Here is a 144,179-nt window from a genome sequence, read left to right on the forward strand (position 1 = left end):
CCTAGAATATTATGTGGACAATCTTCCAATTTAATAAATGTATTTTCACATTCATCTCACACTTGGTGGCCTTGGAGTAAAGTAGATGCCAAACAGTACAGACTACAGTAGATGATAGTCTACAGACTCCTGCATGTAGTACAGTAATGCCTCATATGGTTTAGATGTGGTTTACAGATATTCTGCTACTTTCTGCAGCACTCACCGAACAATTATCAGTGGCAAACGCATGATTTCTAGAGAGGGGTTTCCAAATGCTTGATTTTAAAGCAAGTGTGGTCAGTCCATGAAGAGGGCATAATCATCACTTAACCAGCTATAATATACGTCATATGAAGTATAGTTTACAGTAGTGTACAGTATGTAATAATTCTGACATATACAGGACCAGTAATAACAGTAAGCCATTCTATAAGGAAGTAGGGCCATCCTGTCTTAGCTAAATGTTTTTATGAAGAGATAAGGAAAATGTCCGCACAGACCACTCTATAGAAGATTATTGTTCCCTATTCCATATTGATATTCATATAGATATCATAAATTCAATACGTAACTATTTTTGGATGGAGGTGCTCCCAGGAATATAATATAACCATGAAATGGACAAAAGAAGCAAAGTATTCCTATGTCGGGGCACTCACGTATGCTAAATGTTTTTATTTCAGATGTGGGCTCCATTGCAAATCATTTGAGCAAGTTCGGGAATCTGGAGGGGCAGAAAAAGAACCTTGCACTGCCCTGGACATATATGTACAGATTGGTCTCCTTATGTACTGGATGGTGTATTATTATTTAGTATTAATAATTGACCCTATAGATGGTCTATATCAGTGCACCCCTAACAGTGCAAGTTTTCCAGATCTCCTAGTTGGTGCACAAGTATATATACTACTGAATGACACATTTTAAAAGATCAACAGGTCGAGCTATTAATTTCATTTGTGGGCATCTTAAAAACATGCAATTTTTGTATTATATGCTATTTCAATTGTGGACATCATGATGTGGGCTAGGGAGGAGGGTTTACAGGCAACCGGAAATGCCCCCTGTGTGGCAAACATGATTATATAAGTATTAAATAAGAGATTGTCTTTGTTTTTGGGACTATGCAACAGCCCTTTTGAGGGATTTATCGCCATGTGTCTAGCTAGTTTTCGGACAAGACTTACAAGGGTTAACGTGTAAACTTAAATACTGGATTTTGCTCTCTAATGCACACATGGGGGCTTATGTAATAGGGTGCGATCTGGTGCTGCTGCGGGAACTCCGGCGAGTCTTCCCATATTTTTAAAGAGGCAATAATTTGAAAGGCAAAACCAGATGATTGCCGCTTTAAAAATACGGTGGGACTCGCAAGAGTTCCCGCAGCGGCACTAGATCGCACCCAATTACATACGCCCCATTGAATGTATAATATAGAGGGCGAGGGTCCGAGTTGCTGTTGCCACGGCGTTGAAAAGCCGTCAAACGGACCTAAACTCGCACCCCTCACGGCCCGCTCTGAGCCTGAATTCGCACAGTTTTGCTCGCAGCCCTATGGGGCTGTGAGCACTTTTGTGCAAGTTTGGGCTGTCGTAAAGTGACACTGTTACCGCAATGACTCGCACCTGCGAGATCATCGCGGGCAATTGGATTGATCCACCTCTGTCCTTCTAATCTACTCTTCCCTGTTATCTAAATCATCATACATACCCCTTTCTCTTTTCTCCTATTATCCCAATACATTCAAAATGTTCTATTTATTTTCCTCTCTGCTCTTTGCACCCAATGTATTAGCCCCCATTCTTTCATTTCAACTCTTATTTTCTGTCCATGTTTTCAGATGTGACTGACTGTGGGACCTTTTTGCATTAAGCAGGGACACAGATTCACAGTATATCCAAAATAAGTCATTTCAGATGCCCAGTCACTAATTCCCTGTTATCCCTCTAGCAATCTATCATTGTATAGCTGTCTATGTGCAGTAACTATTGCTCAATTCACCTCCCTATCTAGCCATGGCTTTCTGTTTTGTCTGGGCAGTCTGAGCTCTATGTTCATCTCACTCCTTGTCCCTCTGCTTTCTCGCTGTCACTTTGTCTCTGTCTCTCTCTGTTCTTTGTGTCCTCTTGTATTAAGAGGAAAGGAGAAAGAGGAAGAAAGAGGAGGAGAGATAAAAAAAAGAGAGAGTGAGGAGGAGGGGGAGTGCAGAGGATTTTTTTGGGGAGGGGGTACATGTCAACTCGTATTCTCAGCATGACTCGCTCTAAAACCAGAGCAGCATCTGCAGGAACCTGTATCTGATTGTCTCAATCTCACTCCCCTTCTCTCTCTCCCCCACTCCCTGACTCTCTCACCCTCATCCTATGTGTGTCCTCCTCTCTCTGACACTGTCTGCCACTAACTATCTCTAATACTGTCTGTTCATCTTTATCACATGGTCTCTGCAGCAAGCTCTCGTAGATTTGGAGCTGTCTCTGCAGCAGTCTTGTCCTCTCACATCTGGAAGTCTGCAGGAGTCTGCCTCAGTCACAACTGGAGCAGTCTCTTTGGCGGTCTCTCATCTATTTACATCCATCTGTTCAGTGGTCCCTCACACACATCTGGATCGGGCTCTGCAGAGGTCTCTCTCCCATCTTGACCTGTCTTTGCAGCGTTCTGTCTCAGCGTCTGGAGTTATACGGTGCGTTGAAACTTCTGCTTCCATGTAATAAGTGTTATGTGTTATTGTGTGTATGTGATCATGCACAGGCACCGTATGTTCTGGCGTTCGTCTCCGTGCCTTACAGAGCTGTTTTCATTTGTATGATTTGATGTTGATACATATTTAAGTGTCTCTGTGTGTGGGTACATGTGTACAGAGTACAGACATGCAGTACACTCATACTACTGACAACATAGACGCAGCGTGCATTATGTGCATTGCATTCATGCAGGGATAATGTGATTACAGAAATATATTATAATCCTCAATTGCATTTAAATGCATAGAAGTGCCACAGTTGTTTCCCAGCTGTCTGCATGATACCTCCGCTCCTCATGCACACACAGAGCAACAGCAGTGACTAGGAGCAGTGGGCGGAGTTCCAGTCACTTTATGCCACAGGAGGCGACCTAGGAGTTATATAGTTACCATTCCTTGGCGTAATCTGGGAGGTTGTTCAGGAGTTCAAGGGGGCAAATCAGTTATAGACAGTGGATATATCAGTCATTATAGGCACTTATAGGAAATGGAAATATTATAAAATAGAAGGGCTATATATCCAAAAATGGAAGTTATGCAAGACATTTATTGTGAGGTAAGGTTATACTGGGTAATGAATGCAATTATAGAGTGTAATTATGGAGCAAATAGAGAATTTATGTGGAGCAGTTTTGTGGAACAATAGGGGAGCTACAGGGAGAGGTTATGTTAATGGTGGAGCAATATAATAAGTAATGGAAAAGCTGCAGGAAAACGGTCTAGGCCAATATAATGCATTGTAAAAAAGAGGTGCTGAGAAGAGAGATTGAACACTTGGATAAAATGCACCAAATGGTTTAATCAGGCATTACAAGCAGCAGTAAGGCAATAGCAGTTATACTGAGCAGGAATGGGGTCCTATAAAGAGTTTTAGGGAGCAGTAACAATTGTAGAGGGCAAGGCTAAGAGATTATTAAAGCCTGTGCTAGAGTGTCACATAGCACATTCTGCACACACTCCCTGGCAGACAGTTCACCTGACATGTATATTTAACAGTTCAATTTGTCTGATGCACAGACTCAGACCAAGGAAAAATTAGAATTCATATGTGGAAGTTAATACCCAGCATTAACCATACAATAATCCACTGGAATGGAGAGAGCAGGAGGGTGGCATTAAATAAGGACAGCGGTCGGAGGGAGGATTAAGATTCAGATAGAAGAGCACTTTCAAAAAGGATCAAAATGTAAAATAGAAGAAATATATATAAAGTGAAACACACAAGGAACCTCCAGATAAGGAAAGCAATGATAAATACTGTCACTTGTTTCAATTCTGGCCACCTGCTAAAAAGTCCTTAATGAAATACTACAGGAGATGTGTTGCCATGAGTGAGATGTCTCACCAGATGGTCATGTGTGTCCTTCAGAGCCACAACTTCTGCAGTGGCACAAATTGTGTCCAGGCAAGCTGCTGCCTTCCTTTGCCACCCATCACATCCTTTCTATGTTATATGTGTGTTATTTGTCACTATCATTCTCTCCACATTTAATGCTTTGTTTTATTCTTCCTCTCTGTGTTTTGTTCTTCATTGCTCGTCTCTTTATCTATCCCTCTTGCTACCCCCTTTTTCCTTTCTCAGTCGCTCTCCCTATGATTTCTTATCCTCTTCTTATTGCAGTAAAGCGTAAAGTGTTGAACATGACGGGCATACAAAGAGACAGAGGGAGAGAGGAGAAGCCAGAGGAGAAAGGGAAGGAGAAGTGGAGAGGAGAGACAGATGGTACAATTTGTACGCAGCAAAATCCAAACAGGGGAAATAACTTCCAGACAGGGGGGGGGCACAATGGGGTGAAGAAGCTGAGAGGGAAACGGTGGAAATAGATGTGTTAGAGAATAGGAGTCAGAAATAGAACATAATCTCTCACAGCCTATGGGAGAATGCAGAGGTATAAGAATAGTTAGAACCTTTACACTTAAAATATCAGGCCAGCAGGGAGAAAGAAGAAGGATGGAGAAATGGGGAGGGGGGAAGGGGGGCTGTCGGAAAAATCAAGAGTATAGCGCATATGTGATAGGCTCAGTTCAGCAATGAACATATTTAATCGCATGGACTTTTTGGGGGGTTTTTATGATTTTTTTTACTTGCCGTGGAGCATATTTAGCAATAATAGGATATGAACTTTCCAAGTCCATTGCCACTTGTATGCCATTCATAGGACCTCCTTCTTATACTTCGCTTAACCTTTAAGATATCTAAGGGCCACTATTACTATTATTTTCTATATAATTGCGTAACACTTTGCAATAAAGACAGTTTTAATGATTATTATTTCTTTGATTTGCTTTTAAAGTGCCAATATATTCGTCTGAGCCACAACACAGGGTGAGAAAGTGCTGACAACACACATACATGTAGATAGTAGGGCCCTGCTTTACTAGAGTTTAACATCTGCTCATATTCTGCACTTGGGTCATTATATAACATTTACAGTATGACTTCATAGGGAATGATTCTGGGACTCAATATATATTATATATAAAGGAAGAAACACATAACATTTCAGCTATTTTCAGTCACTCAGAAAATCAGTCTATGATTTTTAATTCTAATTATAAATGTATTTATACAGTGCTCTTCTTCCAAAAGAACCCAAAGCATTTTAGATTTGCAGAATAAAAAAATACATAATACACAATAAAACCACTGAAGACTAACAGAGTTCATAAAAGAGACCTAAGCATTTGGTGTTATGAAAGTGATGGGGCATAATGAAATTCTTAAACAGGTAAGTGTTTCATCTGTATTTAAACATTTCTATACAGGAGGCCTCTAGGACTGTCTGTGGCAGCAAGTTTCAAAGTGAAAGACCCACAAAGCTAAAAGAGGCCCCACGTGCAGTATAGGACATTCTATATACTGTTAGCAGAAGTCCATCTGTGGATCTAAGTGAATGAGTGGGAGTATAGGAAATCAGAAGCTGCTTCAAGTATCTCGGATTATGTAGGGCTGTATGCATGGCTTTGAATGTCAACAAGACAGTCTTGAAACACAATCGCCACTTTTCAGGCAGCTAGTGAAGAGGCTAGAGAACAGGTGTTATGTGGCAGGAACAGGCAGAGGCGTATCTACCCATTGGCCAGGATGGCACTCGCCAGGGGCGCCGGCCATAGGGGGGGCGCCGTCCGGCAGTGCCACCAGCAGCCAATGGGTGGACTACCCCTCTAGTCCTCCGGGCCCCAAGTGTAGGGCAGAGTGTAGTGAGTAGCGGTCTGCCCTACATAGTTTACAAACACACATTTGTTATAGCAGCCAGCCAATGAGAGACAGACAGACTCTCATTGGCTGCTGCTGCGTCCATGGAGGGAGCCGGCTGGAGCTCACTCATGAGCTTCGTCTTCTGGCTCTCCCCGCAGCGAGTTATGGGAGAGACGTCATGACGTCTCTCCCATGCCATAGAGCAGAGTGAGAGCGGGCTCGGAGGAGTGGACAGCGGCGGTCGTCGGCAGGAGCGGGGATCAGCTAAGTTGCTTTTTTTTTCCTGCACAGCACAGTGGGGGAGTGTGGCTACTAGGGGGCACTGTATAGGGGGTGGCCGCTACTGAGGGCATGTTATGGGGTGGCGATGGATGCTACTGGGGGCACTGTACTGTGGGGGCCGCTACTGGGGGCACATTATGGGGGGGATGGACGCTATTGGGGGCACTGTATTGTGGGGGCCGCTACTGGGAGCACGTTATGGGGGGGGTGGATGCTACTGGGGGCACTGTATTGTGGGAGCTGCTACTGGGGGCATGTTATGGGGGATGGGCGCTGCTGGGGGCACTGTATTGTGGGGACCGCTACTGGGGGCATGTTATGGGGGGATGGCCACTACTGGGGGCACTGTATAGGGGGGACTACTACTGGGGGCAATGCCAATGCATAAGGGGGACTACTACTGGGGCACTGCATAGGGGGTCTACTACTGGAGGCTGTATAGAGGGACTACTACTGGGGACACTGTATAGGGGGACTACTACTGGGGGCACTGTATAGGGGGACTACTACTGCGGGAACTGTATATGGGGGACTACTACTGGGGGCACTGTATAGGGGGACTACTACTGGGGGCACTGTACAGGGGGACTACTACTAGGGGCACTGCATAGGGTGGACTACTGGGGGGCACTTCCTGAAATTATGGGAGGGGGGTGCCAGTCCATTACCTTGCCAGGTGCGCTCGGATCCCTAGATACACCGCTGCGAACAGGGCCAGTTAGGAAACAGCCAGGCTGCTGCAATGTGTACAAGCTACAAACAGTGCAATTCTTTTTCTGGGAGACCCAGGTACAGTGCATTGCAGGGGATGTAGTCTGGAACCTGACGGTCTAAATGCCGACCGCCGGCTTCCAGACTGCTTTATCCCGACTAGGGACAAATGACAGGTGTCTAAATCTAGACGCCTGTTATTTCCCCGACGTCTGGAGACCGGCGCCTGGCATCCCAATCGAGCGGATGCCGGGCGCCGCAGCGGACAGCCGCGGGGCGGAGGGTTAGGTTTAGGGCTCCTGGATGGGGACTTAGGGTTAGGCACCCCCCCGGGAGGTTAGGGTTAGGCTAGGGGGAGGGAGGGTTAGGGTTAGGCACCCCCAGGGGAAGGTTAGGGTTAGGCACCCCCCTGGGGGACTTCGGTTTAGGCAGCGGGGAAGGTGGGATTAGGTTTAGGCACTTACTGGAGGGGTTAGGGTTAGGCACCCCTAAGGAGGGTTAGGGTTTGGGGGATTAGGTTAGGTTAGTAAATATTTACCTTTAGAACGATCAGGATTTCCTCCTTTGTCAGGCAGCCGCTGTCGGGAATTGAACTGCACACCCCTTTGCAGTTGTCCAACTGTGAGAATACAAATGCATGTATGAGTGTAGGAAGAACTTCTGGGGTAATCAGATGCTTAAAACGGAAACCATAGTTCTATTCTGTAACCCCTTTTCTTTCTCTACCTCTTTTTATTTCTGTCAGTTTCAAGTCTCATGGCTTAAGGTGCAACCCCAACTCCAAGACTTTACTACATGGAAGACTCTGACTTGCAGCAACCAAATCACAGCCTTTCGTGACCTTTGCCTCTGACCCCATTGTGCTTGATCGGGGTCTCCATCCTCCCAATGCCTAACATCCATTTGTGCCCTCTACTTTCTCTACTACTTTTGGGCTGTTCCTCCTCTGCTCCTGTCATGGAGGAATTGTCTCCTGGGCTCAGTGGGGATACTGGGTCCCCATCTTCACCTCCTCAGGGCCCTGGTCCACCTCCCCGGTCCAAACGAAGTTGGGTCTGGAACCAGTTCTTTGTGATAGAAGAGTATGCAGGGCCAGAACCTGTCCTGATTGGGAGGGTGAGTATTTTCTGATTACATTATTCTACCTAAAGCTTCCATTTCTAATACTGTAATGTCATTTAGGATAAGTTTGCACGATGATTCGGAAAATGGAAAAATAATGAAAATATAACACTTTGTGTGGGATGGCAGTGCAATATTTTGTAATCTGTAGTAAGAAAATAATAAAAAAAAAGTTCTATAATTTGGTCTAAAGTAGCCAAATGTATGGCAGGCTGTGAAAGCTTCTTAATTATGCAAAAATACTTGGAAAAATACGAATGTTTTACCTACGATTCAGTTAGATGCATCGACCCAACATTGGACACAGCTAGAGCACCTGACATTATAGAGATCATTGTTTTTTAGAAGTAGCACATTTATTTTCTCCATACTCGCTGGAAGCAAGACAGAACTGAAATAGAACATACGGCATTTCAGGTTTGTCTTGCAATCAATAAATTCAGAGTGGAAATCAATGATTTCCATTATGACAGCTTTCTAGCTATGTCCAGTATGTGGGTAGACACAGGTAAATGTTTGATGTCATAATCAGGAGCTCAGACATTATGACAGACTCCTGGGGTGAAGTACTGGGAGAATTAAAATCTGTCACTGAATTACTGTATAGCTGTGCCACACAGAACAAGGTTGCTCACTTTTTTGATGAAGGATTAAATGTAAGGATTCATAAAATATCAAGAGTTTATCTAGAAATAAAATAAAATAGCCAATCATAGATAAAGCTTTCTGCATACTCTGCAGTGATATCATAGCTAGAACTAATCTCATGATTTTAGTCTTTTGTCATTTCTTTATTTTGGCCTATTCATCATCACTTAAATGGGCCGTTACACATCCAGAAACACTAGTTTCCGCATATTTTATGTAACGGGGCATTCATTATTAGCGAGTTAGAAACTTAATAATCGGTGACCATCTAATATGCTAAATAAAAGGAAGAGACAATACCCCATGTAAGTGACTACTTTTGGCCTCTCCACTGTACAGAAACAGCCCTCACTAAAGTCAGTAATGACCTTCTTGTTGCTAAATCCAAAGGCCATTACGCCCTACTCATTCTACATGACCTCTCTGCTGCCTTTGACACTGTATTCCACCCTCTCCTCCTGACAATTCCTCCTTTGGTCTGCTTAATTCTTCCAACTGTTGGCTGTCCAACTATCTATCTGACCACTCTTCTCTGTCTCTTTTCTGAGCTCCTCCACTCCCCCCTCTCCTGCTGCTTGTTGGAATCCCTCAAGGTTCTGTTCTTGATCCTTTCTGTTCTCCCTTTATACTTCTTCTCTGGAAGAGCTCATCAGCCTTTTTGATGATACTCAGATCTACCACTTCTGCCTTGATCTCTCCCTCTCTCTCCTCACTCATGTATCCAAATGTCTATTTGATATTTCCTACTGGATGTTCCAACACTTCCTTAAACTTAACATGCCTAAGACTGAGCTCATGATCTTCCTACCCTCTGGAGTCTACTCTCCTCCATCCATTTCACTATCCATCTATAACATCACCACCTGCACGTCCGATATCTAGGAGGTATCCTTGACTCCACCCTCTCCTTTAAACACCACATTCAGGTTTTTTTCCCAGTCTTGCAGCTTGCACCTTTGACATGTCTCGAGGATCAGAGTCTTTCTGACCCTAAGGCACTGAAAACCCTTCTTATCTTATTGGTCATATCTCAACTAGATAATTGCAACCTCCACTTTTTTGGCCTTTCTGACTACCACCTCTCTATACTCCAATCCATCCTCATTGCAGCTGTTCGACTCATCTTTCTCTCCAATCATAACGCCTCTGTCTCCACTCTCTCAGACCGTAGACTGGCTCCTGTTTCCTTACAGTACCCTAATTCAAACTCCTTACACTCTCCTATAATGCCCTCACCCAATCTCTCTACTACATCTCCAACCTCATCTCCCTCCATACTCTCACCCACCCACTTAGCTTTGCCAATGACTGCTGCTTCACTTCCTAACTGATAACCTGTTTCTACTTCCACCACCAAGATTTTCTATTCTTCTTGCTCACTCTCTCCTCTCTGTGTCAATCCTGTCTGTCTGCCCCTCCCCTATAAATTGTGAGATCTCATGGTTCAGCCAGCACTGCCTCGTGGTATGGTGCCTGTATATGCAGTAATGTTTTTATGCCTTGTACCACCTTTGTTCTGTATTATTTTTGAACTGTGAGCCTTTCTTGAGCTTTACTTTTTATTATGCCTGCACAGAATTTGTATATAGTATGTATTTTGTAAACGTGTCAAACCCTTTGTGGCACCGAGGGCTGGATTAATATGTGTTGAACTGTAAAAAGTATTTGCTAACAGCAAGGCTGGATTTAGGGCCACATGGGTCTGGGGCTCATTATGAGAAGGGGAGGAGCTGTGACCAGTGCAGTGTGGGTGTGGCCAGTGCCATGTGGGCCTGTACACTCCTACGGTACACTATCAGCCCCATTGTCTCCCTAAAAGTGTGAAAATTTCGAAAATTCCATCATTTTTTGAAAAATACAGTTTTAATTACTTATGAATTAATAGTAATAGTTTGAACTACTGTACATGCGCATCATTTATTTTACTTCTATAACTGTCATCTGTGATACCAAATCAGTATGCAGTCAGACTGTGGTAATCTTAGATGTTTTCTGCTGTTATGGGTCCCTGAATGTCCTACCAGAAATATGCCTCCTACCATAATAGATCCAGCCAGGGCTACCAACAGGGGTGGATGGGGGTGGGCAACCAAGTCTGGGGGTCTAGCAGGTTAGGGTGTTATTCTCAGCTTGAAGACACCTGATCCAATTTCTTGACTGGAATTGCTGCAGCTCATACTACACTGAGGCCCCATACAGCATGTTGACGTCACACAAATGCAGAGGGAGGAGATTGCTCAGTGGTTACTGGATTCATGATTGCTTCGAGTGTGAGACATGGCCTGGGTAAGTAACAGTGACTTGAGCTTGTCAGCATCTATGATAAGGTTATAACTACAGATGTGTCCATGTACATCTTACTTCCTTGCGCGTTAAACAGCCCTTCTAGTCGCGCCATGCCGTGGCGTCACTCGATAGCGATTAGCGTCTTTTTGTGCGACTTTTTACCTTCAAATGTGTCTTATTCGTAGAGTGATGCAAATAGAACATGCAAGCAGCTTATGCTGATAAAATTGATATACAACATGCCTGTATTCTGTGTGTGACTGCGGCGGTATCTGCATGTAAAATGCTTACGTTACACTGTCAGCAGCTGTGACACAGCATGCCGCAGTTGCACACAGAATATAGGTATGCCACATATCATTTTAATGAGAAGAAGCTGATTGTGCGTCCTTTTTACATCACTTTGAGAATAAGACGCATTTGAAGGTAAAAAGTTGCACAAAAAGACGCTCTGCGCTACCAAGTCGCACGGCGCTCATGCGTTATGTTTACCACGACTATTAGTGCCCGGAGGTAAGATGTATCTGGGCACACCTGTACTTCAGTATTAGATCATGTAATGTGTGGGCCCTCCTCACCACTGAGGTGCAAGTACCCTGGAGCATCTTTAGGGTGCACTCAGGCTTGTCACTACTGGGTGTTTCTATGTCCGCTAAAGAGGTGGGACTCAGGGAATACTGATTAAATGTAATTTGATTAATTAGATGTGGACAGCGCAAATCCACTGGTGGTCTCTAACACTCCACCATCGGTGCATCATCGTGATCACCATCAACACTTTTTATGACTAGCGCAGTGTCTACTTCTGAAATCTGACTAAACATGGCCTCTTTAGCTGCTGCTCTGCATTTGCGAATGCAGACGAGTTCACTGACACGCCCCGGACACTCCCATAACACACAGCTGAGGCAGCATTTTTTTGCATTCACTTCAGGCCCCATCCCTGTCAGCGCCCAGGAATGCCCATGTTATTACCTAGAAATTTCTAATGCCAGTGCTTCCATTGCAACAGCATTGGTACTGTAGCTGTACACTCGGAGGGAAACATGCTACATGGCGGTTTTCATATATACATATTATACCGCAGTATCCTGGAGATATATTCACTATGTGTTTGTGACTGCCTGAGGAAGCAGACCTGTCTGTGAAATGTGTTTCACCTCCAAATTTAGAGTGACTATATCTCCAGGATACTGCGGAATTATATGCATTTTTAAATAAAACTACTTGTTATGATGATACCTATACGGAATGGACATTCTCTTATTTATATATAGCTCATTATTGAATAAGGAGGATTGCCCAACTAAGATACTATAGATTTTATTGTGGTTAAAATACCCTAGTTGGCGCCGGAGAAATAACTCATTACTATAGAAATTTGGCGGGGTTGGAGCATCAAAGTAATTTCACCCTACATTACATCATAGTTGCTTACACTCCTGGAAGTCGCGGGAGGCTCCCGATTTAGATCTCCTGCATACCGCCCACTTCCTAGTGAATCTGGCAGGATCGGGAGATTCAATGGGCAATTTGCGTGTCCACGATGAGGGGGCGGGGCTAAACGGAGCAATTTGTGTAATTTAGCCCTGACCCCTCCTCGCAGGCCCACAAATCACGGACTTCTCCGGGAAATGGGCGGGTCCTAATTACATCACCAGTCCGGCCCTGACCCCGAACCAGTCTGCAGCAGCAGCTCTCCGGGCTGCTTCTGGAAACCATGTACTCAAAGTCGGTAAGTATGCATTACATATAAGTGCTGAATGTGTTATGAAAATGTGTGTGTGGGGTGGGGGGTGAAGTTGCTATGATTTCTAAAGTAATGAATGAGCCCGTTTAAAAACACCAAATGCCTTCAGCAAGCCAAATCGGGGGGTACCATAGGGAACCCCCATGTCAGAGCATCTTTTGGGGGGTGTCAGGCTTATTTCTCCAAATCTGACAGTACTTTCTGCCTGTTCAAGTTTCGCCGGGTCCCGTTTTACCGTACTTTCAAATTGAATACGGAGTAAAGTGGGCACGCGCGCGATACTTTTCCGCCTACAAAACAGGCGAAGTAGGCGAAAAGTCCGGGACGCGAAAAAGTATTGCGGCTCGGCTCAAATTGAATACGGCTCTTTATGGGAATTGTGATGCTCCTAACTCACTGCTGTCTAAGGCTGGGAGTGCTCACTAGACGATGTGAACGATATATCGCAAGATCCGGCAGATATCGCCCGGATTGTACGATGTATCGTCTAGTGTGTACGCACCTTAAGAAAACCTGTGTGCTTCTTATTTCGTTAGTTAGCGTAGCCCACTTTCTGAAACAAGTTATCTTCTTTTTTTTTGTTGTTTTAGCAGAAGATGATTGAATGAGTTTGAAGGGGTGTAGAATAGGCATTCATGGATTGGCAGGTGGCCAAAGAGTGTTGTAATCATTTCAAAACAATTTTCCACATGCATAGAGGTGGTGAAGATTAGACCTAAACCTGTAATTTCAATGCCTTTTGTTTTGTACAGGTGCATTTATAGACATGAATAGTAAAACTATTCAAATGTACGATATTGTGACACATGTAATAAAGGCTGTCAGAGCATCAGATCATGATCACAGGGCCTGATTCACAGTTGGGAATAGAGTAAGAAATAGCAAGTAGCTGTGCACCTGAACACACCACGTTGCAATGCAAGGGGTGCAAATACATACCTCTTTTTGGCATGTGGGGTAAATATTGGCTGATTTTGCATGGAGCCCACAAATGCTGAACAGCTTTATTTTTACACTGTAATTTAGATGTCATTTTGGACACACCCCTCCCAAATCTAATCTCTCTGCACATTTTACCTCTGCCCCACTTACAGTGGTTTTAACCAGGTGCACAGTTATACCCCTTTCAGATTAAAATACCAGGTCGCACCCAAGATTTTGAAAGCGGGTACAACCCGAATTCAACCCTGGCTAAGACCCTTTTTGAGACAGGCGGCTTATTCCCGGGTCGGCCACATCACTTCCTATGCTGTAAATGGGTCCCGGGTTGGATGATCCAGGTTACCCGTTTACACTGCACCGCAACCCGGGTAGATCCTGGATTCAACCCTTGTAACTACCTGGGTTGAAATGCCAGGTTGCTTGACTCTGGGGGGTTTTTTACGGACCCTTTCAGACTAAGCAAATTTCTGGGTTGCTGCGCGTTCACATGCAATAACCCAGGATTTTGCTGCTAGTCTGAAATAGGTATTAATTGCTCTTTCACTCTATTCCTAACTCTGAATCAGGCCCACAGCCCATTATAATACACCTTTGCCACTAGATTGCCGGGTCGCACCTGGGATTATGTTCACGCGCCCATCCCAGGAGCGACCCGGCTGAGACCCGGGTCGATGATGCCATTGGCATCACATGATGAGCCGGCGCTTGGAGATGATCTCATCTCCAAGTGCCGACTCTTCCTATGCAGAGAACGGGACCAGGGTCACATCAACCCAGGTTACGCGTTCACACTGCATCACGAGCAGGGTTGAACACACGTTCAACCCTTTCTCATGACCTTCTCATGACCAGGGTTGAAATGCCAGGGTTAAAATGCCGGCTTTATTTCAACCCTTCTCTTTCACACAGCACAATAACCCGGGTTGCTGAGCGCTCACATGCAAAAACCGGGTTATTGGAGCTACTGGAAAAGGGGTATAAGATGCCAGTATCCACTTATATAATGGCTGATGTAAATTAGTGCACAACTTATGTGCTGGAGCAGGCATACTTATTTGGAGTATGCCTTTTATTCCTGCTGATATTCAGTCTTTGCACCTCTCTCCTCTATTCCTGCTGTTCCGTAGTCCGGCTGTGAGGAGCTGCCGCCGGTCGTAATGTCCAGCTCAATAATAGGTCCGAGGTGCACAGCAGTGTATGTAATTAGGTTCTAAGTGATTTGTTGTCAGTAAGAATCTCTGCAGCCCAGAGACAAAGCAGCAACGTGTTTCGTACACCTCTTATACTTTTTTATGCTATTTGAGAATTGCAGCAGATAAATAACTGTATTATATTTAGGGATGTGCACCGACCTCCATGTTTTGGTTTTTGTTTGGATCTGTATCTCCTTCGTGTTTTGGATCTACATTTGGTTTTGCCAAAACTGCCCGTGCGTGTTTTGGATCTGGATTTTTTTTTTTTAAATTATAAAAACTGCTAAAATCACATAATTTGGCTTTTTTTTTTTTGCTCCTACAGTATTACTAACTTCAATAACATTAATTTCCACTCATTTCCAGTCAATTTTGACCACCTCACAGCTCACAATATTGTTTTCATCCGGCTTAGGCTCAAAATTTGCACCAAGCGAGCTGGCTGACTAAGCTAAGCGGCAGCAGTGGGTGGCACAAACACGTGGCAGTTCAACTTCCAACATGGCACATAAGGAAACATATGATTTCATTAATCAAGAGGCCTGAGGAAGATGGAGTATGTATGTAATTGAAGGCAGAGAAATTAAGGGTTGGTTGATAGTAAATTTAATTAATTAAGGGAGGAGGGGAGAGCATGGGTGAACAATATGTCCCATGTTTTGCTCACAAATTCAACTTGGTGGTTCAGAATATTTTTTAAATTAAAGGGGAATGCAGGAGATGCTCTCTGTGGCCATAAACATTTCTGGACATTTTTGGCATTCAGCAGCTGTATGTCAAAGATTGCCTCAGCTGTGGCAGTTCAACTTCCAACATGGCACATCAGGAAACAAATGTTTTTTATTATTCAAGAGGCCTGAGGCAGTTGGAGTATGTATGTAGTCAGGCGGGGAAAGAAAGACTTGATTAGTAGTAAATTTAATTTCAAATTTATGAGGGAGGAAGGGAGGGGAGGAGGGGAGGCATTTACAAAAAATATTTAAATCATTCACATCAGTCCTTGCCCCAGAAGAAGCGTTGAGCATTATGCCTGCTGCTGCTGCAGCTGCGAGTGGATTTTCATCCCAGAAGAGGACCAGGAAGACTACTAGTAGTACTTTAAAAAAATTGACTGTTAAACAATCCTTTGCAAGGGGGAGCAAGTATGACAGCAGTCACCCAGTTGCACAGCAGATCACTGACGCCATAACATCTATGCTGGTAGTAGATGTGCGTCAAATATCTGCCAATAATGCAGTGGGTTTTAGACAGTTAATTGAGGTCCTGTGTCCCTGCTACCAAATCCCATCCAGATTCCACTTCACTAGAAAAGCAATTCCCAACCTGGCAGCAAACCCTTGATGAACAACACAGCGCCCCTTTGTGGACAACAAAGCACCCCTGTGGAGTGCGGAAGGACCACCTGTAGAGTCACAAATACGTGAATGATAAACTGCGGTCTGGCTGGCAGTGTCACCAAACAATAATAGCGTAGCTACTAGCTACAATAGCACAAACACAAAAAAAATCAAAACAGATCTTTTTTTTTATGGAATGATAATTTTATTTAACTTTTATTTTTTTAACACTGGGGAAGAGCACCCCTGGACAAGGCAGCAGCCCCTTGATGAACAACACAGCACCCCTTTATGAACAACAAAGCACCCCTGCGGAGAAGCGGAGTGCGGACGGACCACCTGCAGAGTCACAAATACGTGAATGATAAACTGTGGTCTGGCTGGCAGTGTCACCAAACAATAATAGCGTAGCTACTAGCTACAATAGCACAAACACAAAAAAAATCAAAACAGATCTTTTTTTTTATTTTTTGGGGAATGATAATTTTATTTTACCTTTTTTTTTACACTGGGGAAGAGCAACCCTGGATGACACAGCACCCCTTAATGTGCTGCAGCCCTAGCCCCTTGATGGACAGGGACCTGTAACGGTGTAAAGCAAACGGTGGCGATAGAAACATTCAAAATGTGTTGGATGTATAGTGTAAACACGGCCAAGAGCTTCTGTTGCTCTGATATCAGGATGACCATCTACAGCGACTCCCTGTTTTCTGCGCATAAAAACTAGTTGAGAAGCATTCCATGTGTAATATTTTGGCAGCTCACAGTACAGCAGGGTCCTTACAAAGTCATCATTTTGACACAGTTCAAAGAAAGAAGTCAATGTTGTTGTATAGTCAGACAGCTGAGAATGCTGGGAAAGCCTGCTAAAGCTCTCTTCGATAATAAACATTAAGGAAGTAGGACCTGTAACTGTGTAAAGAAAACTTCGGAGATAGAAGCATTCAAAATTTGTAGGATGTACAGTGTAAACACGGCCAAGAGCTTCTGTAGCTCTGATACCAGGATGACCATCTACAGCGACTCCCTGTTTTCTGCACATAAAAACTTTGGGAGAAGCATTCCATGTGTAATATTTTGGCAGCTAACAGTATAGCAGGGTCCTTGCAAAGTCATCATTTTGACACAGTTTTAAGAAAGAAGTAAATGTTGTTGCCTAATTTGGTATAGTCAGAGAGCTGAGAATGATGGCAAAGCCTGCTAAAGCTCTCTTCGATAATAAACAATAAACATGACAACACAAAACACTTGCTCCGAAGCCCTACCCATATACTGTGAGGCCCCACAATGAGCGTCCAGCAAAATTTGTGTTTTTAAATTAATTAAAAATTAACAGTAATTAACTTCTATGTAAAAAAATTTTAGTTGCCTCCGCTGTGTTTTAATACGCTCGTATATAAAATGTCACGATCTTCGCTTGTAAACTGTGGATTTGTATAGAAATACAGAGGTCCAGAACATTGGCAAATGCAAGGGGGTTTCCATCTACCTGGAAACCCCCCTCCTCAGCACATACCATGACCACAGTAGAAATAGTAATTTAATAGAATTTTACTAGTGCTACATGTTCTTCTCAGTATCACAAATGAAATAATTAACACCAACTGTGGATCTTTTAACATGTATCAGTCAGTAATAAATAACCTGTGCACCAACTAGGAGATCGGGAAAACATGCACTGTTAGGGATGCACTGCTTCTATAGCATATATGTACATATATGTCCGGGGAAGTGTTAGGTTCTTCTGCTGCTCTTCCAGGCTTCCGGACTTGCTCCAATGCTCTGGAATGGTGCTCACAACTAAAATAAAATCAAATGACTTACTGTGATCCTGTATATGCTGGAATTATGACACACAATACACATTGTATGACGTATATTAAAGCTGGATAAGTACTATTTCTGCCCTCTTCATGGACTGGCCACACTCGCTCTAAAATCAAGCATTTGGAAACCCCCCTCTAGAAATCCTGCGTTTGCCACTGCAGATAGACAAATTTTTGCTTTGATATAGTAGAGAAGATAGAAAAGAAAAAATAGTAGATAAGCTAAATCCTTTTGTAATTCCATACCTGACCTGTAGAGGGCGAATGCTATGCCAAAATTATGTTTTTAAATGAATTAAAAAGTAACAGTAATTTCGATTTAGTAGAGAAGATAGAAAAGAAAAAATAGTAGATAAGCTAAATCCTTTTGTAATTCCGTCCCTGAGCTGTAGAGGGTGAATACTATGCAAAAAATGTGGTTTTTCATTAATTAAAAATTAACAGTAATTAATTTCGATTTAAAAAATTTTCAGTTGCCTCCGCCATGTTTTAATACGCTCGTATGTAAAATTTCACGAACATGGCTTGTAAACTGTGGATTTGTATAGAAAGTCAGAAAGACAAATTTTCACTTGTATATAGTAGATGTACTGCAGCACCCCTTTATGTACTGCATTCCCAGCCTGACAAGACTGCACCCTTGAACAACAGCAGTACAGACCCCCAACCCGACAACACTGCACCCCTGAACAACAGCAGCACAGACCTCCAGCCCAACAACACTGCACCCTTGAACAACAGCAGCACAGTCTCCCAGCCCGACAACACTACACCCTTGAACTACAGCAGCACAGACAGAGCACGCCTGTTCTGCACACTCTCTACAGCCGGAGTGAAAATGGCGCCGATCATCAAGACCTTTATAGAATCCAAAACCCGCGACAATCCAACAGAGGGAGGATGACGTTTTGCCTTGTTTTAGGATCCGAGTCAGGCAGGAAAACCCGAGCCGGTCTTGGATCCAACTTGGAATTGCAATGTTCGGGTGGGTATGGTTCTCGGAGAACTGGACCCGCTCATCTCTAATTAAATTTATATATTAGTTGTGATTAGCGCTAGGTTTGTTTCTTACTTCTAGAATATGTAGTTGTTTTATGCAATTACTACTAAATACTGCATATGATAATGGTGCTCCAGCCAATCAGCTCCTATGAGGCCCTATGAGTACTAAATTGCCTTCCACCCCCTGTGACGCACCTTCATTCTCCTGATATAGGGGGAAATGTATCAAACACTGTAAGGGCCGGACTGAATTAGCTGTGGAAATTAACCGCAAGCTAATTGGTCGGCCAGGGAAATTCAATTACATCCTGTGGTAGGCGATAAGCCCATCTGAGGGAGGCTTTAACAGAAATTCATGTTAAGTGCCCTTATGGCAGGTGTGCCGCGAACCCGTTAACCCATAGCTCTGAGTACTTACCTATGGGTTAAGGCGTGTTAGCCTCAATTTTACAGCGCGAGTTAAAGGAGTTGTAATTGAATAGCCTCAGGCACTAAAGCCCGAGGCTACCACCCTTTTCCTTATGCGGTAAATTACCGCAGCTAATTGAATCCTGCTCTAAAGAGTGGAAAAGCTGCCCATAGCAACCAATCAGCTTCTAAGTAGTAATTTTCAAGTGCTTTCTGTAAATGATCGGTTGACTTGGGGAACTTTTCCACTTGTTCACTTCTCCCCATTGCGAATTACCCAACCATTGTGCATTGTCTGCGTCCTACCTCATTTGTCAATTACTTGTTCTGTATACTTTCAACGATATGTCAGCTAACATTTATTATACCTTTGACATGTAAAGTTTTACTTGGGGAGATGTATCAAGCAGTGAAAAAAGTGGCGAAGTGGACCAGTGGAGAAATTGCCTATAGTAACCAATCAGCTTAGAGGTAGCATTTATCAAGTACATTTTATAAACTGATAGGTAGAAGCCGATTGGGTGCTATGGGTAACTGCTCCACTGGCCCACTGTTTTCACTGTTTGATATATCTCTTCCAATGTTACCTGTGTAATCCTGGTTTAGGGTTAAAAAAAAATCATTTAAATGTATACTTATGACATATACATTTCATAGCATTCTGAGGTAATTTAAGTATGTAATTGCTTAAATAAATAAGGCATGTGTGTGGAGATGTCAAAGTACATTACATTTGTACTGTACATGTTTATGTATATGTTTAAGTAGTGTGCATTATACAACAAAGTGCCAGAACTGGCAGGCAGAAGCTGCAGTCAGGTAGCCCATGTTTAACATAGGCGGAGTGATACATGTAGGAGTGAATTGGTTCCTGTCAAGAAAAAAGGGTCCGGTTAGAGAGAGGTATATAACAGCTGTCAGCAGCAGCTAAGAGTCTGGAGTTCCCTTCCTCGGGTGCCCACCTCCCTGTGGCCTGGGCAGCGGAGCCGTAGTAGGCTGCCTGGCACAGGGGGGTAGAGCCGGAGATGAGGCATCATCAGCGGCCATCAGGAGAGGAAGTTTACCGCTGACTGGGGGCGGAACATCGTTGCAGGCTGGGAAAGGATTAGGTCCCGGCGGCGGAGCAGCAGCGGTGGTACCAGAGGAAATAGAGCCGCCGCAAATCAGCACAGCTGTGGCGCTGTGTTGGTGGAGAGGGGACATGCCGGGCCATCGCAGGAGGCGGAGACCCGGTGAGAGAGAGGCCGCTGGAGGAAGCAGCAGCGGGGCGGTGCAGCATCAGTGGAGCCGTATGTAGCAGCAGAGGAGGTGCTTGGCAGCATGCTGTAAGCACACAGACAGTGGAGCCGTATGGGCTAATCCCTGCAGTGGCTGGCATGATTAAAGTCTACTCCTCAGAAGGGACAGCAGCATAAAGGAGGTAGTGATAAATACTAAAGGGACAGTGACAGCAGATTTCAGGCAAATTACTGGTTATATCCCACTCCAGGAATATTCATAGTTTCAGTCAGGAGGAAGGACTATACTATACATTTGTATTAACAAGTCCTATGGTATCTTATACAGAGCTCACTGCATTACTATATTTGCCCTATTGAGAAAAGAAATAGGGGAGGTATAGAACGTTCGGGAAGCCTAGATACCAGCTTGGAGGGTGTTCTGGCAGGGGTGTAGCTACTAATAACACCTAGAGATATATTTATTCCATGAAAGGATGACTATTCAGATGTCCCAGTAAGATAATGCTAACTGCATGCAAGGATAAAGCATAAATGAGCTCTGAAAGAGGTGCATTACTCTAAAGATAAAATGTACATAAGTTGCTATATTTAAAATTACATGTATATGTGTTCATTCTGCAAACTGATCGGAAAGCTATTTGTTAGTGCAGCCAGTCAGGGGCAGGCTGTGAGTTAGAACTTGTTATGTCTGCTACAAACTAGATGAGTAACCGGGTATATGGTGATGTAGGTAATAGTTGTTATAGCTTGTTTATGACTTAAGGATGATAATCATCTATATTAAACTGAAAGTCTACCTACCGGTATTACTCAAATTATTATTACTCATTCTAACATTATATATTAGGGTTTTCCCAAGTAGGCCCTGACTGTCTACCAATACTTGGGTGGAGGCACTGATTCAGATAGGTACACCACTTAAAACAAAAAAAAAGTGATGTACTGTAGCGCTTACAACTAATAATAAACAAATGAATTAATTTAATAAATATTTATTAAAACATATATCTAAATAACTCCCGGGAGTATACAACAATCAATACAATCACTTAATATTCCTTAATCTCAAATAGTGAGTACAAGTAATTAGTATACTATTCTCATAGCGGATATAACCCACAAAGGGCCGTATCGCGGCCGTATTCAATTAGCCGCGATAAGTCAGTTTCTGTGGAAAAGTATCGTGAGTGACATAATTTCACCATGCAAAAAGTTTCCTCCGTATTCAATTCCAAATTATTTTCGCCGGTGCGGAAACTCATTGCAATGGGACCTGTGTAAAAGATTCGCCTATGAATAGGTGTCGAAAAAAAGTGCAGAATTGGAGTTTTGGGGTGCAATGCTGTGAAAACCACCCTGCACCCTTGGAACAGTCCTCCGAAGGTAATCTGTGTCAAAAAAAAGTTTTAAAAAGTATTTAGGTCACCCCCAAAAACTACTTTCGTTTTGAGGGTGAAAAAACTTCACAGTTGGGGGAAAAACTTAAAAACTAGTGAAATAGTCTCCAGGGGGGTCCCCAAATATGCTGCAGGTGTTTTTACGTTTGTAGGTGCTTGCAGCAGGTGGATTTTTTACGAATTTTAAAACTTCACTTTAGCAATTTAAAAATATGCTAGCACCCATTTTCATGTACCCCAAAATTACTGGGACTACTTATTTTGAACAAAAAATCTTTGTAAATGCTATTCTTCGCCCCTTCTGCAAATATGTGAAAAAGAAGCTATTGAGAACATAGAAGTACCCCAAATACCTTCAGCAGGGCTATTCGTGGGTATCTATAGTAATCCCCAATGTCAGACTATCTTTTGGGGGGTGTCAGGCTCATTTCTCCAAATCTGACAGTACTATTCGCATATTACAGTTTCGCTGGCTGCCATTTTTGCCGATTTCTAATTAAATACAGCGGAAAGCGGGCACGCGCACGATACTTTTCCACATTGAAAACCAGAAAAGTGGTCGAAAAGTACTGCATGCAAAAAGCACGGGACTTTTCGCCTGGAATTGAATAAGGCCCTATGAGTGTGCAAATATAGCAGTAGTATTCCGAATGTTACAAACTTGCAATGAAAAAATGTGACACACTAAAAATGTATCAAATTGACAGTGTTTTCTCAAATGAAAATATTTTCTTGTTCCTACACACTTTAAAAATGTAGCAATGTTCTCCAGAAAAAACACAGGGAAACAGCAGAAGCATTTAAAACATTCAGCTTTAGATCAGTCCTCCATGGAATAAATATAGGTAATCTTTGTTTGTTAGAAAAAATGTAAATATATAGTCCGGTCTAATTAGACTACATATAGGCATATCAATTCATATCAAGCTGGTAGTTGTATTTAGCAATTTATCCTCAGTGGTAATCCTCAATGGATTTGAATCCATTGTATTACAATCGATAGAAAGTGGGAGCCCCAACAGTATACAACTGCTGGTAAAATGGATGCTCTTGGATGATAGCTATACCAGAAAATTGTCCCCAATAATAATACTCACTGGCATTAAGTCCCTCCAAGCCGCACCATAACCAAAAGCAAGTGGGAGCCCCAGAAGACTGGAACCGCCAATATAGGTGCATGAGGAGGCTGGATAACTCCTGGTTAGTGAGCTGGCAATAGGCAGGCCCGTTCTGGGCAAACACGCCTATATGTGATGCAAGGAAAAGAACCCCAGCGAGTCAAGTCACACAGGCCACCAGGAGAGAGCCTACATACAGCTAAAATGTAAATCCAAATAGGTTCTCCTTAGTAGGACACAGGAGGCACTGTCAGCGCAAAGTTGTGCTCGTAACAGGCAGCACGTGTAAGGTACACCACTTAACAGGAATTTAAGGGTGAGTAAAAAGAGATTACATGGAAGTTAGTAACCTGGTGTCCCTTTAAGTGGTAAAAGGGGGGTTACACCTGTACAGTGCATCTGGAAAGTATTCACAGCGCTTCACTTTTTCCACATTTTGTTATGTTACAGCCTTATTCCAAAATGGAATAAATTAAAGTTTGTCCTCAAAATTCTACACACAATACCCCATAATGACAACGTGTAAAAAGTTTTTTTGAGATTTTTGCAAATTTAATGAAATAAAAAAATGAAGAAATCACATTTATATAAGTATACACAGCCTTTGCCATGAAGCTCAAAATTGAGCTCAGGTGCATCCTGTTTCCACTGATCATCCTTGAGATGTTTCTACAGCTTAATTGGAGTCCACCTGTGGTAAATTCAGTTGATTAGACATGATTTTGAAAGGCATACACCTGTCTATATAAGGTCCCACACTTGACAGTGCATGTCAGAGCACAAACAAAGCATGAAGTCCAAGGAATTGTCTAAAGACCTCCAAGACAGGATTGTCTGCTGCTTTGAAGGTCCCAATGAGCACAGTGGCCTCCATCATCCGTAAATGGAAGAAGATCGGAACCACCAGGACTCTTCCTAGAGTTGGCCGGCTGTCTAAACTGAGCAATCGGGGGAGAAGGGCCCTAGTCAGGGCGGTGACCAATAACCCGATGATCATTCTGTCAGAGCTACAGCATTCCTCTGTGGAGAGAGGAGAACCTTCCAGAAGGACAACCATCTCTGCAGCAATCCACCAATCAGGCCTGTATGGTAGAGTGGCCAGACGGAAGCCACTCCTTAGTAAAAAACACATGGCAGCCCGCCTAGAGTTTGCCAAAATGTACCTGAAGGACTCTCAGACCATGAGAAACAAAATTCTCTGGTCTCTGGTGAGACAGAGATTGAACTCTTTGGCGTGAATACCAGGCGTTATGTTTGGAGGAAACCAGGCACTGCTCATCATCAGGCCAATACCATCCCTACAGTGAAGCATGGTGGTGGCAGCATCATGCTGTGGGGATGTTTTTCAGCTACAGGAACTGGAAGACTAGTCAGGATAGAGGGAAAGATGAATGCAGCAATGTACAGAGACATCCTGGATGAAAACCTGCTCCAGAGCGTTCTTGACCTCAGACTGGTGCGATGGTTCATCTTTCAGCAGGACAACGATGGTAAGCACACAGCCAAAATATCAAAGGCGTGGCTTCAGGACAACTCTGTGAAAGTCCTTGAGTGGCCCAGCCAGAGCCCAGACTTGAATCTGATTGAACATCTCTGGAGAGATTTGAAAATGGCTGTGCACCGACGCTTCCCATCCAACCTGATGGAGCTTGAGAGGTGCTGCAAAGAGGAATGGGCGAAACTGCCCAAAAATAGGTGTGCCAAGCTTGAGGCATCATATTCAGAAAGACTTGAGGCTGTAATTACTGTAAAAGGTGCATTAACAAAGTATTAAGCAAAGGCTGTGAATACTTATGTACATGTGATTTCTTAGTTGTTGTTTTTTTAAATTAAATTTGCAAAATCCCAAAGAAACTTTTTACAAGTTGTCATTATGGGGTATTGTGTGTAGAATTTTGAGGACAAAAATGAATTTATTCCATTTTGGAATAAGGCTGTAACATAACAAAACGTGGAAAAAGTGAAGCGCTGTGAATACTTTCCAGATGCACTGTATATTGCCTGTATACTTATAATAATAAAAGACATAGCCCTAGTTCATATATAAGTTCAAAGGACACTTTGATGTAGGGCAGGATAAATCCAACAAACACATACACACTGTTTATATAGACGTTATTGCGGTACAATCCCAATCATCACATGTTGACTGATTTTGATTACAGTATAATGTATTTCATTGTATTTTATTTACTCCTCTTTAATAAATATTAAATTACAAGGGAATGGAATATATAATGGGAATTGTTTATTGTATACAGAATAAAATTAATTGTTTTGTGCAGATGGTCAATACTAAAAAAATAGGCAGATTTCAAGGAATAAAAATTTCCAAGAACAAATACATAAAACCTGTAGCTGCTTCTAGAAATGTATTGGATAAGAACTCCCTTCTGTAAATGAGAAGGATATTATAAGTACATGAGCAGATTGCCTAGCTGTATTTCTGCAATCATTTGCAGCAGGTGGTGTGATAAGTGCGTGATATCAGTAATTATACACAGTTTCATAGGACTAGTGACAATATATTCCTTTAGACATCCATAAAGATGAACAAAAAATGAGGCTGTATTTGCTTTTGTGGGATAATTGAAAATGTATTAGTTCTCCTTTAAAACTGTAATTAGTCCTAACAACCTCACCTATTGTTCATTGTCACTGCTAATTGTCCTTCATACATATTTATTTAAAATGACTATGATTAAAATAAATGTATTATACATACTTTCTAAAATGCACAATCACTTTGTATATAACAGGTAGAATTTATGACTTGTAGATGATGTACTATCTTTCATGCCACAATTCTTTTAAAAATTCACATTTGCTAAAACTCCTAAATAAGGCTCTAGAGACGGCCATTTGCTGTTCAAGCGCCAGTCGTCAATTGAAAAACAACTCAGTTAAGCATCTTTTCATCAGAGGTTATTATTTATTTCACCTGGGACAGATAAAGTGTCTTAAATAGCTCAGCATTGGATGAATGAGCCATGCAAAGGAGCATGACTTGTATGTCACTTTGAGATAAATGAGGCACTTTGCAGAATAGTCCTCTAATCTCTGTTGTGATAAAATATATATATTTTAATGTGTTGAATAAACAGAGTTTGTAGATATCAGTTTATTGTTCTGATTAGAACACCACAATCTTAGGGAATACAATGACTACATAAAAATTCTGGTTTGACTGAACATAAAAGATAACTGCCCCTGTAGCCATTAATTTAGCAGGTATAAAATACATATTGTATATAAGCAACATTACCAAGACATAAGAAAGCCTGTGCTTGCTTTTTCATACAGTAGGTACATATCTTGCTCACTATCCACTTTAATATGGTGTGTATAAACATGCACACAAATATATATATATATATATATATATTCTACTATATAAAAGCGAAAATTTTTCCTTCTGTCTTTCTATACAAATCCACAGTTTACAAACTAAGACAGTGAAATTTTACATACGAGCATATTAAAACATGTCTGAGGCAACTGGGTAGGGCCTCGGCGCAAGAGTTTTGTGTTGTCATGTTTTGTCATAATCTTAATGTTTATTATTGAAGAGATTTCTTTGAACTGTGTCAAAATGATGACTTTGCAAGGACCCTGCTGTACTGTGAGTTTTTATGCGCAGAAAACAGGGAGTCGCTGTTGTTAAATTTGTAAATACCTTTTAATATATTCCTTCCTATAAACCTCTAAGATTCACCTGCCTAGAACCTCTAAGACAAAACCCTGCCTAAAAACCTCTAAGACAAAACCCTGCCTAAAAACCTCTAAGACAACGCTAATTGCGTACGCAGTATGACCGCAAATAAAGACAGGAGTGGAATCTTGTGGTTCCAACGCACAAGTATTATTCAGGTAAAAGTACAGTCAGTTACACGCAATCTATACATACATAATTTAGGCGTAAAAGGAAATAATACAGACCAAGTACGGTTTTACATACGCTGCGCCTCTGGATCCAGAGATAGACTTCTCACTAGATATCCTCAGCTCACCCAAAATTCAGCATGAACTGCCAAACCAGTGTTTGGACACATGTATTTATTCCCCCCCAGACTGAAACAGGACAAAGGGGAAACTTCCTGCTGATCTCATTGGTTCCCAGAGGAGGAGCATATGTAACGACACATTTAACAGGTTGTTTCAAATAGACTTTTCCAGCCTCTAACAGCCGGGGTCTTTCTGGTAACGCCTCCTGTAACATTCCATCAACTAAAACATTTTGTTGCTTATAAGTTCTGCGATCCATAACTTGAGTTTGCATGATGCGATCTCTCCACCGATAACACCGGGATTCTGTAAAAAGCGTAGGCATCAGAACAAGATCAAACATACCTTGCTTATCATATATAATACCTTAGATATCAAAAACCTCTATTTCTTAGCATTTAAACTAACTTAACCAACTTGAATCATACATTTTGATGCTTATGGAACCTTATGTGCGAATATGTAGTGTGTGGGTATTCGTGGTTCTATATAAGGACGCTAGTTATTAATGGGTGAGATTTAAGTGCATAATCTCTCATACACGAAGTGAACCTCCATCAGTGTGGATGGCTGAGGGTTGTAATTCGACATGCCCTCTTTCAGCAGGCCCCCACCTGCTGTGTTCAACTGAAAACAAAACCTCTTTTGTTCTCACAGACACTTGTGTGAAGTGCAAATGTATTATCACCTCAAACTATGGGATTAGGAGACATCTTGTCTAGTATTCAGGCAAATCCAATTGTGTAGATATTATATTACAATTGCCACAACTATACTTTATCTGCATCCCGGGATTCCCAATTTGTATGTAAAAATACCCATTGTCTCTCCTTATCTACTTAGAAAGCTGGTTTTTCCCGTTGCCCTTGGTGTTAACAAAAACATTGCCATCTGTTCTTAGTTAATGGGTTATAACTTGAATTAATGCTGACCACACAAAATGGTGTCTTGTGATCTCATTTCCAAAATGGCGTCGCTGCGATTAAATTTTAAACTGAACTTGTCTCACTCAATTATTCAGCTTTGACACTGTAGATGGTCATCCTGGTATCAGAGCAACAGAAGCTCTTGGCCGTGTTTACACTGTACATCCGACACATTTTGAATGCTTCTATCTCCGAAGTTTACTTTACACGTTACAGGTCCTACTTCTTTCGAAGACCTTAGGACTGTTGATGGGGAAGTTTGTCACACCTTTCGTGAGGCCTGCCTATGGACAGGTTTGTTGGAGGATGATGTGTAAACAGACATTCTTAAAATCCCGGGCAATGCTGGGTACTCCAGCTAGTATATATAGTATATATATATATATATATATATATATATAATCAGGTTTTAGAACACCCTCATCTTTCCAGTTTTTATTAAAATTAAATGATTCAAGTCCAGCAAATAACCAGAAATGGTAAAAAAAAAAGGTAAAAAAAAGGGTTATGGTTAGCAAAATCGTAAGTTTCAGAGTTATAAAAAAAGGCTTTCTTCAGGGAACAAGTAATGGGTTAAGAACTTACATCTGTTCTACACCAATGAAAAGAAGCTTGCCTGGCCATGTACTTTTGCTGGATCCCAAGTCGGAGGGTTGCATAGAATAACTGGCACTCTGAACCAAAAGGGCTACCATAGCATTTAGCAGTGCTATGCATTACCCTGTAGCCTATGCCTTGTTGGTCAGAGTTCATCCTAAATCAAGGGTTCATCCTACAGCAAGTTAAACTGCACAAAATAGACCTCCAGGCTATGTTAGAACAGGATGTAGTTAAGAGAGGTCTCTGTACCGACGCTGGAATCCCAGCAAGGGAGTTAAGACAGATGTCAAAATATCGACGCCTATCTTAATCCCAACGCCAGAATCCTGGAGGACGCGTGCCCGAATGAAGGTAATCCGGGGAGCCCGTATTGTTAGCCATGGGGGGGTTAGGTTTAAGTCAGTTAGCGGGGTTAGCGTTTGGTTTTGGGGGGGAGGTTAGGGTTAGGCAACCCTAGGGGGGAGGGTTAGGGTCACGCACGGGTTATGGTTAGGTACAAAGGGGGAAAACTTAGGTTTAGGCACTAATGGGGAGGGTTAGGGTGCGGGGTGGAGAGGGTTATGGTTAGGCAACAAGAAGGGAGGGTAAGTATACTTACCCGACCCCTGTGGGGATACCAGCCATTGGGATGCCGCTGTCGGTATTGAGACAGGAGGCATCCCGACAGCCGGCATTACATACCCATTTGGTCAGAACTATCTTTGAAGAAAAGGTAAGTTTAAAATGAGAATGGCCGGCACAATCTCCAGATTTACACCCCAATGACCTGGTTTGGGTTGAACTGGACAGAAGGGTGAAAGCAAAGCAGCCTACAAGTGCATCGCATTTGTGGGAACATCTGCAACAGTGTTGGGAAGAACTTCCCGAGCAATGTTTGATTTCCATTTTCCATCATAGAAAGAATGCTACTAGTGTGTTCAGCGGTTATATATGCTAAAGGTGGCAACTTTGATGAGTCAAAAATGTTTATAAAATTTGTTAAACAACATGATTCTATGATTTATATTTTATCTCCAATTGTTAATTTGTCCTGTGCTTCAATTTCAGAGTACATTGAGACAATAAAATGAATAAATTTCAATGGTGTTGTAAAGCTGTTAATCGATAATGGCTAGCCAGCACTCCTCGTGCAAGCAATGTGCTTGGCCCGAGTCCCTTCCAATTAACAGCTGTAGCTAAAATGATCATAAAAGTAGCAATGGGATGGCACTACAGATAGTTACCACCAAAAGCCGCAGAACGAATTTGGATGCAGAGAGAGGCAATTTCAGTACAGGTAGTAGTTTCTGGGTTGTAAAAGGAGGGTGGCTATCCAGACATCTTGTTTGTGTCGTGGTCAGCGGCTTGTCCTCAAGTCAAAGAGACTAAGCAGTTGACCTGGACCTCCCTAGAATGGTGGCAGTTTGTCTTAATCTGCATGTGAGTTAGGGGTTTCAAATCATCACAGAACACCAGAGATTTATGTTTTAAGTCTTCAAATTGCTGGATCATATAAACCTACCAAAAAAGCCGCAATTTTAGATAATGCTATCTATGATTCTTGGTAAGATTACTTCACACATAAGTAAACCCAGATGCAGCTAGAAGTGTTAAGCTATACTGCCTAATGTGTGAATAGACACTGCGATAGATAGATAGATAGATAGATAGATAGATAGATAGATAGATAGATAGATAGATAGATAGATAGATAGAGAACTGTGGGCCTGATTCAGAGCCGGACGCTATTTGCGCTCGCTCATTTAGAAAAAGGGGCCGGCTATTTAAATTGAGCGCTCACTCTTTGCGGTCTGTTGACGCCTTTATGTCTGAGCGAGCAAACTAAATATGCGCTCGCTATTTTGTAAAGACACCCCCTGGCCGCTCGCATCCTACGTCATCTCCGCTATTTATTTGATTAATCGAGAACATCGAAAGGCATCTGAACTGCTCGCAGTGCTTGTGGTTGGATTTTCCTACCGCAATAATGCGAACAGTTCAGGCTAAGAGACAACCAAGTGACGTGGTAGATGACGCTGCTTTGTTAATTATGCACACTCTTAAAACGCCCGTTTTGACCTTTGGGCACGCCTGCGTTCGGATCTCCACTCCCCATTTTCAAGCACCTTCCCCCGTTAGCACCCACAAACGCCTCATTCTGTCACTCAAATTAGCAGGCATTCGCTATTTTGCGAGCACAAAATTTCCAACCGCAATGACTGGTTTGCGCATGCGTATTACAACCCATACGCATGCGCAGTTGTGCGAACATCGCTCGGAGCAAACGAGCGGCTCTGAATCAGGCCCTGTGTGGGGTCCTGAGGACCGAGTTTGAGAACCACTGTAATAGAACATCGGTTCACAATCCATGTTTTATAACATCACAAGTATAGAAACACCTTATTTACTAAGCATTGGCTTTAGAAATCACCGAAAAAAATCTGACAAACCCACCCCAAAAAAATGAATGGTTGTGACGGACTAGGTAGCTTTAAAAACATGTTGTTTGAGCTATCCGGGCCAATCAGAATCACTTATACACTTATAATGAAGGCAATTATTATATATTGCAAAATAACTCTCTTATAATTCTCTTATGAGGGATATACTATTTTATTAATATATTGGTCTGCCTCCAATGCTAATGCCACAGCCGATTTCATACATACTGAGATGCCTGTTTCCCATGTCTTGCGGTAATGCTGTTCCATCTCTGTGCTTCTTTACATGCAATATTAGTGCGCCTTTAGATGCACTATCGAATCTTGCATCAGCCCTATGGCAGGTGCGGTTTCTCCATCTGACCATAGTCACCTGTGTGAGCGGTACAGAATCTTTGGACACCGTCACTTACAGTGACACTACTGCGACACACCCGCATCTACTTAGCCACCCCGTTATCTCCCAGAACTGCCCACTGAATTCCATAGTCGTCGCCTCTGATTCTGTTCTGCGCCTCTGAGCTCTAGCAATCGGGACGCATGCATTCTCCTACTGGGACGCATGCACAGACTTAAAACAGCAGCCAACTGCATGCGGTATAGACGCTGCGTGTGACTCAGAATCAGGCCTGGTATGTGATGAGTAAGAAGTGTTTGGAGACTGTAGATGTGAGTCTTGCCAGAACTCTCTGGAAGTAACATAACTGGCACTGGTGAGATCATACCTATTTGAGGAGAGCATTCTGCGCTGTCTCCTCTTCTGTATGTGACCAGGTGTGCCAGAGCCGTTTCACAGCGCAAACTCCAGCCTGGCCAGCTTGACTACGCTACTGTGCATGTGTGACATCTAGACAAGTCTGCAGCTCCGTCCTCCATAGAGAAAAGATGTGCCCTTGAGAGTCTCAGATAAACTGCTTCAAGTACAAGAGAAACCCTGCATACTCCATTGTATCACCACAGCTGTATCTGCATACTCCACTGCCACCATTCTTTTTATGTGTGCAGGTGTGTGTTCCCCTATACACCAACATGCATTAACCCCCACATATTCCAGGCTGGATCTACAGAAAATGCTGTATATTCCTTGTAAAATAAAAAAAATAACAAAAGCTATATGTCTACTGACAGAGGCAGAGATAGAGGAAAGGAGAGGAGTTCGTGATCAAAGTGCCATTGGATAATGCACACGTCCAGACATCACAGATGCAGTCAGTCGTGTTAGCCAATTTACAATTAATCCTGGAAGGGAACATTGGGCTGCTGTCAAACTTATTCTTATTATAACAGTAGCAACAACCTACTGTTGCTTAGTCTACCACCAAAGCTGAGTACATGTCACTCACATAAACAGCCAAAATGACTTTTTGGCTGAAGGAGACTTTGGGGTAAATTTACTAAAGGTCGATTTGGCATTTTGAGTGATTTGAGGTGCGATTTTCTTTCGATTTGGATTCAATTTTGGTTTTGAGTATTTACTAAAGGCCAAATTGCATGTAAAATCGGACTTCAAATCGACTTTGAACTTAAATCGCCCTCAAATCATCCTTCGGAAAAACAATGGTACTTTTACATACCACAACACACAAAACCCTTATTTACTATCATTCGATTTGAAATCGTCCTTAAAACCGGACTTCAAATCACTCTTCAAATCCCCAATACAATAGACCTGCTTCATTCTTTCGATTTGAGCATGAGCTAGTCGGATTCACACAGATACATGCAGATGTCAGTGAGATGCCTGCATGTATCTCGCTGTAAAAAGCAATTAAAGATTTAAATTAATTAAAAAATTGACGTGAGGTCACTCCCCAAAACACAACTAGCCCCGGACTTTGCCAACCCAGTTCTGGTTGACTAAGTACAGGGAAAAAATGACGTAGGGTCTCCCTGTACATAGTACAACCAGCACAGGGCTATGGGAAGTAGAACAGGTTCTGGATTTACAGGGAAAAATTTGGGTAGGGTTCCCTTGTAAGATCCAGAACTAGCCCTGGACCCTTTCTAACGGGGTACTGATGCCACAGCCAGGGGAGCCCTATCACCGGCCCCCCAGCCGCAGCATCAGCCCTGACCATTAGTCAGCCCAGGCCAGGGATCCCTGGGGAGTTGGAGACCCCTTTTTTTGAAGGGGTCTCCAACTCCCTTTTTTGAAGGGGTCTCCAACTCCCTAGCCTGGGCTGATAGCCCGGGGCTATCCCCGCCACCCCTGGGCGGTGGGTGGAGGGTTGATTGTGCCAGTGTGGTGTAAAAAGAGATATAAATAAACATTGTCTTTCCAGTAGAACTGCAGGTCCCAGCAAGCCTCCCCTGCTTGCTGGTACTTGGAGAACCAAGTACCAGTATGGTGGGAGCCGCAGGATAAACTTTACTAACCCTGCGGCTCCCACTATTGAGTACAATGGAGGAGCCGTTCATTGGCTGAGAGGCGGGGCCTGACCTCTCTCAGCCAATGAACTCACAGACACAGAGCTTCAAAGGATGAAGCCACGTCTGTGCGCTTCATTCAGGAAGGAGTAATCAGTCTGGTTAGACTGATTACTCCTTAATGCGAGGCTCTGGTTTTATCGGTTTATTATTTTAACCCATGGATGCCTACTGGAGAAGGGGACCCATAGAGGTAAGATAGGTGAGTATTGTGTATGTATGTATGTATTAAAGTTATACTTTGTAAGATGTGTGTGTGTGTTTCTTGGGACATTTCTTTACAGGTGAACTACAAGTCCCAGTGGAACCTTAATGCCTCGCATGCCGGTACTTGTGGTTCTCCAAGTACCAGCATGCAGGGGAGGCTTGCTGGGACCTGCAGTTCTACTGGAAAGACAATGTTTATTTATATCTCTTTTTACACCACACTGTCACAATCAACCCGCCACCCACTGCCCAGGGGTGGCGGGGATAGCCCCGGGCTATCAGCCCAGGCTAGGGGTGCCCTGGAGAGGGATACTCCTTTTTTTGAAGGGGTCTCCAACTCTCAGGGATCCCTGGCCTGGGCTGACTAACGGTCAGGGCTGAAGCTGCGGCTGGGGGGCCCGGTGATAGGGGTCCCCTGGCTGTGGCATCAGTCCCCCGTTAGAAAGGGTCCAGGGCTGATTCTGGATCTTACAGGGGAACCTTACGCAAATTTTTCCCTGTAAATCCAGAACCAGCTCTGCTTCCCATAGCCCTGTGCTGGTGGTACTAAGTACAGGGAGACCCTACGTCATTTTCTCCCTGTACTTAGTCAACCAGAACTGGGTTGGAAAAGTCCTGGGCTGGTTGTGTTTTGGTGGGTGACCTCACATCAATTTTTTTATTAATTTAACTCTTTAATTGCTTTTTCCAGCCAGATACATGCAGGCATCTCACTGATGTCTGCATGTATCTGTGTGACAACGAACTGCTCATGCTGAAAGTGAAAGCATGAAGCAGTTCGTTGTATCGGTGATTTGAAGAGTGATTTGCCGTTCGATTTGGACATGGACTTGCCAAATCGAACAGCAAATCACTCTTCAAAACCGACTCAAATCGAATTTGTTTTGCAAATCGCAAAACAAATCGACTAATAGTAAATGCAGTGAATAAATGGTTTTCACTGCATGCGATTTGAGTCGATTTGAGAAGTGCTAAATCACTCCTCAAATCGTGCTGCAAATCGACCTTTAGTAAATTTACCCCCTTTTGTGAGTTAGGTCTGCTTAGTCCAAATGACACCATCAGCATTGCATGTGGCAAAGGTGCAATTGATTTGTTTCGAGCACCAAACATCATGGTCGCTCTAAGCATACTGCCATAAGACACCATTTCATAAGGGAGCTGGTAGATAGCACTTTAGTCAGAGTGAAATATGTAGTTAATGAGGAGAGTCTTGCTAATGACCAAAAATCAGAATCACATGTGCTGAAGGCCTTTCACCAAAACGTGGACTGGGGGCTTGATTCAGTAGTGCACGCAAGTGCACTGCTGAACGCAGATTCCTGATTATCAAGTGTGCAGAATGGGTCTTGCTTAATCGCACGCAAGCCCTTGAATGCCTCTGCCTGATTGACAGGCAGTGGCATTTAAGGGGGAGTGCGAGGGTGGCCGGCGTTCCCGGAAACGGGGCATATTTGCCCTGTTTTCCGTGAGTGGCCAGCCCTGAGACTGCGTGGACATACGCTGTCTTCTGGCCTCGCAAGCTGGTCAGCCTGAGTAAGCTGAGGCGCCGTCCACCATCGACTACCGTTTGTCGCAATGGTGATCCCAGCCTGCTACCTTTGTCACAGTGCTGGGATCACAAATGCAGCAGTGGGTGTTATACATCTGCTACATTTGCATTATTGCAAGGATCGCAATTGCAAAGATGCCTGCATGTAGCTTTGCAATTGCAATCCTTGTTGAATCAGGCCCTTGGTGCATTTTAAATGTTGATGTGTTATGCTGTGTTTGTTTATATTGCCCTGTGTATTGGTTACAGGTAATGCATGTAATATGTGGAATGTCTTATTATTATGTTACCAGAGACAGCCTTGAGCGAGTTGGGATGTCTTCTGTGCTGCCGAGACCTCATAGTGCCAGAGTCGTGTCACAGCTTGACCTCGACCACACCAGCCTGAATGTGCTACTGTGCATGCGCTGCATCTCCGCACGACTTCAGCTGCATCCAACATAGAGGAAGGACGTGTCCCTGAGAGTCTCCTCAGAGAGACTGCTCCTATTACAGGAGAGACCCTACATACTACACTAAGGGGCCTATTCATCATACGATAAACGGCCCGGTAACTATCTGGAAACGCTAGTTTCCACATATTTAGGTTACCGGGCTATTCATCATCAGGGGTCTGATAGGACTCAGGGCCGCCATCAGGGGGAGACTGTCGGGACTCCAGTCCCTGGCCCGTAGAGAGAGGGGGCTCGGGTGGCAGCAGAGAGGAATACATGGGCGGCAGGGAAAAGGAACATTGGCGCAGCACAGCAGGCTGCAGCTGCATTTGAAATATGGATTCAACCGCGAGCCAATCACAGCTCGTGGAACAGCAGCCAATCAGGAGCGGCCGCTCCTGATTGGCTGCTGTTCCGTGAGCTGTGATTGGCTCAAAGCCAGCTCCATACCACTCCTGATTGGCTTATTTCAAATGCCAGTGCTGCGTTGATGCTCTGTTTCCCTCCTAGTGCCTGCCACCCGTATATTCCTCCCCGCTGCCACCCGGGCCCCTTTTCCTTCAGGAAATGCCGCTGGCGCCGGAGCCTGTGAACATTATACAGAAACCTGGTAATCTGCCTTTGCCATGTCCAGCCAGTATGTCCTGCTCCCTCACCCCCAGTCCAGCCAGTCAGCCTGCCTTCCCCTGTCCACACCCCCCCACCCAGTCCAGCAAGTCTTCCCTTCTTCCTCCTAGTCCAGCCAGCCAGCCTATTTTCCATGCCCTGCCACAGTCCAGCCAGCCTTTCTGCGACCCCTCTAGTCCAGCCAGTCTTCCCTGAGCCCTCCTAGCCCAGCCAGTCTGCATTCCCTGCCCTGTCCCCTAGTCCAACCAGCCTTCCCTGCATCCCCCTAGTCCAAACAGCCTTCCCTGCGTCCCCTTAGTCCAGCCAGTCTGCATTCCCTGCCCTGCCCCCTAGTCCACCCAAGCCTTCCCTGTGCCCCTTAGTCCAACCAGCCTTCCCTGTGTCCCTCTAGTCCAGCCAGTCGGCATTCCCTGCCCTGCCCCCTAGTCCACCCAGCCTTCCCTGTATCCCCCTAGTCCAACCAGCCTTCCCTGCATCCCCTAGTCCAGCCAGTCTGCCTACCCTGCGTCTCCCTAGTCCAGTCTTACCTGCCCTGCCCCAGTCCAGTCAGCCTTTCTGCGACCTCCCCCCCAGTCCAGCCAGTCTGTCTTCCCTGCCCCAGTCCAGCCAGCCTTTCCAGAGTCCCCTAATCCAGCCAGCCTATCTGCCCTCGCCCAGTCCAGCCGGCCTTCCCGCACTTCCCGCCCCCCCCAGGCCAACCAGCCTTCCCTAACAACTGCCCCCACAGCCCAAACTTTGAGAATATTTAAACTGGTGTACACAACAATTGATGTCCTGCTCCCGAAGTAGCTCCACCACAGCTCCGCCCACCTCTCGGGGACCCTACCAATTATGTCAGTACTGGGCCCCGCAATTTCTGATGGCAGCCCTGATAGGACCACCTGATATTCAGCAAACTACGAAAACTGAAAGTTTTCGGAGTTTGCTTCTGAGAAAAAGCGCCATCTTCAGACTAGAGATGAGCAGGTCCGGTTTTCCGAGAACCGAACCCACCCGAACTCGGGCTCCCCTGCTTAACTCGGAATCCAAAACGAGGCAAAACAGCATCATACCGCTGTCGGATTCTCACGGATTTTGGATTGTATAAAGGTCCCGTGATCGGCGCCATTTTCATTTCGGCTTTGGAGAGATTACAGAGCAGACGTGCTCTGTTCTTCTAGGGTGCATTGTGTGTTGTTGTCAGTGACTTGTCACTATTTGTTCAAGAGTGCAGTGTTGTCAGGCTGGGGCTGCAGTACATAAAGTGGGGGGTGCTGCTGTGTCACTCACTGTTGTCCTGTCAATCAAGGGGCAGGGGCTGTAGTACATAAAGGGCTGCTGCTGTGTTGTCCATAAAGGGGCTTGGGCTGCAGTACATAAAGGGCTGCTGCTGTGTTGTCCATAAATTGGCTTGGGCTGCAGTACATAAAGGGGTGATGCTGTTTTGTCCTATCCATCAAGGGGCTAGGGCTGCACTTCATAAAGGGGTGCTGTGTCGTCCAGGGGTGCACTGTCAATCCAGGGGTGCTCTTCCCCAATGTATAAAAAATAAGAGTTAAAATTAAAATCTTTTTTTTTCTGTGTGGGTACTAGTCATGTAGTTACTAGTTAGTAACTACTGTAGCTACGCTATTACTGTTCGGTGACACTGCCGGCCAGACCGCAGTTTATTATCCACGTATTTGTGACCCTGCAGGTGTTCTGTCCGCACTCCACTGCTGCACAAGGATGCTTTGTTGTCCATAAAGGGGTGCTGTGTTGATCATCAAGGGGCTGCTGCCTCGTCCAGGGATGCTTTTCCCCAGTGTAAAAAAATAAAAGTGAAATATAAAATTAGTAGTCCTCAAAAAATAAAAAAATATTTTTTTCTTTTTTTTGTGCGTGTGTGTTTGCAACTTAGCTGCGCTGTTATTGTTCGGTGACACTGCCGGCCAGACTGCAGTTTATCATCCATGTATTGTGACACTATAAGTCGTAGCACAGTGTGTTATTCTTATTCATAAAAATTATTGTGACATTGTAAGGGGTAGCACAGTGTTTTACTACAAGACCACAACAAAGTGCTAAATAACATGCGTAATATATAAAACATAATGACATCACTGCAAGTGGCAGCGCAGTGTGTTATTCTTTTCTTATTCATAAAAAATATTGACACTAAGTGGTAGCGCAGTGTTATTCTTTTCTTATTCATAAAAAATATTGTGACACTAAGGGGCATATTCAATTAGCCGCGGGGTTTACCCCGCGGCTAATTGTCGCGCTGGATGGGATTCAATTAGCGGGGATTCCACGCGCGGGTGTCCCTGAGACCCCGCGTACGAGTCCCCGCTGTTTGACTTTACCTCGCACCTCATGTAGGTGCGAGGTAAAGTCAGTGTGACGCTGCCCTATTCGGCCTCGTGCGAGAGGTTATTACACACTGATTCCGTAGTTCTCGCGGAATCAGTGTGTTCTCGCGCGAGAGTCCCAGTCTAATGATGTGGGGAAATAGCTATTTAATTGAATAGCTAAACCCCGCGTCGCGGGACTTTAGCCTGTCAATTAGCCGCGGGTGAAAACCCGCGGCTAATTGAATATGCCCCTAAGTGGTAGCACAGTGTATTATATTCTTATTCAGAAAAAATATTATCACACTGTAAGTAGTAGCAGAGTGTTTTACTCTTAAAAAAATCTTGTGACACTAAGTGGTATTGCAGTGTGTTATTATTTTCTTATTCATAAAAAATATTGTGACACTAAGTGGTAGCACAGTGTATTATTTTTTTTATTCATAAAAATATTATGACACTGTAAGTGGTAGCGCAGTGTTTTATTCTTAAAAAATGTGTGACACTGTAAGTGGTAGCGCAGTGTTTTATTCTTAAAAAATGTGTGACACTGTAAGTGGTAGCGCAGTGTTTTACTCATAAAAAATCTTGTGACACTAAGTGGTAACGCAGTAGGTGTTATACTTTTGTTATCATAAAAAATATTGGAACACTGTAATTTGTAGCACAGTGTTATTCTTTTCCTATTCATAAAAAATATTGTGACACTGTAAGTGGCAGTGCAGTGTGTTATTCTTTTCTTATTCATCAAAATATTGTGACACTGTAGGTCATTGATACCGCAGTGTAATATTTAAAATTGGTACAAATTGACGTGTGTATAACCCACTTCATTTGTGTTTGTTGATATGGAGAATGATCACTTGAGAGGAGAGCAGGAATCACATATTAGGACTGGAGCTGCTGCCAGTGCCACCAATCATGACGATACAAGTCTATATATGTCATCTACTAAAGTTGATGCCCAAGGGCATACAGGGCTTAAGTCAGGGCATCTAAAATCAAAGAACCAATCATTTACATTGGTAAAGAAAAAAACATCAAAGGAATAGTTAGCTGCAGAAAGACATAAAATTGGCAATATGCCTTTCACTACCTTGGCCTTTATTTATGAATGGTGGTTCTGCCTCTTATGATGCTGTAAGCCCTTCTCCCTGTAGACGTTGTAAAACAATTAAATCAATACGGCACAGGAACCAACTGTGCACTCAAATGTCAAAAATCCCTGAGTAGAGTCTAAGGAGCTCATTAAGAACCGCTCACTAAAGCTGTGCGCTCGCAACCGGCTACATGATTGTGCACTGCACATGCGCCGCGTCTGGTGTGCGTGAGCCCCGCTGAGCGACTGAAGTTCAATCGCTACGGTGCTCGCAACAAAATGGGGCAGCTGTTGATGGTGAGTGACAGCTCGTCCCGTTTTGTGGGCGTGTAGGGGGGGTGGCTGCACATATGCAGGCATTCCCTTAGGAACGCCTGGCGTTTGTTGGACGGTCCAACTGACATCACTATTGATGTCAGTAGTGGATTTCCTGCTCTATTAGAGCAGGAAGTCCACTCAGCCTTGCGGCTGCTAGACCCTACCCCAGGGTCTCGTCGCAAGGCCGATGGTCACGATTAGCTTTCTTGACAAAGCCCCGGTGAAACGTGTGTCGGTTAGCTCGCTGGGGGGTTCCACTGTGCGCACTCTGGTCCCCCGCATCACGGACACCACAGAGACTATTCTATAGGTACTTCCTTCAAATTTCTTGCTCTCTCATTAGTGCCGACCACGGGTACTCCCTGCGCTGCCCAGAGCAACAAGGGGTAACTAGCGTGCAACAGCACTAAAAGCAGAAGCAACTTTACTATTTTCACTGTGCCAGCACAGGGGCTCTCATTTCCCGGCCTCTATTTTATAAGACAGGAAACAGCAGATCTCAGGTGTATAAGCACACAGCTCTTATTATCTGCATCTATACAGACCTAAATTTGATACTTACAGTCTCCTTTGTTAAATTGAGGGATGCCTTTAATACCAAAACATTGCATATATTATGTGGTGATATCCGTGGTGAATAGCATTTTTATTTCATTATATGTGTCTTTTCACAGTTACCATTCTCCTATTTTGATACACCTACCTGCGTTATTTATCAAATGGTCAATATACATTGATATAGGATTATAATAGACACAGACGGTGTAATGGTTAGCGTTACTGCCTCACAGCACTGAGGTCATGGGTTTCGATTCCCACCATGGCCCTACCTGTGTGGCGTTTGTATATTCTCCCTGTGCTTGCGTGGGTTTCCTCCGGGTACTCCGGTTTCCTCCCACACTCCAAAAATATACTGGTAGGTTAATTGGCTCCCAACACAAATTACCCCTAGTGTGTATGTGTGTACATGTGGTAGGGAATATAGATTGTAAGCTCCACTGGGGCAGGGACTGATGTAAATGTCCAGATCTTCTCTGTAAAGTGCTGCAGAATATGTGTGCGCTATATAAATAACTGGTAATAATAATAATAATAATAGATGTATACCAGTACCTATTGTATTATTCCTTTTGTTTTTTGCAGTAGCCTAGCACATGGTAGCATTATTGCAGATTTTCTGCCAACTGAGTACTACTACTGCGATCTATTTTGATAACTTATGCAGTATTATGATAGATGTGATACTATAGGCTGCCTTGTATCTGTGAGGTTCTGGTTTTGTTGTGGACCCAGGGTGGTATAAGGAGCAGACACTGGAGCTGATTTAAAAATAAATGAAGAATTTTTAATAAGTGGTTTGCCAGACATGAAAATGGCAAAACAGAAAGTCCAGGTTTAGCACTAAGTGCACTTGGGAACTGTAGTGATGCAAACGGGAAAAAGTCCAGGTAGTGACAACAGAAGGTAATCCAGTATTCCGGGGTTTGTCAGGCTGAAAAGAACTGCAGGTTGGAGTGAATTGCTGATTGAGTTGAGTGGCAGGCTGAAGTGAATTAGCAGACTTGAAGTGATTGCTGGCAGAAACAATAATGTCCAGAGGAAATGCAAGTGGAGGCAGGGTGCAAGGTAAATGACTGACACAGGTACTCAGGCAGTGGGAGAGGCAATAGGAGGAGGCAGGGGTATCCAGCAGGGTTTAGGATCAGGTTCAGGTATAGCAGACTTGGCAGAATCCAACAGGCAGGCAGACTAGCTCAGGAACTCTCTCTCAGCTCCCGCTGAGAAACACGTTGCACTGGCAATGAGAGGAAGCTCGGCACTTCCTTAAATACCCAGTGCCGCACTGTGAGAGGCCAGAGAGAGCATGTGACCCACCAGGATAGGGCAACTAAGTCACATGACCGGAGTCGGCAAGATGGCGGCGCCCATGCCAGAACGGAATGGAAACACTGCCAGGTCTAACCAGCACAGAATGACAATATGCCCAAACAGGACTACGCACAGCCAATGCTCCCCGCCAGGCACCAGCACCAATGCCAGAAGCCCCCCGCCACAGTATCCTCACAGGTATCACCCGCCGACCACCATGCCGAGAAACGTTGGTCGTGACAGTATCTCCTTGAATAAATATTGTATCACAGACCTATAGGTGTTAGAAACTTGAATATATGGAGGATCCCTATTTACGGAGTGTGGTTACTTTGATTTTATTTTACTGATAGGTGTGTACTATGCCATATTTTAATGCATACCAATAAAATGTTAAATGTTTAATATTTATCTTTATATGCAGAAGTGTGCCCCATTCCTGGAGTCACTTTAGTTTTTCTTCTTTTGTGCCAAACGTGGGGATGACTAGCACAAATCAAGATGCTGAAATAGATATTGAGAATGCTTCTGTGGAAGTGCACCAGGATGAAGATATTTGTGTAGCTGACGCTAATGAGGATGTTGATGATGAGGATGCTGATGATGAAGATGTTGTTGATGAGGATGTTGTTTGTGTAAATCAAGCCCCAGTGGAAACAGTTGTTGCCATTGATAAGGAAAAGCCCCTTGTCATGCCTGGGCATAAAATAAAAAAAATCCACTTCTAATGTGTGAAATCATTTCTACCCAAATCCTGAGAACAATTGTCAAGCCATTTGTACCCATTGTCATGCCAGAGTAGGTACAGGTAGGGACCCTAACCATCTAGGAACCTCCTCCCTGTTAAATAATCTACAGCGCATCCATCAAAAGTGTTTGCAAAATTCAGAAACTTTGGCTAAAAAAGTAACATCAAGCAGTCCAGCGTCAGCTAACTCCCTTCTCTCTGCTAGATCCAAGCACCTGACATCTTTACCACCAACACCTTCATCAACAATATCCTCAATCATGATCAGAAGTATTCCTGCATCCAATTTAATAAGGCTAACTCAGTCCTCCCCTATCCTGGATTCCTCAGAAGAATTCTTGAGCGCTATGCCTGCTGCTGCTGGGAGTGGATCTTCATCTCAGAAGGAGACCAGGAAGACTACTAGTAGTAGTTCTAAAACACAATTGACTGTTAAAACAATCCTTTGCAAGGGGGAGCAAGTATGATAGCAGTCACCCAGTTGCACAGTGGATCACTGATGCCATAACATCTATGCTGGTATTAGATGTGCGTCCAATATCCACTATTAGTGCATTTGGTTTTAGACAGTTAATTGAGGTCCTGTGTCCCCGCAACCAAATCCCATCTAATTTCCACTTCACTAGAAAAGCAATTCCCAGCCTGCACAGGGACGTTAAAAAGAACTTAATTAGTGTCCTCCATAATGCTGTTGTACCCACTGTCCACTTAACCACAGATATGTGGACAAGTGGAACAGGAAAAATGCAAGTGTCTTTCTTCCCAGCAGACACAGATCTGAAGAGATGCAAAGAGCAGTTGGTAAGGAAATTGTCAGCTCAAGCGGCACATGATGCAGCAATGGCTCCTCCTTCAGTTCCTCCAGCAAGTGCGGCTTCTTGGAAAAATCTAAACTTTCCCAAAAAAATACCCACTGGTGATGCAGATGAGTCAACACAACCAAGTTTTGACATCTGGTCAGGTCTAAAAGAATTGCTTACAATTAATGAGACCTCTACCGTGACTCCATCTAATATGGTCACTATTCAAAGAATGGTTGAGGACTATTTTAATGATCCCATCCAAATAGGCAAATCAGACAGTCTGTTTCACTACTGGCAGGAAAAAAGGCAATTTGGAGGCCCTTGCACAAACTGGCTTTGCTTTACTTGATCTGCCCACCCTCCAGTGTGTACTCAGAAAGAGTTTTCAGCACAGCCGGGAACCTTGTCAGCAATCGGCGTAGGAGGCTACTTTCTCAAAATGTGGAAAAGATGATGTTCATCAAAATTAACTAAAAATTTAATGAGAAAGACCTTGACCGCCAATTACATCCAAAAATTACAGAGGCACCTGAGGCTGTATTGGTGGATTCCAGCGGGGACGAATTAATATTGTGTGAAGATAATGTACACACTGATGAGGGTGAGAAATTGGATGATGATGGCGACAACATCTTGCCTCTGTTAAGCCAGTTTGTGCACAGAGAGATCATTGCCAGCAATGGGCCTGATTCAGAGCCGCTCGTTAACAGCAGTACGCTCGTTGCGTTCCGATGTTGAGAAAGCACGCATGCGTCGGTGTAACACTGCGCATGTGCGTACGGCATATTGCGAGCTTTTTTTGTCTCGTTCGTCAAATAGCGTACAGGAAGTGACATGTCAAATGTGATTGACAGAACAGGGCGTTTTTGGGCGTTGACGGGGGTGGAGATGGAAAAACGCAGGCGTGGCAAGGCGTTTTTGGGGCGTACATACATTATCACATGCGAACGTCAAATGTGTTGGTACCAACTCATACGTCACTGGATGATCCTCTTTCTGTTCAAAATGCTCGCACAGCTTAGGGTCTGGATTACTCGACCACATTGGCGATGGCCTTCTCCTCCGTCCCGGCACTCCACGATGTTGCATCGATTAATCACGGCTTGTCAGAAAAACAATTAGTGTTGTATTGAAAACCGGCTTGGAATGTGTTTGGAAATCAGTTTTTTGGGTTAGCACAAAACCGTACGCAGGTGGAAATCATAGCTGCTAATGTCAGGATTACACAATCAATTAGCGTACATTTGTGGGTGTTTTGATTTGGGTTGATATTTTGTTTTTGGGCTATTGTAACAATAATGTCATCATGTTTGTGTGTTTTTTTCCATTTTGCTTTTGCCTGGAGAATTTGCATCCTTATGTAAATTTTAAAACGTTCCTTAAAGAGCCCTTTTTTTTTTTTCAGGTAAAATTTTGGTGGAGCTCGTTTTTGCCTTGTGGGCCAGGATTAAATGTAAACCATTTCTACAATAATGTCAGAATACAATGTCGAACATTTTTTTCAAATTTATTGGAAAATAAAAACATTTTCATGCACATTTTTGGCCCAAACATTTTTTGCAGTGTTCTTCCCAAAAAATTTTATGATTGTGCAAACATAAAAGGTATGGAAACGTAAAGCTAAAAATTAAAAACAATTCACAAGAAAGGAGAGGGAAGTTTTGGCCAGAAAGGAATATGGAGCAAGCACAGAAGGAGTGTGGGAAAAGTAGCCAGTGCTGTAAACGTTTTTTCCCCTGTTTGGCAGGGGGAGGGAGGGCGCCAGACCGGGTCCGGGATGTCATCGGGCTGGCCCGTCCAGAGGCAGATGTTGTGGCCTCTGGACTAGGCACAGGGCTAGGCACATTTGGAGGATTGGCTGATGTTGTGCCAGAGGTGGAGGATCCTGATGTTCCGGCAGGAAGGGAGGTCGGCTCCACCATGTGCTGGCGAACGAGCTGCTCCAGGGCATTGGCGATGCGGATGTTGGCCCTGGTATTTTCCGCCAGGGCCTGACCAATGGTCACGTTGGCCGCAGCATTTTGCTCCAGGGCCTCAGCCACCCGTACCAGACTGGCATCCATCCTCTGCAGAATTTCCGTATGGAAATCCAATTTAAAATTGAGTTCTGTGAGGAGGGACACTGCCTGCGAGGGGGATTGCCCTGGACTGGCTTCTGCAGGGTCCTCAGCCGGATGTACTGGTTCCTCCCCTGCAGAGCCAGCAGAAATTCTGCAGCCAAGGCTCCCCTCTGGCGCAGACTCATCCGCCTGTGTCTCTGTTGGAAATATGAGAAAAGAGTAACATTAGAATCTACATATTGGCACAATAACATTTCAGAGTTGGTGGCATCACAATATTTACCTTGGACAACATGAGGAGCCGCAAAGTCTGGCATGTCCGTATCCATGTTGGACACGCCAAACACCTCCACAGCCTGCACACACCCCTGTGCCAGCTCTTCTAAATCATTCAACTCCAATGACACAGGGGTGGGACCCCCACCTGTCCCCCTTGCATGCCTAGCCCTGTCCGCCAGTTTTTGCTTCAGGCGATATTTGAAGTCGGCCCATCTGTGGGTGAAATTGGAACCATTATCCTTTTGATTTAAATGGGTTTTGGTTTTAGGGGGGGGTCAAGTTTTTACTTACCGCCGTTTGACATCCCGGGCTAGACGGACATAATCACCCACCCTATTGACAGCAACGGCTACCTCCTCCCACATTCTCCACTTCTGGCTTGCATTCATATTCCTGTCTGCCTGTGGCAGGATGTCCACACACTTCTGAACCAAAACCTCCATCTCCTTTCTTGTGAATTGTGGCTGCCTTTTCTTTTTGCCAGCTTTGGCCGGAATACTGGGCCCAGCAGCCTCTTCCATGTCATCCTCCTCACCTATTTATTTAAATGTTGAGAATTTTAAGCTTCACAACTTGCACTATATTATGTTTCAAATTAATCATTGTTTTGAAATGCCTGAAATACTTACCGGCAGACTGTTGCCCATTGTTTCCCTGGTCTGTAGCCATGTCTTATCTCCAAACAAGAAATACACCAGAACTTTTTTGTTGGCTCGTGACGTATTTATACATGCGTCCTTATTTTTCGGCCGCATCATTGATTGTGCGTTCCTATGATCCCTCCTTAATTTGTGCTGGAAACTAAACACTATTTATGGCTTGGGGCGTCTCGAGTCGAGGTGGCGGTTGTTGATTGTTGGAGGTTACGTTGGTCGGAGTGGATTGTTGGCGGGTTATCGATTTGGCGTTGGTGGGAGTTGTTTTTGGTTTGTCTTTTTCTTTATTTTTTTCCGTTCGCTTTTTTTCTGGTGTTTTTTTTTTTGGCGTGTATTTATTTGGTAAGTTTTTGGCCGTCTAACTTTTGTTCAATTTGTGTCTCCTTCTTTTCCTGAATTTTGGCTCGTTAATGTTTCCAATTTTCGCCTTTGTTAGGTTTCTTTTGGCTCTGCCCCAACGACCTTTTGATCCGGAGACTTATATATTATCTATTGGTAAGTTTTTTTTTCACTTGGTTATTAAATGTTCATGTTTGTATTTACGCAACTTTGTTTGACTTTACACTTTTAACCTTTGGTTTTGTTAGTCGGAAATGTTTCAAATAATTCGTGTTTTTCTATCTGCGTATTTTTGGACATGTATTTGCGAACTACTTAGCGCATTTTTATCTGTTTCTATTGTGAATGGTATTTGCGAACTAATTAGCGCATTTTTATCTGTTTCTATTGTGAATGGTATTTGCGAACTAATTAGCGCATTTTTATCTGTTTCTATTGTGACTTGTATTTGCGAACTAATTAGCGCATTTTTATCTGTTTCTATTGTGAATGGTATTTGCGAACTAATTAGCGCATTTTTATCTGTTTCTATTGTGACTTGTATTTGCGAACTAATTAGCGCATTTTTATCTGTTTCTATTGTGAATGGTGTTTGCGAACTAATTAGCGCATTTTTATCTGTTTCTATTGTGACTTGTATTTGCGAACTAATTAGCGCATTTTTATCTGTTTCTATTGTGAATGGTATTTGCGAACTAATTAGCGCATTTTTATCTGTTTCTATTGTGAATGGTATTTGCGAACTAATTAGCGCATTTTTATCTGTTTCTATTGTGAATGGTATTTGCAAACTAATTAGCGCATTTTTAAATGCTTATTTAGACCCGTTAAATTGGTTGTGTTTTCCCTTTAGCATTTGTTTAATACATTTGGGCCCAAATTGAGGTAGTCTGCGCACTGTCGTTTTGCTATTTGCCCAAATGTGTGTTTCTCACCATTTATGTTTTGTCTTGCACCCAATTTAGAATCCAAAATGCCCACCCTAAATTGTTGCATTTTTATATTGTGATTATTTATAGTTTGGGCCAATCATGACAATACCCCGGCATGTAAGCATCAATGGATTGTATCATCAAGCTAAGTAAAATTCCTTTTTTTGGGGGGGAAAAAAGCCTTACATTCAAATCTTGCCATTTCAGGTTGATCTTGGTCGGATTGTTCTGGCCATGCTCCCAGAAGCCGACCAACCTCAATCTCGTCCCAGGCGTAGGCATCGTAGGCGTGCAAGGCCCCAGATATATCAAACACGTGTCACCCTTTTTGGAATGCCCGATGATGAGGTGTTAAGACGCTACCGTCTTCCGCCCAAAATCTCTCATTAATAGAGAGTGATCTTGAGCGGCAAATTGACAGTCCTACAGCAATACCACCACTTACGCAATTTATGGCGGTGTTACATTTCTGTGCCTCAGGATCGTTTCAAACAACGGTGGGAATAGTGGCGGGAATCTCCCAAGCCTCCTTTTCCCGGATCCTGAGGGCAGTGATGGAGGCACTTTTCAAGCACCTCCATCATTTTATTAAAATGCCTTTGGATATGGGTGCCCTTAGTGTGGCCAAAGCCAATTTTTACCAAATAGCTGGCTTCCCACACATCATAGGGGTTGTGGATGGTACTCACATACCACTTCAGCCTCCAGCACGTCTGGAGGCCATATTTCGCAACTGTAAACACTATCACTCCCTGAATGTAATGGTGGTATGTAATGCCTCCCTCCAGATCCTGTCCCTGAATGCAAAATTACCCGGAAGTGCACATGACTCATTCATCATCCGGCAATCAGGGATATGGCACAAATTAAACAACCTACAAGCTGGTGATGCGTGGCTTCTGGGTATGTGGAGACCTTTAGTACATAACAATGTTAAGCTTGATACACAGTGATCCTGATGTTGTCACTTCTTTTTCACAGGAGACAGTGGCTACCCTTGCACGCCCTGGCTGCTCACTCCTTATTTGGCTCCCACACCAGGGCCACAAAGTAATTTTAATGCCACACTTACAGCCACCAGGCAAGTGGTGGAGCGCTGTATCAGCCTTTTAAAAGGCCGATTCAGATGCCTCCACCGCTCTGGTGGCGAGCTCATGTATTTGCCGGATATGGTTTCTAAAATTGTGGTCCTGTGTGGGATATTTCACAACATTGCCATAAGGAGTGGTGTCCCAATGCAGCCAGAGGATGCCTTACCTGAGGATGGCCCCCCCGAGGTTGGTCGGAGGTCAGTATGTGGGGGGGCCATACGCGATGATGTGGTGGCCAGATATTTTAGGTAATTATTGGCAACACAACAGTGTTTAGACACAATGTGGTAAGGATTTTTTGAGAACATCTAATTATTTTCTTTTTTTTTCACCATCTTCTGTTTGATTTCATAATCTTTGGGACTCCAACGATGACTACTTCCTGCTACCCTAAAAAAACCTTCATGGGGACACATTGGAAATATATTCTGGAACCCATATTGCAACGCAACATTTGTGGAATCATGTTGGCATGGTCCTTCGTCAACCAGTTCTTGATTTTTCTTTTTTATTTTAAAATGTTGTTGTATGGGTTGTATTTTTGTTTATCACTGTGTGTATTGTTTGTGAGTGAACACTTTGTTATTTTAGTTATGTTGTGAATAAATGTTTTGAGAGTGTAATTTTGGTCATTTTATTGCCCATTACAAGCAAGTGTAACCAGGTTCACCCACGTTAAAATTTACTAAGGGGTAATCCTGTAATGACGCAAGTTGAGCTAAAATTTAAGATGTTTTCTGGGTCCAAACCAACACCAAAAGGAATCCTGTACAATCAGTTGGCTTTGTAATCTCGGCCTAAGCAGGTTGCCCCCCAAATTGTAACCTGTAAAATGTAGTAATATATAAATTGTCAAACACCAAAAAAGGCCAATCAGATTGTTACTGTTAGGTGTTTCTTGTGCCTGTTTTCCTACAAAATACAACACACAATCTTAGTGACAATAATTGCAAATAATTGCTGGAAGAGTCTACTTATTTCAGTGTAAACAATCTCAGATTTGGAAACAAGGAATGAGACAGAACGTTAAGATTAATTTTTTAATTTAGAAAACTTTTTTTAAATGAAACCAAAAAATTAGTGACGCAGGATGACCGACATATGGTCAAGGACCACCAGCAGCCCAATGACGTGGGCACGCATCCGTTCAACACATACGGCTAATTCCGCCATACGCCTCTGTTCCTCTGTGGGTTAGAAAAGTGTGGGGCTTAATACATCAATAATGAAACCACATTAAAAAACAAGCCAAACAAAGCTAACCAAAAATTACAATATTGTGACCCAAAGCAGAATTACCCCAAAAATACCAAGCACCCAAAAATGGTCCCCCAAAAAATTACAAGTAAAAAAATCAGATTCTGACAGGTGTGATATGTGTATGGGGAAATCAGCAGTAAAAGGTAAAGACAAACAGAAAACTACAACAAATTCTCACAAACCACACAAAAAAAGGCACAGACACAGGATTACATACAAACATTTTTTTCTAAAAACTAAAAAAAAAAAAAACCATACCGTTCAAAATAACGCCCGCTCCAGAAGCCACTCCCTCGTCCTCCTCGGAGGTGCCTACATTCCCCAACGAGGTTGGCGGGGTGATTTGGGATTCAGGGGAGGGGGTAGTTACAAGAGGGGTGGTTGGAGGAGAGGGGGAATTGGGATGGAGGGGAAGGAGCCCCGAAACATCCTCCACAGGGTCTGTGCAGGCTGGGGAGGAGGGGGAAATACGGGAATTTGGGGGTGTTGAGGTTTGGCTTGGGGTTGGGGAGAGGGGCCGAGAGCACCGTCTTTGACGCCGATGACGCCGTAGTCTTCGCTCTGCCCCTAAAAGATGGGAAACAAATTGTGGTTATTTTTAACCCAGACCTAGTTAAACACTAATTTATTACAACACAAATATGTAAACATGGCCATGCACATATGAGTACAATGAATAAATAGGCCATACATGAAAACATGGCCATGCAGATATGAATACAAAGAATAAATAGGCCATACATGAAAACATGGCCATGCACATATGAGTACAAAGATAAACATGAAAACCACAGTCACAAAAACGTACTTTCCGCGATCTGCATGCGAAAGCATGCCAGCAAGCGGGGCGTCCGCCGTTGCAGGTCGGACCACCTGCGCTCCAGCTGGCCGATCTGGCGGCGTGAGCCGAAGGAAAGCAGGCGGCCACATACCTCCGCATATGCGGAACGCTTTTGTCTATTGGTGATGGGTGGAGGCTGGCTGGTGATCCGCCTGTCCATGACCTCGGTTAACACCAGCAGCTCGCGCCTGGTGAATGCCGAGGCTCTCATGATGGCAATGGTGTATTTTCTAAAAATCATTTTTAATAAAGACCCGAAAAAAAATTTGATTGGCTAATGTATTTGGGGAATTAACAGGACCAATTCTATTGGTTAGTGTATGAGTCATGTGTTTGACAGGGCCACAAATCTCTTGAGAGTTATGATAGGCTTGATGCAGTGACATGCGTAAGCAAATTTAAATAAAGAAATGATCCCAGGAAAATATGCGTGGTTAAAAACAAATAAAACAAATGTTTAATTGGCTCTAACATGTATTTTGACAAAGAAAAGCGAATGTTTAAGCCGTACGTATTCTGCGGGTAAACACAAACACGGACAAGAGTAAAGTTTATTGCATTGTCCCAAAAAAAAAAAACAACAATTAAGCTAATTGATATATTGATTGGCATGATACGATTGAGGGAGGTAGGCAGAATAAAGGAGCAGGTAATCGGAATCTGACAGTCCCACTTCCGGTTTGTACTTGTGCGTGCGTTCCCTTCAAGCCACTTTGGGGAGGTACGCTCGCTATTTGGCACGCTCGTTAGTTAGAGGAGGGGTCGGTAGAGTTTGGGGAGGATGTTTAGCTGCGTTCGAAAATACGAGCGAGTGCTTGAATTTACATATGTGTGTACGTACGCCGAACGTACGAACGGCCACTTGCGTCCGGGTCTGAATGAGGGCCAATGTCAGCTGCCCGTTGGTAGCTTGTTTTATGGGACCTAAACAAACCAATCACTTCAGCCAAAATTGGCAGTCCCTGTCACTGAAGTGATTGGTTTGTTAAACTGTGCATGTCCTGTTTACTATATACAACATAAGAGTGGCTAGAAGAGCCCAAGGACAACTCCATCTTGCACCTCCTTTCTTTGCATTATGTGCTGTTTGGAGCATTGCTGACTGACATTTTTAATTTTGGAGTTTATTAAACTGACATCCTGTCTGCCACTGCTGTGTGGCAAATGTTTCATAGATGTCCTATATTTTTTTAAACTGCCGTGCTTTTATTCCGCTGCTCTGATGCTTCCTTTTTTTTGTTTCATACTGTATTTATTTCAACTAAAATCACAAATAGGCATACTTGCAAAGTACTCGTATGCCATTTTTCAACCTTGATTTTAGATACCAATCTGGTAGGCTTGGCTTTCCTTGATCATAACAGCCATGTTTAGTCAGATGCACCTCAAACACCAAATGGAGAGGCTGTTTTGTGATGGTATCTGGAGATGTTCTCTCTCCTCTCCTCCCAGCCATCCCATACATAATCCTAGAAGCACAATGATAAGAGATGTTTAGTACCAGACTTTAAAATCACTCTGCCCCCTTCCTGTTCAGAGCTTCCGTTTTGTGTGCATCCACAGACATCATCTCCTGCATGCCCCTTAGATTCTTTTAAAAAAATTTGGAACCACCGAGAAGCTCCACTGGGGCAAGGACTGATGCGCTCGCTCGTCCAGAAAATAGGGGTGGCTATTCAAATGAACCGTTCGCTGTTTGCGGTCTGTTCACGCCTCTAGGTCTGAACGAGCGAACAAAACTTGCGGTCGTTTTTTGGGAAACTACACCCCCTGGCCGCTCGCATCCTACGTCATGTCCGCTATTTATTAGATTAATCGAGTACATCGAACAGGGTATGAGCTGCTTGCTATTCTTGGGGTTGGTTTTTGCTACCACAATTTTGCGAGCAGTTCTGGCTAAAAAAAAAAAACAGTGACGTGGTCAATGACGCTGCTGTTTTAAATATGCACACCCATAAAACGCCCGTTTTGACCTTTAAGCACGCCTGCGATCGGATCTCCACTCCCCGTTTTCAAGCACCTTCCCCTGTTACCACCCACATACGCCTCATCCTGTCACTCAAAATAGCAGGCATTCGCTATTTTGCGAGCACATGAATTTCGGCCGCACTGACTGGTTCGCGCATGCGTATAACGATCCGTACGCATGCGCAGTTGGGCAAACATCGCTCGGAGCGAACGAGCTGCCGCTTACGAGTGGCTCTGAATCAGGCCCCATGTTCAGCAAATACAGATCTGCCAATCTAGAAAGGCCCATCATTTTACTAGTAACGGTCTGCAAATCTGCTGATCATGGGGCTCATTCAGACCCACTCGCAAGATGCGATCGCTCGCTGGCAAAAAGGGGCCGGATATTTAAATTAAGCATTCGGACTGCATCGCGTAAGGACGCCCACTATGTTTTAGCGAGCTACGGCAAAGTGCGTTCAAAAGTGTCTGAAGACACCCCCTTGCCACTTGCAACACACGTCATCTCTGGGAAATGTATGATTAATCGGAATCAGTATGATTTACCTCCGGCGGCACTGCAAAATATTCCCATGCGCAGATGGGCGAAAATCGCTCACAGCAAGCGAGTGCAACTTAGTGAGCGGGTCTGAATCAGGTCCCATGTCCATACAGTAGCAATCTACAGCCCCAATCCATCTGTGATATCCAACATGTTGGACAACCTGATTTAACAATTCCAATAACCTTTTGGATGCAACCTGCGATCTGTGAAGCCCATACATTGCAGATTTTTTTATACAATCCTCTGCAAAATGCAGAATTTCCACAATCGATTGCTGATGTATGGGGGGTCTTAACTGTGCACCTTGGTAAAATAACTGTGCACCTTGGTAAAATAACTGTGCACCTTGGTAAAATCCTGTTGCACTGCAGGTTGGGCACATGTAAAATGTGCAGAGATTTAGATTTGGGAGGGGTGTGTCCACATTGAAATCTAAATTGCAGTGTAAAAATAAAGCTGTGCAGCAATAGCAGCCAGTATTTACCATATGTCATTTGTAAAAGAAATGTATGTATTTGCACCTCTTGCATTGCTACATGGTTTGTCTAGGTGCACAGTAATACTGCTTTTCCACCTAAGCCCAGGGTCTGACCCGAGATTTGGAACACTGGGCCTGATTCAGAACCGCTCGCTAGGATGTGTTCGCACGCAGCTGTATGCAGTCAAAGAATGCATACCTCGTGATCGCTAGCAAGACATTAGCACACCCACTAGGTCTTGCCTTGCGATTGCGGTATGTATTTAGAAGCCCACCAGCCTGTCACAAGACACCCACTTGTGCAATTCATCAAGACAGCACTTGTGACTGACCATACCCTACCCCAAGCACTTCGAGTGCTGCTGTATGTAACTCAGCCATGTGACATGTATGCTGATGATGCGTCTTAATTATGCATGCCCCTGAAATGACGTTCAGACGTACAGACACACCTGTGTTCACACCACCACACCCCCGTTTTCATAGACCACCCCGTCACCACCCACAATCGGCACATCCTGTCACCCATTCTAGCGGTGCGTCTGTATACAGGGTGCGAATGCTTCGCGATCGCATGGACTGTGTCTTATATGCATGCGCAGATTGCAAACATTGGCAGGCTATGTGCGAACGCATCCTAGCGAGCGAGTCTGAATAAGTTCCAAAATGGGTCAGACCATTAACATACAGATGACCCGGGTTACCTGTTTACACTCCAGGGTTTCACAGGTCACTCATTACCAGGGTTGGATTGCCGGGTCACTGGATCCGGAAATCCAACCCTGGTCCCTTTTACACCTAGAAACAACCCGGGCTAACCCTGCAATAACCCGGATTTTAGCTCTGGTGTAAAACTGGTATTACTGTTTTTTTTATAGCCAACTCAGAATCAAGCCCTTAGTTCCCTAAAGTGATGAATACTGTTTTACATATACTTACACAAGCACAGATCTTAATATTGTGATTTAGGGCCTGATTTAGACCCGGTCGCAAGGCTCCGTTCCCACGCAGCCTATTGATGTTTGCATTCTGTGCATGTGTATGCATCGCAGTGCGGTGGCGCCGATTGGCTGCTCTGATCGGGAATCAACCACAGCGAGTATGCAGAGCCTTCATACAGTGATTGACAGGAACTGACCTTTTGAGGGTGGTGATGGGGGGTGATCAGAGAAACGCAGGCATGCCTGGATATTTAAATGCCGTTTCAGGGACATACATAATTAGGCTCGCATCCTAACGTCTAGTTACACACACAACATTAGCAATGTCTGCGGTAGGGTCAGGTCAACCACAACTTGTGCGTGTGGGTCCGATGGTTCTCGATGTTACCGATGTTTTCACTGTCTTGCGAGAACGTAAGTGAAGGGAAGTAGGTGGCATTATTTAGTGTTGGGTGTCTATTTATTGTGCTGCGGTTACATTGCGTATGAATTAGTTCCCTTAATAAGTCTAATCCTAAAGCTGTGTGTACATACTACTACTTTATATCTGAGGAACTTTTTTGAATATTCAAAAGATTTAGACCAAGTATAAATTAAGAATAGTTTTCTGTTCACCCTATACTTTAACAGGTTTTCTCCTGACCCCATTGCATACTACAGTATGTTTATTAGGATCTACTAGATACTTTTGTAACAACTCATTTATATTTCTAAATTGAAACACTGAATCAGTAAATATATTGGATTACACTGATTTGCAGATCAAGATCAAACTGTGATCATGATTTATAACGTAGAATTTGACTGATTCCCCAACAGACCGGCAACCATCGATGGCCGCTGGTCAGTATTTCCGACCAGCAGATCGGCAGTTCCAGTCCGATGAGGGGATCAGTGAATTGGCCGGCAGATATATGAGGCCTGTCACGCTCCGCCCTTAAAAACCACTTTCTTACCTCTCCAGTGTCTGTCCAGACTAGCACAGAGGTCCGCTCACGCTGCACATTGCTCCCGACTGGTGCTGAGGTCTGTCTGTGCTGTTCCTGCCCCGTCCACTCAGTATCCTGTCACTGAGCAGGGAGATGGCTCTCCGCAGCCCCTTGTTCACAGCGTGTCTTCCCAGCATGAGGGCACACAAGCTGCACGCCAGAGTTCCCTCCTAAACCACAGTATGGGTGCAGCCATTTTGTACTCTGTCACCTGACGCTCTTCCTACACACAGAGCACTACTCTCAGACCAGCTGACCGCGGCATACAATCCCTGGGGATCCTCCCCTATAAATTCCATTTCCTGACTGGCCTCTGTTGCCAGTACAACGTCGCTTCTGCTGAAGTTACAGCTCTGTGCTGAGCTCCCAGGTACTCTGTATCTGAATGGTCCCAGTCCATTATTTTCCAGTTCCAACTCTTGCCATCAAGTCTCCTCTTCCATCTAATATTCTGGGTTTACCACAGAGCCTTGTTAACATTAACCTCTCAGGAGCTGATTCAGACCTGCTCACTAGGATGCGATCACTCGTAGCTGGCCGATATTTGCAATCTGCGCATGCATTTGTGGGTGGTAACAGTGGCAGGCCATTAGAAACAGGGCAGTGGAGGTGTGAACACAGGCGTGTCTGAGTATCTCAACACCATTTCAGAGGCGTGCATAATTAAGAGGCAGCGTCATAGTACACGTCACCTGGTTGAATTTCACACTGAAGTGACCCTGCTTGCGGCAGGGTGTAGTCTACCTCAAGCTCTGCGATCGCATCCGATGGTGCTCGATGTACCAATGGTTTTATGCACTTCCAGGAGATGATGTGCGCAAGTGGGCGTATTATGAATGGCTGGTGAGCGTCAGAATACACAAAGTGATCGCACACCAAGACATAGTGGGTGTGCTAATGCCTTGCCGTGAGATCGCCTGCCTTGCTGGGCGTGCGCTGGATTTGTATATGCTGGGTGCGAGCGTAAGCATCTAGCGAGTGGGTCTGAATGAGCTCCTCAAACCGATAAAAGTTCTTCAATTCATCAACATCGGTCTCGAACCGATCCATCTCTCAATCCAGCATCATCTGTCCCAATCGGATTCTGCCAATCTCTTCAGTATTATATATCCAGTTCCCATTCCAACCTGATGCTCAATAAAGACATTTACTTAACTGTCCTCGCCTTCGGGCCCATCATCCTCTACAGTTCATATTGCTCCTCTTCGGCCTCGGACGCCTGTTCCGACCAACTCCTAACCTCAGACGTGACCGGGCCCATAAGAGGTTTGTGTCGGCTCTGCACTAACAGGTGGCAGGCTGTTCATCTATCAAACAAGACACTGCTGAGGCCATCCCATTTAGGCTATGGCCAGTCTCCGTTAAATCCGTACAGCCCAAGCGGTAGATTACACCCCACCCCCTCCCCAAACACTCCCACCGCACCTTCAAACACCACCAGCCCATTTATGCCTGCCAGTTTAAATAATTTTAAAAATATTAAGCACTAAGGCCAATCTGCACTTGTTTATAGGAATAACCAATGTTTAGATGACTTTTGGTACAAAAAGGCAAACATGCATGCACCAATTGCACTATCCAGTGCTATTATGATTATATACCCACTTACATAATGTGAGTATTTACAAGGGCCATTTGTCCACTTCCACAGCCCTTCCTAAATACAAAATAACCCACCTTGCTGTGTGCTGCAATGTCAATTGTGTAGACTCTGAGGTGACTGACCAGATGTGTGATGCAGTGTGGCTGAGCAGCTGTGCTGCATAACACAACCAGTGCAGTGGTTTTATCTCCATTATTGCCATCTGATCTATCAACAATGTGTGAAGGACTTAAATATGCCAGACATTGCTGGAGCTGGAAAAGCACTGCTAGCTGTGTTTAATTGTAAAAATAACTAAAGCAACATGTCTGCAAGTCTTTTCCAGTGAGTGGATGGTGGTTATTTCTTGACACTGGGGGCCCGATTCAGACCCGCTCGCAAAGCTGCGTTCGCTCGTAGCTGCCGATGGGATGCAATCTGCGCATGCATACGCATCGCAGAGCGCAGTCGCGAACTAGTCCATGCGATCGGGAAGCGGTCACTCGCTGCGCATAGACTGGTTGCTACACTGAGTGACAGGACAAGCCGTTTGTGGGGGATCGGTATGTATTACCGCTGGCCGCATGGCCGGCGGTTCAAATCCCAACAGCGCATGCCGGGCAGGGGTGAAGATCCCGACTGCTGCTAAAGGTAAGTAACCCTAATCTTTTTCCCCTCCTAACCCTAACCCTCCCTTAGGGGTGCCTAACCCTAACCTCCCCCCAAGTGCCTAAACCTAACCCACCTTTCTCTGCTGCCTAAACCTAATTCTCCCGGGGGGGGGGGTGCCTAACACTAACCTCCCCCCTAGGGGTGCCTAACTCTAACCCCCCCTTTCCCTGAACCTAACCCACCCAGGAGGGTGCCTAACCCTAAGTCCCCCCCCGGGAGCCCTAAACCTAACCCTTCCCCCCCATGCGGCTGTCCTCGCCCGGCGCCTGGCTTACCTTCGGTCGGGATGCCAGGCGCCGGGCTCCCAGTGTAGATAAAATGACAGGCATCAGGATTTTGACGCCTGTCATTTGTACCTTGCCAGGATTAGACAGTCAGGAAGCCGGCGGTCGGGATTGTGTCCCCGTTTGTGGGTGGTAACAGGAGTTGGTTGATGGAAACGGGGGAGTGGTGGTGGGAAGTCAGGCATGCCTGAGCATCTCAATGCCATTCTAGAGGCGTGCATAATTAAGACGCCACGTCATACTACACGTCACTTGGTTGTTTTACACACTGAAGCACTTGCAGTGCTTGCGGCAGGGTATGGTCAACCACAAGTGCTGTGATCGCATCCGATGGTACTCTATGTTACCGATGGTTGCATACACTTCCTGGAGATGACGTGTATTAGTGGGTATCTTAAGACAGGCTGGTGGGCGTCTGCATACACACTGCAATAGCATGCCAAGACATAGTGGGCGTGCTAATGCCTTGTCGTGCGATCGCCTGCCTTTGCCAGATATGCATATGCTGGGTGCGTGCAAACGAATCTAGCAAGCGGTACTCAATCGAGTCCTGGGTCCACTCTGTCCTATTGTAATCTGCCTCTGGAGGCAGCCCATAGGCAGGACCCTGGTAACCCGGTGGACCAGTCCATTATGCTATTTTATCTTTGGATGCAGAATTGATTCTCTTATACTTTAGTTTATGTAATTATGCCTATTAGCCCTTTATTCCAATATGCTAGCAATAGATAGTCATATAACCTGTAAACATAAAACTATATAACATTTACTTTACAGAAACCTGCAAACTTGATGTTAGACTCGGTAATGAAGGGTTAAACAAGCATTGGTGGCAGATTTACACCAAGTGCTCCAGGTGAGAGTGATCTCTTAGCAATAACACGCTCTGCCAGATCCAGAATTTGTGCTTTTGTCTCTTTCCTTGGTACAGACATCCCGGACAAAGTGTTTATACAGTTCTCAGTATGCCGCAATAAGGAATGGCAGCAGACGAATGATTTATTTATTTACTTGTAGCTTTTTTTACTCAATCTTTCCTCTGCGCAAAAAAAGTGGACAATCTCTATTACTACATACTGTCACATGTGGCATCATCTTACTATTGTCTTTTTATGGTTTAACATACAAATGATTAACCTTTATAGAATTGACAATTTTTTAACATTTACATAGCAGATTACTTACATATAAGCAAAAGATGGACACTCCAGTGCAAATCCAAGGTTGGGTACGGGATGCCGGCGCTCAGGATTCTGGCGGTCAGAATCCCGATGTCGGCATCCTGACAGGGTTAGGATACTAGCACCTGTCTGTCAGTATCCTAACCCTCCCCCCCTCCCTACCACTAACCCTCGCTCCCCACTGCCAAAACCTAACCTCACCCTGTAGTGCCTAAACCTAACCTCCCTCCTTCCCTGCACCCTAAATCTAAGCCTCCCCCTTAGTGCCTTACCCTAACCCTCCCCCTAGTGACTAAACCTATCCCCTAACCCCAGTACTTACAGTCAGGATCCCATACTAAGCGTTGGCATCCTGACTGTTGGTATTATGACTGCAGCCCCAAATGAATAGCAGATCTGGGTGCCAGAAGTAAAGTAGTAATATAGTAGAAAAGTAATGAAGAGAAATGGCACTCCAGGAAATACACTTAAACACCAGGGTTTTTATTTAGCACATTAGTATATAATAGTAACGTTTTGGGCAACACAATAACCAAAGAGCAGTTTGAACAGAAACATTTTTCAGCCAATTTATGAGTCAAGTTGCATATGATGTAAACTAAAAATTCCTTAATGGTTACATTTGTTGTTACCATTATAGAACTGATGGAAAGAAAACCGGTTAAAAGAAAAGCAATTCAATGTATTGCTTAACGTTTAGCGCATGGCTATTTCTACACACATCTACTAGCACAGACTAGTCATGTACCTAGTGTATCCCAAAGTGGTCAATGATAGGGTCCCACCCCCTAATGCCTAACCCTAACCCTGCTACCTAACCCTAACCTCCCCCTAGCACCCCAATACTTACCTTCAAGATGCCAGCTGTTGGGATACTGGTGCTGGGATCCCGCACTCCGACTCCATCCCCAATTATCTGATGGTCGCTGAGTGCTAACATACAAGCTTTGTGTGCGCTTTGAGGCTTCTATAATCTTAAATGATGTAGGCAAATATAGGGGACACAATACATATGAGTATTGTCATTGAAACTCTTTGAAGTTATCATTGTTCTCATTACTATATACCTACTATCATGTTTTTACAGCTACACACAGACGCAGATCGCGAAGGACGAGCCAAGTACCTCCTGACTGGAGAAGGAGCTGGTTCTGTGTTTGTCATTGATGAAAAAACTGGGAATATCCATGTCACAAAGTCCCTGGATCGGGAAGAGAAGGAGGAGTATGTGCTATTGGCACAGGCTGTGGACAAACTTACTCTCCGACCTCTTGAACCCCCCTCCCAATTCATCATCAAGGTGCAGGACATTAATGACAACCCCCCTGTTTTCCTGCACCCTCCCTACAGGGCCTCTGTGCCGGAGATGTCCAACGTAGGTGAGGGGGGAACTGAGGTCTTTGTGTTTAGGGATTATTTAACTCTTGTGTACACAAAAGGTCAGAAATGCCTTTCTTCTTATGGCTGAATAGAGAAAGTTAGGTAGCCATTCTACCGAGGTGAGAGTCCCATGGCATTTAACTTACAACATCATCTGCACACAAATCCAAAGGGAATTAAGAACAAACTGATAATTATCCAATGAGTCCAGTATGAACTGTTTAATTCTAAGCAAGACAACAACACACCTAGGTATACAACTTCTATATTAGTAACAATTCTGGTGACATTGACCAAAGCTTATCGGGCCACAAATTTTTAGGATCGTTATATATAATGTTTTGAACTTCTTCTCCTTCTCTTCCTTTTCCTCTTATTTCTTCTTCTTCTTCTTTTTTTCTTCTTCTTCTTCTCCTCCTTGTCCTTCTCTCTTATTCCTTCTTTCTTCTTATTCTATATTTTTCATGGAAAAAATAGGAGCTTTTCTTAGGTAACAAGTCAAAAATCTCTATGTTCATGTGAGATAGAAGAGAGGCACAAAAAGACCAGTGTTCAGTGTAAATATACAGCTTCAGACTCGCTGTGAGCCCCAATGTGCACAAATATATCTAGAACTTTACCATGACATATAGCTTTGCAGAGCAAGAAGGATGCAATTGAAGAAGATCAGCTATTTCTACAGGCAGAGGGGATAAATTGGTTGGGCATTGTATAGGCGTTCACAGCAAAGTATAGGGAAGGTGCACAAATGCTCTTTGTTTCACAGAGCAATACAGAAACAAGTTTTCATTATGCAGAGTAAAATTGTTGTAATGAAAAAAGATGTGCTCTTTCCATGTATGGTCAGTCTAAATCAAATTGGAGCCACGGGATGAATTTGCACCCAGTAGAAAAAAAGTAATATCACACCAACCAAGTCTACCTGCCTTTTTTTTTTCTTTTAAAAGGAGCCCCCACTATGTGAAGAAGAATAAAAGGGGTGGAGGCTGGTGCCTGGGGTTTTGTAGCACAAAATATAATGGACTTATGATGCCACACTGAGGAAGTCCAATAATAATAATATGTTACAGCACTATGGTTTCCACTATCTGACGGGCAATGTGAGCCTATAGCTGTTGTCACTTGTTGGCATTATTACAAGTGCCTTTGAGCTTTAGAGGCATACGTGCTGGATGTCTTACCCCCTTAGCATGCAGGGAATTAAAGCCCTCTTTATTTTTCAGAGGCTACTCCTCCTAAGTGCAGAAAAGGATGCCCGTTATTGTGTGTTGGGCAGATAGCCAAGGCGCAGCGTTACAAAGCTAATACATTTACATGCGCATCATAAATGATCTCCAGCGACAGCTATACATTGAATATGCTAAAAGTAGAAGCATAAAAACTCGTAGCCCCTTCTTTGACTTACCACTTTTCAGATTTATGCAGACTGTGTTCTCCCCATTTGCCTCCTTTTATTCAACAACATAATAGATCTGGGTAAGAAAACAGGATAAAACAGATGTAGTTTAGGAAAAATTCCAAGTGCTTCACTCTTTGTAATTCCTCACCAATGTATGAGTATACTGGAATAAAAAGCAAAAGAAACTGTGTAAGATAAATAATGAGTGATGGACGAGTACAGTTAATGGAGGCGATAACTACATAATTGTTGGGGAAACTAAAGACAAATAATCGACAATAGAGGGAAAACGCTACAATACCATGTACCATGAGAGGTTGTAGACAGTGATAACTGAGATCAGTGGCATAAACATGATAACAATTACACCCTCAAATATTTTATTCACATACATATCTAGAGCAAAGCAGATGTTTCAGTTTATTGTTAAAATTTTATCAAGGGATATCCCTTTATTGTTGATGACAGTCTAACAATGAACTGAAATATTGGGCCCTATTCAGGCAAAAAAAAAAACAAGTAACTTAGCACCTTGGTAAAAATTGGTAAAACCATGCTGCACTGCAGGTGGGGCGGATTTATAATGTTGCAGAGAGATTTAGATTTGAGAGGGACACTTCTAAACTAAGCTAATTTGCAGTGTAAAAATAAAGCTTCCCAGTATTTGTGGGCTACATGCAAAAACAGCCACTATTTACCCTGCATGCAAAAAAAACTAAATGTATTTGCATTACTTGCATTGCAACATGGTTTGTCCTGGTGCACAGCACTTGCTCTTTTTTTCTGTACTGACACCACAAAATCAGGACCATTGTGTTTTGCTTTTTTCTCACTTCAAGCTCTTGAGTGCCACCTTTCTTCACTATATTGTTAGCGTGCTCAGGAAGGAATCATGGCATCCTGCTCTATATTGGGGGAGTGACAGGCTGGTGTGTGTATGCAACTTGGAGTACACAAAGTGTAGAAAGTGGGCCATAGTGGTCAATTAGAGAATGCTAAATGTTATTGAATATATTGGAAACTTGAAAGTAGAAAGTAACCAAAATGATTCCCACAGGAACCTCTGTGATCCAAGTGACAGCTAGTGATGCTGATGACCCCACATATGGAAACAGCGCCCGGCTTGTGTACACTGTGCTGGAAGGGCAGCCATACTTCTCGGTGGACCCTCAAACAGGTAACTTAAAGTATGGATTATATGAAGGGGAAGCTGCATTTGGCTAAATAAACTTGTGTAACCTATGATCAATATTTCTTAATTATAATTAGTGATATATTAAAGTCACTTCTGTCCCAGCACCCATTCCAACTGCACTAGCTGTGATGAACGAACACCTGTTGGTGGAGTGGTATTGCATGTTTAATGGTTACCACAGGGAGCGTACAATTCTGCATACGAGCGAACATAGTAGTATAAACATTTTGTTGTGTACACAGTTTGGAAGCAACATACACCAGATTTCGGTCCAGTATTTCATCAGACCCAAAGTGTGAAGTAGCACCGTAACAGGGCAGACTTGCGCCCTGTGCCAGCCACGCCCCTTGAGTGCATGACAGTATGATGTCATATAGAAGGGGCAACCAGCGCCGGTAAGAAAAGAACAGCCCGGTGCATCCTCAGGATGCCCTGGGGGGCTGTTTCACGCTGCAGCGTGCAAGTATGGAGCGTCCGAAGGAGGCTCCTGGCGGCACTGCAGCAGCGATTCTGGCTGCAGAGTGCTAATCCAGGTACCATGCTAGCCAGATGCAGGGGCCATGGGTCGGCAATGGTGCCACCCACAGGGCTTTGCACACTGTGTGGTGGCAACGCTAGCACACCCCTAGTTATGGTCCTGGTGTGAAGTGAGGTTACCAAGGGGTAGGGCATAATGGAATTACTGCATTACAGAATTAGCCACAAGAAGTGATTAGCAGAGCTCACTGTATGGAATCATAAGAGACCATGTGGGTTGACATGTTTAGATGTGGATATCTTGAGAACTAGGACTTGTGGCAGGAAAGATTAACTCAATAAATACAGTCACATATTTATTGATGTGTGCATTTCATCCTTCACCTTGCTACATTGACATCAATTAACATATCACCACTGATTAATTTTTACTTATATCCTATCTAATGTCAATTAATTTTATGTTCTATGTCCTCAGGTGTGATCCGTACTGCAATCCCAAACATGGACCGAGAGACGCAGGATGAATTTTTGGTTATCATACAGGCCAAGGATATGGGAGGTCATGTGGGAGGACTTTCAGGCTCCACTACAGTTACTGTCACATTGACAGATGTTAATGATAACCCACCCAAATTCCCCCAAAGTAAGAGAAATAACAAACATACAGTGCCCACTTGGATAAAATCACTTCATTTTATTTAAACACTTTCAATATACCAAAACTTTCAGTATGTACTGCTATATAGGTAACATAAAAACAAGCAGTATGTGCTGACTCTGAAAGAATCACCAATCAATATCTATGCAGATAAGTATATCCATGCAGATAAGTGTAAATGTCTGGCTAGGGAAGACTTTAAATGGCCTATTTATTAAGCTAATTTCCCCTAAAAATCAAGTGGATTCTGTATCATTTCAATTACCTGTCTATTTAATAAGGGCCTAAAGCAGGGAATAGACAATATACAGTCAGGTGCATAAATATTGGGACATTGTCAGAATTTTCATATTTTGGCCTCTATTCACCACCACAATGGCTTTGAAATTAAACAAACAAGATGTGCTTTAACTGCAGACTTTCAGATTTAATTTGAGGGTAATTACATCCAAATCAGGTGAATGGTGTAGGAATTACAACGGTTTCTATATGTGCCTCCCATTTTTTAAGGGGCCAAAAGTAATGGGACTATCAACTCAAAAGCTATTTCATGGACAGGTGTGGGCTATTCCCTCGTTATTTCATTATCAATTAAGCAGGTAAAAGGTCTGGAGTTGATTCTAGGTGTGACATTTGAATTTGGAATCAGTTGCTGTCGACTCTCAATACGAGATCCAAAGAGCTGTCATTATCAGTGAAGCAAGCCATCATTAGGCTGAAAAATCAAAACAAACCCATCAGAGAGATAGCAAAAACATTAGGTGTGGCCAAATCAACTGTTTGGAACATTCTTAAAAAGAAAGAACGCACCGGAGAGCTCAGCAACACCAAAAGACCCGGAAGACCACGGAAAACAACTGCGGTGGATGACAGAAGAATTATTTTCCTGGTGAAGAAAAACCCTTCACAACAGTTGACCAAATCAAGAACACTCTCCAGGAGGTAGGTGTATATGTGTCAAAGTCAACAATCAAGAGAAGACTTCACAAGAGTGAATATAGAGGGTTCACCACATGATGTAAACCATTGGTGAGCCACAAAAACAGGAAGACCAGGTTAGAGTTTGCCAAATAACATCTAAAAAAGCCATTACAGTTCTGGAACAACATCCTATTGACAGATGAGACAAAGATCAACTTGTACCAGAGTGATGGGAAGAGAAGAGTATGGAGAAGGAAAGGAACTGCTCATTATCCAAAACATACCACCTCATCAGTGAAGCATGGTGGTGGTAGTGTCATGGCGTGGGCATGTATTGCTGCCAATGGAACTGGTTCCCTTGTATTTATTGATGATGTGACTGCTGACAAAAGCAGCAGAATGAATTCTGAAGTGTTTCGGGCAATATTATATGCTCATATTCAGTCAAATGCAAAAGCAACCAAAGAGTTTATTAAGGGTAAAAAGTGGAATGTTATGCAATGGCCAAGTCAATCCCCTGACCTGAATCCGATTGAGCATGCATTTCACTTGATGAAGACAAAACTGAAGGGAAAATGCCCCAAGAACAAGCAGGAACTGAAGACATTTGCAGTAGAGGCCTGGCAGAGCATCACCAGGGATGAAACCCAGCGTCTGGTGATGTTTATGCGTTCCGGACTTCAGGCTGTAATTGCAACAAAGTATTAAAAAGTGAAAGTTAGATTTAGGATTGTTTAGTTTGTCCCATTACTTTTGGCCCCTTAAAAAGTGGGAGGCACATATAGAAACCGTTGTAATTCCTACACCGTTCACCTGATTTGGATGTAATTACCCTTAAATTAAATCTGAAAGTCTGCAGTTAAAGCACATCTTGTTTGTTTCATTTCAAAGCCAATGTGGTGGTGAATAGAGGCCAAAATATGAAAATTCTGTCAATGTCCCAATATTTATGCACCTGACTGTATCTCCTACATTGGAATCCGTATGAATTACCGCCAGCTGTAAGGCCGGTGGTTCAAATACCGACGTCGGCAGACCGGCAGCAGGGGAAATCTCGACAGGGGATTTAGGCAAGTCTAATTAACCCTACCCCCTTAACCCTCCTTTAGGGGTGCTTAACCCTAACCTCCCCCCTAGTGCCTAACCCCCCCTAAGTGCCTAAACCTAACCCCCCCTTCCCCGCAGCCTAAACCTAAGTCTTCCGGGGGGTGTCTAACCCCAACCCCCACCCTTGGGTGCTTAACCCTAACCCCCCTTCCCCTAGCCTAACCCTAACCCCCCCTTCCCCTAGCCTAACCCTGCCCCCTCCGGGAACCACTAACCTAACCCTCCCTGCTCCACGGCTGTCCGCGCCCACTGTTCGGCTTACCTTCGATCGGTATGCTGGGCGTCAGGCTCCCGACGTAGGTATAATGACATGCATCGGGATTTCAACGCCTGTCATTAGTACCCTGCCGGGATTTGACAGTCGGGAAGCCGGCGGTCGGCATTTCGACCGTTGGCTTCCTGACTGCATCCCCCTACATTAGTCAAATTAACTTTGCAGACTGCAGTCCCCATTACTTACAAGAGGGACTGCGGTATGGATCAATTCAATAAGATCCGAAAGCTTAAGGTGCTCATCCACTAGGCGATTCAATTGAGCAATTGAATGATAACGATATAGTTATCGTTTGATCGTTCGATAATCGCTTGAAAATCGTTTGCAGATTGTTTAAAAAATGTCTAAAACGACCAGCGATGCCCGCTCCCACTGGTTGTTTAGACATCTGTCATCAGGCAAACATCCTGGACAACCTGACGATAATGTCATGTTCAGCCTGTTTGCAGATGATTGATGTGCCTACACAGAACGACTGCTCGTTCAGTGTAGTCACATCACAGACTGAGAGACGACTGCACGCTTACAATGTCGGAATCGTGCAGTCGTTTTGAGGCCTGCTAGTGGATGGGCAGCTTTAGCAGGGGTGTATCTAGGGGTCCGAGCACTCCTGGCAAACTAAGGGACAGGCGCCCACCTCCAATGACTGCTTCTACTATAAAAAAAAAAAAAAAAATAACACACACTGGGGGTAGTTTAATTCACACGTGAAGAAATAGGGAGAGTATAATTTTTATTTCTCTTTGTAATATATATATATATATATATATATAGATATCTTTTATAGAATTTACTCCATTGCAAACCACTATATATAAATTTATTTATGCAAAAAAACACAGGAAAAGCTTAAAAACATTGAATCAAAAACAAACAAAATGCATTATAGGTAACATAACTTACATATATTCAAATTGGGCTATCTATACTGCATTACACTTTTTAACAACTGATATCTACACTTCACCTTTAATTTACTAGGATGATAGATTTTCATATTTTCCAACATAAGAATGAAGGTAGTCCATATGGATCATGTCTTATTCCAAACATGGGGTTAACCACAACCCATAAAGATCATAGCCAATCCCCCAAACTGAGCAAAATAAAAATGTATTACACTTACACTGGGGGTAGTTCAATTTACATGCCTGTAGAAATAGGGAGACAATATATATATATTTTTATATTTATATATATATATATATATATTTATTTATTTTCAGTTATAACACTTACTACATAGAAAGCACTGTTTATTAATTTCTATATGTCAACAACACAGGAAAAGAGGGCATCAATAACAAACAAGATGCATTGTGGGCAAGATAATTTGCATATATGGAAATTACCTTGCAAATAGAGCCTTGTGATTGATGTGGTGCTTGCACTCTTTTCCTGCACAGTTGACATATTGGAATTAGTGAGTGGTGATTGGTATGTGTTGGGTATTGTGGGGGAAGAGATATATTAGGGATAAAAATAAAAAAAATGTACTCTCCCTAATTTTAAATGTTTCTGATATAAAGGGACATATAAGGAGGCTAATACATTGTAACATTCAATGGAGAACACTGGTAAGAGCAGAGGAGACAGAAGGAGAACAGGGATCTTTACTGCAGCTGACTGTAGTGGAGACAGGAGATCATGTGCTAGTGTTGTTGGGCTGAAACAGTGCTCCCTCTCAGCTGGTAACCCTGGCAAGGGCCATCCAGGCCAATAGGAAGATACGCCCCTGAGCTTTAGATTTACTGAGCTCGACTCCAATAGCTGACACCATCTTCAGATAGCAATAACAGCTCTATGGAAAGAGCTATCGGAGTGCAAAGATAGATGTCTTCATATCCCTCCTCTCCTTATCTATTATTTTGTGCAGGAACAATGCCGCGACAGGACCAGGCAGTGTAATCATTCGCTGCTGTGCAGTGGCGAAAGAAGCTACTTATTGGAACAGCTGTCCCCGCATGAGTAAAATCTCTGCAAATAGTGGTGATAAGAGAAGTTAGGTATCGGGTCAAATCTGTGTAAATTAATGAATATACCCTAAGTTTTACTATGTGTTAAAGCAACGTGGCTATGGAGCTGAATTTCTCACTGGCATTATCTGGTATACCAAAGGGACTTAAGGCAGGGAAATCAATGTGGCAGAGTGAGTAAGCAATTTATCTGGGTAGCCTCTACACATACATAAAGAACACTTATTGTACAAATGTTGTACATGGAAATGTATAATGGAATTAGTAATGGCAGGAAATATATCTGCATAGAAGCTGCTCAACTAGTAAATAGGCCTTGTGCTAATGTTTTTCTTTGTTGTAGCCAAATCCAGAAGGCAGGCTATTTGGGTTTTCCTTACAGATGACCTATAGGAGGACTTTTACTGTTGGCTTAGTCATGATTTTTGTGGACTGTCCTGCAGGCCCGCAATAAGAACATTTGTTCTGATTTGCAGTGGGGTTTGGGTGGTACTACTTTACCGTACACTGCCGGGGCTTAGCGTCGGTGGGGGGGTAGTAGCGGTGGTCGGTCGGCGCATGCGCGGGCTCTTAGTCGCGGTATTTTTCCGAAAATACCGCGACTAGAGTGCGGATGGGATCCGCAGGGACAGAGCTTTATCGCAAGCTCTGTCCCTGCAAGGGATTTATAGTAAATCCCTGTGATATTGCCTGAATTCGCAATGCGAATTCACTCGGTAATATTACACTACAATCCGCATTCAATATGCGGATTGTAGTAAATAGAGCCCTAAGGCTTGATACATTTCCCCTATCATGTTCAGGTTTTTAAAAAGTCTGGCTGTACACACTCTGCTGATTTATAATTGGCTGGTGAGTCATCAATAGGAAGGTGACCATTTCCCCACTAACCAATCCCTGATATCTGAATTAGTTGTAATCAAGGTAAGACATAGGGCCTAAGACATATGCCCTTTTTTGGCTCTGACCTGTGTCACAGAGGAGGGGTCAATACGCAAGCTAAAATTATCATCATAGGCAGGTGTCTCTACAATGGCCTTCAGCACCCACATAAAGATATGTTTACTAAGAAGCATATATGGGGATGAGGTCGTGTCTAAAGAGGGCATGCTAAATTATGTGTACACTTGCTTACCTTGTCTGCCATACCAGGTGTAAAGTGAACTAAAGTCTAAAGCCGAGTACACATTAGCCAATATGTAGATGATATGTCGTCCGGTCCAGCGGATCGGGACAGACACATAGTTAGTAGTGGCAAGTGTGTAAACACACTACTAACAACCAAGCACGCTCCCGTTTGGTCGTCAGTCACATTGTCAGGTCAGCCCTACATGCAGCTCAATCTGACAATGCGACTGACGATGATGCAGTGGGGTGCGGCTGGTGCCGACGTATCAGGCGCCGGATTGTGTAGTGTGTATCGGCCGCCCGAATGTTGTCCCAATGGCGTTGCGATCGCCCGTCGCATCGCTGGGTACACACATCGTTAAGTGTGTACCCAGCTTAAGATACACTCTAATTTAAATGGATGCAAATTGATACAGAATAATAGTATAGAAATACGTATACATAAATCATGAACATGTGTCTAAAATAACTGCTTGGAAGAATGGGAAAAAAGCAGCTGTAGGTTTACTTCACTTTGTTTTATTACAGGCTTGTACCAATTCACTGTTTTAGAGGGCACTGTTCCTGGTTCTTTAATTGGTCGCCTGCGAGCTCATGACCCAGACATTGGTGAAAATGCAGTGATGTCATACAGTATCCTGGATGGTGATGCTGGGGACACCTTTAGTGTAATGTCAGACTCTGCGGGACAGGACGGCCTCCTCAGAATACAGAAGGTACGATGGGCAATACATATGTAAAGATGACTAAATATGGGCCTGCTGTAACTGTGACAATAATCTTAAAGATGATGCTTGATTTAAAGAAACAAGCATTATCATTAAGATATTTTACTGTAAAAATGGAATCCTTACTAACAACATTCCTCATCAATGTATAAAAGTAAAAAATGAATTCGCTATTGGCAGTCTCAGTGGTTTCAGGCATCTTATATCTTCAGGAGGGGCTGCAGCCTAAAAGATTTCAGGGGTTACTGATAGCATTCCCAGCAGTATAGAAGTTGGTTAAGAAAGTACTAGCCACTTTGTTTAGCATTTAAATACTTCACTGTATACTTTACTGTGTTAGGTAATGTGTGAGGCAGAGGACCAGGTTCTCCAGAGATTTTACAGAGAGCTAGTTCTCTTCTAGCGGTGCTGCTGTCCTTCATGCAGAAGTTACAGTATTGTACAACATTTAATAGTGAGAAGGGCCGGACTGCACCATCTGGCAATTCTGGCAAATGCCAGAAGGACCGATGGCCAGATGGGCCAATCCGGCCGGTGCCGCCGAGGGGGGGAAGGGGATGCCTGGCGTCAGCAGTGTGCCTGGCCATAACACTCAGGGGTCTATTTACTAAGCCATGGATGGAGATAAAGTGGACTGAAATAAAGTCCCAGCCAGTCAACTCCAAACTGCCATGTCATAGGCTGTGTTTGAAAAATGACAGTTAGGAGCTGATTGGCTGGAACTTTATCTCCGTTCACTTTGTCTCCATTCAAGGCTTAGTAAATAGACCCTTTATTCTGTACAGGCAGTGCTGTGGCTGCCTGATTGAAGAAGACTGTCACTACCTGTCCTGCGGTGCATAGCCACTGCCACCCACAGGCCGCCGCTGCATCTCCTACATCCTACATAGATGTGTGGCTGGTGGGTGGCACTAGACAGAGACTTAGCCCACCTCCTTTAGCCTCCATTCCATTGCGCTGGTAGGAATGAGATAACGCAGTGATGTCATTGCGTGTCTGTCTTCCTGCGGTGCGAAGAGGAGCCGTACGCTGTGAAAAGAGGGAGAGGAGGACCAGACCCACGCGGACGCCTATATCAGTGACAGGAGCTGAGGAGCAAGTGGTGAAGGAGGAGTTCTGACGATGGGAAGAGCCTACAGTTCAAGAGAGAGGTAAGTTAGAAAGATCTGCATGAGGGGAGAAGCCACAAAATAAACTGTGAGGTATAAGCAGTGTCAGGAGGAGAGCTGTGTAAGGGATATGGTGTCAGGGGGAGAGCTGTTTAAGAATTATGGTGTGAGGAGGTGAGCTGTATCAGGGGGAGAGCTTTGTGAGTTATATGGTGTAAGGAGGAGGTGTGTCAGGGAGAGCTTTGGCCCTCATTCAGAGCAACTCGCTAGCGGCAGTACGCTCGTTCCGAGCGATGTTCGCACATCTGCGCATGCGTACGGTTTTTAGTACGCATGCGCGAACCAGTCAGTGCGGCCGAAAATCGTTGGTACGCAATATAGCGAGTGCCTGCTATTTTGAGTGACAGAATGAGGCGTATGTGGGTGGTAACAGGGGAAGGTGCTTGAAAACGGGGAGTGGAGATCCGTTCGCAGGCGTGCTTAAAGGTCAAAACGGGCGTTTTAAGGGAGTGCATAATTAATACAGCAGCGTCATTGACCACGTCACTTGTTTTTTTTTAACTCAGAACTGCTCGCAAAATAGCGGTTGAAAACACCAACCACAAGAATAGCGAGCAGTTCATACGCTGTACGATGTACTCGATTAATCTAATAAATAGCGGACATGACGTATGGTGCGTGCGGCCAGGGGGCGTTTTTATCAAATAAACGAGCGTATGTTTTGCTCGCTCGTTCAGACTTAGAGGTGTGAACAGACTGCAATTTGCGAACGGATCATTTGAATAGCCACCCCTTGTTTTTGAACGAACGACCGCAAATAGCGAACGGCTCTGAATCAGGCCCTTTGTCAGGGAGGGAGCTTTGTGAGTTATATGGTGTAAGGGGGAGAGCTGTGTCAGGGGGAGAACATTGTCAGTTATATGGTGTAAGGGGGAGAGTTGTGTCAGGGGTAGAGCTTTGTGAGTTATATGGTATAAGGGGAAGAACTGTGTCTATGGGCTCTATTTACTACAATTCGCATTTGTAATGCAGATTGTAGTGTGATATTATCGACTGAATTTGCATTGCGAAACCAGGCAATATCACAGGGATTTACTACAAATCCCTTGCAGGGACAGAGCTTGCGATAAAGCTCTGTCCCTGCGAATCCCCTCCGCACACTAGTCACGGTATTTTCGCAAAAAATACCGTGACAAAGTGCCCGCACATGCGCCGACCGGCCGCCGCTGCTACTCCCCCCGGTGCTAAGCCTCGCCCCCGTCGTTAAGCTTCGCCCCCGTGATCGCGGACACCCCCCACGACCCCCCCTCCCTTAATAGCACTTACCTGCAGTCATCGGTGCTCCGATGATGTCTTCCATGCCTCCGGTCAGCTGATATCCCATACTGCACTGGGACCCGATCATCTGATGACCAGGCCCCAGTGAACCATGGGAGACCAGCTGACCGGAGGGGAGTCATCACCGGAGCCCCGACCACCGGTCCATGGAGTCAGGTAAGTGAATTTTTTTTTTACTTTTTATTTTTTTTTTTTAGCAGAGATCAGCTTGCGGTCTGTTTAGATCACACAGCTGATCACTGGGACCGGCTCCGGGCTCTGCTCTGCCTTTTAGAGCAGAGTAGGAGCCCGGTAACCGGGGGAGACCCTGGATAACGCCACCTCCAGGTGGCGTTATTATCACAGGGTTTTCCCCGATATTTTTTTACAATTTATTTTTAGTAACTTTGATCGGATCACATTTCCCATTACAATTATGGGAAATGCAATCTGCTTACTAAAAATAAGTGATACTTAGGGGTTGGAGTAGAATTTTACGAATTCTATTCCAATTGCCCTGTAATAACTATAGGTGATACTAAAATAATGTGAAAAGGGTGTGAAAACACCCTTTTTCACTTTATTTTAGTAAAAATAATGTTAATAAATAGAGCCCTATGTGAGTTATATGGTGTCAAGGGGAGAGCTGTGTCAGAGGGAGAGCTGTGTGGCATAATGTGTTATAAGGCGCAATACTGTGTGGCAAAATGTATAAGGGGCAATACTACTCCGTGGCATAAAGTGATTCGGCACTTTGTGGCATAAAGTGAATGGACGCTACTGTGCGGTGTAATGTGACTAAGGGACACTACTGTGTGGGTAATGGGACTAAGGGGCACTATTGTGTGGCATAATTTGAAATAGGGGTACTACTGAGTAGTCACACCCCTCCCAGCGAGAACGCACCTGTTTTTCTCTGCACGCACTTTTCCTTCAGTTGAGGATGGTGGCACCAATGCTTTTTTATGTACACAGGTCACCAAAATGCGTAGTTACAGCTTTGCTTTGGTGTGCACAGATGTGTCCTCCTCTTTGTTCAGCACCCCCTGCCCTAAAAAAATCCTACAGTGAAAACTATCTAATCTTCTACAACTGCTAAGCTAGGGCTTGATCAATTGGGAAATGCCTTCCTTTTTCTTTGTGTGTGACCTACACCAATGAAGTGCCAGCTTTACCTAACAGAACAAACCAAATGGCTGACTATGGCACATGTTTGAATTCCCTGCATGATGTGCTCTGTTGTGTGTATTTTAATACAGAGAATGATCTATACTTGCATGTTGTTCTAATATTAATTATATTTGTATGAGCATAGACTAAGAAGTGGGAGGAGTCTATGCCAGGAGCCAGATGCTGACGCGAGGTAAGCCTGTGTGCTTTAAATGCCAGGGCCTATTTTTAGTCCCAGTCCGGCCCTGATAGTGAGTGACAAGAACAGATAATAGAGCTGACTTTCAAATGGATGATGGAAGTAGAAATACAGTATTAGGTCCCACACATCTGCACTTTGCTAGCTACTACGGGGAGTTATTTAATACCATAGCTTGACAGCACCAAGCAGGGTTCTAGGGATAGACATATTGGGAGGTTATCAATTATCGGCAGTGTGTGGGCCTAGTGTGCGGATGTGCACATCATCGTTAATTACGGTAACCCGACCTGGCAGATTTTCCTCTACATCTCTATAGAGTGCACGAAAACATCTGCGATGTTGGTGGTCGAGAGGTGCCGGAGAATCAATTTGAAAGCCTGCACCTCACACCCCTCATCGCTAATTGAATACCCTCCCATAGGGGCAGATGCTGAGCACTGAGCAAGCACACATAACTATATACACATCTGACACTTGCGTTTGATTATCACCAGGTGAGGCAGAGGAGGGGCGAGTCCAACATTGTTCATGTAATTGCAAACAGATGCAGATTCTCACGGTTGACACATATAAGCCTGTCAGTATCAATGTGGATTCCTGTGAGCTGGTGCAACTACAAGCTGCTGCTGATAATGATGATGATGGTGGCGATAGTCGCCAGAACTATGTAGCTGCTTCCAGAGCCGTAACTAGACTTTTTGGTGCCCTGTGCCAGAAAGAGCATTGGCACCCCCCCTATTTTTCAAATGGGGACAAAACGCACCTGAAAAAGGGCCATGGCCTCATGGGGAAGGGCCAGTGAAAAGATGGGGAGGCCAGGAGATGCTGGGGATAAAAGAAGAGCAAGCTACAAGTGAGAATGATTATAAACAGAAAATTGAGAGGCCCGAACAGCGACCCCCTGCCCTGCGGTGCCCTGTGCGGTGGCACAAGTCGCACTACCCTAGTTACGGCCGTGGTTGCTTCTGTTTGGATTGCGGATGGCCTTCTGTAGCTGATAGCTGCTTTATGCAATGATCGTATATATGTCATATGGTTTTGTGACTGTATTTAAAAAATTTTTTTTTGCTACATTCATATTATACTGCTTGCTGTATATATGGTTATATCAAATCTAATAGTAAATGCTTTTTTATCTATTAAAACAAATGTTAAAAAAAACTTTCCTTGTGCTTATAATGTGGTTGTGTGTATAAGTATATCTGGGTGTAGGAAATACATATTATGCATATTATGTTATTGTTTCATTGTTTTCTAAATGTTTATTTTTACTAGGAAATCTCTATTTATTCTGTCATTTATCAACTATGTTCATAATCTCCAATTCACTCTATTTCCCTCTTCCAGTAGCACCCTTCCCCATCGATAGGTCTACAATGGTCTCCAAATATTTATATGACCAGCCACCTATCAAATGTTATTATTCTATTTTTCACTCTATTATGACTTATTTCTCCCTTCCACACACTGTGCATTATGCATTGAGGCTCACTAACCCAGACTATGGGCCTAATTTATCTACAAGTTTTATCATTCACAACGAATGATAAAACTCGTTATGTATGATAACGGTGCTCCAGCCAATCGGCTCCCAACTGTTATCTGTTTGAAAAATGATAGTTGAGAGCTGATTGGCTTGAGCACCATTTATCATACGCAGCAAGTTTAATCGCTTATTGTGAATGATAAAACTTGTTGATAAATAAGGCCCTAAGCATGATGTACAGCTCCTGCTTTCCCCAAGATGTGCTTAATGTTTTGATCCTCGTTTACCTATATCATATATTCCACTCTTTGCTCTCATGTGTTGCTCCCTCCTTCCTAGACAGTGGGGGGAATGTAATTGGTTGCAAGCTTGTAAAAATCACAATTTTCAGGTGAGATTGTAGTAGCTATATGTAACAGAATGCAAGTAGTGTACTGCCTAACTCACCAGAATCTTGTCCCCACTATTTTCAGCATGACATAACCTGCCCTCCAGGTGTTTCTAATGTTAAACATACAAGTCCAGGATATAATAGTATGTAAATAGCTGGAGTCACCCCAGAATAACTCGCTGAATAGTAGACGGCCCAGAAAGCTGCAAAATAGCTAGAGGAGAGACCCACAGTGTGGGGGTCATCCTGCCTATATTTATACCAGTCCCAGGTCAGTTGGCACCAGGACTGGGGCCTGCAAAAAAGTGTGGGCCCCCCTCCTGGGTTCAACCAGTCCTAGTGCCAATGACACTAGGGCTCTTCACCGTACCCTTGGTGCCAGTGGGTACAGAGATAACGGTAAATGTAATAATTAATATATTTTTTCTACAGTTCAATTAATGATCACAGCAAGCCTATCAGGGCATGATTATACTTGGAGAACCAGAAGTGTCAGCATGCCCGAGCATCAACGGCCCGCTGGCACCTGTAGTCCACCTTTAAAAAAATTATTAAAAGACAGCACACACACACCACAGAATTTTTTTAATTAAATAAACACTCACCCACACACCCTAGTTTGCCCAATTATTACTCACTCAATCCATAGGGAATGGTCCTCTTCATTACATGTAGGCATTCCATATAGGCCGACAACTCTCTGCGGGTTCCACTGACTTTATTGTCTATGGAAAACTGCACTCTGTTACATTTACCCAAATGTATTGAAATGTATTGCTGCTGCTTTCCCCATTCTGTGGGTCTTGTTGTACTGCAACCCTCAAAAAACACAGCATGCATCATGTTTTGCTGTTCCCCATTCCATGCATTATATCATTTCTAACTTCATACTGAACATACCTAGCATTGCTCATTACTTCCAGTGTCTCCTGCGACTTCACCACCATATTGTACTTTCAACCCTATAGAACCTTCACCTGCACCTTCCTGCCTACCGTCACCTACAATGACCAATTTATCTGCTCTTCCCCTTCCTTGTTTTTAGCCTCTAGATTTTGAATCCCGCCGCTCTTTCACATTTCGCATTGAAGTAATGAACACTGTGATTGATCCTCAATATATTCGCCGTGGACCCTTTAAGGATGTCACAACAGTGAGGGTCACAGTTGGGGATGTGAATGAACCCCCCTTATTCTCCAAGAACCCCTATACATTAAGTGTACTGGAAAACCAACCCCCAGGTACCCTTGTGGGTGTGGTCCAGGCATGGGATCCTGACTTACAGAGCAGCACTGTCAGGTAACTGACTCCAGAGTTTCCAGTGTATTTAACATTATATATATATATATATAATATATATATATATATATAATTTCAGTGCAATTAATACAAGTTGTTTAGCTGGAAGAGTCCACAGTGTCTGTGATACATCATCCTCACAATCATGCTGACTATAGCATGGTGGGTGCCAAGGTTGAATTAATTAATGGGGAGGCCCATGTGCAGCAGGATGGCACATATGCAGGCGATAGCAAAGACAGTGGCACAGTGCCAGAATCTTTGCTACAATATCTCCTACGCTGTCACCATCTGTCCAAAGATATCACCCACAATATGGCACCACTGGCAAAACACATTGAGAGGCACCAGTTGCGAGGTACATACTGCCTGTCCTGAGTGCAAGGTGTGTGACCACCCTTGACCCATTGGACCATGTGCACTACTTACCTTGCACCTGTCTGATGCATGCAGACATAGGTAACCCACATTATGGCATGTAAGGTGATATGTGCGATGAATGTTAATAGTGATCTGTATGCATATATATTGATGCCACACTGCTGGGCTTGTGACAGGTATGTAAAAAGTATGTGTGATATGTATATGATGTTTAAGCGATATGTGAGTTATTTGATTGGCATAATTAAATGGGGAGATGCTGAGTGGGTCCTAGATTATTTGTTTTGTTACACTTGGTCACATTTGCTGGCACCTCTTCCTATTCCCCATTGATACAGAGCTCCAGGGACTCAGGACCTCATTCAGAGTCGGTCAAAGCGGCCGCACGGTCGTACGGAAAAAGGGGCCGGATATTCAAATGATTCTCTCGCAAGTTGCGTCCCTAAGTTCGGATCGGTAGTTGGCCGACCAAGGGGAGGAAGCGGTCGGATGACAAAAAAATATGCCCCCTTATCGTACGCATTGCACGTCATCTCCGGGCATATAAGGATTAATCGAGACCATCGGGAACCAATGGAACTGGTCGTAGAGCTTAAGGTTGACCATACCCTCTCTTAAGCTCTACGATCATGTCAGTGTAAAAACCTCCCATGTCACATGTGCCATGACGCTACTTTGTTAATTATGCACTCCCATAATCCATATGCACTCCCATAAAACGCTGTTCGCATAATGAGGCACGCCTGCGTTCGGATCTCCACTCCCCCGTTTTCAAGCACCTTCCCCTGTTACCACCCACAAACGTCTCCATCTGTCACTCAAACTACCGACCTGGCTGTGTTCAAGGAGAGAGAAATTTCTGATCGCAGCGGCTAGTTTGCGCACGCGCATTGCGAACTTTCCGCATGCGCAGTATAGCGAACATCGGTGGCGTACGACCGTGCGGCCGCTTCGACCGACTCTGAATGAGGTCCTCAATCCCCACAATGTCAGGTCTGTATAAAAGAAATACATATATTCTACTACTAACTGCAATTACTACTGAGTTTCTTTATACTGACTGCAAACAGGCAAAAATAAATAGTATAGATCAGTGGTTCCCAAACTGTGCGCCACGGCACCCTGGGGTGCCTCGGGACACTTGCAGGGATGCCTCAGGTTGGTGGTCCAGCACCAAATCAAATTCTTTATGGTCAATGTAATGTAAATATGTGCACAAACAGAAGCACAAACCTGTCCCCCACCACATAACCAAACCTACGGATGACAGGTCAGCACAATTTACGTCACTTTTCTACTTCGCTACATTTTTTTCTGAATTTCTCAATAACAAACCTTCGGCTTAGGGGTGCCGTGAAAACAATTCTGATACTCTAGGGCACCGTGGGTTCAAATAAGTTTGGGAACCACTGGTATAGATGATTAAACATATGGCCCCATGCCACCTCTGCAATTTGCAGCCTTATACCTGTAGTACAAACAACAGCTGTTGGTGAGCATACTGCCAAAGCAAGAAGATTGCCAGTAAAATGAGATGGCAGGGAAGATGCCACAGACTGACATGTTGCCAGGCCATCATAAGGGCTGCTTCAGAGATGGACCCAGGACCGATTCAGTAGCTGCTGTCCAATACTTTTTTTGGGGTAGGAGATAGGGACCGTTGTGTGTCGCCTCCATTTTGTGGGAGTGCTGAGGCCAGTGACGCAGATTTACTTAGCTCAGCACCGTAGATTTGACGGCTATTCTGATTAACCTTAGGGTTACTCAGATAGCCGATGCCTGCTAGATGGTCACAATGGTGATCCGATGCTGCGTCTTCCGACACACTTTTTACTCAAGATCCCTCCTGTGGCTTTTGTATATTTTTGCACAGCTGCTACGTACAAAGACACAGCAGCAGTCGCAATAGCGTCCATCTCTGAATCAGACCCATAGCAACGTGCAACATTCTCTCATTGACATATGCAATTTCCATGAACACATATTATTCAATATGTTTCACACCCACGATACTTTTTCGTCTGGTGGACTTTTCGCCTATATCACGTGTTTTGGGTGCGGAAACTGTTCGCGTGCGTCCCCGCGATTCCCCGTATTCAATATGAAAGTACGCAAAAACGGCACCTAGAGAAACTTGAACATGCGTAAAGTCCTATCCAAAATGGGGTAATCAGCCTGGCACTCCCCAAAAGATGCACTGACATGGTGGATCACTATGGATACCCCCGAATTGACCTGCTGAAGGTATTTGGTGTTTTTAAATGGTCTCAACAGGCACTGTTTTGCGTAATTGCATAAGTGGTGAAGAATAGCATTTTGCTTTATTTTCTGGAGAAATTAACTAGTCCCTGCAAATTTTGGGTACCTTAAAAATTTATGGGGGGGTAGCATATTTTAAAGTTATTAAAGTATCGTTTTGAAATACATAAAAAATCCACCTGCAGCAAACACCTGCAATAAAAAAAAACACCTGGGGCATACTTTGGGACCCCCCTGGTGTCTATTTCGCTAGTTTTTAACTTTGTCCCCCAACTTTTTTTTTTGCCCCCAAAATAAAAGTAATTTTTTTGGGTCTTCTTAAGTCGTTTTTTTTTAAAATTTGACGCAGTTTACCTTTGGGGGACTGTCTGAAGACTGCATGGATGTTCACGCATCGTTGCACCCCAAAACTCCAATTCTTACTTTTTTCCGCCTGCTATTCATAAGCGAACTTTTTCGCCTAGTACATTGCATTGACTTTCTGCCTAGGCGGAAAGTCTTTCAAATCGAATACGACGATACGTTTCCGCCTGGCGAAATGACGTCATCAGCAAAACTTTTTTGCCGATCTCAGAATTTAATACGGGCCCTACCGAAGCACAGAAAGGTAGTATTAGGCTGGAGAACCACACAGGAATGTTTCATATATACAGGTATGAAATATATTAGCTAGAATCCTATTACCCAGAAAATGTAAAAAGCCAGCAAGAAATAAAATAGCAGTAATTGCTGCCATTCATTGGCAATATCATAGACACAAAGGGGCTGGTTCTGAAGGCCTGATTCAGAGCTGGGAATAGAGTAAGATAGAGCAAGTAACTATGCATCTTGGTAAAACCATGTATTTGCACCCCTTGCATTGCAACATGGTTTGTCCAGGTACACAGTTACTTGCTCTATCTTACTCTATTTCCCAGTCTGAATCAGGCCCTTAGGTTGGAGCAAAGCAAAAAAAACAAGTAACTTTGCACCTTGGTAAAAAGTAAACCATATTACATGGTAGATGGGGCAGATTTAAAATGTGCAAAGAAATTTAGATTTGAGAGAGGCATATCCAAACTCTAATCTAAATTGTAGTGTCAAAATAAAGCTGTCCAGCATTTGTGGGCTACATTCAAAAGCAGCCAGTATTTATCCTGCATGCTAAAAAAAATATGTACTCCTGATACAGTGACTGCAATGAGCACTGTCAAACAACTTAATGAGGAGGAAGACTACAGTGGTGGTGGCAGTGTGGGGTGTCACTTATATAGTATAATAGATCCCATACCCATAAATTTAGTGTAACTTTTTTGAAAATCTGATTTTTTTACCAAGACATGATCATTAAAGTAAGTCTGTAATTTCTTATCATATGTTCCCATTTGTAAAGTGAGCGGAATATGCTGCGCTATATAAGTAACTGTTAATAAATAAGTAATAATAAAAAAATGTGTTATACAAATGGTAATTAGGCAAAATCTAGGTTCAGAAGTAGTTGATCAATATATATCTAAAATAGTACATCAAAATAATGGCTGCCTCAATAAGCTTGATCTAAAGATAAGGATATTTTATGTAGCTGGTTAATACAACGATTTGTCGTGAACTATAAGCAGCCTGTTTAAATACTATCAAACACATTTCCTCTTTGCAACATATTGTCAGTCTACCTGGCAAGAAGTATATGCTTAGGGTTGAATTCACACAAAAATTGCATTAGGAATGTACAGTATATTGCATAGGCATTACATTTGTCATGTGTATTGTGCTGAGTGCTGAGTGAGAAGAAAAGAAATATCACAGCGAATACTTGCAAACAAGATATTGAGCATTGCAGGCAGCAATGTTAGTATATCAATACTGCAAAATCTCCCAAAATATATTGTTAATAATGTTATATAAAACTATCTCGCCACAAGCATTTAAGCATATATATTCTATTCTCCCTGAAATTAGTTTTCAAAAGTAGACAAGTATGTTCTCATCACGAATGATCAAAGCCCTGTATATAAGGCTGTCACGCATTCAATATGTATACACTAGGGAAGGAAAATGTCTCATGTCTGTTTAAATCACATAAGCAGTAAAGCAGAACAAGAGGGATCTTGAATAGATGTGTATGATTTGTAAGGAATAAAATAAAGTTCTGCCAACAATACTTTGTATAATAGCTTGTTTCAATGAAAGAAAAATGACAAAGTGAGGATAAGATTAAACAATGTATAAAAAAATACAGAATTGTTCTAGATTGTGTAGAAGTATGATTGGTACTTCTGATGTCTCTGATGTGGACAAGGAACTACTCTCTGGCGTAGAGTGATACAGATATCTTATCTTTATAGTTTAATCACAGTCCCAAAAACTGTACCTAGGTAAGAAAATGGGAGAAAATATTATTTAGAGGATTGTGTCAGACTAAGGGGTCTATGTACTAAAGCTTGATGAAAGATAAAATTGTGAGAGAAAAAGTATTAACCAATCAGCTCCTAACTGTCATTTATCAAACGCAATTTGTAAAATGTAAGTTAAGGTGGGTACACACTATAGTGATATATGTGAGGATCGAGTGATCTGCAGATATATCTGCAGATGATGGTCGTTCATACACACTGAACGACCATCATCCGCATGCTGTAGAGGGTGAGGCCAGCCTGGGGGCGGGTAGGGGGCATGGCCTGATTGCGGAACTCATGGCCACACCCCCTTCATAAAAAACATGGAGAGGGGGCGCTGTGTGACCCTCGGCCTGGTGTACAGCCAATGGGGGGCGCAATCAGTATGATCGCTCCCCCCCTTTGGCATAGGAGACTCTCCGGCTGCTGCTTTAGCAGCCTCGGACAGTCTCCCAGTGCAGCCCAGCACACAGCATCGTGCGCTGGGCTGCTGTGAGGGATGGGGAGCGGGTACTTAGTACCCACTCGCGCCCCCCCCCCCCTCTCGGTGCTCCTGTGTACGGGCGATCGGCTGATCACCCGTACACACTTGCCGATGGACAGATATGTCTGCAGACATATCTGTTCATTGGCTGTGCAGCACAGCCAATGCGATATGTCTGTGAACAACGTCGTTCACAGACATATCGTCTGTACACACTGGCCGATGGGGGCACGATATATATTGGCCGATCAATTGATCGGCCAGTGTGTACCCAGCATTAGAAGCTGATTGGTTAGTGCTATATCTCTCATAATTTTCTCTCTCTCCAGTCTTTGATAAATACCCCCCCTAATGAAGGCTGCCTCGATAAGCTTGATCTAAAGATAAGTATATTTTATGTAGTTGGTTAATACACCGATTTGTGGTGGACGATAAGCATCGACTGAATTTTTTTACCCTTATGGCAGGATTCACATTCATTAGTGAAGCACTTGGTATTTATAATTTAGTATCTTCCTAATTGTAATAAGGTCCATAACAGAAACAGAAAGATCAACTAGTATTCTCTCTAAAGGGTACGAGATACATGGGTATATACAATCTAATGAAATAATCCCTTAAATTGTTAGACCTTTTTGTCTATATATAGTATCTCAAATTTATATCTATTGGTACCCAAAGCTTTTTGAAACGTATGAAGCCCAAATGACTTGTTCCACGCTAAAAACAAGTATACTGTGTACGGTTAAATTACAATGATTATAGAAATAATAATAGCAACCAAGTGTATTACAACAAATGCAGCTATTTCAAACCAATAATTGCAATTCTTCTTGATTTAAATCACATAGGCAGTAATCTACTTACCAAGCAACCAAGTGACCATTAGAGACTGTATACAGACACATAATGACTGTTGGCAGAAGACATTACAGGTGCACTTACCTTACTAGAGTAGTTTTAGAAAAAGTCTTTATTGATTCAGATTTTTTTTTAATCAATCAAAAGAGCAATATCAATAGAAATAAAAACAGTTGCATTAATGTTGTAGTTATATTTGCAGGATAACAATTACAATAACCTTGAGAAATGGAGAAATGAAAATATATTGTTAACAAAATAACAATGTAGCTTTGGATTTTACTTTTTTTTTGGGGGGGGGATAAAATAAGATCTTCTTTAGTTCAATATAATTTAGAAATACCACTTTCACATCGCAAATGGCAGGTCGCACAAGGGATCTGTACACGTGTTTTTTTTTATACGTCGCATACCCCATAGACATATATGGGGAATGTGATGACCTGCAGGAATGGAGGGATCACAGCAGGTATTGGAGATACCTGCTGCGATGTCTCCTTAATCTCCTTAATACATCTGGAGCATATCAAATATTTAAGGATAAACACATAAAACTTGTTTTTCAGGTGATTAAACATCATATATACTTTGTTTAATGGACCCCTTAACATGGGGCCTATTATATAACATTTTAAAATATTCTACCCCATCTACCCCCTAGCTCACCTTTTAATGTACCTTAACAGTGCAAATAAATACACCACAAATGATATTTGTTTTCAAAAAACTTTTCTATACTTTAAAAGTTTTTATAAATACTTTTCTGGACAGGGTTCATCAAATTATACCAGACCACTGAGTGCCTCTAGATCAAGGACTATTCCAACAAAAACAATGAATCAGGCACTTAAACAATTGGTCATGTACAGTAGAGACCAATTTAGTGATGCTAACATAAACAAGGTAAAGGGAAAGATCCAGATTTTTTAAATTGTGTTCCCAAAAAGAGCACAAGAAGTATAAAGGTGTCACAATGTTCAGGAAACAGGGGTAAATGAAATCCAAAAGCCATCATCATGGCACTATGACCATGATAGGTGTGAGGATGTGACAGAGGAGGAATTGGCATGGGTGATGTGGGATGGGGAAATTGCCTGAGGCCGAGGGGGTGAGCTGCTGCCTAGGATATAATCCTAGGGTCGTGTCTTTCTACAATTCACCTTCAAGATCACGAACCACAGCATCATATACTATGCATTTGAAATTAATTACCTGGCCTTGCGCCATGGCCTTCATTTCATGGGTGATGTTCATCGCAAAATACGTTTCAGCATCCGGGGGCTTCTGAAGAACCTCCTCCGCATGTTGCAAAAATCGGTCACTCCTCGACGGTCCAGAGGCTGGAGTCTTGGTAGCCGTCCTCCGCTTCTTGGCTGGAGCCTGGGAAGATGGCAGCTCGATAGTAGATTCTAAAACCTCTGTAGGCTCGCTGGAGGGATGGTCAGGATCCATGTCCAACTTGACGAACTAGGGAAAACACCCAAAAAAAAGATAGTTTCGAAAATATTTTTTTCAAAAATTACTTACCATCATTAACTGTTCGAAGAAAGGAAAAGCATAATAACTTTTAAAGAGAACATAAGAGAGCAAGTGGATAAATTATTAATGTTAATCAATAAGCATTTATTAAACATTTAGTAATTAATATTATAGAAAAAAAGAAAAAAAATTCTGATTGATCAAAATGGACTCAAAAATCACAACATTCCTTCTTATTTATTATATATTTGGATTAAAACATTAATTGTTCAAAGACAAATTTTAAAAATAGAACATATAAAAAGTGTTTGCATTGTTGGATAAATTACCTGATGCTGACTCCCCGAATCTTCTCCGCGGACCTCTGCCACCTCTGGCTCCAGCGAACACCGTGACCGTCTCTTTGGCTCTTTCTCCAGGACAAACTTGAGCAGGTCGTAGTACAACAATTTAGGCTCCTGGACCTCATCTGTCCCTGCTCCCGAACGTTGCGACTCAATATACTTTTTGTGCTCCTTTAGAAACACAGTTCTTAGGTTCTGGATCTTCCACTTTACCCAGTCCATGTCGGCATCACTGTCGTGGTCTCTACTGTAGACAACGAGTTGGTTAAGTGCCTGATTCTTTTTGTCTCTGTTGGAATAGTCCTTGCTCTTGACTCTCCAGAAACACTCATTGGCCTGGTACATTGCAATGAATCTTGTTCAGAAAGTATGATTATGTGTACCAGCCATTTCTGTGGAAGAAAAGAAGAGAAAAAAAATTGTTTTCAAAAAACGAATTCCATATAACATGAAATAAAACATATTTTTAAATGACATTCTTTCAAAACACGCATATGAAGTAAACGGAAAAAAAAATACTAATGGTGTAGTTTTTTAGTGCACGCGCCGGAAAAGGGGACGTGGCCACTTCAATAGGGTGCATATTCTTACGATGCACCCCTTTTTCATCAGTATAGTGTACCACACCATAGTACCTCTTATACACATTATGCCACACAATAGTAGTGCCCCCTATACAAAGCCCACAGTAGTAGTCCCCCTTATGCAGTCCCCACAGTAGTAGTGCCCCTTATACAATGTAAAAAGTAGTAGTGCCCCCTATGCAAAGCCCATGGTAGTAGTACCCCTATACATTGCCCACAGTAGTAGTAGTGCCCCTTGAAGTAGTGCTCCTTGTAGTAGTACCCATAGTAGTACTAGTAGTGCACCTTAAATACACAAAGACAAACACACAAATACTTACATGAAGCCCCGCTCCTGCGCCTGCCGCCGTCTGACAGATCCTCACTTTGAATTGTGGGAGAGGGAGAGACGTCAGCAGGAGCCGGGAGGTGCTCAGGAGTGAGCTCCATCTCTGGCTGCAGGGAGGGAGCCGTGTGCCGGGGGCCCGCTGGTAACACAATCTCAACGGGTGCCCGACGTGGAGAAAACAGACCTGGTGCCTACTCCATATGCCTCTTGGCGGCGGGTGGCACAGTGCTGGAAGTGCCGGTATATGATACTGTTGTATACCGGCACACTTCGAGCACTATATATATATATATATATAAAATATATAAATACATATATATATATGTATACATGTATATATACATGATGAGTCCTGTTATAATGGTGGACTAAATTTTATATATATATATATTTACAGCTCATAGGTCCGGCACTCAATGTAATAATGGTTACTTAGCTGGTTGCCCCCATTTCAAAGCCATTGTGGTGGTGAATAGAGGACAAAATATGAAAATATATACTGTCAGGTCCATAAATATTGGGACATTGACAGAATTTTAATTTTTTGGACTCTATTCACCACCACAATGGCTTTGAAATGAAACAAACAAGATGTGATTTAACTGCAGACTTTCAGATTTAATTTGAGGGTAATTACATCCAAATCAGGTGAACGGTGTAGGAATTACAACAGTTTCTATATGTGCCTCCCACTTTTTAAGGGGCCAAAAGTAATGGGACAAACTAAACAATCCTAAATCTAACTTTCACTTTTTAATACTTTGTTGCAAATCCTTTGCAGGCAATTACAGCCTGAAGTCTGGAACGCATAGACATCACCAGACGCTGGGTTTCATCCCTGGTGATGCTCTGCCAGGCCTCTACTGCAAATGTCTTCAGTTCCTGCTTGTTCTTGGGGCATTTTCCCTTCAGTTTTGTCTTCATCAAGTGAAATGCATGCTCAATCGGATTCAGGTCAGGGGATTGACTTGACCATTGCATAACATTCCACTTTTTAGCCTTAAAAAACTCTTTGGTTGCTTTGGCAGTATGCTTCGGGTCATTGTCCATCTGCACTGTGAAGCGCCGTCCAATGAGTTCTGAAGCATTTGACTGAATATGAGCATATAATATTGCCCGAAACACTTCAGAATTCATTCTGCTGCTTTTGTCAGCAGTCACATCATCAATAAATACAAGGGAACCAGTTCCATTGGCAGCCATACATGCCCACACCATGACACTACCACCACCATGCTTCACTGATGAGGATATGTTTTGGATCATGAGCAGTTCCTGTCCTTCTCCGTACTCTTCTCTTCCCATCACTCTGGTACTAGTTGATTTTTGTCTCATCTGTCCATAGGATGTTGTTCCAGAACTGTAATGGCTTTTTTAGATTTTGTTTGGCAAACTCTAATCTGGTTTTCCTGTTTAAGTGGCTCACCAATGGTTTGCATCTTGTGGTGAACCCTCTATATTCGCTCTTGTGAAGTCTTCTCTTGATTGTTGACTTTGACACATATACATCTACCTCCTGGAGAGTGTTCTTGATTTGTCCAACTGTTGTGAAGGGGTTTTTCTTCACCAGGGAAATAATTCTTCTGTCATCCACCACAGTTGTTTTCCGTGGTCTTCTGGGTCTTTTGGTGTTTCTGAGCTCTTCTATTGCTTTCTTTCTTTTTAAGAATGTTCCAAACAGTTGATTTGGCCACACCTAATGTTTTTGCTATCTCTCTGATGGGTTTGTTTTGATTTTTCAGCCTAATGATGGCTTGCTTCACTGATAGTGACAGCTCTTTGGATCTCATATTGAGAGTCGACATCAACTGTTTAGAAATGCAAATGTCACACCTAGAATCAACTCCAGACCTTTTACCTGCTTAATTGATAATGAAATAACGAGGGAATAGCCCACACCTGTCCATGAAATAGCTTTTGAGTTGATAGTCCCATTACTTTTGGCCCCTTAAAAAGTGGGAGGCACATATTGAAACCGTTTGTAATTCCTACACCGTTCATCCGATTTGGATGTAATTACCTTCAAATGAAATCTGAAAGTCTGCAGTTAAAGCACATCTTGTTTGTTTCATTTCAAAACCATTGTGGTGGTGAATAGAGGCCAAAATCTGAAAATTCTGTCAATGTCCCAATATTTATGGACCTGCCTGTATATATATATATCGGTGCATCTGCATGTGTGTACTGGTGGCCCACCGACAGCCCATACACTGCCACCACTGACATCAAACTGAGCGGGCAAATTTAAGTGATCCGCCTGCCCTTAAACCTATCAGAGGGACGGCAGAGCTTGTGATTTCACACCAGAAGTGTGAAAATAGTGTGAGAGGGATTCTGATGCCAGGGTATTATATACAGTATATTCAACTTACAAGTTGACTTTTTCTGTCATTCATTAGGCGTAGTGACTGTCAGTCCGTCATTGTGTTCTGAGCCTTAGTAATGACAGTGTCATTCTGGCTTGTTGGTTCCTGCCCTTTCATAGAAGTGTTCCAAACCAAGAGCTAACTTTGACAAATGCTTGTATTGAAATCCATGTGAAATAATTTTTTTTTTAATAAAATCTTGACATGAATGCAATTTCTTATACTGTATGGTAAAGGGGTGACCCCCTTTCATGCTACATACAACTGTGTAATTTTTGGTTCGAAACTTCAGATTTATGTCTGAACCTTCATTTGTTATGTTTATGGTTTGAGTCCACCTGTCAGCAGTGTTTTATTGGCTTTCCTGCACGTTAGACAATGTGATCACTTGCTGCATGCTTTTTCCCTTCTATGTGGATATTATTTATAAGAATTGAACAGTATCAACCATTAACCTAGGCTACATTTAAAACAAAAAATGTTAACACTGATTGGAATTTTGTTTTAACAGATCTCTATTTTCAATACCTTGTATTTCTATTAGTTACTCTATTGAGCCAATTTCGGACCCAGAAGCATTCTTCTCAATACACCCGGAGGATGGGACTCTCAGAACGAGCATTTCCTTGGATCGCGAGAGCAAGAAAGAGCACAGTATTACTGTAACAGCTAGTGAGACCGGTGAGATGGATCATCAATGTGTGATAGGGAAATCATTTACTCTATATGCATATGGAAACTATAGTGTGGGAGTAACATGTAATGGTGGCAACACATACTACAATTCAGTCATTGAGCAAGGTAATGCGCACACTAAGGCACATTAGATTGATCTGGTTATTGATGACTAGAGCACAATGGGATGGAACCATTGGCCAACCATATTTTTAAACCAATCGATTCAGAAGGACAGGCTGTATGATTTACAAAAAGTACTAATAAAACCATTTCCCAACCAAATAGCACAAAGTGCTCATCAGGGGACATTCTGAGTATCTTGTATTTTAATGTTGACACTCAGTAATTTATTTATGTTGTCCATTGTGTATTGTGTATATCTGTATGACATGGTGTTTTTATACTTTGTGTTGTGTGTTTTGTTTTGTCTTGGTGTTGTGTTTTTTTCTTTTTGTTGTGTCTCTGTGTTGTGTTTTTGTTTCAGACAGCCCCTCCCAGGTGTCACAAGTTGAAGTTGTGATCCAGGTGTTAGATGTAAATGACAATCCTCCAACACTGGCTGAAGCATACAAACCACACGTTTGTGACAATGCACAACCTGGACAGGTATGTGTAACCACTTGTGTGAAGATAAAGGAAATCTGTACAAAATTATTTGCAAAATTTCCAAACAAATTTAATTTGCCATTTCTGTTTTCTCAGAACGTTCAAAATGGAAAACCAATAAGCAGTTCTAAAAATATCAGTTCTAAAAATATCTCTTCTATTATTTTCAATGGGGATGATACAATTCAGCGGGAATTGAATAGCGTCGGGAATAGTGACTAATAATTTTTCTCACAACCCCCTGAGAGTGCGAGGATAAATCCGACTAAAGTGCTGGCCGCACAGTGCAACTTCCGGAGCCAGCCTGAGGCTGTGGGAGAGAGATCGAAAGATCGAACGATCTGTCTCCTGCATCTGGAGCCTCCATAGGCTCAAAGTAGTTTACACCCTCTGAAGAGGGTGTAATCTACCGGGGCCAAACTATGAAAAGCTTTGCTAGTACATAGGGGTCAGATCGTAGTCCCCATTGATAATAATAGGGACTGAGATCTGCAGGGCTAATTAGCACTTTGCATTATGCTATTAGTACATAGCTACAATACATACAATTATGCAGAAACTGCAGCTTCTACATTATTTTATGTAAAAAAAAAAAAGATTGATACATAGGCCCCTTAATGAGTTAGAGTTCACTTAAGAATCACAAATAGTCTGGAAATAAATCTAATTTTGAGACTAGTTCTGTTTTTTCTACATTTGTACTGTTTGCTAATATACCTTATAAAATAATAAATATATGAACATAACAATACCATACTGTAGATTGTCCTTCTATATGTATTCATTGCACAAATAGCAGGTCTATGCCCATTTACTTTATCAGTTGCTTGAAGTTGTATATACTCTTTAGAACAGAGTTGAAGTGACCCTACAAAGTTAAGCAGGTCCCATGGTATTCTCCCTAGCAATGCCAGAGGTATATTGGGAAAAGTTATAGATACAGCCATGTGAAATTGCGAACCTGTATGAAAGCACATATCTACATAGATACACATAGATACATTGAACCCAATGTACTTCTGGGACTCATAAAACCTATTTAATTTTTATTTTAAACATAACATTTTTTGTATGTTTGTCCATGAATGTTTTCTGTTCTTCTGAATTCTATATGATCAGCAATTAGCAAAGGAAGCTCTCCCTCAATATTATGTTCTATCTCTATATTTCCGAAGATCATCCAGACAGTCAGAGTGAAAGATGCAGACATTGAAAATGGTCTTTTCTATATTCAAAGCCCAGGCGCCACATTAGATGCAAACTTCACCCTTCGAGACAACAAAGGTGTGGTAACTAGCAGTCGCATTTCTTAGAAGATCTGTCTATTCTCCTGTTTATTTCCCTCTTTACACTAGAATTCTTGTTATGTTTTATGTCTCCATATTAGATGGGAGTGCATCTCTTCTGGTGAAGCACAGCAGCTTCTGGAGGTCTCAGAGGGATATCTTCTTAGTGCCTATAGAGATTAAGGACAGTGGAGATCCTCCTCTTAGCAGTACAGACACCCTGACAGTCTCTTTGTGTCACTGTGAGGCAGGTGGGGTGGTCCTGACCTGTCATATGACCTCAGGGTCAGCTACTGGACTCAGCACTCCTGCATTGCTGGCCATATTGGCCTGTGCATTTAGCCTTCTGGGTAATTATCCTACTGTTATCTTTCTCCCTAACACGCTGATCTTGATGCCTGCCTATTTTTATTAGACTTATTTAACTAGCTAACTAACCCTAACTCTGTCTCCTTAATTTGATTAATACTAAATGCCCTTATTAAAATGGACATAATATCACAGAACTTTATCTAGTTGACTTGTGTTTTTCAATCTGAACTGTAGCAATGGCTTCTCTAAAGGCTTCTGTGAAAACAGGCATATGACCACATTCTCCGATATATATATATAAATATATATATATATATATAAATCTATCTATATATGTATATATAATATATATCTATATCTATCTATATATATATATATATATATATATATAAAAGAAATCCTACTAATACGCATGAAGTCTTTTGATAGATTCTAGAGGTAAGCAAGTTCAAAGGAGAGAGCACTTGTGATTAGAAGAAAAATAACAATTTTACTTATAACATTTGCTCACGTACATCAAAGTTTAAAACATTAAACTCCACCATAGACGGTCCTCCGGATCCTGGTGTAATCGACAGGCCACGCTGCAGACAGCAGTTCAGCGGACCACCGCCGGTTCTGGGAATATCGGATGATGTCACATGTCCATGTCAGTAAGCCATGCCCAACATGTTTCGTCACTTGATGGAGGACCGTCCATGGTGGAGTTTAATGTTTTACACTTTGATGTACGTGAGCAAGTGTTATAAGTAAAATTTTTATTTTTCACATAATCACGAGTGCGCTCTCCTTTCAAATTGCTTACCTCTAGAATATACTGTGTATATATATATATATATATATATATCATGGTTTCCATTACTTATAGAACTTAGGCAATGCATGATTTATGGAGTAAGCCGATTTATTTTATGTGCTATTGTAGAGTACACAGCTACCATTGCCTATGTATTACTAATATTACAATTTCTGTGTTCTCTTCATCTTGTTTTCCCATTGTTTTATTCCTCTCTATCTTTACTTTCGCTCCCGGACCTCACACATCTTCTTGCTATCTTTTTACTTTAACCTTTATTTGTTATACGTCTCTCGTATGCTAACTCATTTTCTTGTCCCACTCATTGCTCTCGCCATCAGCCCTGGTGTCCCTGTTTTATTTGCAGCGTAGACACAAGCCAACACCTTTATCACTGTGTGAGGATGAGGATATCAGAGAGAATATCATTACCTATGATGATGAAGGCGGGGGAGAACAAGACACTCAGGCTTTTGACATGTCAGCCTTGCAGCCCCCACAGACAGGCCTCACTGGAGGATTCTTCCACCCACCTAGAATGGATGTTCTTCCCCGAGTTCCTCATCAATATGTCCACCGCTCGCCTCAACCTGCCCCTGTGGATGTGCAACGGTTTCTGGCGCTTCGACTTAGAGAGGCAGAAGGAGACCCTGTGGCACCTCCTTATGACTCCATCCAGGTGTATGGATTTGAGGGTGGGGGTTCCTCAGCTGGGTCACTCAGCTCTTTGACCAGCAGCTCTGGTGGTTTTGGAGAAGAAGAACCTGTAGGGGAAGACATATGGGAATGGGGTCCCCATTTCAGGACACTCGCAGAGATCTATGGAGCTAAGAGATCAGAAGATTAAACCACTCTCTACTGAAGATATGCTGAATGATTGTTAACATATTTCTTGTGAGTGACCTGCAGAATGCTCGTTGTTTCCTTCCCGACCACAGAGAGCTTTACAAAGGAGAGAATATTCCCCTTGTTTTCCAGAAAGGCCAGTATATTTGCAGAAAGAGAAAGGAGGAACAATAATTTATCCATTCCCTTTCAGAAACTATTATGGTTTTAGTATGAGGATACTGCTGGATGGTGAAAAGTCTCTAGGGGTATTGTGAAGTTTACAAAATTGCATTCAACTCTTCCAGTCTTCCCACCGCTTGCTGCGGGTGTCTCAGACACAGTCAGATGTGTGCCATTTGTGGAAAGCAAACATTTTATTTTCTAAATAAAAAGATAAAATAAGAAAAACACTATGTCAGGCAATGTAATGTCTGTGTTTGTATGTGTGTGTGTGTGTTACTATGATTTTCTCTAGAGCCCAATATATGGACTACTCAACAATAACGGGACTGTGACTATATATATATTTAATTTTTAACAGTCTCCAGCACTCTCCTTTGGTCTAGTGATGTCACTAGTTCTCATATTCCTTTGGTCTAGTGATGTCACTAGTTCTCATATTCCTTTGGTCTAGTGATGTCACTAGTTCCCATATTACTGCATATGGGTATAGCACACAGAGGGCCTGATTCAGAGCCGCTCGTAAGCGGCTGCTTGTTCGCTCGAAGCGATGTTCGCACATCTGCGCATGCGTATGGGTCGTAATGTGCATGCGCCAACCAGTCATTGCGGTCGGAAATCGTGTGTTCGCAAAATAGCTAATGCCTGCTAATTTGAGTGACAGGATGAGGCGTTTGTGGGTGGTTTTGAGGGTGCTTGAAAGTGGGGAAGGTGCTTGAAAACAGGTAGTGGAGATCCGAACGCAGGCGTGCCAAACAGTCAAAACGGGCGTTTTAAGGGTGTGATAATTAACAAAGCAGCGTCATCGGCACGTCACTTGGTTGTCTCTTAGCCTGAACTGTTTGCATGATTGCGGTAGGAAAATCCTACCACAAGCACTGCGAGCAGTGCAGACGCCTTTCGATGTACTAGATTAATCTAATAAATAGCGGAGATGACGTAGGATACGAACGGCCAGGGGGCGTTTTTACAAAATAGCGAGCGCATATTTCGTTCGCTCGCTCAGACATAAAGGCGTCAACAGACCGCAAAGAGCGAGCGCTCTATTTAAATATCCGGCCCCTTTTTCTGAATGAGCGAGCGCAAATTGCGTCCGGCTCTGAATCAGGCCCCGAATTACTGCCTCCACTGTGTGTAGGTAGCAGGGGCACTTTAAGTTTTATTTTTCATTGAGTTTACACAGAGGAATTGCTTATGATATCAGTTTGAAAATCCTATTTTATTCAACAGTGTATGTCACTTTAGTCACAGCCAAAGAAATCATATAAATATTTTTGATATCCTCTTCCTGTGATAAATCTAATAGCACTTTGGAAGCTCTGAGCATGCCCCAGAATGTGGTGTGACTCATCTCCTTATTGTGCACACACCACAACTTTGCTGCAACACATCTAATGTATCCAGAGTAGCTTTGGTAGCAAGCGTTACATGTACAATATTTCCGAGACAAAGAGCATGCACTCTATCTTCATATCCTCTCTAACCTCTCCCTGTTCTCTCTTCTTTCACTATCTCTCTCTTCCTCTTCACTTATCCCCCTCTCACATCTCTCCCATTGGTCTTCACTTCTCTTTCTCTTTTCCTGATTCTCCCTATTCTCTCTCTCACTCTCTTCTCCCTTTCCTGCTTCTCTTCTCTCTCTTATTCACTTTCCCTCTCTATCATCACTCACTTTGCTTTCGTATCTTACCTCTCTATCTAACCCTCATGACTAGTGATGTGCTCTGCAGAGAATAGTACCAACAATTTTGTCTTCATTTTCTCATTCTTGTCTCTGTAGAAGAAGTAATTGGTTGCAATCCCTGTAAATCAGAGAATTACACTGTTGACAATTGCTGGTGGCTAGGACCTCTATTGTCACTCAGATACACATGGCTGGACGGCATACTAAGCAGCTTCTAGGGATTTTTTTTGTCATTTTTGTGCTGTGCATTCTAATTATACAAGACTGGTTATATACCGCAATTCTTATCTCTTTATTTGCTGAGTTTCTAGCATAACAGCTTCTTTTCCCATTTCTGATCAAAGCATTAATTTGTTTTCTTCTGTCCTAAAATGAAAAGTTGTATGATAAAGAGGATATAGTCTGCACTGCGCTGTGGGGTGACACTATATGAATAATTATTACATTATAATATTTGCAAAAGCAATATACATATATAATTAAATCTATTGGTCATAGCACAGAGGATCTGCCAAATATTGAAGCAAATAAGTGAGACTAAAATGTTAAGGCACACATCCACTAGAAGACCTCAAAAAGACTGCACGATTATGGCATTGTAATCGTGCAGTCATTTGTCAGTCTGTGCTGTGCCTACACTTATCGAGCAGTCGTTCAGTGTAGGCACATCAATCATCCCCTAACATGCTTAGCCTGATGTCATCGTCAGGTTGTACAGCTTGTTTGGCCGATGATAGATGTCTAAACCGACCAGCAGGAGTGCGTGTCGCTGGTTGTTTTAGACATTTTAGTGAACGATTTGCAAACGATTATTGAACGATAACGATATCGTTCAATCGCTCAAGTTAATCGTCTAGTAGATGTTGCCTTTAGTTTTTAAATGCCTCTAATCTCCAGGGACGGTGTTATGTTTTGAAGATATGTCTTTCTAAAATGCACTTGTTATTATACCCACACCACAATAATTCGTATTTCACCATGACTATACAGCTGCCAGCACTTCAATATCATTACCAGGAACACTGATCATGTGCAGATAGTTACATCTATGCACTTTTGACACAGTGCATTCCAATACCTCACTTTACAATATATTAAGGAATGCAGTCAACATTTATATGCAAAGATTTCAAACCCAGCACAGTCTACAAATATAAGTTGTCAACTCTGTTATAACACATATAGTTTACAAAATTGTATTCTACAATGATAAGGCAACCAGCAGCTCATTTTAAATAGAATTTCTAACAGTTACACACTTATACGTGTAAAAAAGCCTTATTGAGATATTTCATATATATAATTGCAATAAAATTAGGTATTTATTAATATAGGTGCAGAATTAATCAGTGCAGGAACCCAATGTATTACAGTGTCCCATTTGTTGCTATGGGCTTTGCTACTGCACCCTTGAATATATAAATCAAAGCTTGTGGTGCTGAAACCCATAGAAGCCAACTGGACATTTGCTTAATTAGTGCACTACTTTTAGTTACTGCACTGATTGATTATTATATTATATACTAAGCTATACAGTCACATAAATTAATATGTTTTAAATCAAAATGACAAGAGAAGCACTGCAAAATATATAGACTGTAGGTCTGGTACTGGGGAAAATGGGATGAAAACAATATTTAAAACATTTCCATTATCAATACTTTAAAACACCAACAGATAAAGTTCCCTTAATTTGTTCTGCAAAACCAACAAATGAAAGCAAAGTTTACATCTATGTTAGTAAATAAGCTTCAAATTGTGCTATACTCACTGAGGCTGACAAGCTGACATACATGTCCTAAATTATCACATTTCCTAACATTTGTACTGTTGGCAATTTATAGTGAAAATACTTAGCATTGAGAAACTGTGAAACACATTCTGGTAAATCAAAAAGCATGTTGTTTATTTGCTTCAGCTTGTGTTCATTGACCCAGTTACTGTGTATTATTGGCATTCCTGCTCAGGGGTTGGGATGGGGCAGCTGCTGATCTCTGCTTCTCTTACGCATCACTCCATTTTCTTCTTCTACCATCTGCGCATAAAGTTGTACCAGATCTTCCCTGGTATCCCTTTCACATCCTCCCTCTCTTACCCAGTATACATCAACGGATCCCCCAGAGTAGGCATCTCTTCTGCCGGCATGGCACACTGCTCTCCTGGCAAGTTGACGGGCTTCTTCTTCCTCCATCCCAGGCTTGTATCCCTCATCTATGATGCTGTAAGCATATGGGGAGCCTGATCCTACTGAGAGGATGTCTGAGCTGAGACGGGTTCCATCATTATATACATAACAGATGCACGGCCCATTTCTATCCCAGCCACACAGAGTGAAGGCAGCACAAACATCAGTTCCATGGAACGGCATCATCAGAACACTCAGCATTCTGGCTGCTCCACGAACACTGGGCATGTGCCCATTTCGTACCTTGTACAGTCTGCACTCTCTGGCCAAAGCTCGACCAAAGAACTGACAGTCAGCTGAACTCCCTGAGGTAGTGGCAAGCAGATGACTGTGAATTAGGAAAGCTTTGCGGCTATCGGGGCTACATACAAGGTGCCCAGCAGAGGAGCGTGTGTCTGTTGCAACAGCAACACCCCCTGCATAGATAAAGGCCAGTGTGGTAGTGCCATGTGCTGGTGGTGGGGGACCAGAGTTGCAATGATGAGAAGAGGAAAAGCCTTCGGGTTTCTGAAGGAGATGAGGAGCATTTAATAACCTGGTAGCTGGGAATAAATGTAGATTATGTGTATGGGACTGCCTTGAAGAAGATACACCCCAGCCACAGATACTCTGCAGTGCCATTTTATCTACAGTTCTAAGGATGGTGCCACTTTTATATTATTTCAGGGGGGAATCATATTACTTATGTATCTTTAGCTGTGCTTGAAGACATATGATACATATAGTAAACACAGTTTTCAGGAGTCCACCAAAAGCTTAGCTTTTCCTGACATAAGATACCTGGGATAAGGTGTTTGCAGATGCATGTTAGATAGGAAGGGAAAATGATAAATGAGGAGAAGCAGCTTCATGATGCTGTCACATAAACCCCTTAATGACACATAATAGGCTTCTTCATACTTATATATAGAAATTAAGTTGTATGTTATTTATTTATTTTTATTATTAATAAAATAAATATATTAAACCTTGTTTTTGTATTATTACTTCTTTACAAAATCTGGTACAGTTTTAGTTATTTTTATTAAAATGTATTGATACGATTCTTCTCTTTTATTGTATATTGCTGTATAACTAACTTGTGCCTGGTGCCAGAGAAAATCATCGCCCACATGTATAATGAAGGTTCAGTACCAAAAATGCTTGTCAACCAGGAACGTTAAGCTCCCAGAGTGCCAATTTGCCAGCAAGAATACTTGAAAGGCTAATCTGTCAAATTTCAGATGTCTGTTTCATGGAGTGCCTGCCTGGCTGCCAGTGAGGCTCTGTCCTGAGACTGTCTGAGTGACAGTGACATGCAGCAGCTCACAGCGTACCTGACTAGTTTCAGCAAAGGTAAGAAACAGTGCCCAGCTCCCAGAAAGCTACCAGTTTAGCTCAGCTCCCAGTGAGAGCGTTCACAGGTTCCAAGTTTGTTCTATATTCTATTACAGTATATCTGTTGTAGCATAAATTCAGCCAATTGTACTTATTCTCTCACCAGAGATGCTTCCTGTAACCTTTATTCACCAATTAAGAAAGTGCTTTTGGCACTTAAACTGCTGAAAACCCACAGTCAACTTAAATGTATAAAAGCCATTTCTGCACCTTTAATAAACACACAGAAGACATATGTAAGATTGTTATAAAGACACCTTAACTTCATAACATAACATTACATGGTTATTTACCACTGACAATAAACTACATTTACTTTAACCCATTACCAGAGCATTAGTAACATGTCTGTTACATGAGTAACATACTGATTTACCTAGAAAATTAGAGGTAATACATCTATGAGATAAGTCTTTCCTAGCAAGATCATGCTGCCTTCCAGACCAGGAAGTTGACTGTACCCGCTCACTAACCAATTCCAAGCATGATTTAAACATGGAAAAGCAAATTCTGTTAGTGCACTGTATTAGTGTACAAAACATCAGATTTCTCTATCCCCATTCCCTTATGTCTTATCACCTGACCACCCACTCAATGCACAAACTGGGAAACTTGTAAATTCTACTTTTCTCTAACACCTCAAGTGGAACCCCTGTGCACATGAATGACCAAGGGAACGAAAACAAATTTCTATAGCTCACTGCACCAGGTAAGTCCTCTAATAATTCTCTAGTGAACTGAAAGGACAACGAAAGGCAACCAGACTTCTACCATATAGGGTGCAGTCATTATGTTGACATTTACGATGTCGACAACCACAGTGCCAACAGTTATGATATATCGACATTGGACTTGCTGGTATCTGCAGAATGTCAACATGGACTGTAATTTTCATGTGCAACTGCAAGCCTCTATTACATCAGAGAAATCACTCTGACCACAGTGCCAAACAGTCTGGACCTTAGCCTCAGAATTGAGATGGACAGATGAAGTATTAGTTATCACTTTCTGACAAGGACTCTAATGGTGGGTACACACTATACAGATATATCTACAGATGATGGTTGTTCGCATACACATGAACCATTATCTCTGTCTGCCCGCAAGTCCTGGCGACCAGGGGGCGTGCCGGGGGCGTGTCCCAGCAGGCAGGGGGTATGTCCTGCCCCCCTCCCCGCGGCTGCCGCTGTGTGTGTACGGGTGGTCTGCCGACCGCCCGTACGCACCTGCCGATGGACATATATGTCTGCAGACATATCTGTCCATCGGCTGTGCAGAACAGCCAATGCGATCTGTTGGTGAAAGCCAGCGTTCACTAACATATCGCGGGTACACACTGCTCGACGGGCAGCAGATACACTGGCCAATCAATTGATCAGCCAATGTATCTGTCAGTGTGTACCAGCTTAAGAATGCATCAGAAATGAATTGGCATGGTGGGATCTCCCCGTCATTCTTGATGATCTGATAACTTTGTACAGTGGCTCTTTGTTTCAGAGAAAATAACCTAGAGAGTTTTAACCTAGAAATATGTTTCACAAGTTCCAACAACAATTGCTTCCCACACCTGCAGAAAAACATTGGACCTATGCTTTTTGATTTGTGGCACTAATCTTTTAATAAAACAACCATTTCTACTTCCTGTTGTTATCTGGAGCAACTGGAAAACATATTAAATATAGCTTAATTCAAGAACTTGATATAACTTTGGAAAAACCATTGTATATAATACTGGCCATACACTGTCAGATCAAACTCACCATCAGATAGACCAATTATCTGACATTGCCATGGTGATTGAGAGTATATCACAAATCATCACATTTGTCGGGTGTTATGAATCCCACTGCCTGCTCCATGTGAGACCCGTAGAATCCGGCAAGCGAGATCTTCACCAATAACAACCGCCGTTGTTCCCTTAGAACTATGATATGTACACCGGTACTTAGGCGGCTGCCTGGACTTACGCCCGGGGTAGTAGAGGCTCACACGGAGGTACAAGGGAATTCAAGAGATGAAGTGTACAGTTAGAGCTGATACAGGTAATGGTTCTGATGAGTTGGCAATTGTATCGATGATATAGCAACTATACCGATGGTGTGGCAAGTGTGCCGAAGGTGCGGCAATTGTGCCGATGTTGCGGCGATGGTGCCGATGTTGTGGCAATAGCTGTAGATAAACAGTCTAGAGTTTGGAAATGGCTTTGAGAGCCGATGGTGCAGCAAGTGTGCCGATGTTGCGGCGATGGTGCCGATGTTGTGGCAATTGCCGTAGATAAACAGTCTAGGGTATGAAGATGGCTTTGAGAGCCAACGGTGCGGCAACTGTGCTGATGTTGCAGCAATGGTGCCGATGGTGCAGCAATAGCCGTAGATAAACAGTCTAGGATTAGCAAATGGCTTTTAGAGCCGATGGTGCGGCAAAAGTGCCGATGTTGCAGCGATGGTGCTGATGTTGCGGAAATTGCCATAGATAAACAGTCTAGGATGTGAAAATGGCTTTGAGAGCCTATGGTGCGGCAAGGTGCCGATGTTGCAGCGATGGTGCCAATGTTGCTAAGAAGCCGAATGAAGACTGGTGGTAGCATGGGAGTTACTTGGTGCGGCTAGGAAGCCGTATGGTGAACGTTGGCAGCACGTGGGCTGCTAGATGCAGCTAGGAAGCCGTTTGGAGATTGGTGGTAGCACGGGAGCTACTTGGTGCGGCTAGGAATCCGTATGGTGATCGTTGGCAGCAGGGGAGCTGCTAGATGCAGCTAGGAAGCTGTTTGGAGATTGGTGGCAGCATGGGAGCTGCTTGGTGTCAGCTGGGAAGCCGAATGGAAGCAATATCATGGAGAGAACAAAAGCTGCCAATGCAGTTAAGCTGATGAAATCCACAGACACGCTATAGTCGGCACAGGTGCAATAGTTCAGTGAGTATAAATAGGCTGCGGCACTTAATCAAGCTGCACCTGTGGATGAGACATCACTTCCTGAGGCGTGCCGATCACCTAGCAACAGGAGCAACAGGAGTATCCCCGTCCTGCCTGGGAAAGCTGTCAGAAAGGGTCAAGTTGTGACCGCGACTTGTAACATCGGGCATGCTGAGAAATTTTTCAAGCCTGTCAGACCGATAATTGGTGCTCGGCTGCAGACATACATTGTGCAATTATCAGCCTGATCAGTCAATTATCAGTTGATCAGGCTGATAATTGCACAGTGTATGGTCACCTTTAGCCATATTGATAGGAGTCTTTACCTAGGAGATTATGTAAAGTCAGAAGCATACACTTGTCCTGCAATTATTGAAAAAAGTAAAAAAGTAGTTGCCTTGGATCTCCTCTTCCTGTGGCATCATTAGAAATTCTTTGGGCTTTTCCTACTCATTATTCCCAGTACAGTCATGTATTTTCAAAACACAACAGAAAGACTGCCATTGATCTTGTGCCTGGTCAAGAATATCCTTTATTATCCCTGAAACTAGGGCGATATTTGAAAATATTAAATAAAAACTTTTACCTAAGTTCCATAGATGAAAACCATCTTCCTTTATCAGTATAACTCTTCCTTTATCAGTATCTCTTCCTTTAACAGTTCAATTTTCTGTTGATTTTTTTGTCCAGTCTAGTTCTAAAACAGCAGATACCCTATCACATATGTTTGCTATAACTCTCATACTTATATGAACCATCCTGAAAACTTGTCTTTAAATTTATCTCGTCTTTAAAGATTACCCCAGGCAAATCCTTTGTAGTTGGGGAGCTCCAGATTAAACTAGCCTCTTGGGACCAGAACTCCAAATTTTCTGAACATCCAGAGATAAAGAAAATCCTTGGAAATTATTAGTCCTGTTTATTGATGACCAGATCTTCTAGAAGACATTGCAGAATATGTTACAGCTTTTTCTACTTGTGTGCTAAACAAAGCATCTAATGATTCTCATTATGAATATATAGTGTCTCTACCCATTCAGAATAAACCCTATACACACATATCAATTGTGATCTACCAAGTTCTAGCTACATTATTAAATTGTGTGCAGAATTGTGTGTGTTTCTCAGTGGCGTCACAAGGGGATCGCTGAGGGGCGACACCAAGGTGCAGACTCCCCCTCAGTGACAGGAGCCGGGTGCTGCACTGTAGAATTACGTGCAGCACTCGGCTCCTGACACAGTGAGGGAGCCGGATCTCCAGACAGGCAGCCTGCACCTCCGACACCCCCGGTGTCGAAAACGGAACTCGGACTGTGAGGCCATGCCCCTCCCATGAGGACACGCCCTTTATACCCAGCATGCGGTTCCGCCATGCGAACTAGTAACCCAGCCATCACTACTCCCCAAACCGAGTGTCTAATGAGGTAAGGACGCCACTGGTGGTTCTAAATTAATATATCTACTAAGGAAGGCTTAATCCTGTAGCAATTGATTGCTGAATGCTCTCAGCCTCTTTTTTAGAAGGTGCAATTTTATGGTATATGTGTTACATTATTTCTAGATTTTATTTTTGCCTGTATATTTAGTTTGTATTTATTTATTTTATTATAACAATATTTTTCTTTTGATATTTAATAAATCATATAACTGACTTAGCGCCTGATAGTGTTCTGCTTCAGTTATTTTGGTATTAGTAGGGACATCTATATTAATTAAATTTTTAGTTTGCTTGGAGTCCCATTGAATTATATCATGGGGCACAATTTTTCTCAAAGTTCTGAAGAGCTTTCTATAATAAATTAGAAGTCCCTTACTTCTGCTCTTGATTCTGTTGCTCCAGCAATAACCACTCACCCTCGCAGATCCACACCACAACCCTGGCATTCCAAATGCACCAGATACCTACAAAAGTGTTCAAGAATTGCAGAGCGTCAGTGGAGAAAGTCACGCTCTAAGGCTGATTTCCTCCATTTCAAATTTATTCTCTCTTCCTACAGTGCTGCCTTGTCTCTCTCCAAACAAACATTTTTCAAGAACCTCATCTCCTCCCAGTCCTCAAACCCCGGCGTCTCTTTGCCACTTTCAACTCCCTACTCTGCCCTTCCCCTCCTTGCCTTCCCTCCTCGCTCTCTGCCCTCGACTTTGCCACCTACTTTACATCTAAAATTTACTCCATACGTGAGGACATCATATCCCATCAGACCCTCAGCACTCCTCCCCCTCCTTGCCCTTACCACCCCTCCCCTTCTGTCTCACCAACTCTGACATCCTTCTCCCCTGCTTCTGGAGAGGAAGTCATGGCCCTCATCCGGTCCTCCCCCCCTTCCACCTCCCCTCTTGACCATATCCCTTCCCGTCTCCTCTCCCACCTGTCTCCTTCTGCCTGTTCCCATCTGGCTCACCTCCTTAATCTCTCCCTATCATCTGGCACTGTCCCTTCTGCATTCAAACATGCTCTTGTCTCCCCCATTCTTAAAAAAAACCTACCCTTGATCCTAACATACTTTCCAACTATCGACCCATCTCTCTTCTCCCTTTTGCTTCCAAACTCCTTGAGCGTATTGTCTTCAACCGCCTTACCACCTTTCTTTCTTCCCACTCCCTCCTTGACTCATTTCAATCTGGCTTCCGATCTCTCCAATCCACTGAAACTGCCCTCACGAAAGTCAGCAACGACCTCCTTGCTGCCAAATCCAAGGGCCACTACTCTCTGCTCATTCTCCTTGACCTCTCTGCTGCATTTGACACTGTAGACCACCCTCTCCTCCTGCAAATCCTTTACTCTCTCGGTCTACGTGACACTGCCCTCTCCTGGCTTTCCTCCTACCTCTCTGATCGTTCCTTCACTGTGTCCTCTCATGACTCCTCTTCCCCTCCACTTCCACTAAATATAGGAGTTCCCCAAGGTTCTGTTCTTGGACCTCTCCTTTTCTCCCTATATACATCCTCTTTGGGTGAACTCATTAACTCCTTTGACCTCCAATATCATCTCTATGCAGATGATACTCAAATTTACCTTTCCACCCCTGAGCTCACCCCTGAGCTCCTTACCCGTATCTCCAACTGTCTCTCTGCTGTCTCTTTGTGGATGTCCCAGCGCTTTCTTAAACTTAACATGTCTAAGACTGAGCTGATCATCTTCCCACCCTCTTCCACTACATCACTTTCCACAATTTCATTATCTATTGATGGCACAACTATCTCCTCTAGCCCCAAAGTGCGCTGTCTTGGAGTTATCCTAGACTCCTCCCTCTCGTTTAAACCGCACATTCAGCACCTCTCGCAGTCCTGCCGTTTTCACCTAAAAAATATCTCCAGGATTAGACCCTTCCTCACCCAGGATGCCACTAAAACCCTCATCCACTCACTGGTCATATCCAGATTGGACTACTGTAACCTTCTCTTAGCTGGCCTCCCAGTCTCTCACCTCTCTCCACTACAATCTGTTCTTAATGCTGCTGCTCGGCTCATCTTCCTCTCCAGACGTTCTACATCTGCTTCCCCTCTCCTTCAAGCCCTACACTGGCTCCCCTTCCCCTTCAGATGCCAATTCAAGGTTCTTACATTCGCCTACAAAGCCCTCACCAAATCCTCTCCCGCATACATTTCTGACCTTCTCTCCTTTCACACTCCCGCCCGCCCACTTCGCTCAACTAATGCATGCCGCCTCTCTTGCCAACTGATTACTTCCTCCCACTCCCGCATCCGAGATTTTGCCCGTGCTGCTCCCTACCTTTGGAATGCTCTCCCTCTCCCCATCAGACTCTCCACCTCTCTACAAATCTTCAAACGGGCTCTCAAGACCCACTACTTCATCAAGGCCTTCCAGCACTCATCCTAACCCACCTCATGCTCTTTCCTTCCCATCTTCCCCTTCTGTGTCACGCCTGTCTGTCTGCCCCTCCCCTTAGAATGTAAGCTCTCACGAGCAGGGACCTCTTCCCTCATGTGCTTCTCTTTACATTTTCTTCTACTCTCTACTCCCCATTAGGGCACCTAACACGGGACCGCCAATTCCCGGCAGCTTATTGTGAGTGCTTTAATTACTATTTCAGCAATGTATATAAGTTGTGTCCTTGTCCTGTACTGTAATGTACTGTATGTTACTTGTTTCTTGTTCACCTATTAGTTCTATGTACTATGTAAGGCGCTGCGGAACACTTGTGGCGCCATATAAATAAAGGATAATAATAATAATAATAATAATAATAAATATATTTATTTCTTAAGACTACCATCCACATTCCAAAGGCCAAGTAAAAAGTGTTGATCAACTTTAGGAAAAATATTTGTTATCCTGTATTTATGTACACTAAGAAAACACGTCTCATTTATGTTGTTTTGGCAATTTGGTCACAATAATCAAAGCCATGTCTTCACTGGCAAAAACAACCTTTTCATGTTATATGTTTCTCATCCCAGAACCATTCACTTTTCAATGTAGATTGCCACCAGCCTATGGCAAAGTTTAAAAATGAATTACAGTCCAATAAGACCACCTACTTAGTAGACAGGCAGCAAATCAGGACTTTTATCTCTTACAGATGAGAGACCACTCCTGATAGGCCATTTGTAAGTAATCTGGCTTACCAAACTTTGAGTAGTTTTGCACAGGGAGCTCCTTGGGAAAAGTTTTGCTCATCTATGATGGGGTTTTTTTCCCATATGGGTTATGTCACTTCAAAAAAAAGAAGACTGGCCTAAAGGATCAGGCCTAATGCTGAGTAGCACTGGGCTGTTACAGATTATAGGATAAATTTAGATGTTTCCATTAAAATTTTACCAGGTGGTTTGCCCTAAACCATGCAATTTGGCCTAAACCAGTGGCTTGAGTTTTCACCATCCAAAGTGCTGCATAGTAAATCTTGCAGCTCGAATGAAAACGGTGGTTTCAAAGCCAAAAAATAATAAAATAAAACACTTGTGAGGTAGTAATGTAATGAAGTCTCCTGAAAAATATGAACCTGAAAGAATCATTTTTAACAAGGACTGCGCAGTAAGGACTTTGTACTGTGTGTTAACAATCTCCCAGAGACTAGGTTCATTGAGACATCAGCAGGGCCTGAGTAATACTGAGAAGAGGGTGTGGTCAAATCCAAGAGGCATGACAATGCACCCTTTAAAAAAAAGCATGTAAAATAATACGCTGTGAAGTGGCATTGAGTGCTGCAAAGGGGGACTTTGTTCCCCTCAACAGTTTATCCTACAGGTCTAGGCCCTTATAATTAGTACCCGCAATCCCACCCCCCTCTCGGCACCCCTGCAAGAGACATAAAAACAACTAGGGAGAATCAAAGCACAGAGCAAATTGTCTTTTGATCAAAGAGTTAAGAGACATCAGAGTCTATTCAGGTGAATGCTGTTACTACCTTGCATTTGCTGTGTTTTCTGTTCTTTTGTTCACAAAGAAGTATTAAAATGCTAATTAAGCACACATCCTTGGTCTGGTAATTACACAGAACTAGACTGAAAACACAGTAAAAATGAAAAAAAAATATATATAATAAATCAGACTTCAAAAGTAATATCAGAACTTTCCCCTTTGTGCAGAAGGACAGAGGGCCAAAGAGAAACCCAGTGTGGGAAATATCAGCGATTCCAATATCAGGAACCCACCTAAAATACAGATTCTCTAATCTCATTAGTCAAACAGGTTCTATTTGGTTTACTCAAAACCTCATTACAGTACAGTTCTAAGAAATGCGGAATCAGAGTGATTAGAAGTCCTGGGACCAAGTTATGCCCTTAGTGCAGACTGAATAAAAAATGAATTGGAGAGATGCAGAAGTGATTAATTTACCCACTGATGAGGTCATGGAGGAGGGGATAAAAGTACATTACTAATTTCCCTCAGTGTAAGTTTTATGAGGGCTGAATAATCAGGGGCTGTCCAAATCTGCCTACACTACCCTCAGGTGCAAAAGTAATTAATTTGAAAAAAGGTGATTATTTCTGGTCTTTCTTCACTTGATTGTTCCTAGCTAATTTATGTTTAGCTAAACGTACATAAGCAAGGTAAAATCAATCGTAGAAAGACCAGAAAATGCTACAAAAAATGTAACATTTTCTGGTTATTTTCTCTGTAAAGAATTGCATATATTTTTGATTGTTAAATTATATTTGTTAAATTATATTATTAGCCTTCCTTATTGCTATTGCATTCTAGTCACTGAGAGAAATAGACTGTTTACTCTACTTGTAAACTTTATATCAGTATCCCTCTGCCACTGTCTCTGCAGTATCCCTCTACCCCGTTTCTGAATATCTAACAGAACTCGTCAGGGTTACCCCCTCTCACCGCATATTTTTGCCCTCATTATAGAACCCCTGGCTGCTAGAATCCATGCTAGTTCAGAGATATCTGGGATATGTGTTGGGTCAACAGAGCACAAGTTGGCTTTATATGCGGACAATGTTTTGTTGTCCATCACAAACCCACTTACTTCACTCTCACCTACCCTGACTGAACTTGAATTATACGGTCATTTCTCTGGTTATAAGATTAACCTTGATAAGACTTTGACTTGACTTTTACATTTCACAAAGTTTCTTTGAAAAGTCTCTTTCCATTTAATTAGCAACTCCAGAAGATTAAATATTTGGGTGTTTTCATAACCAGGGGTTACCATCAACTTTTACTGGCTAACTTCCCATGTGTACTCTCCCAAATTAAGTCAGATTTTGCTTTGTGGTCCTGTCACTTCATATCCTGGATAGGTCGAATTAATGTGGCTAAAATGAACGTCTTACTTAGACTCCTCTACATGTCCCCCACTACGTTTTAAAATTTCTTCAATTCCAGACCGCTAAATATATTTGGGCAGGTAAGCGACCACGGGTACGCCTGCGAATCCTCGAGAGATCCACTCGGGATGGTGGTCCCTAATTTTAAGCATTACTATTTTTCTGCACAGCTCGTTCAATGCATCTTATGGAATAGCCCTGGTAGAGTATGGGTTCAAATTGAGGCGGAGACTCTGGGACTATTTTCTCCTGGTTCCCTCCTCTGGCTCCCGTGGGCTTGACACCCGAAAAAAGCTCGAGACCACCTCATTATCTCCCATTCCTTATTGCTATGGGATACAGCTGTCCGAAAATTCGGCCTTTCTCCATCTCCCATCCCAATCATCCCACTGTTTAACTCTTCAGAATTCCCTCAGCTTTTTCCCCTTGGCTAAATGGTATTAGATACATAAACTATCTGACCCATGACACCTCCTTTCCCCTATTCGTTGATATCCAGTTTAAATTTCATATTCCCTCCAAAAAATGTTTCCAATACCTACAACTTTGGAATTTTCATAATGAAGTTAAACAGTAAGTCTTGGCCATCCCGGCTGCCACGTATCACCAAAATAAATTAATTGGGCATATTCTCTCAGCGGCCACCTGCCAGCTTACTGGAAGCAGTCATTACACCCTTCCCTTCAGTCAATTATTAATAGGGTCTGGACGGTCCACCGTATGGAATTTATGACCAGTATTCTTAAACATTCTTCCAAGTCTTTTGACAAGGTTTGGAGCCCCTGGATGTCCCTTTTCAAAGCTTGTTCCCCATTCACCTAATTTCCCCCCTTCTCTTTCTCCCTATGCTTTCGACAGTACTAGCCACACTGTACCCTTTTCCACTTCTTTTTCCCCCTATATAACGTCCTCTAAATTTTTATTTTCCCCTAAAATGTATCCTGCAGCTTCATTTATATTATTGTGTACTTTTGCCATGTATTTTTATTGCTATTTTCAGTGATACTGTATTCATTTTTATATGTTTATATTGCTGTGTTCTGTGTGGATCTCTAATAAACATACCTTAAAAAAAAACCCAACAAGTTTATATCGGTAAGGCTGTGATAATTATTGTGTAGGCAGTCTGATGCAGAGTTGCGCCATTCTACAATTAAGGTGTAGGCTTGCTGTGGACTTTTGTACTTCATGGTAACAAAGCTACAGGATTAGAGTATAATACTAGGATTTACTTATTGATGTTCTAGGAATTGATTGCGCATTATTAAAGTTCATTCGACACGTACAGCCAGGAGATCACTGTGGTTGGCGGATAATATATCTTCCTGACCCAGGCTTAGGCAACAGAGAGGCATAAATATTTTTTATATAGAGATATTTACATATTTATATATTTCCCCTAGAATTTTGCGGCCACAATGAGGGATATAGATTCTTGTTCCTGTCACCACCCTTTAGTAGATTTCCCTCCAAGAGACAGTTGACAGGCTCAGCCTGTGCAATTTTGTTTATGCTTCCCATATATGTTTTGCTGTGTGTATGGTCTGTGTGTTCTATGCTTTATCAAAAAATTTAGATTATTACATTCACACAATTTAGATGCATGTGCACCTATTAGGTTTTCCAAAATGATGCCCATATGTGCATACGTACATGAACTCTGTGCAAATGTAAGAGATAGCAAATCTCCTGTTCATAATTTTAGGGGTGTGCACCGGCCACTTTTCGTGTTTTGGTTTTGGATCTGGATCTTTCTTCGTGTTTTGGATCTGGATTGGTTTTGCCAAAACCGCCCTTCCGTGTTTTGGGTTCTAGGTTTTGTGTTTTGGATCTGTATTTTTTTTTTTTAAAAAGCATAAAAACAGCTAAAATCACAGAATTTGTGGGGTTTTTCTGCTCCTATGCTATTATTAACCTCAATAACCTTAATTTCCACTCAATAGTGTTTTTATGTCCAATAGGTTGCACCGATGTAGCTGGATGACTATGCTAAGCGACACGAGTGGGCGGCGCAAACACGTGGCCCATCTAGGAGTTACACTGCAGTGGCAGGCAGGATGGCAGTTTGAAAAACTAGGCCCCAAACAGTACATAATGCAAAGAAAAAAAAGAGGTGCAAGATGGAATTGTCCTTGGGCCCTCCCACCCACCCTTATGTTGTATAAACAGGACATGCACACTTTAGCAAACCAATCATTTCAGCGCCAAGGTCTGCCACACGACTGTGGCTGAAATGATTGGTTCATTTGGGCCCCCACAAACCAAGCTGGCAATTAATCTGTCGCTTCATAAACTGGCTCTACGAAGGCAAGATGTCGTCCTCAGCCTCCTCATCCACCGATTCCTCACCCTCTTCAGTGTTGTGTACACCCTCATCCTCACAGAGTATCAATTTGTCCCCGCTGGAATCCACCACCACAGGTCCCTCTGTACGTTCTGGAGGCACAGAACTATTCAATTCAAAACATACCAACCATATAGCATCTTATTAAAGCATATTATTGCATTTATCATTGTTGGTGGTGCTCCCAAAGCCCAAAAATGTACTATCAAACAGAAGACAAAGAGAAAAAAGAAGAGCTTGTTGCTGGGGCACGCCTCACAAAGATTCATATAGAATCTATATAAAATGTAACTTTTATTATATATTATTAAAATTGGGGGGCACCCACACTATACAAAAGTATCAAAAACATAACATTTCTTAAATATTAATTTTACAGTTGTTAAATTTAATCACCTATGAGGAGTGTGGCAAAAATATTGGTAATCCTGGTGACACTCTATATTGATAATATGTTAATACTCTTATTCAATAATTGCTTGAAAACAAATTATACCAATAAATTGCATTGTATGTGCCAGTTTTTTCACCAGAGTGTCATATACGCAAAGTTTTGTTCGCTACAAAATTAATACATGGATTCAGCTGTGAAATATGTACTTATATAATGTATTTGATATCATATACTGGTAATCACAAATCCGATGTTTACGGCTTGATGAATTTCTGTGATGATCCATAAGTGGAACAAATAAAGGACCTGATTCAGACCCGGCTGCAAGCGCTGAGCACTCGCAACCGGGTCGATGGTGGCCCACAGCGCATGCGCACAATGGAACCGGCTCCGTCGTGCGCATGCACGTGACCCGGCTAGCGACGGGCAATCCGTCGCTCCGGGTTTCGCACCAAAGGGGGTGAGCTGTCGATGTTGAGTGACAGCTCGCCCCCTTTGGTGGGCGGGTCGGGGGGGGTGGCTGCCCAAACGGAGGCGTTCCCATGAGAACGCCTGCCGTTTGGGGCGGCCCAACTGGCATAACGAGTGATGTCAGTGGAGAGATTCCGGCTCTGTTAGAGCCGAAATCTCTCTGGGGCTTGCAGCCACGAGACCCTACCACAAGGGTCTCGTCGCAAGCCCAATGGTCTTAATGGTCTAGACCATTGCGACCATCTTCCTGGCCGCTCGCTATAGCTGTGGGTAGTCACCCACAGCTATGCGAGCAGCCAAGAGGCCGATCCCGAAAAAAAAAAGCCCGGCCCTGATTCAGAGCGAGTGCTCTGTCAGAGCGAGCGGCTCTGAATCAGGCCCAGAGTACGCTTATGCATTACTTTTTTTTGAACAGTGTTTTATTTAATAAAGTGGACTCCTCATATGAGATAGTCCTACAATTATCATTGCTTTGTCTGTGTAACTGGGCATTTGCATTCCCCTAATATTATATCTATAGCCATACCATAATGGATACGCCCAATCTAATCTGATTTTGGAAGCTATGCAGTTTTGGGCCTGGTTAGTACTTGGATGGGAGACCACCTGGGAATACTAGGTGCTGTAGGTCGAGACATACAGGATAATTTCGGGACAGTGTGGTATAGCATAGTATTGGTATAATTTGTTTTCAAGCAGTTACTGAATAAGAGTATTAACATATTATCAATATAGAGTTTATAATAAATAATTAATAATAAATAATGAAAAAAAAATAATGAATAATGAATAATAAAGATATTACATCAGATAAGGACTCAGGAACATATCGAGAAGCTAACTCATCCTTCATTCTCTCAGACAATTCATGAAGAAATGCTGCCCTAAGCGCCTCATCGTTCCACTTTAACTCGGAAGCGATCGTCTGGAATTGAACCATGTACTGGACCACTGTACGTGTCCCTTGTTGAAAGTCGTAGGAGATCAGAGGAAGCTGAGGCAGTCCGGCCTGGCTTATCGAAGATTCTTTTGAAAGAACAAATAACATTTTCATAATTGGAGACGAGAAGATCAGCTCGCTGCCATAATGGGTTTCCATCAAAGCGCTCAGGAGTGGCTAACTGTAGATGAGACTTTTGAGTTACTGCTACTAGAGGAGTAACTGAAGCAGATCCAGAGGGAACAGGAAGTATAGTGGCCAGAGTTGACTGAATGGAGAGTTATTGACCTAAAAGTTCCTGGAGATATTGAGCCACATGGTGTTGTGCTGCCTCCTGATTCTCGATGCGAGAGGTGAGATCTTGTATTGCCCCTGCACCCTGATATCCTATAGCTTCCATTGGGCCTGTACAAACTGTTACATTCGGGCTATGGTGGTCCCCTGTAGAGGGATTAGAAGACGTGGACCCAGGTTGAGAAAGGAATCTGAGGTGAGGGGCCTGGATATATGCCTTCCTCATCCACAAGTACCACATGTTGGATAGACCTGACCAAAGGCGCAGAGTCTAACTTACTGGGAGCTGTTCATCAGTGACCCGTCCAAGTGGGATTTGAGCTTGAGCTGCACCCAGCAAGCAGGTCGCGGCCCTTTGGTCAGGTATCTGGCACAAGTAGGAAATGGAAGAACACTATCACAGTTAAAACACAGGAGAATGATACTGGAAGTATTGCACTTGGGTCATGTATGGCACTAGGAGATTGTACTTGGATGATGTATTAAGTACACACACTGTGGCTTCAGACACAGAACTGGCACAGGAGAATGGCACTTGGAGTTTGTATTTGGATGACGTACTAAGTATACACGCTGTGGCTTCAGATGCAGAACTGACACAGGAGAATGGCACTAGGAGTTTGTACTTGGATGACGTACTAAGTACACATACTGTGGTTCCAGACGCAGAACTGGCACAGGGTGATGACACTTCGGAGATAGTACTCGGATGACGTACTGAGTACACACACCGTGGGTAACACTAGGAGAGTATCACTGGAAGAAAAGAGCTTGGAATCTGGAACGCTGCAATAGCAAATATACACTGGATGTAATAATGTTGTACAGGCAACTTCCCGTTGTCTGGAGCCTGGCTAAATACCCTAAGGTAGCAGTCTATTGGAGGATAGTGTCAGCTGACAGCAACCAATGCCACTGTTGGGTAAAAGGCAATCAGGTAATGTAGACTGTCATGGCTGCGCCCATGACGGTAACTGCAGGAACCAAATCATTGAGCGAGCACATGGATGTCCCAGCAGAGCCCAGGTATTCTCCTCAGTGCGTCACTTGCCGCCGTACCTGGTGTCTGACCGCTCGAGAGGTATGGGGAAGCCGGCGCTGAGGTGAGTAATGGACGATCATAGGCCGCAACCTGACACTGAGCAAATGGATACACAAAAAAAACCTAGCGCTAATCAAGTCAGAGGATCAAATATCAGTGCAGCAGTAAAAGAAAGAGGTGATTGCAAATGGATAGGCAGGAACCCAAAGATGGATAAATTAATAATTTTACCAGTATAGTATAATCATTGATGTAATTCAGCAACATCTTGCAACTCTTTTTTTTATTTTTTTTTAATAATTTTTATTGACACAAACATATTGGTCATCATAGTATATAGAAACTACAAGACAATAGTAATATCTTAAAAACTATATAGACAAAACTCCACAGAAAATATATGAGCAACACTGTCTTGTAATAACATCGAAATATTTTCAAATCACAAGAATCACAAGAAAAAAGAATTATCAAAATGGTGCTTGTCCTTCTAATAAGGACAAATTGTACCAGGTCGTCAACTGGAAACTACGTTTAAGTGCTAATTTCATGTCAGGGGATAACGTGTGAACATATGGAAGCCATACTGTATAGAATTTCTCAGTCAATTTTTCTTTATCAATGGATGCAGAGGTCCAATCCATACTAAACACATAAAGAAGCCTGGGCAACCAGAGCCGTAGCTAGACTTTTTGGTGCCATGTGCCAGAAAGAGCATTGGCGCCGCCCCATTTTTCAAAGGGACATGATGCACCCAAAAAAGGGGAATTGCCTCATGGGGAAGGGCCAGGGAAGAGATAAGGGAGGCCAGGAGATGCTGGGGATGAAATAAGAGGAAGTTATAAGTGAGAATGATAATAAACAGAAATTTGACAGGCTCAAACAGCGCCCCCTGACCTGTGGTGCCCTGTGCATGTTGTACTAATGGTGTAGCCTGTTTGGGATTCTGGAAATATAGTAGTAGGTCGTCTGCAAAGGTCGAGACCTTGAGCTCTTGATTAACAATAGTTATCCCATGCAAACCCTGTAGATGTTCAAAAACACAGATGGTGAGTTATAAAGAGTTTCAAAGACATGTATGAAGTCCAGGCCGAAGTGTTGATAATGGAAAATTCTGATCAGGTGGGATCAATAAACCCTGTCAAAAGCTTTGTTAGTGTCACAGCTGACAACAATATTGGAAGTTTCCTGATGGATGGCATGGCCGCTTTAATGGTCCTGATATTTTGGACAGAATGTCTCCCCTTAATAAAATCAGTTTGGGCTGGATGTGTAATTCTAGAAAGAATAGGTTGCAAACGTTGCGCTATTAATTTAGAGAATAATTTAAGGTCCTGATTTAGTAAGGAGATAGGAAGTAACCAAGGTAGGGTCACAGTTAGGTTTAGGGAGAACTATGACACAAGCTGCATTAAAATGGGGGGGAGCTTCATGACCAGTCAATATGGAATTAAATAAATCCTTCAAATATAGAGTAATATGCGGTATTAATAATTTATAATACTCTGCGCTCAGTCCATGTGGACCAGGTGTTTTGCCCCCCCGGTAGAGATTTAATAACAGCCCAAAGCTCCTCCTCAGTTGCAGATTCAGTTAAACAATTGCGCTCTTCCTCACTAAGCTTAGGCAGGCCAGCCTGACAGAGGAAATCTAGGGTCTGATTCAGAGCTGGACGCTATTTGCGGTCGTTCATTCAGAAAAAAGGGGTGGCTATTCAAATGAACCGTTTGCTCTTTGCGGTCTGTTCACGCCTCTATGTCCGAACGAGCGAACAAAACTCGCGGTCGTAATTTTGAAAAATACGCCCCCTGGCCGCTCGCATCATACGTCATGTCCGCTATTTATTAGATTAATCGAGTACATCGAACAGCATATGAACTGCTCGCTATTCTTGTGGTTGGTTTTTCCTACCGCTATCTTGCGAGCAGTTCTGACTATAAAACAACCAAGTGACGTGGTCAATGACGCTGCTGTATTAATTATGCACACCCTTAAAACGCCCGTTTTGACCTTTAACCACGCCTGCGTTCTGAATTCCACTCCCCGTTTTCAAGCACCTTCCCCTGTTACCACCCACATACGCCTCCTCCTGTCACTCAAAATAGCAGGCATTCGCTATTTAGCGAACAAATGATTTTCGGCCGCACTGACTGGTTCGCGCATGCGTATTACAATCCGTACGCATGCGCAGATGAGGGAACATCGCTCATAACGAACGAGCGGCCGCTTACGAGCGGCTCTGAATGAGGGCCCTAGTCCTAGAGTCTGACCAGTAACTGGAGTGGCATATAAATGTTGGTAATAGTGGAGGAATTCCTCAGCTATGCTATCTAGATCTGAAAGGACCTCCGAAGTGGAGGAATAAAGTTTCGTAATGTGTTTGGGGACCGTACATTGTCGGAGCTTAGAAGCTACCAATTTGCCAGATCTGTTGCCCCATTTAAAATATCTCTGTCTCTGGAAAGTAACATACATAAGAGCTCTTTCCGCATAGAGGTTGTCATATAACACTTTAGCCTCTTTGTATTTATGTTTGGAGTAATCCGTCGGATGCCATAAAAAACAGAATATGTATTTGTGAAAGCAATGCTATATTCCTGCAAGTGGCGATAGAGTGTTTTGCGGCGGTGAGTAAGCAATAATGTGGCTTCTCATTACAGCCCAGAATAAATTAATATCTTGAATGTGTTGCATATTATCCTCAACATAATTTGAAAAATTCTGCTCTGAGAGCTTGTAAAAATCCTCTGAGTTGCTTAGGTTAGCGGGGAATCTCCAATTATATGAACTATTATTTATTTATTGCCAGTGTTTATATAGCGCACACATATTCCACTGTGCTTTACAGAGCATATTTGGCCATTCACATCAGTCCCTTCCCCAGTGGAGCTTACAATCTATATTCCCTACCACATGTACACCCACACACATACAAACTAGGGTTAAATTTTGTTGGGAGCCAATTAACCTACCAGTATATTTTTGGAGTGTGGGAGGAAACCGGAGTACCCGGAGGAAACCCATGCCAGCACGGGGAGAATATACAAACTCTGCACAGTTAGGGCTGTGGTGGGAATTGAACCCACAACCTCAGTGCTGTGAGGCAGTAACGCTAACCATTATACCATCTGTGCGGCCCCACAGGGGTAATAAGCTTCAAAACAATCCAAATAGGGGCATGGTCAGAGATCATAATATTGTATATACCTGAGTCTATCACTCTATGTAGGAGGTGTGAAGAAAGCAGACAAAAATCTATTCTGGAAAAGGTGTCATGATGATGGGAGTAAAAGGAGTATTCCCTGGCGGTCGGCTGATGATATCTCCATGGGTCTATCAATTGAAGTGATTCCTTCATCTAAGATAGAGAGGATGGTGCACCCCCCTCAACCTATCTGAGTCTTCAGACCTGTCTAAAGATGGGGACAGTACCATACTGAAGTCACCTCCCAGGATCAGTAAAACCTCCATCCAACCCCGTGGCAAAACTGTCTGAAAAAAAAAGAAGCACATGGACCATTCGGGGCATAGTTGTTAGCAATAGTAAACTTTTCTCCATCTAAGAGCAGTTTTACAAATAGATAACAACCCTGAGTATCTATGAGAGAATCAATAATCTCATAATGTATAGACTTGCTAAACAGGATAAGCACTCCCATCGTCTTTGTGGAATACGAAGCCGCAACAAAATCTTTAATCCATTTACCCCGGATTACATTCTTATCAGTTGCTTTCCAATGTGTCTCTTGGAGGAGCACTATATCAGGATGGAATCTTTTCAATTGCTGCACAATCTTTTTCCTCTTAATTGGGGTGTTAAGGCCTTCTATGTTCCAAGAAATAAATTTAACTTACTGTTTAACCCTAACTGAATCTGGTGAAGTGGGAGGTCGAAATATCTAACCAATTCCTGTTTATAATATATGACGGAACAAAAGATAGTGAACCAACCTCTCCCAGTATGTCCCAGCGAGCATACTGAAAACGAGAATTAAAGGTTGAATGACCTGGTAATAATATTACGGCTCGGTACCATTGTGAAATAAAAAAACAATAAATGTGTGTACTAGTGTAAATTTGAAGACTTATAAAAACCAAAAAAAGCCAACAAATATGATTGTTATATAATCAAATACAGTATACCAATCCAGACAACAAAAATGCACATGTACAATGTGCCTGGCTAAACAAACATAGAACTTTAAATAGCAGCTCAATTAAATAATAACAGAGTAAATAAAAATATAAATCAAGCAGGAGGTGAGAAAGGATATTAAATATAAACACCTTTTGCCTATAATCATCTAAAAAATATTGAGATAAAACAGACATATGTGAGGAAGAAAATAATAGAAAACATAGGAACTTCCACAGAGGTAGGTGCAATATACACCATAACATTGGAGCTATGGAAAAAAATATATAAAACCCAGAAGCGACCTAGTTGCTATTTCATGGAGATCAATGGCCATCAGTAGTTGTAGAAGAGGAAGTTTGCATAGCCGAATTAAGGAAGTTGGATGCGGTCTTGGGAGATTCAAAGAAGTGGGATTTGCCATTATGTAGAATTCGAAGCTTTGCAGGATATAGTAAGACAAAACGAAAGCCATTTTCAAAGAATTCCTTACAAACCGGGGAGAATTCTCATCTTCGCATGGCAACGTTGTAGGAGAAGTCCTGGAAAATGAGTAACTTTCCCTCAACCTGATAGTTGAGGTCTGTGTGTTTACGGTAAGCTTCAAGCAGGTGTACTTTTTCAGGATAACTGGTCTAGGTCAACGTTGATCCATGCGGTTCTCTGGACCCACTCTGTGTACGCGCTCAATAAGAATTGGGTGTGATGTTGTTTCTATGCCCAACGTTGAAAGCAACCATTGCGAAACTAAGCCTATCAATTCCTTGGTTTTCACAGATTCAGGGAGACCAATAATGCGAAGATTGTTCCAACTACTCCTGTCCTCCAGGTCTTCAAGTTTGTCATGAAATTCAGCAATTGTAGATTCATGTTTCTGAATTATGGCTTTAGACTCAGTGAGCTCATCTTCCAGTGTAGAGATTCTTTGTTCCGCCTCAGTAAGACATTGAGATTGTTGTAATAATTGGGCTAACACAGACTGTTTCAATTACGAAAGTCCTGCTAGCTTTTGGTGAAGTAGGGGGGGATATGATTTCTGAAATCTCTTGAGCTCTTTGTAGTGAGTGTACACTATAATGGGAAACATCATCGGCTGTGTCAGCTGTCTCCTCTCTAGGTGGGGATGCTGATAAGCGAAGGGAGTCAAGTGGAGCAGCTTTCTCTTTAATTTTGGTTATAGCACCTCCTCTTGAGCCCCACTGTTGTTTAGCCATATATTCTTCCATAAATAGAAAAGGTGCAACAAATAACCAAATGAGCTGAAAATATAACAACTGTTCCTTTAAGAAGCCAGGAAATGCAAACTTGTGATGAATATTTTGTCAAAATGGTGTCAGAAGGCAGATTGTAATGTACATCCAATAGGAGAGGTGAGAGCGATGGGGGGAATCAGCCAGGAAAGATATGGATGTTATATGACATATACAGCAACAAAAAGCTGGAAGGAGCAAGATGGGATAGCAGGACAATGAATGCTGCAGTCTCAGGGTTTTAGCCAGCCCACATATAAGTCCCCTGTAAGAGTACTCTCAAGCCCTGGTATGCTAGCAGGGCAATCTTCAATTATGATCTCCCAGCAATTCAGGCATCAGGTTAAGGTTTGAGGAAGGCAAGTCTGGGGTGCCAGTGACTCTGGTGTTCAGTACTGGGAGAAGGGTGGAGGACAATGGAGGACAATGATGGACAATGGTGTCTGCTAGATGTAGTAAGCAGCGGGACACTGAGCATCCAGTGACTTAGTCTCCGGGTGTCTCACCTCAGCGGGAGTCTTGGAGCAGACGAACCTGCAGAAGCTCAGCAACAGAAGGTGATCTGAGAGCCGGCACATGTCCGCTGCAGTCAGGCGCGGCAGGACTGCACTCCGCAGAAGGAAGATGGTGGCAGCGGCTGTAGGGGAGAATCGGAGTTCTCTTGCTTCTGGTGGTAAAGGTGACGCAGGGAGCTGGACTGTGGATGGTCTCTTGCCCGGGCTTTTCCTCACCTTCACCACTCACAGGGGGATCTCTCTGCATCCGGTAAGCCCCCATCACTCCAGCCCCCTGTCACTCCAGCCCACTGATACTAATGAGGATCCTTCCTCCTGTCACTCTAGCCCCCTGCCCCGTCACTCCAGCTTACTTGTCACTAAAGAGGGACCGTCCTCCTGTCACTACAGCCCCCTGTCACTAAAAAGGGTCCTTCCTCCTGTCATTCCAGCCCCCTGTCATTAAAGAGGGTCCTGCCTCCTGTCACTCCAGGATTCTGTGTCTCCTCAAGATCCAAACCCTCCCCGGTTCCCTCCTTCCCTGCATGCTTCAGCTCTTTCTCAGCTCAGCGGCATAGAGGAGAGATGCAGTGGTGAGCTTCTGCGCATGTCAGAGAGCTGGCACGGTTGCGCCTCTATGGAGAGCTCGCACGGTCGTGCCTTTATGGAGAGCTCGCATGGTTGTGCCTTCATGGAGAGTCACTGGGTCTTAGTGCCCAGCGGCTCAGCTGTTGACTGGCAGAGAGACAGACGTAAAAGTGGCAGTGGTGGTGCTGGCATGGTGATTGCGGCAGTGCCGAATAGGCTGCAGTGCCTCGAGCAATAGCCCTGCCAGCCCACCCTTGAACTGCCCCTGTACACAGGAAATAATCTGTTGGATAAATGGAAGAGTCATTTTGAGGTTGTATGTAGAGCTGGTGAAACAAATGATGAGGAAACGAGAAAAATATTTAATGCAAATCTTTTGAAATCCTGAAAGGATCAGCTAAGCCTTATTTGTATGCATGCATATGGGCTTTGTTTCTATTTGTACTCAGGTTACTGTAGAACTAATGTCAGAGCCCAGGGTCATCTATGAACTGTCTCTAGCTTCTGAAATTAACACCGTCGTGCACAAGTGATGTCCACGCAACAACACTCCTCTTGCTGTCTCTCAGTTTAAATATTGGCAGTAGGGGTAATTAACGGGTATTCTGACAAGCCTTGGCATGGGTCACTGTGGGAGAATTTTGCCATGCTGCTGGTACCATGTATAATATGGGTAAAACTGAGCATGGACATATTTCTTTTATGTTTTGTTTCAAAATGTTGCCTTGTGCTACCATGGCAACTTTCAATTAAGGCTATAAAAGGCCTAGTTGGGTGTGGCTCACAAGTCAGCCCCTGTATAGAGGTGTCCCTCTGTATCTGGGAGGTGAGTACATTTAACTGCAACGTAATGGTGTGCTGGGCATATACACTAGTGTAGGGACCTGCAGAAAAAAAGGGGTCCCTTGCCGCTGGGCTGCAGGCTTATATGCTTTAATCAAATCATGACAAAATCCCCTTGGTTTTATTTGCTGCACACACGTAAATTTGCATATTATTGTTAGCGACGATAACAAAAGTTTTTCTGCTTTGTAAACACTCTGGGAGAAGTCCGATTCACATCCTTTTCAACATTGACGATTTCCTCTCCATATTTTGTAAAATATTTGACGAGCCCAGATCATTTTCAGCTGCTTCTGAAGGCTAGGTCTTTTTAATCATGTCAAAGACGAACTAGCCACTCGTGAGTTAACAGTTGACCTGGACGACTTGATTTTTTTTGTATAATCGGGTGGACATTAATTTTCGAGAGTCGTGCCCGTCTTACTCCAGAGGAGCTTGAACAGTGCATTAAAAAGAGACTATTCATTTATTGCACAGGTGCTGGATATTTCCTGAAATCTTGCCCTCTCAAGTCAGGAAATACTTTCTCCTAGATGACAAAAGGGAGGTCAGTCTAGGAGTCTCCCTGAGTTCTCCCCAGGGTCAAGGTTGTGTGATCCCCGTAACTTTATAGACTTCCCAAGGCTCCTGCTATATATCGGCCCTGTTGGATTCAGGTGCCGTTAAGATCTTTATTACTGCTGAATTGGCCAATGGGCTTGTCATCCAGCTGCAAGAGATATAAACACTCATTTTTCTTATAGCGGTCGATGGCAGTCGTATTCTGGGAAGTAACATCTCCCTTCGGAGGGTACCAGTGATTTTACAAGCTGGGGTACTGCATAGAGAGACTCTGTTATTCCTGGTAGTCCCCAAAGCCACCAGTCTAATTGTCCTTGGATACCCATGATTACAGTTACACAATCTTCATGTGGACTGGGTGTCTCAGCAGGTTTTACACCATCGCATCATTGATATGACTGCTCTAAGGGTACCTGAATCATATAAAGACTTTACTGGTGCTTCAGTAAGCAAGTAGCAGAGACTCTACCTCCGCATTTAGTCTGGGATTTCCCCATCGACATCATTTTGGGAAAAATCCCTCCTTGAGGTAGGGTTTACCCTCTTTCCATTCCAGAGACCCAAGCTATCTCCATGTATATTAAACAAAACTTGGAGAGAGGATTAATTCGTCCATCATCATTTCCAGTTGGGTCGGCATTCTTCTTTGTCAAAAAGAAGAATGGCGGGCTACACCCTGTATTGATTATTGTGAGCTCAATGACATCATGGTCAAGAATCAACATCCTTTGCTTCTCATTGTGGAGTTGTTCAACCGAGTCAAAGGAGTCCCAGCTTTCACAAAATTAAGTCTCTGCGGAGTTTATAATCTCGTCCGTATACAACAAAGGGACAAATGGAAAATAGCATTTAATAAACAAGGCTTTCTACTGTGAGTGAAGGACACTCATCTTGAAAAAGGTGCTACAGCGTGCCGAAACGCGTTAAAGAGTGTCTTTTTTTTAATTGATGCAGTGGCCTGTCCATCTCTATATGTTGTCCCTTTGTATGTATGCCTTTGATTGACCTGGGTTCCATCTTCAATAGTGCAGTGGGATCAAACCTAGTTCCGTCACATGATGGTATGTGCATTTCTGCATGTTTTTATTAATAAAAGTGTACGTTTGCCTTGTCCCAATTTACCTTTGTTTACGCCGACTGGAGAGTATCCTCCACTATATAAGGACCCCAAGTCGAGTGTATAGAAGATAAAGATACCTTTACATGCATATACTTCATTCATACAAGTAAGCATGCGGCTGCACAGACGGTATAATGGTTAGCGTTACTGCCTCACAGCACTGAAGTCATGGGTTCAGTTCCCACTATGGCCCTAACTGTGTGGAGTTTGTATATTCTCCCTGTGCTTGCGTGGGTTTCCTCAGGGTACTCCGGTTTCCTCCCACACTCCAAAATTTTACTGGTAGGTTAATTGGCTTCCCACAAAATTGACCATAGTGTGGTTTGTGAGCATGTGGTAGGGAATATAGATTGTAAGCTCCACCGGGGCAGGGACAGATTAGAATGGTAAGATATACTCTCTACAGCGCTGCGGAATATGTGTGCGCTATATAAATAACTGGTAATAAATAAATAAGGACTTCACACAGCATTACCTCCATTCACACCTTGATGAAATCTTCGGCATTGGTGTTACCTGAAGCTGGGAGAGAACCCATATACACCACTTTCTTATTACGTGAACACATTCCTAGGGTGCTGTGCTTTGGATTGACTTTATTACACGAATGTGTGTTTTTTCTTGGTTTTTTTTGTATATTGTGGACCATCACATCGGAGCAATTTGGACATTTCCCATATGGATTTTGTCAACTGTTAAAACAATTCATAGCGCATGTTAGATCATTTTTTTTCTTCTTTTTTTATTATGAGTACATGGCTACTACCATACGTTTATTCGACGGTATTCCATGGTAGTAGCACCCATTAAAGCACTTACTAAAAAAGGAGCCAATCCTTCCAAATGGGCGTGCAAAAAAAAAAAAACACGCACCTATTTGAATAGCAAAAAACCCGCACCTGCAGGAAAGACCTCGCAGGTGCGGGTTTTTTGCTATTCTCGCACCCAATTGAATATGGCCCATAGCAGTTTAAAAAAGAATATAGCACATATAGAAAACAGAGTGGTACTGTTTTCGGCAGACAGGATGGCAGTTTAATATAAACTCAGATCAGAGGACAGTACAGGGAAATGGAGGTGGAGTATGTAGTGGAAGGCAGTTAAAAAAGAATGGTTGATTGATTGATCGATCGATCGATTAAATAATTAAAAAATAAATAAAATTGAGACAAGACATTGCGAGAGCTGCATTGCAGCAAATGAGAAGAGAAAAGGCCATAAAATAATGGGTGCCATACAACCCCCCCACATCGTCCCTAATTGGGTAACACACCCCTGTAGTACATTTATGAGGAGCACCAGAGCGTCTGAGTATGAGAAGAATTAGCTCAGAGGCTCATGGGCAGTACAGGGAAATGGAGGTGGAGTATGTAATGGAAAGCAGGTAAAAAAGTATGATTGATTGATCGATTGAATAATTGAAAACATGAAATTGAAAGAACAGAAAATGCCATTAAAGAATACAATGAGAATTCCTGACATTTGTTAACACACAAGTTTTATATTAAGAATTTTTAACTGTGCCTGAACACGCAATAACTGTGTCTGAACACACAACAAACTGCCTCACAGTGCTAGTAATGGTGGCACCCTATTGACATTATTTTTTTAACACAGTCTCTGAACACACAAAACAGTGCCTCACAGCACTCCTAGTAATGGCACGTTATTTTTTAACACTGTGCTGAACACAAAACACAGTGTGTTCCTGGACACGACACAGTGCCTGAAGAACACACAATGCCTCACTGTGCTCCTATGGCAGTGGCAACCTATTGGAGTTTTATTTTTAATAACACAGTGCCCCTTTTACACAGTGCTCCTAATGGCTTTTTTTAGCATAGTGCCTACCTGAAGCCCTGAACACACAACACAGTGCCTCACAGTGCTCCTACAACAAAGTGCTCCTAATGGCGTTTTTTTTTAATCACACAGTGCTCCTATAACACAGTGCTCCTATTGGCATTTTTTAGTGCTTGAAAGTGACTCACAGTGCTGCAGCCCACAGTCCACACCCTCTACCCCTGATCGCCTGTGTGAAATGAAGACCGATCACAAGAGAGGAACTTTTATATGCAATAAAAAAATTGCGAGATCCGACGCAATTAGAAGATGACGCAATACAAAACATGCAAAATCCGTCACTGAGAAGATGATGTTTAGCCTTGTTTTAGGATTTGAAGTTGGTGGGAAGACCTGAGCCAGGGCTCGGTTCGACTCGTAACCCCTAAGTTCGGGTGTTTTCGTATGCCAGGGATCCGAACCGGCACTTCTCTAGACATGATATTGTGCTAGTTGTATTGTTATACTGACCAAAATACAGTTGGTTAGGCAGGCTATTTAGGCTTAAATCCCTAGCAAGTTGTGACTGAATGCAGTGTGCATCCATCAGTAATTAATCTTTTTACACAAAGCAACATGAGCAGCCTTGCCACCTGCAGAAGCTCCTTTGAGCACTGATTGCTAGAGACTGATTAAGGTAACCAGAGTTATCCTATCACAGAAATCCAGAATTTATATGCATGTTTTTCTGTTGTTGTCCGAAAGAGGCACAAGTTAATTTCAAAATTGGAGCCTTTCTGCAGTATGCTTAGAATACATCATTGCAATAGCATCATTGCTACCCTGCCTAACGACATAATACTGGGGTGGAACCACAGTGACATAATTCATAGCAAATCGTGTCATCATGCACCCCATCCTGGCCAATTCACCAGAGAAGTGGCAGGATACAGGAGGATTGTCCACTCACCCCGGAGCTGGGAGAACTCCCCCAAATTTAGGAGTCTTTTGGAAAATTCTGGTGGCACATATATAAGGCATACTTGTGTACTCTCCCGAGATGCACCCTCGCGTATTCAAAAGGGAAGTGGGCAATTTGCAGCACTGCGCAGCGTGGGGTGGGCCATGATAACGCAAAATGCATTGTCATGCTACCTTCGCTTTCTCGGAGAGGTGGTCCCACAAGTAGTCAGATATAATATATGTATAGCATACTCCAATCTGGCAGCTAGTATTCAATATGGACCCCAATACCATGACTAGTATACAAAGCAACAACAATGTTATAATTATTAACTTCCTATTTCCCAAGAATAATGTCAGGTTTTTAAAGTTTTATCAGTCGAAAAGTGTGCCTATTTTACTGTATTCACCAACTGTGCTATAATAAAATCACTCTTTTCCTGTCTCTTGGATGCACGTCCTAACATTTTAAGTTTTTATTTAAAAAGGGGGCAAGGCGATTTTTCAGATGGAACGGACTGGAATGCCGTTCCTGAACTTTTGAAAAATTACATCAACAGGAACGCCGTTCCAGTCCATCAGCACGAAGCATCCGATGGCATTAGTGTGCATTTGTGCCAGGCCACGAGCTGGTTGGAAATCACGGACTGGCAGCCAGCCAGACATGGAGACACTGTGGCGGCATTTCAAATTTGCCATCAGTCCCAAGCCAATCGCAGCTTGCGGAATGGCAGCCTGGCTGGCCACCGGTCCGCAACTGCAACCAGCTCATGGCTGGCACCAATCCACACCTTTTCAGATCCAGTCTTCTCTACCCTGTGTCCCTCCACCAAGGCCCAGCCTTCTTGTGTCCCTAGTCTAGCCTTCTCTGCCCTGTGCCCCCCCCACCAAGGTCCAGCATTCTCTGCCCTCTACACCTAACAAAGGTCCAGCACTCCCTGCCCTGTGCCCCAGCCCATTAAGGTCACCACCATGTCTAGCTATTCCTTTGCCACAATAGGTCCAGTTCTCCCTGTCCTACAATTCCCCTTAGTCTAGCCCTCCCTTCCCTGTGCCCCCCAGGGTCCCCCACCACCCACCTTTCCCCTGTGCCCTTTAAAAAACACTTTTCCTCTTGCTGTGCCCCTCACCCCGTCACCCCCTTTCATCTTCCACTTTTCCCTTCTTCATCCTTTACCATTGTCCTCTTCTGCTGGAGGCGATGGAGACCTGCTGGCTGACAATCAGAAGCGACGTGGACAAATTTGAGCATGGCAGGTAAGCACAATCTTCTGATTTGAATAATGTTTTCCCTTAAACGCTGCTATCACTGGCGAAAACCCGGGCAGCAGTAAGATTTGCCAGTTTTTGCCAGTCAAGGCTTTCCATATGAACTGCACAAGTGTCATGGTGTGACAGTGTGACTGCTGGACTGGTATGGGGGAAGAGTTCACGGAGCTGTGCACCTTGGTCCCGATTTTTTATTTTTTTTGGTGGAGGGGGGGTGGGGTGGGGGTGTCACCGTGCATTACAGCACCGGGTGACACCAACCCTAGTGACGCCTCTGCCAAAGTCAGTTATGATAGCAACTATGCAATGGGCCATTCCATAGAAAGTGAAACCAAACTGAAAAAATGTTTTTGTAAATTTGGTGTAAAATACATCAGTGTTTCCTATATTGGTGAAGAGATATGTGACAACACTAGTATTTCGGTAAATGCTATACTGAAGCTAGCTACTATTGGAACAAATGCAAGTGAATAGCAGTATTTCAAGAGGAAGTTTAGAAGGTTTGTTATGACTCAATAATAATATACATTTTTGTACACATACTTTAGTACATTTACTACTAATATAAAATAATTAACTGTGTGACTTACGTACGTGCTACATTAGACAATGAAAATGCACATGTCCCTTTCTGTGACACTGGATGTCCCACTCCATCACCAAAACAATAGGTTTTTTTTGTTCAAAATCACTTGAGAAATCACTTGCTCCGGGGCTCGCAGCAAAACGGGGCGGCTGTCAATGTTGATCGACAGCTTGCCCCGTTTTGTAGGCGCGGTGGGGGGGGGGGCTGGACAAACGGAGGCGTTCCTGAAGGAACGCCTGCCGTTTGTGGGCGGCCCTACTGACATCACCAGTGATGTCAGTAGTGAGCTTCCGGCTCTGTTAGAGCCGGAAGCTCACTGGGGCTTGTGGCAGACGAGACCCTACCACAAGGGTCTCGTCGCAAGCCCTATGGTCGCGATGGTCGCGACCATCACCTGACCGCTCGCAAAAGCTGTGGGTGGTCACCCACAGCTTAGTGAGCGGCCAGGAAGCCGGTTTTAAAAAATAAAGCGGCCGCCCTGATTCAGAGTGAGCGCTCGCTTTTTGCAAGCGGCTTTGAATCAGGTCCTTTGTATTTTGTTTCTTATCCCGTTCCGTCACAAGTACATTTTAATTTTTGTTTCAGCAATTACTATATTTTTTTTACTTGTATTTCACTAGAATCAACCTTAAGCTTATAATGCTTGGCTGTCCTTGGTCCGTACCACTGTTGAACATGAAAAACATGTGTTTATTTGTCGCAAAGCTGAGAAGGGAATGGGTATGAAATACAGCCGGCGGTTCGATTCCCGTCAGCGTCAGCCCTACAGGAGCAGAGTGCGACGCAGCGGAAGCCCGACAGCGCTGGAAATCCCGATCGTGGGTAGGTAAGTATCCACTAACCTAACCAAATCCCCCTAACCCTCCTTAGGGGTGCCTAACCCTAACTTCCCCCCTAAGTGCCTAACCCTAATCCCCCCTCTAAGTGCCTAACCCTAACCACCCCCTTCCCCGCTACCTAAACCTAAGTCCCCCGGGGAGGTGCCTAACCCTAACCCTCCCTCTGCCTAGCCTAACCCTAACCCTCTTGGGGGGAGAAGAAGTATGAACGTATCTGGAGCAGTTGGCTTAAATCCTGTTATGCCCGTGCACTGCCTAATGATTGACTGGTATATTATTGCTAGGATAATGTAGTAGATTATTCCTTTGTTGGAGGTAATGTGCTGTGTGATAAGTTGAGAGAAGAATTTATTGGGATCTAGTTGATTTTGCCAATTTTTCAAGTGATATTTTTGACGATATTCCAATATTTGTATAGTGTGGTATCTTTATTTTAATTTTTTTTTATGTTTATTGTTTTGGTATACTGATTAATATTGTATATTTTTTTTTTTTATAAGAAATGGATCTGGGGATGCAGTTTGTAGCTCTAGGTTTTATATTCCAGACACTGTTATTTGATTATGTATATATATATTTTTTTTATTTTATGTTGTTTGGTTATTTGTTAATGTATTTCTATAAACCAATAAAAATTTACTCAATTAAAAAAAAAAAAAAAAAAGAATCAACCTTAAGCTTTAACTAATTTATGATAAAAGAAAGTTCTAAATTCATTATTCAACCTTATTCATGGAATGGGACTTAGGGCCCGATTCAGACCCGCTCGCTAGATGCGTTCGCACGCTGCCATCAGCTGCCAAAGTATGCAATTCCGCGATCGCACGGCAAGGCATTAGCATGTCCACTATGTCTTGGCGTGCGATTGCGTTTTTTATTTAGACACCCACTAGCCTGTTTTAAGACGCCCACTTTCCCTTAGTGATACACGTTATCTCCAAGAACTGTATGCAACAATCTGTAACATCGAGTAACATTGGAACAGTACGCACTTGTGGCTGACCATACCCTACCGCAAGCACTGCGAGTGCTTCAGTGTGCAATTCAACCATGTGACATGTACTATGATTAATTATCCACACCTCTGAAACGGCGTTAAGACAATCAGACATGCCTGCGTTCGCACCACCACTCCCCCGTTTCCATCGACCAACCCGTCACCACCACAAACACCTCATTCTGTCACTCAAGCTAGCAAGGCATCTATGCACAAGGGGCAATCACATGGACTGGTTTGCGCACGTGCACTGCGTTGCATACGCATGCGTACATTGCAAACATCGGCAGGCTGCATGTGAACGCAGCCTAGCGAACGGGTCTGAATCAGGCCCTTAATTTTTAATGTATCCAAATGTCCCATTCCGTCACATGGAATGGCCCCAATCTGAAAGTTAGTGCTTTGGCACAAACATATACCTTTTGACCCAAATCAACTCAAATCAGACTGATATTTTGTTCCTGAAAAATAGATTTACTTAAGTCATTTATTTCTGAAAATAAATATAGACATTGCATAGACTGTTATTATACCTGCCAGCAAATAACTCCAATTAATAATTGCCAACTTTTGGGAGGGGAGGTGTAACAAATTCAGGTGGTGTGGTGGTGCGATTTGCTTCATTATGGCCCTGTTCCCTTAGGAATATAGGGCCTGATTCAGACCCGTTCGCGAGCACTGAGCGCTCGCAAGCGGGTCGATGTTGGCCCAGTGTGCATGCGCATGACGGAGCCGGATCCGTCGTGCGTATGTGCGAGACCCGGATAGCGACGGGCAAGCCGTCGCTCCGGGTCTCGTACCAAAGGGGGCGTGCTGTCGATCTTGAGTGACAGCACGCCCCCTTTGGTGGGCGTGCCTGCCCAGACGGAGGCGTTCCCATGGGAACGCCTACCGTCTGGGGCCTGCCCCACTGACATCACAAGTGATGTCAGTGGGAGTGCTCTTGGCTCTGATAGAGCCGAAAGCACTCCAGGGCTTGCGGCAACGAGACCCTACCACAAGGGTCTCGTCGCAAGCCCGATGGTCGCAATGGTCTTGACCATCGCGGCCATCTTCCTGGCTGCTCGCTATAGCTGTGGGTGGTCACCCACAGCTATATGAGCGGCCAGGAAGCCGCTCTAAAAATTATGAAGGACGGCCCTGATTCAGAGCGAGCGCTCTGAATCAGGGCCATTGTCTATTATTACAATAAGTTGTATAACCAAGTACCTGCTCAGCCCACTACACACTAGGGAAGTGGGCAGTAACTGTGAGGATTCCCTACTCTCTCAGGAGTAGTCCCCGAAGTTTGTGAGTCTCCCAGAAATTCTTGGCGACTAGGCCAGTATGCTGTATTTATTATTTTAGTGTACAAATTGATTATCTGGCATTAAACCTGCACAAATGCTTGTGTAAAAGAGTTTACTAACATAAAAGTGCTGCTATGTGCAGCCTTTTTTCCTGAAAATTAATTGACTTCAAATTATTGCTGAGAGTAATCGTGAACTGGAGGACCAATCATGAGTGGCAAGCTCCAGTCTCCCCCCAGTGGTGTTGTCCGTAGCTTTTTGTCCTGGGCTGTAGGTGAAACTATGAAGCTCCAAGTTGCTATGGTTTAGGGCTAGACATGAAATGTATATATATATATATATATATATATATATATATATATATACGACAAAAAAGTGGCCTGGTTATCCTGCTTATGGATTAAAGGATTTGCATATTTGCCGTTACATACCTCCCAACATGACCCTCTCCAGGAGGGACACAATGCTCTGGTCCTGGACTTCCCTGGTAATTTATGATTGGTGGGGCTGCAGTACAGTCCAAAATTCAAATAGGGGAGTCACACCAACTGCCAGTGAGTCCCAGCCAGTGATGTTGGGCAGCGTGTGAAATGACAGTTGGTGTGACTCCCCTATTTGAATTTTGAACTGCGCTGCAGCCCCACCTCTTACCAGGGAAGTCCAGGACCAGAGCATTGTGTCCCTCCTGGAGAGGGTCATGTTGGGAGGTATGCATATATAAAAGGAATATCGCAATAGCATTGCTTCACTAGGGAAAGGTATATTTCCCCTTCAGTTTCTGTACCTGGAAGTGATGTACAGTGAGGGCAGAAGTACGGTTCCATGCCCATACAGCCCACCAACAAAATAAACTTGCCCCCATGCGGGCACGCTACGCTTGCCACGCTTTGGGCACGGTGGCACACCACAAGAACATATTTCCCCTCTATGCCCACGTGGACAGCAGGGAATGACGTTGGACAATAACTGAAGTCAGGGTACAAAAACTGAAGGTGATCTATCTACTTCTGCTTCACCAGGGGTATGTTACTAAAATATTTCCTGGGTTGTACCGATGTAGTACATATATTGACATCATTTAACAAATTCAAGCTTGGTTATTCCAATAAAAAATTTACTATGAGACAGCATATTATCACCACGTGAAAAGGAATCAGACTGACTGTTATGTGTTACTATTTTGCAGTCACTAATTGATATAACTTGAAAAATCCCTATCAAATACAAAATCCTACTTATAGCTTAAGCTATCTAAACAAAGCAACCTCAGGTAAGATGGCGTCGGAAGGATCTGCACGCACATAATAGTTAGTCATGCCCTTTTTAGACATGGCCGTCTAAACTGCATTGTCATTTTTACGTCATCACACGGAGACGCGCTGTATGTGCTGCAGCAATTCGCTGGGATTCGAAGTGAACATGGCGCTGGCTAGTGTTGTACGGTCGGAAGGTTCTCTGTTGAGCCGGTACAGGGATAACCCGGCACACTGTAGCCTGGACACCGAGGGGCTAAGCTTCCAAGTAGTCCCTGGGGTCGGACATGGAACAGCAGAGCCCGGGATCGAGTTTCTGCATGGGACAACCACGCTGGCCTTCAAGGTGCTCACTGCTTCTGTCATTACCTCAATTTATTTCCCTGTATTGTTTAATACATCTATAGGAAATCTTTAAGGTGTTCCCTTCTAGCCTGTTTAAGGAGAAGATATATCAAAGTTGAGAGAGAGCTAAAGTACCAACCAGTCAGCTCCTAACTCATTGTGCAGGCTGTGTTTGTAAAATGATAGGAGCTGATTGGTTCGTACTTTATCACTCTCCAAACTTTGATACATCTTCCCCATCTGTAAATGGCCCTTGTGTGGCTTCCCTCATCATATATAGACCAGCCAGATAGTGTAATTTCATTACACGCTACAAGAACCATCTATTAAACATTTGAGAAATCTGAAAATGATTTATCTATAGCTGGGTACACACTATATGATGTGCGCCCCAGGAGCAGTGCGATGCTATGTAACGATACAATGAGCGCGTCGTACACACTGCACAATCCAGTGTACGATGGCGCAGTGTGCCGTTACATGCTGCATGTAACTGCACCGAGTTTTTCATTGCATCGTCCCATCTATGCAGCTTGCGGAGAGGATTTCTTTGCAAAGTGACAGGGACCGTGGGGCAAAAAAGGCCGCTGTGTCCAAGTCTGCGATATTATGTGCAGATACAGTGGTTCCGACATCTCAGCTCAGGAGGCCATTCTGCGTGACCATGGCCGATTATCAAATGATCTACAACGGCGGCTGGGTATTTGTATGCAGTTGCTTGGATCTGCGAAGCCACCGATGGGCATCTCAATATATTTCAAGCTCAGTACAGCATTACCATATTTTTGCACAGCAGCTGCGTGTGAGATTGCAGCTGGAAATGCATTAGTGTACATCTCTGAATCAGGCCCAGTGTGTACCCAGCTTATGATAGCATTTATTGGGTGCTTTGTGTTAGTCCAGTGGCTTGATTCAGAGGTGGATGGTATTGCACAGCCGCAGGGAAGCAGCTGTGCAATACCGGCAAACTAAATGCAAATGCAGCAGGAGGTGTCTGTAGGAAATAGATACCTGCATGCCCCTGTTTTGGAGAAGGGTCCTTGTGCCCGCTCTGCCCCCCAAATGCAGCAGCATGTGAATCATGCTGTGGCTAAGAGAGGACTGTGGGCCTGATTCAGCAGTGCACTGCTGAACACAGATTCCCGATGTTTGGAAATCTGCGCAGCCACAGGACCCTTTCTGCGAGTGTGCAGAATGGGTCTTGCTAACTCGCTCACAGACTGTCAGTGATTGACAGTCTGCAGCCGGTTGGGGGTGGCGATGCCCTCCGTTTCCCGAAAAGGAGGCGTGTCGCCGGTGAGGGAGGAAGCCAGGATCTTTGTTGGCTGACGGAGATTTCCTGGCATCTTCCTCTAAAATGTGGCAGCCGGCTGCGGGACCCCATGGGTCACCTCAGCTGGACGATGGTACACAGATTATTCAATGCTGCTTTGGACAACGCAGCTCATATAAGTAATGCAGCAGGAGGAATGATGACTCCTGCATTACCATATCTGCAAGGATCCCAATTGCAAAGCTACCTGCTTGCATACGTCATATTGTCATATATCTGTAGCCTGCTTGCATACGTCATATCGTCATATAGTGTTCCCTCTAGCTCCGGCGGCAGGCAGGGCGCCGGAGCTAGAGAGGGCAATGTTGTGCGCGAAAAGGGGGCGTGGTTACGAAAAGGGGGCGTGTCTATAAGGCGCGTCCCCCTTTTCGTCATACTTGGGGGCGTGCCCAGCGCTTACGGACATGCCGGGCAGCCCCCAAGCGCTGCAGAAAGGGAGAATAGACGCCGGGCGCATGCGCCCGGCGTCTATTCCCCGGCGGTGACCGGGTCACCGCATGTTTGTCCACCCGCGGGACACTGCGTCCCGCGGGTGAGAACGGCTCCCGCAGGCTGTTAGGGCAGGGCGCTTTTTGCCCTCCTCCTGGAGAGCAGGGTGCTTTTTGCCCTCCAGAAGGAGGGCAGGGCGCCGCGCCCCGCTAAAACAGCCTAGCGGGAACACTATCATATATCTATAGCCTGCGTGCATACGTCATATCGTCATATATCTATAGCCTGCGTGCAGCTTTGCAATTACGATCCTCGCAGAATCAGGCCCTGTGAGCAATCACGCAAGACCTGTTCTACACATACGCAGAATGGGTCCTGCGTATGCTTAGACCCCCAACAATCGGAGATGTGCGCAAACCATCGGATTTGTGTACATCACTGAATCAGGTCCTGGTTTCCTAAGGTGCCCTCTCCACAATGCTGGTGCTCCAGGGTATTTCCTCTTGGCTCCTGCATTTCTCTGACAGTCCCAGCTGAAAACTACAGGGGGTGTGTGCATTTCAGTTCCAATCAAAAACCCCAATTGAGAGATTGTTTATGATTGGTCCTCCCATTCACACCCTCAGCCACCATTTAAAGGTAGTTAACAATATTATTTAGTAAATCTCGTTGAAAATTGGGTGCACACATCAAGCAGAAGCCCCCAGGACTCTGGGATTTCTTTTCCTATGTTGTAGTGCAGCTGGTGTAATGTTAATGTTTGGCACTTATGCTATAGCATTCCTTTGTGTATACTCTTTATGGGGCTCCATATATTTTGTGGCACCTTAAAAACAAAAGATAATAATAGATATTGTCCAACTTGCTCTAATAGTCTAATATAAAGTTACATAATGTAATGCAAATATAAAAGTGCTACATTAGATTATTAGGGGTATTCAATATGGAGCGAAAACGCCGTTTCTGCGAGGTTTTCGCTCGGATGACGTAATTTTCGCCGCTTTTACTTTTACACCGTATTCAATTTGAAAACTTTTCGCCAGTGCGAAAAGTATATTGCATTCGACCCTGCGAAAAAATATCACCAAGGAATGGGTGGCGAAAAAAAGTGCAGAATTGGGGTTTTGGGGTGCAACATTTCGGAAACCACCCTGCAACCTTCAGACAGTCCCCCAAAGGTAAACTGTGTCAAAAAAATTTAAAAAAATACCTCAGAAGACCCCAAAAAAAGCACATTCATTTTGGGGTTGAAAAAAAAAATTGGGGGGTACAAAGTTAAAAACTAGCGAACTACAATCTAGGGGGGTCCCCAAGTATGCCCCGGGTGTTTTTTTCATTGCAGGTGTTTGCGACAGGTGGATTTTTCACGTTTTTTAAAACTTCACTTTAGCAACGTTTAAATATGCTCACCCCCATTTTCAAGTACCCAAAATTTGCTGGGACTACTTATTTTCAGCAAAAAAAACTTCTAAATACTATTCTTCACCACCTTCCCAAATCCCCCAAATAGCAGCTATTGAGCCCGTTTAAAGACCCCAAAAACCTTCAGCAGGGCTAATCGGGGGTATCCAGAGTGATCCCCCATGTCAGAGCATCTTTTTGGGGGTGTTAGGGTCATTTCCCCAAAAATCAGCGAAGTTGTTGCTGATTTCACATTCGCCGGGTGCTGTTTTCAAAGATTTCATATTGAATACGGGTATAATCGGGGGTGCGCGCGATACTTTTTCGCCGGCAAAAGCTCCGATGTGCGGTGAAAACTTCGACACGCATAGACGGCGAAGTTTACGTTTCATATTGAATACCCCTGTATATTGTATAACGTTTCATTGCATGTTTTAATGCTCTTCTTTGTCTGTGTGCCATGTTTGCACAGATAAAGGGGTTTATATAGCAAGCATTGTTTTGAGCAGTTTTTGTAGTTGGATTTTAAGCAGCAATAATATTAAATGAAAAATACATCCTGTGGCAAAAAACAGCTGAAAATTATCAGTTTTGAAACGGGCTGCTTGATAAATCTCTAAACCTTATCATTACTGGTATTAGGAAATGTATGAGCATAAATACATCAAATTATTTAATGACGCGCCATACACTAATTCTATTTGTATGGCAGAAGTAATTTATATAGCCTAACTGTGAGCTTATCTCTTTCCCCATTTTAGTTCCGTCATGGCGTAATAGTGGCTGTTGATTCCCGTGCCACAGCTGGCTCGTACATCGCCTCACAGACTGTGAAAAAAGTTATTGAGATCAACCCTTACCTGTTGGGCACAATGGCAGGGGGTGCTGCTGATTGCAGTTTCTGGGAAAGACTCCTTGCCCGACAGTGCCGCATCTATGAACTCAGGAACAAAGAGCGCATATCTGTGGCGGCAGCATCCAAACTCTTAGCTAATATGGTATATCAGTACAAAGGCATGGGGCTGTCTATGGGAACCATGATCTGTGGATGGGACAAGAGGGGACCAGGTAAATAGAAAATGTTGATCATTTCTTTTACTTACCTTATTTTATTAGGTAAATTGATGTTATTAGTATTTCATGTTTACAGTAGGGCTATTTACGGTGTTTTTAGCAAAGTAGTAATTTGTTTTATACTGATTATTGATAAATGTGTTTAATTGTTTAAACATTTTCTGGTTCACACAGGCTTATACTATGTGGACAGTGAAGGGAACCGTGTTTCTGGTTCTGTATTTTCGGTGGGTTCCGGTTCAATGTATGCTTATGGAACCTTGGACAGAGGATACAGTTATGACCTGGAACCAGAGGAAGCCCAAGAACTGGCTCGGCGCTCCATTTATCAGGCCACATACCGTGATGCTTACTCCGGTGGAGTGGTGAATTTGTACCATGTGCGTGAAGATGGGTGGGAGCGTGTGTCACAAGATGACGTTGCAGAATTGCATGAAAAATATAAGGGACTGGATGACTGATGCTCTAGTGCAGGAGGTGGGAAACCTTAAATAGCTGTAAACCCTGTGTTTATTAGAAGATGGAGTGAGTTCCAATGTGGGCGATAAACAGGGATAGAGTGAATAAGGATATGATGAGGGTAGGGTAGGTGGTTCATGCTCCCCAACATTCAATTACATTTTTTTTGTATTGAATATAAATGATGGTATTTGGAGCTATGTTTCATGAAAAATTAAATATCTAATGCATAACATCCTAATAAACCTATCCCCTCCAAGTGACTCTGCAGTTTGATTTATTCTTGCTCTGAAATGTTTTGTCCGGTATATTCAGTAACCAGTCTAAGAAATTTTTTTTTTTTTTTTCCTTAGCGCAGTTTAAAATCTAGTTATTTGCACTTTTTTTTTTTTTTTTTTAACTTTACTGTCAACTACAAATTAAGTACTACTTCTATTGAAAGAGAACTTTTACTAAAGTACTGTATATTTTGGATCCAGTCTGACGTGGCTGTATATGCAAGATGGCTAAATGCATTTAGCAGTAGTACTTTTTAAATCAAGGTGACTCTTGTAGTAAGGAAAAAGTTTTGTGTTTTTTCTGTGCAGCACATAGGAAGTTGTTGATAGGGCAAAATTCAATTTCCTTCTTTCCTTTTGGAACCAAGATAGTCTTGTGCACCAAAGCATCTTATGTTCCAAAATTATGGTAGACCTTTAACACTGAGGACCCGTAATCACTGCTGCAGCTCATGAAAATACCAATTTCTACTTCAGAGTCCATAGGGTATCCACAGGATACCTTGGGGTATAGGTGATGGCGGCAGACATCAGGCACCTCAGAGTTAATTTTTCAGCCTCCCAGGATGCACTGGGGTCCCTCTCCTATACCCCGCCCCCGAGCCAAGGCAAATCAGTTTCGTAGGTGCCCAGCTCGTAGTCGGATCACCTCTTCAGAGGGGGGCTGTTGGACAGCTCCTGAAGTTTTCTTCCAGCAGCTTTTGCTGCGATGATATGAGCGGGCAGCATGGACAGGCTAATTAGAGGTCCATGCTGCCGCTCCTTCACCCTGCTGGGCCAGAACGCCGGTACAGATCCAGGGATGCTGGTGGGTACCAGGGTCTCAGCTAGCGGGGACCCCGGTATTCCAGGCTGTGGCCGGATTCACAGGGATTCGGGTAAGCGGCGGGAACACGCTGTGGATTACCGCTGATTCACAGTCTTATTTGTCCCTAGGCGGCAGGGTGCTCCCTGGGGACAGACTGCGCGTGGAGCAAGGTACTGATCCTCCGCTTCCACTAGACCACCAGGGATAGCGGACTGCAGCAGTATGGAAAAGGCTCCAGCGTCCCAGGGGTTAATAGCATGCCAGGGGGGTGTGCTTTCCCTGTCTCACAGGCGGCGCCTCCCCCGCTGTACAGTGCCTTTCCACCGCGGGCTGTTGCAGCGTTCCTCCCCCGGGCCTGTCTCCTATCAGCTCCTCGGCCATTTTATAAAAGTGGCGAAAGCTGCTGGATTCTGATACAGGAGGCATCACGGTCCAGGTCCCCCGCATATCTCTCCTCCGCTGAGGTCAGTGTATGCAGCACTGTTTCCTACCAGGCTCTGTATCTGCATAATTGATCAGTGCCTGTAGTGCAGGTGACTTATTTCTGCATTGTATGTGACTATATGCTAGCGCTGTCTGACTGTACTTCACTTCTGACTGTCAGCAGGGTGCTTATTGCCTTAAATTGGAAAGTGTTTTTCTGTGTGGTGCGTCACATAGACATCGTTTACACTCATCATGTCTGAATGTGATTATTCTCCTCAGCTAAAACGTACCACATGCTCAGTACTGTGAACACTGAGGGTTTCTCACATTTATATAGTATATGTATTTGTGAGAATTGGTATTGCATATTTATGCAGTAAGTTCCTGCGGCTTGACAAGCATCAGACAGGACTAGTATTTTGCTTTACTACTATAATGTGTATATATGTATGTATATGCTATGTGGTAGCATTATACCCAGTACTTGCTGTGTGCTATTACCATGCGGTTGTGCCGGTAGGTATGACGAACACCCTGCTGCTCTACTCTACCTGTTAGTTACAATGCAAGTATGTGGGGAGGAACAGCTAATTCTCCCTCCCTGGTAGTTCACGCAGTGTTCACAGTAGTCTCTCTCCCTCTCCCTCCCTCATTGCAGGGATTTCCCTTAAGCCAACATGGGGCACGCTTTAGGCAAAATCTGCATATTCACCATAGCGATACTTTTTTGCCTGCGCAATACTTTTCCGCCAAAGCGAGAACTTTTCGCAAATGCGAGGTTTTGCATGCGCGAAACTTTTATGTGTAAAGGGTATTCTGCGGAATTCCCTTCGTCAGTGATATCACAGGAATGTTAGCTGCAGGTTATCCATTTCCTGTAGTTCATTATATGCCTAGTGAGTACTGCAACCTTGCCTATGTTCTCTCGAATGCTACGTATCTCAAAGTGGTACTTTGTTGGAAGTCCATATACTCCCTTCCAGGCTGGGGCTTCCAGACCAGCTATGACTAAGCTGGGTAGCCAGAGAATGGTACAGGGGGCAGATGCCTTGGATCCATATATGTTAATGAGGCAGCCTTGGTTATAGGTGTCCTCACTTCTGGAATTTCCTCGGCAGCAGTGGCGGCGTGCCACTATCTGTTGTGGCACTCATGGAGAGTTGATGCAGACTCCAAGAAAGAGTTGGAATGCTTACCCTTTAATGGTGAGGTCCTCTTTGGCCCCTATCTGGAAATAAAAAAATTGTGAACACTTTGGCAGCAGCTAAATCCGCATGTCTGCCATCGGCCCAAGTTCCTTCATACATACATATATATAATTATATGTGTGTGTGTGTAGATATGTTTATATACATGAAGATTGTCCGTCAATTTGAATAACCGTTGCTATCCCATTAAGAACTTACAGCGGGGGATATGTAGATGAATGCTACCATCACCAATTTTATACAGATATACCCATTGGACACAATCTTTTTGTCTATTTCTCCCTTATGTTTTCCATCACGGAGGGAATCTGACAAAACACCAGAGGAAGGGAGGATCAAAGGACCATATGTTATTTCAGCCAAATAAGTGGTATTTTTAATATTGGATTTTATTGCTTATTTAAACCTCTGTGTTTATTTTTACTTCTTCATTTATACTTTTTGGATTTGTGGTGCAGCGCTCCCCTCCGGGTTCCGTACTTTGCACTCAGCCTCCCTTTGTTCCACCAGTGACTCCTTGTAATTTGGCTGTGGTCCTGAGGGCTCTCCAAGGACCACCATTTGAACCACTGGGCTCAGTGGATTTCAAATGGCTTACGACTAAGACTGTGTTTCTTCTGGCCATTGCTTCGGCCAGAAGGGTGTCAGATTTGGGGGCTTTCTCATGTCGCCCTCCCTTTCTGATTTGTCATAGGGAGAGGGTGGTGCTTCGCACTCGCCCTGGTTTCCTACCTAAAGTGGTATCTAGTTTCCACATTTATGAGAAAATTATAGTGCCGGCCTTTAATTCCCCAGACCTCGGGCTCTTTGTCCTCTATGGTTTACGTAAGAAGGGTTGGCCTGCCACTAAGCAGACTTTGGCAGGGTGGATTCGCATGGCGATTTCTGAGGCTGCCATTCATGAAGGCCTTCCTGTACCATCCTCTGTTAAAGCTCATTCTACTCGGTCTGTGGGTCCTTCATGGGCAGCTCGTCGTGGTGCCTCTGCTGTTCAGCTCTGCAAGGCAGCCACGTGGTCTTCCGTCCATACCTTTGTGAGGTATTATGCATTTGACACCTTCGCCTCTCAGGATGCTTCCTTCGGGCAGCGGATTCCCCTTTCAGCACAGGAGCGTCCCCACCCTTAAAGGATACTGCTTTGGGACATCCCCAAGGTATCCTGTGGATACCCTATGGACCCTGAAGTAGAAAATGCGATATGGTAAGAACTTACCCTTGTTATCTCTATTTCTACGAAGTCCATAGGGTTCCAAAGGACTCCCGCCCTGTTGCACCTGTACTGCAGATGGGCTTTGTTCTGGTCACTGTTTTTTTCCGTTGCCTTCTGGTGAGAATGTGATTCTTGTGTGTTCCAGACTTTCTTCTCTCTCTTCTTTTTCTCCTCCTGCTATGGCTTGTTACGTAACTGATTTGCCCTGGCTCCGGATAGGGTATAGGAGAGGGACCCCAGTGCATTCTGGGAGGCTGAAAACTTTAACTCTGAGGTGCCCGATGTCTGCCGCCATTACCTATACCCCAAGGTGTCCTGTGGAACCCTATGGACTTCATAGAAATAGAGATAACAAGCGTAAGTTCTTACCATATCTCATATTATTATCCTTCACCAATGCTATATTAAAGACCCAATAATCACTGGGTGCACTAATAATAATGAATCAGCAGTTGAGACATGAAAATAGTGTCAGTGTCACTAGTAACTGATTCTGAGCCCAATTCTGCTCTGAGGCTTGCACTCTCCAAGGAGAGTAGGAGCCATCGGCCAACACTGAAAGCAGAAAAAAATCAAAATTTACATACTGGGTGCAAAAGCTTGAGATCACTCTCCAAAAATACGCTACGAAAAGGAAACCAGTTAGATGTATCAATCTTTTTTTTCTTTCTCAATATAGTAGTATACGACTGTCCTGTTAGATACCTTTCTTGTTCAACTAACTGTGAATTCCCTTTTGCCTCCACTGCCAACCTCACATCATTAACATAATCACACAAGTGGATAGGTTAGTGCCTCCCACAGGATCTGCACAATCATATCCTGCAATAGTTTATGTAGCTGTGAGCATTAGAATAATCTGATCCCACCTCAAAAATTGGGACATCCCAGAAGAGCAGGTGTTTTGAATAGAAAGAGCTCAGTCATAATTGTTCTCATATCAACATATGTTTTATTTAGAATACATTTAAAGACTTTATGCTACGGGCGTTCACTGTATAATAAATTGTGAAATTCTGTTTGTCTGATCCAACAGCTCTAGTAAGTTTAAGGGGTAATTACCCAAAGCTAAAAATAATTTTATCATGTGTCACACAGGACAATGTGTTTAAGTTGGTTGTCTTTTTGCCTTAGGTCACAGGCAATTTGGTGCCTTTTTTTTTTTTTGTGCACATTGCTCTCTTTGCCTCATGTTTCTGCCTCCCCTCCCCTCAGTTTCGCCACACAGACATGTGCAGTCGTCACGGCCTAATGGATTTCTGACTGCACTAATTTTAAGCACATATGTGGTATCGTAAACCGCAGCATTTTTCAGACCAGCCCTCATGCCTTAGCTTTCGATTTATATGCATTTAGAGTTAGATTGTATAAAAGAAACTGCTGGCAGATATAACTCATGTTTTCTTGCTTGGCATCCAAACTGAGTCACTGAATGTCAGGAGGTTGTGGCCACCGTTTCCTGAAAGTACCCAGTGTGGTCAATCAGTGAGGATTCAAAATGGGTTTTTATTTAACCCAGTACATTCTCATCACAGTGTCTAGCACGTTTTACAAACTACATACACAGTATATACCCACCAATTATAAGCGTATTGACCGATTATTGCGTTCTAGTCTTTCTCTTATTCTTGGGGACTTCAGCTTCCCTGAGTTTACTGTCTTTACCTTATCCTTGGACAACCTGCTACTGTGTACCACACCCTGGCTTGTTTCTGACCACTGCTAGTACCTGTTTACTGTCTACCAGAGCCCCCTGTCTTGTCTATGACAACTGCTATTTCTGTGTGCTCTGCTCCTTTGTGCCAGACCCCAGCTTGTGTCTGATCATGATTATAGAAACTCAAAATTACACTTGAGTACCATCCCAATTGTCAATAAAGCTTATTGATTTTAAAACAGAATATGAACATAAAAATAGGAGGGATAACAAAAGAAAATGGGAAAAAGTTGTAATCACATCAGTGGTTCAGAGGACCAAATGAACAATATAACATTGAAGATTAGAACAAAAAGCAAGCAAAAGTAATGGAATGTCAGGTGACAACGTAAAAAATCGGAGAGTGGATCTGAGGGAGGGAAGAAACGGAAGTGGTGGGGGAATAATGTACACAGCCAACATGTGAATAAGACATGGAGCAGAGACAAGCAAACTCCCTCTCCTTTCTTTGAAAACTTCTATATCCGGCTCATCCACCTTTTTTCACCTCTCGGTTGTAGTCCTCTACTGTACCCCCTGGTCAGTTCTCCACCTTTAATTTTGTCTCTCGTTTCCCCTTAGTATATCTTCTGGCCTCCTCTCCCTCATCTTGGGTGATGGCAATATACTGATTAATAATCCCACATATACTGCATTTCAGTACACAGTCTCTTTTTTTCTTACTTGGCTTTCATGCTGCTTACCTCACACTCTCGCAGCCAAGACTTCTCCCTTGCTACCTCCCGCCCATGGAACTCATTTTTGCCCATTCAGCTCTCCACCAGCCTGCACACCCATCCCCTAGCATGTAAGCTCTCATGGGAAAGACCCTCCACCTTCATGGTTCCTACCCTGCACCATCCTTGTTTCAAGTGCGCTATCACAATCTGTGACTATGATCCTTTCTGTCCACCACCCCAGGGCACACGTTCATTCAGTATTACTGTTATTAATGATCTCTCAATAAGTGTCTGAATATTTCACTGTTTGATTTCCCCTTCCACTGTTTGTTTAACAGTATATTGAATTATTGTAATATATCTCTACACTACACTTTGCAGTCTCACTGTGGTCATATAAATAAAATATAGTAATCCTAGTCCCAGCATGGCTAATCCAGCCTGGGAAAAGACCTGATTCACTCACAACGGTCACACAAATA

General features: G+C 43.3%; 2 protein-coding genes and 2 pseudogenes across 4 annotated transcripts; 3 read left to right on the plus strand and 1 right to left on the minus strand.

The window, feature by feature from the left end:
* The first annotated feature begins 2,270 nt into the window (after window positions 1-2,270).
* On the plus strand, window positions 2,271-94,173 carry CDH24 (cadherin 24). 3 transcript variants are annotated; one of them, XM_088469974.1, is made up of 12 exons: window positions 2,271-2,662; window positions 7,660-8,030; window positions 60,713-61,004; window positions 63,462-63,581; window positions 64,555-64,722; window positions 70,672-70,859; window positions 77,592-77,845; window positions 89,851-89,987; window positions 90,469-90,590; window positions 91,766-91,874; window positions 91,978-92,226; window positions 93,326-94,173. In XM_088469974.1, the coding sequence occupies exons 2-12, from the start codon at window positions 7,803-7,805 to the stop codon at window positions 93,829-93,831; spliced, it is 2,373 nt and encodes a 790-aa protein (XP_088326100.1). In that variant the 5' UTR covers window positions 2,271-2,662; window positions 7,660-7,802; the 3' UTR covers window positions 93,832-94,173. The 3 variants fall into 3 exon arrangements, with proteins under 3 accessions (XP_088326100.1, XP_088326101.1, XP_088326102.1); XM_088469975.1 differs by lacking the exon at window positions 2,271-2,662 and adding an exon at window positions 2,992-4,445; XM_088469976.1 differs by lacking the exon at window positions 2,271-2,662 and adding an exon at window positions 4,724-5,451.
* A 3,450-nt stretch (window positions 94,174-97,623) lies between these two features.
* Window positions 97,624-98,482, minus strand: LOC148526598 (proteasome subunit beta type-11-like; annotated as a pseudogene).
* A 14,135-nt stretch (window positions 98,483-112,617) lies between these two features.
* LOC148526599 (5S ribosomal RNA) lies at window positions 112,618-112,736 on the plus strand (annotated as a pseudogene).
* A 19,707-nt stretch (window positions 112,737-132,443) lies between these two features.
* Window positions 132,444-137,654, plus strand: PSMB5 (proteasome 20S subunit beta 5). The gene is made up of 3 exons (XM_088470232.1): window positions 132,444-132,696; window positions 136,620-136,926; window positions 137,107-137,654. Exons 1-3 carry the CDS (start codon window positions 132,481-132,483, stop codon window positions 137,391-137,393), a joined length of 810 nt encoding a protein of 269 aa, XP_088326358.1. The 5' UTR covers window positions 132,444-132,480; the 3' UTR covers window positions 137,394-137,654.
* The last annotated feature ends 6,525 nt before the right edge of the window (window positions 137,655-144,179 follow it).

Source organism: Taudactylus pleione, unplaced genomic scaffold, assembly GCF_031769625.1.
Source record: "Taudactylus pleione unplaced genomic scaffold, aTauple2 ptg000095l, whole genome shotgun sequence".
Classification (NCBI taxonomy): domain Eukaryota; kingdom Metazoa; phylum Chordata; class Amphibia; order Anura; family Myobatrachidae; genus Taudactylus; species Taudactylus pleione.

Bases quoted from the DNA above. Each gene is read 5' to 3' on its own strand.
- CDH24 (XM_088469974.1), top strand. From the start codon at position 7,803: ATGCCTAACATCCATTTGTGCCCTCTACTTTCTCTACTACTTTTGGGC. The intron at 89,988-90,468 runs GTGAGATGGATC...TTTTTGTTTCAG, and splicing joins TGTAACAGCTAGTGAGACCG to ACAGCCCCTCCCAGGTGTCA. The intron at 90,591-91,765 runs GTATGTGTAACC...ATATTTCCGAAG, and splicing joins ACAATGCACAACCTGGACAG to ATCATCCAGACAGTCAGAGT.
- PSMB5 (XM_088470232.1), top strand. From the start codon at position 132,481: ATGTGCTGCAGCAATTCGCTGGGATTCGAAGTGAACATGGCGCTGGCT. The intron at 132,697-136,619 runs GTGCTCACTGCT...TCCCCATTTTAG, and splicing joins CAACCACGCTGGCCTTCAAG to TTCCGTCATGGCGTAATAGT. The intron at 136,927-137,106 runs GTAAATAGAAAA...TGGTTCACACAG, and splicing joins ATGGGACAAGAGGGGACCAG to GCTTATACTATGTGGACAGT.